Source organism: Ascaphus truei, chromosome 6, assembly GCF_040206685.1.
Source record: "Ascaphus truei isolate aAscTru1 chromosome 6, aAscTru1.hap1, whole genome shotgun sequence".
NCBI lineage: Eukaryota > Metazoa > Chordata > Amphibia > Anura > Ascaphidae > Ascaphus > Ascaphus truei.
The window spans coordinates 81,377,239-81,521,417 of record NC_134488.1 but is presented as its reverse complement, the minus strand read 5'-3'; positions in this window follow the sequence as shown (position 1 = coordinate 81,521,417).

Sequence of the window (144,179 nt, the reverse complement as noted above, 5' to 3'; positions counted from 1 at the left end):
TCCCCTTCCCTTTCATTATCCCCCTCCTCTCTCTCTATCCCATCTCCCTCTCTCTCTCCTCCTCTCTCTCTCCCCCTCCCTCTCTCCACCTCCCTATCCCCTCCTTCTATCCCCTCCTTCTAACCCCACACTCTCTCTATTCCCCTCCTTCTATCTTTCCTCTCGCCCTCCCACTCTCCATCTCTCCCCCTCCCTCTCTCTCTCCCCCTTCCTCTCTCCCCTCCCTCTACCCCTCCATTTCTCTCTACCTTCACTCATTCTCTCCCCTCCCTCTCTCCCCTCTATTCCCCCCTCTCTCCGTCCTCTGTGTACTCTCTGAACCTCTCTGTCCTCTTTCCACCACCTCTCTCTTCTCTCTCTTATTAAATTACATTCTTCCTATATGATATGTATGCAATGCTGCATGATCTTTTCATTGATTTTTATGTGTGAGGTGCCAGTAAAATGGGTCTCATCGCCTTCTAGGATTTACCAAAGCTTTTTTTCCTGTCCACCAGGATCCTCTTCAAATTTATACAATTTCTAAACCAACTCTGCTAATGACATGCCCTTTTAATTGCTTTCAGAGATGCCGTTTGTACTGTAATGTGTCTGACCAATGAAAGTTGGACAAGTTTCTGAATGTCTCTCTGCTATATCATCCTGAATGGCCCTCCGCCGCCTTAAACTCAACATGGCTAAAACAGAGCTCCTCATACTTCCTCCCAAACCTGGCCCTTCTACCTCCTTCCACATTACTGTTGGAACTACGATCATTCACCCAGTAGCCCAAGCACGCTGCTAAGGTGTCACACTCGACTCCTCTCTCACATTTGCCCCTCACATTCAAAACATTTCCAAAACCTGTCGCTTTTTCCTCCGTAATATAACAAAGATACGCCCTTTCCTCTGTTACTCGACTGCTAAAACTCTGACTCAGGCCCTCATTATCTCCCGTTTTGATTACTGTAACCTCCTGTTGTCCAGCCTTCCTGCCTCTCACCTGTCTCCCCTACAATCTATCCTAAACGCTGCTGCCAGAATCACTCTACTCTTTCCTAGATCTGTCTCAGCATCTCCCCTCATGAAATCCCTCTCCTGGCTTCCGATCAAATCCCGCATCTCACACTCCATTCTTCTCCTCACTTTTAAAGCTTTACACTCTTCTGCCCCTCCTTACATCTCAGCCCTAATTTCTCGTTATGCACCATCCAGACTCTTGCCTTCTTCTCAAGTATGTCTTCTTTCTAACCCCTTTGTAACTAAAGCCCTCTCCCGCCTTAAACCTTTTTCACTGACTGCCCCACACCTCTAGAATGCCCTTCCCCTCAGTACCCGACTAGCACCCTCTCTATCCACCTTTAAACCCACCTTAAGACACACTTGCTTAAAGAAGCATACGAATAGCACAGTGGATATTCTGAACACATGATACATAAAGCTTGGCCCCCTGCAGACGCACTTACCAGAACTCCCTCCTACTGTCTCTGTACGTTCTCCCTACCTACCAATTAGACTGTAAGCTCCTCGGAGCAGGGACTCCTCTTCCATAATGTTACTTTTATGTCTAAAGCACTTATTCCCATGATCTGTTATTTATATTATCTGTTATTTATTGAATTACCACATGTATTACTACTGTGAAGCGCTATGTACATTAATGGCGCTATATAAATAAAAACATACATACATATATACAAATTAACAAACTACAACAGGTTAAACTGGAAATACAATAAATTCCATCTATTGTGATAGCAGCCATAATGCCAATCAGGCTGTGCTACATTCGTCTCACTTGCTCCCCCCTCCCTCCCCTCCATATTTTAAATACATATACAGTACAATGCACCAGCCCATGTATGGGTTAATGTATTGCACATAATGATTATTTAAAAGGATAATGATATTGAGTATTCTCTTTGTATCATGTCGGCTATTTTCTGTTGGCTGACTTTTTACAAAGGTGACAGTTTAGCTATGTTCTTGAAGGAAATTACCCATTATTTAACCTTTGTACCTGAGATTTAATGCAAGCATTTCCCACAGATGGATGATGAGGCTTTGCTTTTCTGACAACAAGGTAATGATGTATTGGGTGCAAAATTTAGCTAAGATTACAGTATTTTAATATTAGACAGTGTCAAAATACTTCACCATAAATTGAAAATAGTTCATGTACAGTAGGTGCCTTTTAAATAAACTGTGCTACATATGACAAGTACAGTATATCTGACTTCAAGTGATATATGTGATAACCACCAGCCCAGTCTCACTTTAAACAAAACCCATATACTTAATACTGACTGGAGGCAGTTAACAAAATATGTTTTTTAAACTAAGAAAAAGCCATGGAGTCCAAAGTTAAATAGCATTTGTTGTTTGTGTTCCAACACTTCCAGGATTTACCTTTTTTTTTACCAAAACATTTTGAGTTATTTCTTCTTTAATCCAAGTGGTATTTAGGTTTGATCTGCAGAATAAATAACTTGTTGCAGATCAACCCTAATTCCAAGATTGGATTTAAGAAGAAATAACTCAAAATGGTTCTCTTATACCTACTGCACCTGTATATATTTAGTGACAGTGTGTTCCTATGAAGATGGCCCATCTCTGGACCTTGGTACAGTAAATCAGTATACAATGAAGGAGCTAGAATTAAGTTAATTACTCATGACCACCAGTGCCCATCTTTTCTTGGTGACAACTTTTAACTTTGTCAACATTACTTTGGAGAATACTCCAGTATAAATAACAATCAATTGTTTGAGTCTTTTATTGGGAACTGTGAAAATTAAAAACAAATATGTTTCACCATGTAGCAAACAGCTCTCTTTCATATATGCACTGGGCTGAAGTGAACATGACATAACTGTAATATTATTTATATGTTAAACTGATTTACATATCTGTGTATTAAATTAGTTTCACATGTTACGTCAAGTTCTGTACATTTTGTAGTGATTTGGATTTAAGGTGTACTATATAGATGCATGGTGTTCTATTTATATTATCCTGGAGTGCTCCATTTTATGGTATTGCTATGTTTCCTTTTTTAAGGCAATGCAGTACTTCTATCTACTTTTATTTTCCCTGGTAGCACAATGGCAATGTCACTGGTATTTAATGCCATTGGGATTGAGACATGTATATTTTATATATGGAGTGCTGGAACATTCTTTGATTTACATATATATATAACCCTGATGAAGTTATCTTTATGACGAAACACATAGGGCGTGGTCTAATTGTGTGACACTCACTTAGCAGAGGATTAGCATAGGATTGAGGAGGCTTGTGTATGATCTTCTTACTGCTATACACTCCTGAGGCCTCGAGCGACTCTGTACTGGCTATCACCATTACGGACTATTGGTGGTGTTGTTTCTGGAGGGACTGTTCATCTGGGCACCAGGAAAGGCAGGTTCCGTTTCCGCATTCTTTTTCCGCATAGCATGGAGAAGCGTGGAGAAGCGACGACGGAGGATGCCAGGATCTCGGGGCACATTGGGAGGACCGTATGGTTGGCGATTGAGTTATTTCTCAATGCTATTTTTGTGAGTAGGCATTTGTCTAAGTTTAATGTCCCATAAATACATATTTTTTACGGTAATACACTAGGTGTGCGCCTGTTTGTTTTTTCTTTCTATATTATATATATATATATATATATATATATATATATATATATATATATATTTATATATAACAAAAACAAAGCAGCGCTAACACATACAGGTCATGCACTAATACACTTATCTCTAAGTACCAAGTACAAATCCCAGAGTTCTGTCCATCAAACACAAGTCCAGTGAAATAGGGTATTCATTAGAAAAACAAAGGGGAAAGATTCCCAATAGCCAGATCCAATCCAAATGTAGGAGGGGGGCTGCTCATCCATGGGAGAATCACTCCCAAACCAGTACTGTATAGAAAATAAGAGAAAAAAGCGCACTCCCCTAGTGCATTATCTTATGATGCTGATGCAACAAAATGTATTTAAATAAATGTAAGGTAGATAATACACACTTACAAGACATAAAGAGTAAAATTCACGTAAAGATATCTTTACACACAGACTCCTGGTACAGATCAGCTGAGATGGATGGGGGAGCCCTTTATGTATACCCACTGAAAGCCAGTTGCCTTTAGTACAATTCTACGTGTTTCATCAGCGCTTGCCACTTCGTCAGGGAATCGAACGAAGTCGGCAAGCGCTGACGAAACGCGTAGAATTGTGACGTCATCGCGCAAGCACGTAGTGTGCCTGGTGTTCCGCTGCTAACTAAGGGACTCCTGTATACTGAGATTGCCTCTGGCACCTTGTTTTGATCAGCTGCAAGATGTGAGACCGTTACCATCTCTCGCTGTGCCTGCTCTCACTGTGACTCTGTCTGCAGTCGTTTCTGCTGTGTGTGAGCGTTCCAGCAGCAGGTCTAAAGGCAACTGGCTTTCAGTGGGTATACATAAAGGTCTCCCCCATCCATCTCAGCTGATCTGTACCAGGAGTCTGTGTGTAAAGATACCTTTACGTGAATTTTACTCTTTATGTCTTGTAAGTGTGTATTATCTACCTTACATTTATTTAAATACATGTTATTTCATCTGCATCATAAGATAATGCACCAGGGGAGTGCGCTTTTTTCTCTTTTTTTCTATATATATATATATATATATATATATATACACACACACACACACACACACACACACACACCCAACAGTCCAAAAAGAAAGTCTTATCTGTATCTGGGGATTCTGTAGGGTAAGGCCTCTCTGTTCTCCTGGGTCAGCATCCTTGTCTTCACTCTCTGTGTCCAGGTATAGAGGTCTTGTCCTCTTGTCTTGCTGGCAGCATACAGTCCTTCTGTGTGCATCAAGACATTTTCTTTTCCTTACTGTAGTTCAGCCCAGGTGTTGGCTAAGGAATCTTGCTTCTGCTAGAAACAGGAGGCTTTTCTAAGAAACTTAATTGGCCAGGGGAAGTTTGGCTAATTGGCTGCTGCACTTAACCAGATCTCTGCTGGATTTTAGAGAGCGTTTCTTCAACAGGGATAAGTCCTTGTTTTCTCTCTCTCTCTCTCTCTCTCTCTCTCTCTCTCTCTCTCTCTCTCTCTCTCTCTCTCTCTCTCTCTCTCTCTCTCTCTCTCGTAAAACGACAATTTTAGATCTCGATTGGTCAATCCTGCCAATCAAATTGATGGTTCCAATTTTCAAGTGAATAGATCAGGTAAATCAGCTCTGAGAGCACTAGAACCAACAATATAGATGTAAGACATTCTCCCTTTACAGCTAAATCCACCTACTTTCCTTATCAGTCTAAGGGTGGATTTATAGAAACTTTTTATGTCATGGTCCTGAGAGTCTTGAATCAATGTGTGAGAACACAAACACCATACAAAAAAAGAAGAGAGATTAGCACTTAAAGAACTTGGAGAGATGAGTGAATTGGTCATCAGGCAGGTGGATAAGGGGGGAGGTATTGTCCTCCAAGATAGGTCTGTCTATGTGGCTGAAGCGTATCGCCTTCTGGGAGACACTTGTTCATACAGTACTCTCTCTTGGATAATGAGCCAATGGAGAGTTATCAAAATTTATACAAGAGTTTTTTTTACAAAAAGCACAATCAGATGCAGTTATAAACAAATCTGAGTTTGGTTTTCTCTTCAACAAGTACCCCAGAACGCCTATGTTCTAGCACATTCCTAAGCTACATAAGGACACTGAACGACCACCAGGAAGACCAATAGTCTCAGGGGTGGAGTCAATGACATCTAGCATGTCCCAGTATGTGGATTATTTCCTACAACCATTTGTGGTTAAATTAAAAATCTTATTTGAGGGACACGCTGCATGTCATGGACTCCATCTCCGGGATAGTGTGGAAGCCTACATATATATGGGCCACATGTAACGTGGCCTCATTATATACCTGCATAAACCATCAGAAGGGCTTGAAGGCAGTTAAATATTTTTTGGATTCAGATCACAACTTGTGTAGCATACAAAATGAATTTATCATACAAGCAATAGGTTTCATTCTGGAACATCATTATTTTTTTATTTCATGACCAATATTTTTTACAAATCTGTGGAACTGCCATGGACACCAGATTCTCCCCCAGCTATGCCAACCTCTTCAGGGATTGTGGGAGGATCTGCATGTCTGGGGGATGCGTGACTGGGGCGGGTCTGGTGGTCGATGGTCGTTTCATTGATGACCTTATATTAATTTGGGATGAAGAGTTGGATGAATTAAAAGATATTTTGATGTCATTCAATCAAAATGATATGGATTTACAGATTACTTATGAGATGGACAAGCAATGGGAAGTTTTTTTAGATTTAGAACTCACAATAGATGCAAACGAACAAATTGGGACAAAAACACATTTCAAACAGGTTGCGACAAACAGCTATTTACATAACAATAGCAACCACTACAAGAAATGGCTGTTGAACATCCCTAGGGGACAGTTTCTTAGAATTCGAAGAAATTGTTCTCTAGATTCAGATTATTCGGTTCAGGGTCAAACCTTGGCAGATAAATTTGTAGCCAAGGGGTATGACAAAAAAAATATTCATGGAAACATTTAAACAAGTAGGCCAAACAAATTGGAAGAGTATTTTAGATAAATCAAGAAAAAATAAACCAGAATTGTTAATACATGGAAATGAACTGAAGGGAAAAAAAGTTTTCAACAAAACACCAGTGTTTGTCACACAATTTAATAATGGAAGATTAGGTCTATTTTAAATAAATATTGGCCCATCATGTTAAAAGACCCAATTATTGGTTTAAAATTGCTTTAAAAAATACCAGTAGTGTTTAAAAAAGCACGGAATATAAAAACGCTGGTATCACCAAGTAGAAAAAATGCAGATAAAAATAACTTGGAGGGCAATCATACCAATGAGAATTTTTCATGTGGGAGAACGAGCTGTTTGACTTGCAAGCACCTTAATAAAATCAATCAGGTGAGCTCAAATTGTAATGGGACTATGTCCTCAGTAAAAAGGTAGGATCAATTGTTTATCCACGTTTATTGTTCACATTATCAGTTGCCCATGCGGACTTCAATATGTCAGGTGAATGGCACGTACCTTGAGTACGCGGTTTTTGGAACATCGCCGTAATATTATTCATGATTTACAGTCACACAATTTGTCCAGTCCATGGAGAAACACAACAAATTTCAAATTTTATACAATTTCAAATTATATTGTCTCCTGTGATTGGATTGAGGGTATATTTAAGATCCAGCAGTTCAGTCAGAAACCATCCCCTGATGAAATCAGTGTAGACGAATGAAACGCGTAGGGTCACGTGTCATTATTGTAAGCAGTTGAGTGTCATCTCAAAATAAGCTGGAGAAGTGAAGCTGCAGTCTGTTTGGAGCATTAGGTCATTTCAAACCTAAGGAACTCTCGTTTATGGTTGGGGGGTAGCAGGAGGACACTCCATAGTGCAACACCATGAGCAAGGAAGAGGAGTGACGACATCTCTGAGCATTGCAAGCGGAGCAGCGGCTGATCGGAGCAGTTTTGGAGCATGAGTTGTACTCATACAATGCCTTTAACACTCTGATGTTTGTGAGTTTTGAATTGTCTTGTCCAAATTTTATTAAATCTTCTAAAACGTTATCACACAAGGATCGGGCACTTTTTCTTCTTTTTTTTCTGATATATATATGTGTGTGTGTGTGTGTGTGTGTGTGTGTGTGTGTGTGTGTGTGTGTGTGTGTGTGTGTGTGTGTGTGTGTGTGTGTGTGTGTGTGTGTGTGTGTGTGTAAGCGTGTGGTATTCTAATATTTTGTCCTTCAGTACAGTTGTGAGAAATAAAACCCGTATAAAATTCTTTCCTAATTTTTTTCACTTCACAATTTAATTATTATCCTGTTTCGAAGGCTAATCCTGTCTTGGTGGGTGATGGGGGTCAGTTGCAGGATGGTTTATAATATTGCGCATGTGTGCATGAAAAGTATGCAGTGTTACAAACCTCACATTTTGTTCTCTCAGGTACAGGGGAGGAAGTTTGACTGACTGGCAATGGGGATTGGTGGTTTGTGGATGTCATTTAATTGTGTATACAGTATGCAGAGTAGTCTAAAGTGGTTCAAGTACTATAGGCATCATGGAAGGAGATACTGCATAGGCTATGCAAAGCTTGATCCATGAACCATAACATAAAAAAAAGGTGGAGCAAAGACAATGCAATAAACAAAAATCTAAAGTATATGTGTACACTCCGACTTCAGTACTGAATATATGTCTTTATACGTATGTACTGGATACACACAGATTGCAGTAAGTAAGTTTTCAAATAATACAAAATAAGTTTTGTTATATCAAGTGTTCACTGGTTTCATTGTTTTAAGACATTTTTACTCTTTAGCAGTACATTTAATACACTTACAGTAGTATTGGGCTTAAAGTACTAAGGTTTTCTAGCCCTTGTCAGCATGAAACATGCAGTACACATTCAGCATGCAGTACACATTCAGCATGCAGTACAGTGAGTGTCACTCAACCTTGCCCTTGTAAGCATGTAACATGCAGTACACATTCAGCATGCAGTACAGTGAGTGTCACTCAACTTAGCCCATGTCAGCATGTAGTAGAGAGTTCAATATATATATAAAGTGGGTGCTCCAGAGACGGTGAAATCTTCACGCAATTACATCAATAATAATTCAAATATGGGTTTCATCATAAGACTCTAGTATGGAGTGGGTATATAATAACGTGTGATATGTGAGTGACCAGTCAATAATCAATATAACTTATCCTGAAGGAAACAGTCAATAATGCTTGATATCACCTTGATGCAACCTGATTGGAGGAAATATAACACATAATGGTACTCATCCATGTCCATAAATCACATTAAAATATCTTGAAGAGATCTTACCCCCTCCTTGAGTCTTGGAGAGTCCGCAATGGCATGCCAGCCGCTGATGCAGAAGTCCAGTAATAAAAAAAATAGGAAAGCAGCGCACTGCCAGGGACTCTGTCATCCTGCACCCTATACACCTTGATAAAGGACATTCATGTCTGAAATGCGTAGGAGGGATTTCATCTCTGTGACAGAGTCACTGACTCAGTAGGCTGGAACAGTGAATGGAGAGATGCTGCAGCCAGTACACAGAGCGTTAATCTCCTCAGACAGAGAAAGCACAGCTGAAAACTGATTAAACAGGGGATGAACTCATCAGTGAAACAAGTGCTTTAAAAAGCAGGAAGTTGCTCACAGAAGGTGAGCTTTTTTTTCCACGTGAGGGTGGAGAGAACTCTCCCGGCTAGGAAGCCGTAGCTGCTGCTGCTCTGGTCCCCCAGTTCTGCGAGGAGCTTTGCTGCTGGGACCAGCTGGGACCCCAACCCAGGATAAAGATACAGATTGCGCGAGGCTGGACACAGCCTGCTCCCCGGAACCGTGTTCCTGTTTGCTGTTGGAGCTGCAACACAGATAAGACTTTATTATTATACTTATTGGTTATCCTTTGTTTAGCATAAGTTTTGGGCATGACCAGATTAGCTGGCTGTCTTGATAGTAAGGGCTCAAGAAGTGAGTTAGTTTCCCTAACGGGACTAGGCTTTATTTCTAGAAAGTAGTTTTTTTAACGGGACAGTGCACCCGTACTTTATTTTGGATGTGGCTAATAAACCACTATAGTTGAACATTTTCCATCGTGTCTAGCATCTTACTGACCCCGCCGCGAGGCCGTCCTGCCACAGGTGGTGTCAGAAGTGGGATGCTACGCCTCTGGGGGTCAGTAGATGAAGATGTGTTGAGACACTGAGCGCAAGCAGAAAAAAAAACCGCGTTATTTTGCTGAAGCATTGAATTTACAGCTAGCAAGTGCTGAATGTAAAGTTTGCCCCGTCGGGTATGAAAGGATTGCTGTGTAAAGCTAATGCCTTTTGCTGAAGCAAGTGAATTTGCAGCTAGCAAGTGCTGTGTGTAAAATTTGCCCTGTCTGGTATAAAAGAAAGTGAAAAGGGATTTTGGCAAAGATGTTTCCCTGAGAAGACAAGAAAAAACACAAAAGCGCACCAAGATGAGAGATAGATATTGTATTAGCAACAAATAATAAAATTAGTAACTTACATATAAAATTTCTTTAATAATCCCCGATCTGGTGTCTATCACAGGAGTAGGGCATCACATAGGAAGTATGAAGGGTAATCTCAGTTCTGAGAGATCAGACCCGCGCGCTGGGGCTGTCTCTGTTCACTCTCCTGTCCTCCACGGCGATAAGAAGTTTACTTTGTTAAACGAAACGCGTCGCGACTGTTGTGGCTGGCGGTTTTACTACCCACCACCAGTACACACTCAAGTGTACCGTTCCTGCTTATTTCCGATCGTTTCTATGCTATCAAAAACGGACAGGCATCCTAAGGACACCTATTGAAGGCCCCGGTTCCTGCACATGTGTGCTACACTCTGCACCACGCTACCACACGTGGAGGACAGGAGAGTGAACAGAGACAGCCCCAGCGCGCGGGTCTGATCTCTCAGAACTGAGATTACCCTTCATACTTCCTATGTGATGCCCTACTCCTGTGATAGACACCAGATCGGGGATTATTAAAGAAATTTTATATGTAAGTTACTAATTTTATTATTTGTTGCTAATACAATATCTATCTCTCATCTTGGTGCGCTTTTGTGTTTTTTCTTGTTTTGCTGATATTGGTATCACCATCGGGGTTCTGGTGGAGACCACATTTGGAGGTGGGGGAGACACCTCATAAACACAGAAGCAGCAAGAGAACTGAGAGGGATCAACAATCCAAGCTTAAAGAGCCAGAGCGCGGACTGAACTTTTCATTTCCCTGAGAAGAACCCAGAAGGTTGAAAGATTGTAAAGCACATACAAATTACATATGTATAGTGCAAAGTCTGCCTTGTTGGGTGTGAAAAAAAAAAAAAAACGGGGTTTTAAAATGGCCACCGTTAAGTGTCAGTTTTGTAATGTACATAACCATACAAAACAGTGTCCCTTCAGGCCATATGATGATTATGATGACGACACATCTGTGGCCCAGAGAAGAAACACGTACCCGCAGTTGAAAGTTGCAAAAGTGACCAGTGTGTGTGTGCTCAGTACCACTGATGTCTCTGGAACTAATAAAACAAGGAGAAAAAAGAAAACTATTTTTCAAGTCACAGAGGAAGTGACCGAACCACTTGAGCCTGTGATATCAGGACAACAGGCGTCAGAAAGCCACCGAGATGTGCTGCAGACCGGAGTGATGGGCAGAATTGTCACGGGAATGGTGGCAAAGGAAAAGGAGCAAAGGGAAACTGAATCCTTGATCCAGGACAAGGAGCATAAAACACAGACAGAGCTCAGTTTTTAGTACATCCAGTGAAACTCATACACGGTTCAGTGCCTAAATATATATGTATAAATATCGAGTAAAATGGTCTTTTAGTTTAACTTTTTTGGCCAAGATTGTTGTAAGCCCCTGAGCCAACTGCACAGCAGACCACAATTCAGTGGTCCCTAACGCTAATCTAAATTCTTAATAACCTGTGTTGTAACAGGAAGAATGATTTATAGTAAATCTGTCAATATTAGTTGCAAAGTTCTTAGTCTGATTGAAGCTTTTAATAACCTGTACATTACCAGGAAAAGCACTGTGTATTAGAGTTGTCACAACCATACTGCAAGCCAGCAAGTTCTCCTGAGTGGAAGATGCTATGGAGTGAGCCCTTAACCATTTAAATGTGGGAGGGGTTGAGCTACAATTAGGTAGGAGGTTGCCACCCTCCAAACAGCCAAGACTAGCTGAACAACAATTGTAAAACATACTGGACACCCAACAAGCTCCTATTGAACCCCCAAAATAACCACAACATATATATAAGCATATATTTAGGCACTGTACCGTGTATGAGTTTCACTGGATGTGCTAAAAACTGAGCTCTGTCTGTGTTTTATGTTCTGTCTCTGATTTTAAATATATATTGCCATGCTCAGTAGCACTCCTCTGTGACATTCATATGCTTATATATATGTTGTGAGCTTATACAGAAGGTGAGCTTGTTTTTCCACGTGAGGGTGGAGAGAACTCTCCCGGCTAGGAAGCCGTAGCTGCTGCTGCTCTGGTCCCCCAGTTCTGAGAGGAGCTTTTCTGCTGGGACCAGCTGGGACCCCAACCCAGGATAAAGATACAGATTGCGGCGAGGCTTGACACAGCCTGCACCCTAGAACCGTGTTCCTGTTTTCTGTTAGAGCTGCAACACAGATAAGACTTTATTATTATACTTATTGGTTATCCTTTGTTTAGCATAAATTTTGGGCATGACCAGATTAGCTGGCTGTCTTGATAGTAAGGGCTCAAGAAGTGAGTTAGTTTCCCTAACGGGACTAGGCTTTAATTTCTTGAAAGTAGTTTTTTTAACGGGACAGTGCACCCTTACTTTATTTTGGATGTGGCTAATAAACCACTATAGTTGAACGTTTTCCATCGTGTCTAGCGTCTTACCCCGCCGCGAGGCCGTCCTGCCACACCTCCTTTGGGTGATGTTTTGTACTTGTGCTGAATAAATAGAATTTTATCTTTATACCACCTGACTCCCTGGCAGTGCGCTGCTTTCCTCCTTTATTTATTACTTGTCAGCATGTACCATGCAGTACAGTGAGTGTCACGCAACCTAGCTCTTGTCAGCATGTACCATGCAGTACAGTATGCAGAGTAGTCTAAAGAGGTTAAAGTATAGTACTGTAGTCATCACGGAAGGAGACACTGCAGAGGCTATGCACAGCGTGATCCATTAACAGTAACATAAAAAAAGGTGAAGCATAGACAATGCAATAAACTAACATATATATGTGTACAGTACAGACAGACTGCAGTGTATGTACAGTATTTACACACCCACTCACAGTACAGTTATGTGAGGGGAAATAAGCCGGAAACATTTCAGTGTGCATTTTTACTCAATATGATAATATTTCATGCACAGTACAGTATATATCAGATACAGTGGACTAGTAAGCACAGTTGCAAAACAAGCGTGAATTAGAATATTTATTTTAAAAAAGTGTATAAAAGCGTAGAAAAGTAATAAAAGGGAAAGCAATATATTGTTTTTACGACATCTCACGCCATCATCCTCATCATCTGATCGTGTGTGCTGTGGATGTTGATTTAGCACGTTATCGATTCTGAAAAAAAAGGATGCATAAACTACTGTATACAGGCTATTCGTGTCAGAGGGCACAAAAGTAATAACATATTTTATATTATATTTACCGTGTTAGAATTCTTGCCAACCTTGCCAACAATGCCAACCTTGCTGATGCGGACGATATTCGGCAGCATCATATTCGGATAGGTATCTATACCGAGCATTAGAGGTAAAATCAAGGTTCGACTGCTGTAGATAGCAGTCAGGTAGGACCAGGTTACCAGATAGACCTGTCAAGGTATAATCAGGTTGGGGCTGCTGTTCACAATGATTTTCAGATGACATCCAATTGCGAAATTCACAAACAATCTGTTTGTCCCGTTTCTTCTCATTCTGAAGTTGCCATGATCAAACATATTCGCAAAGGATGGTTCCAATACCCCAAAAACTCCTGTGACTCCCGAATTGGGGGAGGGGGGGTCGGGGGGGAGGGGTGCGAATTAAGCAATGATTAATTGACAAAGTAAAGCACACTGATTTTTTCCATTTACAAAGTCAACTGAATTCCTGAAGTATTCCTAATTGGCAATGAGATAGCCATATATTTCTGATATAGTGGCTTTCTTATCTGCTGCATCATTAATTGCTGAATAAATTAGATAAATTAGACTACAATCTGGTTTCCCTATAGCAATTGACATTCCACTCTTTCTCAGCTAATGAAAAACTCAGGAGTGAGTGACCAGAAAGTCTAACTACTGTATAAATTGAAGACATAAAACTTTTAAGTTTTGCAACAAAATATTAAAACAACCAAATTTTGATAAGGTCTTGAATAGCGAAGGCCATTAAACAATGAGGAATTGTAATGAATTGCAGTATATTGCTGGATCAGTCTTGCACCTGCTTGAGACTTACAGCACTCTATATAGACTAACTAATTTAACACATACACTGTGCCATCTGGTGGATAGGCGATGAATTTCAAACAAACAAATCAGAAATCAGTCTGGCATATCCTGTTTAATTCAGGTGTGAATAGCAACACAAAGAGTTGTCTCCAGATGTCTACAACAAAATGATTGATGTCCAGATTTTAGTTAAGGAAAATTGAACATACAGACAGGCTACATCTGTATCTCGAAAGCTCACACAAATAAAAACATTTTGTTAGCCACAGATATTGTTTATTCGTTTTTGTTTATATATATTGTAATAGTCTTAATAGATAATGTAGATGATATAATAGAATGTTGCAAATACTAATGCTCTTTAATCATTGCAATTTCAATTGTTGACATACTGTAATTGGTATATGTACAGAAGCTGGCCATGACAAACATATACATAAATATCCATGCACTGCCCAATTGTGACACCACTAATGAAGTCGCTTAGTGTGGGGAAACACATTGGGCTGATACAGAGGATTGTTGACGGTACCACAATATACTGAAGGATCAGGATCAAATGATGAGTGGGAGACTGGTGGAGGTCACTGAACGTTAAGGGGCTTATTCTAAAAACTTTGATAACTAACTCAGAGAATTTTGAGCACTTCCCAAATAATTTGGCAAGGTTGCTATTCTGAAAGCTCCGATGACCTGGCAAACTCATTCGGGAATTGTATCTCCCCGAGAAGTCTTGCTCCTGCTCAAACACACTGAGCGGGAGCTGAAAAAAAGCTCCAACTTGCAATTTTTATAAAGACGTTAGAAAGGGAGATAGAGATCTACAACTTCTCCAGAGAGAACAGTATTGGATATATACATTATGCAGTAGGACCCCTATGGGACTTAATGAACAATTGGAGCTTCACCCTTTCCTTAAATAGATAAGACGTTCTGGGATGCATTACTGTTCAATCTCTTTTGGGTCTCTATCGGGAACAAAATGCAGTGTCTATGCCCACAGTGTAATAGGTTCCTGGAGATACGATAAATAGATAGTACTGTTGCTAGTGCTAAAGTGCTTTTTATTTATTATAAATCATTTTAGAAGTTTAATATTTTAATTTGCAGTAATAATACGTTTTTAAATCTATCAATCCTATGTGCTGGCCAATGACAACAAAACATTTCTCTTTTAATTTTTAATTTTTTTGTCGTTAGGTCATTTAGAAATTAGAATATATAAGTAGGATACATATAGATATCAATTTTAATTGAAGTCTAGATTTGTATCTCTATGGCATAGGTTAGTGACCTAGTAATTGGTTGACAATGGATTGGGATTATCTATTGGTCCTAATGAGATTATATTTTAGTGTATATTTATTTGGGTATGAAGTATTTTGCCTTTTATATTTTCACATAATTGTATACTTTTATTGTGCTTTTTAATGTATTTTAAATGTGTGATGTTGTGGATATGTGTAAGTGTTGTACATCATTATTATTTATTGCCACCTATGTATATGAGAGCAATTGCCCAATAATTAACTTGTCAGTTAAAATGTCTGGGCCAATGGAATGAATTCTGTCCGTATTAAGGGAACAATACCCAGCATGTAAGATACACTCCTTTAAAAGCGTGACTAACGCGAAACATGTAGAGGGATCTATCAGTCCAAGCATAGACGGTGTGAGTTCACACGTCAGGACATTGTGCTCCTTCCTCCCTCCCCTGTGAATGAGAGAGTGCTGCTCTAGCTAAGCAGTTGCTCTCACGTGACTCACGGTGCACCCTGGGAAGTGTGATCTGGCTGCTTTTGGTCAGGTGATCGGTTGATGCTCTGATGGGAGCTGACCTATAGAGTACGCCCTGGGATCCATTTGGACATCTACCAGCAGTGTGGGGGAAGCACACTATCTACGCTATTTTATTATATGTAAGTCCTTATGTGCTATACATGATATGTCATAAAGTAACATTTTCCTAACATAGACTTTTCTCTGCGCTCCTCTTTTTTATACTGTACGTCTATTTTGACCGATGGATCACGGGAGACATTTGGAGCAGTGGGAGTTACCGTAACCAAAAAGAACCAGGGAGTTCCTAACCAGCGCAGTCTCCAACATCTTTTTCATAACCTAAATAATACATAAACAAAAGAGAAAAGAAAAAATACTACCATAAAAACAAAAACTTTATCTATTTTCAAGGAAGCAGCAATTCACAAGTTCATCATTCAAAGGATGTCCATATTAAATATCCAACAGGCCTTCTGCTGTAAAAAGTATGAATATCTATCACCACCTTTCCAGAGCATTTTCACATGCTAAATGCCCATCAGCTGAAGAGAAGAAACTGAGTGTCCAAATGTTTTACTATGTTGTACAATATCAGAGTTGTTGTTCTAGTGTCATAAATAATTTTACTTTGATATTCAACAAATCTCGTCCATAATTTGCTTTGTTTTTCCTATATTTACAAAACAACATGTGCATTTAATCTGATGCATTACATAACTGGTCGTACAAGTGATTCAACATTTTTACAGAGAATGCCTGGCCAGTTCTAGGATGATTTCTATTATCTGTCAGAGGGTTTTTTGTAAACAGAACAAAAACAACACCAGTAGCACATCACTATGGGCTTAAATAAAGTTTTCACACTTATATTTAATGCGATTTCTTGCCCTCATCAAGTGATGACAGAAATTCTTTGCTCTTCAACTGAGAATAAGGAAATGCTTTAAAAAGGAATGGTGGATGAAAATAATCAAGTCTGGTCTTAGATCTGTATCTTTTTTTATACAAATCTGTGGGCAAAATACCATGCTCAATCCTCACATTTTCTATACATTAAAAAATACAATAGAACTCCTACTCCAATTGATTGTAAGCTTGAAAAAAGTAGCAAGGTTGTTCAGATAAACAACACATTTGATAAAGATCTTTTCAGAACCCTGACAGATGACAAAGCATCTATATACCTATTCCAATGATATACAGTATGTCTTGTAGGGTATGAAATGGCTATAAATAGGGTCTTCATGTTTTTCCATGTAGCGATTTACAGTGCCCCAATATTGCAGATGGAACTTAAACTCACATTTGAAATAATTTCAGTGCCGGACAAAGAAGAAAATCTAGATAATCAGGTGTACATGTATGCCCAAGACTGGCTTCAACTCCCTATAGAGCCTACCATAGGGTAATACTGGTTTACAGGATAGACAAATCTAATGAAACTAAAATAGTGTCCTTAATTTTGGGCCCACAGGGGTCTATGCTAGTCTTTTTAGCAGTTATTGGTTAAACATAGCTACAGCGATTCAGAAAGCCTTGATAAGTGGGTGGCAAAAGCATTAATCGCCATTTTTGTCTCTTGTCCAAAACACATCGCCAGGTGAGCCGCGATAAGCCCCTTATTGGAAGGTTTTGAGATTCATGCAATTCTAGTTGCCTTTATTAGGTTATCAAAGCTCTAGAATTTTTATTCCCTCCCAAATTCCTCTCGCCAGAAAAAGTTGGCATGAAGCTGGTGAGAAGCTGGTGAAAAGGTGGCGAGAGAGGGACTTAGAAGTAAAATGCATTTTTCCTGCATCGGCTTGATGCCGGCAGTCTCCGGAAATGATACACATGAATCCGATGCAATGAAAATGCATTTACAGGCAACTTCATTAATTTAGCGGATGGAGGCGGATTGCAGTGGATAACGTCGCGGGTCGAGAGCTTCTTGATATGCCAGTATTCGGGGGTTGAAGATTCTAAAGGTAAGATAAATATTGAATTTATGTAACTGTCTTTTTTCAGTTTTTTTATTGTTTTTTTCTTTTTATGTGTTTGATTGCCCATTGACTGTGAATGTATTAATCTGTGCCCCTTTAAGGTACAGATAAATACAGTGACAGCCAATGAATTTTTTGGCAAATACTTGTTTTGAATTGATTGTTATTTTTTCTATTTCTGTTTATTGTTTTTACAAAATTGTTTGGTATTTGGATGGCTTGTTTTTATTAAATTTTTGGATTGCTTAGTGGTTTTGTTTCTTGAATTGTTTTGTTTCTTAGGTGTTTATTTAATTGTATTCTAGTATTTTAGTATAACATAATTTGTATTCTTTTGTGGTTTTGGTGTTTGAATAATTTTATTGATGTGTAGTTGAGGCTTTGTAGTACTTTTATTGTTGTGGTGTATTTCTTTAATTGTTGTGTATTTTTGTGCTTGATTTTGTTTATAGGTTGGCCATTGACTGCTATAATGGCTTATCATTCCCATATTGTATGGGTATGATTTACTACTGTGCCAATCAATGGTTAGAGGGTGGGGGTACTTGTGCCGGGGGGGGGGTGATTAGGCCTCCCGTGTGGGTCGTGTTTGAGGGTGGGTTTACCTTAATTTCTATAGTGGTTATTAACCTCTTATGTGATTAAGGGGTTAGGGGCCATTAGATTGTATTTTTTCTTGTACTCTTTCTGCTAACAAAGGACTTGGACCTGGAGTATGGTGATGAGGATGCCCTTCATCATGGCAGGGGTAAGTAGAAGTTTTATTTACTTTATTTATGGTGGCTGGCAAATGTTTGATTTTAGAATGGACAAATGATCTATTATCCATATCTGGACAATAGTAATTTTTCCCATTACTGTACTGTATGAGTAGGGTTATTTTGGGGGGTAGAGGAGGTGGGTAGTAGGGTTGTTATGTTTATTTTTGTTTCTTGGGGATAGAGCGATTAGGTGAAGGGGGTAGTTGCCCCAAGGGTGGGTCCTTAGGCCTACTGGAGGGGGTAGCAGGATTGGTTAACCCCTTCATTACCATAACGATTGGCACTGCTATGGTAGTGAAGGGGTTAACTCCTCCAAAACCTTCCCGACAGGCCTTACCACCCACCCTGGAGCTACTACCCTCTTCATTCACCCTTTCTGCCCCCAATAAACAGGCTATTGAAGTTGAACCCCTTCATTGCCTTAGCAGCTAGCCACTAAGGTAATAAAGCTGTTTTAATAACAATTTTAATACTAGTGTATGCGAGCAGTGGGTCTCTGGAGCAGAACCACATTGATTTCAGGTCTGAGACCCCCTGCTTCCCGAGATACATGCCCGTTATGCTGTGGCGGTATCTCCTATGCATTTAAATGTCCCTAGTCACGTGACCGGAACATTTAAATGCATAGGAGATACAAGCACCCCATAACAGGGCCTGTATCTCAGGAAGCAGGGGGTCACCGAACCAGAAATCAATGTGGTTCTACTCCGGAGACCCCCTGCTCACATACACTAGTATTAAAATTGTTATTAAAACCCTGCGATCACTGGCAAGATATGCGCAGGGAGAGGCGGCTCTCTCTGTGCCGCTCTCTATGCAGCTGGGCCAGATCGCTGCTGACCGCATGGGTGAGACTTTTGAGAGAGGCGAATATCACATAGCCGATCCTCGCCAGTTTTGGTCATTTTGCTATTGCAGGTCTTCAGAGTCTTTCTGAATACCATGATAACTACACTGACAGCATAACCGACCCAGCAAGACGTTTTATGAAGGCTACTAGGATAGGCCCCACAGTCTGTAATATGTCCAGAAAGTATATAGTGTCCAAATTGAATTAACTGATTCTTTCAAAAAAGCTCAAGATATTGGGCATCTGTTCAGGTTTTGAGTTATTAGTAGAGATGGAAGAATGTGTAAACGTTCAGCCATGCACATTCATACAATCTTTTTTATTTTGCTGCAAACCTGTGAAAGTTCATTCGAACATTTTATTAAATAAACATACAAAAGTATGCAATTTTGCCTGAGAAACCTGTTTTACTGAAGCCTCAAGTTACTTATATACCTCTCGAAAGATACCATTGTACAATAGTTGGAGAGACACCAGTGCACAAAATGGAATACACCTGAGATACCTTGGAAATTTGCATATGCATAGTGTATTCAAATGATTAACATTAGGATATTTCCAAGATACAGTATCTCAGGTGTGTTCTTTTTTGTGTACTGCTGTCTCTCTTGTTGTAGAAAGGTGTTTTTGGGGAGGAAAGTAGCCTGGGACTCACGGTCTTGATTTTTTTTTATTTACACTTCATTTTTAAGTGAATTTTTATATAAACAATAAAAAAGAGAGGCAACTTTTTCAAACTTAGACAAATTTGTGAAAACACAAACTTGCGCTAGTGTGTACCTGAGACACAGATGTAACCAACGTGGCAACCCGTGGTGTGCTGCAGTGGGACATGTACAACTCAACAGCAGGAAAAGCGACCATTGTTTTGAATGTTTCACACGAGAAAGGAGTAGGGCTATCATGCTAATTCACCTGTGGGAGTGGGCCACTGTTAGCAATAAAATTGGCTACATCTGTAATACTTATATATAGATGGTAAGTCTGCGTGGATGATCATTAAAAAGACATTTAGAAATATCCTCTGGTATCCATCCCTCAGATAGGCCCTCGTGTATTAAGTTTTTACCTTTTCTAATAAAGAATCAATGTATGTTCTCTTTTCAAGTGAAGATAACAAGGTATGGCAGGATGAAGTTCCTGAAGTGAATGAAACACGTGTCGGGTGATGATGAACAGCAAAGACATATTATTAAAAAGAAAAGATCATCTTGAGAAAGAACTCTGACGCGTTTCGTGAATCCACTGCACGAAACGCGTCAGAGTTCTTTCTCAAGATGATCTTTTCTTTTTAATAATATGTCTTTGCTGTTCATTGTTGTACATTAAAATTTTTGCACTGAAAATCGCCATCCAGCTTCCGCTTTACTTCCTGCTTCCGGAACGCACGAGGCACCTGTTGGCACGCTGTGCACCGCCATCTTTCCCCCTATCCAGGGTGATTTCCTACCCTACTTCACATATGTCGGGCTGAGAGCACGCCAGAATCAGAAGGACCGTATGTACAAGGGTCGTGAGTACTTGTCTTTGACACTGTATTTTATTCTTATGGTCTAGCTGTAAGGGCTGTTGGAGTTATTATTTAGATAGGGGTCAGGGTCCCTAGTTTATTTAGGTTCCCTTGACATCCCTTTTCTATGTGTTACCCACACCACCAATTTTAAGCATATTTGACCTTAATACAGTTTTACTCTCTATACAATTCCTGGATCCTCCAACAACAAATGCTGCATTTGAAACAAATGATTAGGCTATATAGCTATTTAAGCATTTCCTAAGAGAAGCAATTTATTCCACTTTGAGCACTGGCAGAGAAGACTCTTCTCTATCTATCCCTATGTATAAATATATATACTTTTAAAGACAATAAATGGTAATCCTATCAAAGACTGTGACCAATAGGGAAAACAGGATATCATTGAAGCTATATCAGTATAATATATATATATATGTATATGTTTTGAGACTAAATCATTGGCCATAGTCTATCTATAGGGAAATACAAAGTGCTTACTAAGGAATTATATTAACAAGCTCTATCTGACACTTTGTATGCACATTCAGAATTATATGTGTGCAGCATTCTGTCAAAATATTCCAAGGAAGGCTTGGGAATTATATGGATACTTACCTTAGCAAGCTACATGCGTTAAATTGATGCAAGTATTGTTACTCAACAAGATACTGAAGTACTAACATCGCTTTTTATTCCACATCAAAAGGAATTATATAAGCTATCATTATAAGCTCAGCGTCGACAGGGATATATGGTTGAATATAAAATATATGTTATAACTGACACAGATCACACTTTACATATCCATACTTTGTGGTTACACACTATTATACACACCTTTATTCACCTTTTAATTATATACTTCACTTTAAGTTAAAATCACTTACACCTATCACTTCACCATTCTCCCGTGTAATAGGAGTACACTTATCAATTTACTGATGCTTATGAGGATCAGATACTCTTGATCAATAGTGGCTAACCCTTATCAATTTATCCATGTTTATATACAAGATTACTTTGATACGCTATTTGTTGAATTAGGTTTTGAAATTAACTTTTGTGCTGATTAAATAAAATTACTTATTAGTGGAGATGAAGTTTCATCTCTTTTAGAAAAACAGAGTTCTAATTTATAGGCTGAGTGCACGCACTATAGGGATTACTTCTTTCTGTTAGTCATCAGTTTTTTTTATCCCAGTATGCACCCCTTATACTACTCACAACATACAACCTACTAGCTGAGCAGAAGCTGTTCTTTTTGCTTAACTATCATGCTAATTTACCTGTGAGAGTGGGCCACTGTTAGCAATAAAATAGGCTACATCTGTAATACTTATATATAGATGATAAGTCTGCGTGGATGATCATTAAGAAGACATTTAGAAATATCCTCTGGTATCCATCCCTCACATCTGTCCTAGCCATCCTTATTGGTGGGCTTGATAATAATATTATTGTCATTAGCCAGATATTTTAAATACTACATACCCACCCGATGAAGAACCCTGAAAGTATAGAAAGCTTTCTAAGTTATCAATGATCTGTTTGTCCAATAAAAGGTATCACACTACCGACTCATTTTCCCTTCTTTGTTTAATATACTCGCGAGAGATTAGGTGTGAAACCCTATTCCTGTTAAATCTAGACAGGTGCTTAGAGACATCTTGTATTACTTGTCTCATATAAGCTGTCACTGCAATGCTTATAATGAGAAGCATTAAAAATGACATATGGCTGTGCTGACAAGCTGGAGCTTCGCTGATATCCTCGTTCAGTTTGAAACAATTCTACAGTACTTCAAGTTTGAAAGGGCCAGACAGACTCACAGGTGCAAATGAAAACATATTCAACAGAACACCAATCACAGGTTCTGTTAATAAAATCATGTTAGATAAATTAAAGTTTAAGGATTGTCGAATTGTCGCTGCTGTTTACTGTAACTCTTCTGTCGCCAAGGGGCCCCTCAATGTGACTTTGCATCATGACCTGAATTGCTCCATTTGTCTATGAACATTTTCTTCCAGTTCATGGGGGAGCTTTTAGTTTTGCAGTTGGTGGGGGTACAATAAATAGCACTATAAAGCACTATGTGTATATTGCCCTAAGGTTCTGCGGGACTAAAAACGTTGGTCTATATTATTGAAAAGTGTGATGTAAAAGACTAATATTTGTATTTTTTAGTTTGCTATGAATTTTATAATAATATAATATTGTTTTTCTTATACAGATGTAGCAGGCATTATTGTACCTGTTGGTGCATAACTCCCGCCCCTTTTTGTGATAGCTCCACCACTTTTTCTCATGTGGCTAATGCATTTAGAATGGCAGTTGCTCCTGCTGCCGCTGGCTGCAACTAACCAGTGGGAACAATAATGGCTTCTTCATTACTATAGCGCTGCTGACGGTGTATATAGCATGCACATAGAATTGTGCAGGCACAATGCTTCCCTGCCCTGTAAAGCTTATTATTTATTTTTGTTACCTGAGGCATAGAGAAATAAAGTGACTTGCTCATGTTCACAAGTCGCTGACACCAGAATTAGAACCAGGCTCCCTTTCTTCAATGTCAGTGTCATTGTTTTCTGAGTCTTTACTCACCGAGAAACTCCTTTCTACTACAGTAAATCTCTGCTGGTGCTTGACTAACTGCACCTCCAAGAAACACCTACCGGTAACGTGGTAATTTTTCTTAATTTTCTTTTACATGACATGCTATGGTGTGCATTACTCATATATATTTTGTACTATCTTGTTACCAGAGACCTTGGAATAATTTACTAATCCAGTGTAAAAATGTGTTGACTGCTTATACTGATTTTGGCCTTTTAATGAGAGCGGTGGTTTTATTGAATCTTTTATTCTATATTTATTAATAAGTGATGTAAAAAAAATATATACAGCATTTTTTCACTATTTGGATTTCTGCTTTCACCCAACTTTACTTATTTCACTTGAGACTATTTTTCTTACTATATATTTTTGATTATTGGAGTTCGTGTTGATTTTATACAATTGTTATAGAACTATAATTAGGGTGGTTAACTCCTCAGGATTAGGAGCCACATTTTCTAGTGACTTGTTAGCTTATTTTTTAACCTTAGTTAGAAGTTTGTTTATTATATGCACCATATTTTACCATTATTAAGGAATGAAAGATTTGTTTTTAGAACTTACAACTTATCATCGCGTACGCCGGGTCTTCTTAGTGCTCTATTATACCGGGATCTTTTTCTCTTGTTTAGCATTAGAACCATAATTAACCTTTTCAATCTGAGAAACTGTAAATTCACACTCAATAGAATTTATTCAGAAAAAGATTGCTGCTCATCCTGAAAGAAGAGGGGTTTAAACCATACTTCACTCAGTGTTTTACTTTAGGGTCTTGTCTTTTAAAGTCTTGTGGTATTATATCATGCAAGTGAACTAAATCATATATTCCAATCAAAGAGAATACATAAGGGTTAAAATCATGCACTTTCTCGATACAAAACAGCCATGGGAGTTTTATAAAATGGAGTTAAAGATTGGTTTATCCTTTTGCCTATCAATTATTTGATAACCAACTTGTATTTAATATCTTAAACCTTTTTTACTCCAAAACACTGTATTTATGAACCAGTCAAAAATGCAGGAAGGTATGCTAATAGTTAGGGATTAACCATTTTGTGTAAAACCTATAAATATCCCAAGACTTGCCTCCAACATTAAGACATTTAAGTCTAAAATTACTAAGCGGAGCTGTACCTTAAGACATTCAGCTCTTGGACACACCCTATGGCTTAATCACTTCAATGGGCTGTACACTGCCACCATAAGGTGTTTTATGGAATAGCACTGCTAAGTAAATATGGGCCTTTTTTGTAAACAGTGTGAAACTGAATTATGCATTTCTTAACTAACATATTTATTGATAAACAAAACTGTGTCTATTAACATTTTATTTGGTTTGTAAACTTCTTCTTGCAAGCCAAAGTTTTACTCCTTCTGTAGGGCTAGATTTCCTAGGTCCAATCCTTGCTTACTAGTCTGTTATTGTACAGTTTAATTCATGTTTACTTCCTGTTACAAAGGTACTTTTCTGTCAAACTGGAAGCTATTTGGTGCTTATGATTCTGATGGACTCAAAGTAATCTAAGTACTGAAAATAGTGCCAGATTTGTTATTATGAATCACAGCATTCCACCCCGGTTAATACTGTGCAAGCTTGTTTAGTAGATAAAAATGTTTTGTATAGCTCCTGTTTTCTATAGCTACACAAGTGTGGATGTTCATTTTGTTACATGTGATCCTCCTGGTTATTTAAAAAAAATAGTGCATACTTACTTAATGCTTTGTGGTCCCTATTCAATATATCGTAAAGCATTTTGTCAGTCTGGGATCAATCTCTCAGCTCAATTTTTTTTATCCCCAAAAATTTTGTTAGCATAAAATTATGTTGAGGGTGGAGGATGGACAGAGAAAGAAAGAAACATAGTGGGTGAACGGTAATAGAATAGCCAACTTACATATATCAAAAACATAATAATAATAATTATAATAATAATAATAAAAATAAGGGGATGGAGGGGAGACAATAGATAATAGTAGTTACATTCATTTCTCAATATCGTCAACATAATTTGGTTAATAACTTTAAAATTTTCAAGGACCTGCTTCTATTCCTTTATTATCTTTAGATTTGTATGTATTGCATTATCGATACAGTATGTCTTCTGTAAAAGCCCTTATCTAGGGACTTAAGGTCTTCTCAAATGTAATCATAGAGTTGTTCATGAGTGTGGTAAGTCTTTCCATTTCTAGAACATGACAAACTTTTTCATGGAAGATGCGATGAGATGGTATACTTGTCTGCTTCCATTGGAACGCTATTGTGCATCTTGCTGCTGTCAAAATATGTGAAATTAATTTGTACGTGGAATTTGCACGTTTGGCACAAGTTTCCCTAGAATCTTTATCACGGGGTCTAGTGGTGAAACAATGCCCAATGTTCTGGAGAGCAGTCTCTTAAGTCTTCCCCAAAAGGGGAATGACCTTTGGGCATGTCCAGAACATATTATATAATGTGACACATTGACAACAATTTCTCCAGCAGAGCGCACTTGCACCTTTATATACAGTACAGTATATTTGTGCTAATCTGTCTGGTGTTAAATGCCATCTTAACATGGTCTTGCGCCTGTTTTCTTTGATAATTGTGCAGACACATGAACGTGCCACAGCCTCCCATAAAATTGCCCAATCATCCATAGTAATTTATTTTCCAATATCCTTCTTTCACAGGGTTATATACAGTATGTATGCTTTTCTTTTTAATCCAGGTGACTCAACGGGAAGTATATACTTGAGATCAGCCTTCTGTGATGCATTTGTGCTGTTCACATCTCGTCAAATGCGGTGTGTTGTGCATCCCTTTGTGGAATGAATTTCGAGGCGGTAAAATGCCTCATTTGTGTGTATCTGAAATGTTCAGATTGTGGAATATTGTATCTCGCTTGTGTTTCTTCAAATGTATTGAATTTTCCAAAAAACATGGCATCTTGACCCTAAATATACCTTTTGCAATCTAGATATTGTTTCGTCCTGGTATACAGCCTGGCAGGAATTCCTCGTTCCTCCATAAGGGATCCTGAGGGAGGGTTATCCCCTTAACAACTTTTTTTTGCCAGGTATCCCAAATATTTAAAGTGAATTTAATAACCGGATGGTTATATGCCTCCCATGGTCTATTCTTATTTGGGATCCACAGCAGCAAATCTAGGTTCTGTTAGGAATCTAAGCCGCTTCTATCTCTACCCACTTGATCACCTGTGTAGGTCTATGACAGGCCAGCAAGTGACTGAATTGTGCGCGGCATAGTACTACTTGTGGTAAGGTTGGACCAGCATCTGTCTTTAATGCACTTAGTAGACTTCTTTATTCTTGTTTTTTTCTTTCCCCAAATTAATGTATGCATTTTGCATTGCATATCATTCATGGTTTTGATTGGGATATTGATCGGGAGGCTATGGAACAGATAGAGCAGTTTAACTGATGTTATTCTGCCAATCCATGATACTGTATACAATGTACACAAAGAGGAGGGGAGCGCTGGTAAAACAACAAGTACTAAAGAAAAAACTATACAAATACTTTTAAAATACACATACTTTTAAAAGAATTTTTATAGTTTGGACTTTAGTTCTTGTTGTTTTACCAGCGCTCCCGTCCTCTTTGTATACATTGTCTTTAAGGATCAAGGTAGATCCTACAGGGTGAGTAGCAGGATTCTGATACCCCATGAGTTGCCCTAGTGACAGTAACCGTAGCGGTCAACTGGAAGGTAGTATTGTGCATTTATTTCCTTTATTAATTCTATTGATTATCATTGTATCTCTCATGAGTTAGCGCCCTGGTTCTTTCTTTCACTGTTGTCTTTATACTGTATACAATACCTGTTCCACTCCTCCAGATATCTTTTTATTGACAAGAACATCTCTGGGTAATTAGCTTTGTGATGCTCAGAATTCCTGGTGGTCAAGTATACCCCCAGATATTTGCTGTCCTCCTTCCATTTGAAGTTAAAATTGAGCTTTAACATTTTAGCATCTCTGTCTCCATTCCCAATGCCAGGGCACCTGATTTTGTGTTAGTTATCTTGTAATTTGAGAAGAAATTAAATGACGAGATCTCCTCAAATAGATTAGGGAGTGATGTCAGCGGTTTAGTGAATGTTAGTATAACAGGGTATGTCCCATTGTACCTTTCTTTCCCCACATAGTATATCATATCTGCTATGTAAGTCCTGTTATGTTCCAGGCAGTAGTGGGTTAATCTATGGGCCAGTGACCCCCCTTATGCTTCCCTTGAAAGTGAAGGAAGGAAGGTGGTGATTCATGGCCTGTGTACAGCCCCTTGGAAGTGGGTACAGTCCATGAGCCCGCCCCTTCCAAAGTTTTACAAGGGGAGTAGCTAAAAGTTAGTCAGTGTGATTCTGGTCCCCATGGAGAGAGGGAGGCTGTCAGTCTTCCCCATCGGGGGAAAGCAGGCCCACTCTAGGCCGGATGGCCTAGAGACCATCAAGACCAGAGAAGTGGATAGTCCCAAAGGGAGAACTGGAGCACAACAAACCAAATGAACTGGTAGAAGCAGGATTCAAAAAATAAAAAAAGTCATCACTCTTTGACATAACGCCCTGTGCGTGAAACGCGTCAGAGTACCTGCCAAGACTATCCATGTACTTGCTTTTAAGTTAATAAACTTTATGTTTTTATTTTTTGAATCCTGCTTCTACCAGTTCATTTGGTTTGCTGTGCTCCAGTTCTCCCTTTGGGACTATCCACTTACTTGAACATGTGCATGGATGCACGCTGCGCTGGAGGTCACCTGATCTACCTTCCATCTCCTGCTTCCTGCTGATGGCGAGGAGAGTTTACACAGAGGCAAAGCGACGCACCATACAGCTGATTCTCCGGTGGTTCCAGTCACTACGACGTCAGCCACACAAGGCTACAACTGACGCAGACGGTTCCTTAAACCGGAGGGACTCTCAGACATCTGTCAGCCCTCTGGAGAGAGTTTCAGCATTCACCAGCTCCCTCTGCAACAGCTTTCATCTAGCTTGGAGCTACGTCGCTGTTATGGCTTCCCCCTTCCTCCACCCCCCAGGATTCGCAAGCTGGTAACCGTGAGTACCACGCAGGCAAGATACTGGTGCTATATGAGATTAGCCAGTTGCCTTTCTGATTGTTTTACAACTATAACTATTCATTGGTGGATGTGTGGAGGGGGATTATGACATTATTAATGTACATATCTTATGTTTAGGATCTCCAGTCACCAAATTTATATACTCATATGGACTCATTTAGCTCCGATATTTTTGAGGGCTGACATCAGCCCGAGCAGAAATTACCATCAAGACCAGAGCCCCACACTATCGGGGAAGCACCATCTAGAGGTCCTGGGATCTCAGAGATACTGCTGCCATGAAGAGCTGCTGCAGCAATCACCATAATAAATCCAGTTCAAATAGACCTCTGCCTGATGTCAGTTCCTGGGCAGGAGGGGTAAGGAGTTCAGTGATGGGGACTGACACCCACATGCCGTGGGTTCCATCACAGCTGGAGGCACTGAAACCAACTAGTAAGAAGATCCCAAAGGTCTGTCTAAGCCTGTCCTGTTCATTACCATCTAAGCAGACAACTCAGAACTCCTGCTGCCTTCAGGTATAGCACCACACACCTGGTACGCCTATCTCCCCTGCACTGGTTCATAGGGGAAACCGTGTTACATTAGTAACATATAATTTGTGAACAGCTATTTTGTACTCTTTGGACTGTTTGTATGTATGTATGTCTTTATTTATATTGCACCATTGATGTACATAGCATTTCACAGCAGTAATAAACGTGACAATCATATAGATAATAAACAATATAAATAACATATAAAAGGGAGAAGTGCTTCAGACATAAAAGTAACATTTAGGAAAAGGAGTCCCTGTTCCGAAGAGCTTACAATCTAATTGGTTGGTAGGAAAGACATACAGAGACAGTAGGAGGGCATTCTGGTAAGCGCGTCTGCAAGGGGCCACGGTTTATGCAGTGTAAAACTATCACTCATTGGCTTCCTTAAGCAGGTGTGTTTTGAGATGGGTCTTAAAGGTTGATACAGTTGGTTCTTGTTGGATATTGAGAGGAATGGCATTCTAGAGGTGTGGGGCAGTCAGTGACAAAGGTTGAAGGCGGGAGAGGGCTTTAGATACAAATTGGGTAGAGAGATGACATCCTTGAGCAGAACACAAGAGTCGGGATGGTGTACAGATTGAAATTAGGGCTGAGATGTAAGGAGGAGTAGAAGAGTATAAAGCTTTGAAAGTGTTAAGGAGAATTGAGTGTGTGATACAGGATTTGATAGGAAGTCATGAGAGTGATTTCAGCAGTGGAGATGCTGAGACAGATCTTGGAAAGAGTAGAGTTGTTCTGGCAGCAATATTTAGGATAGATTGTAGCGGAGACAGGTGAAAGGCAGGAAGACCAGACAGCAGGAGGTTATAGTAGTCGAGAAGGGAGAGAATGAGGGTCTGTGTCAGAGTTTTTGCAGTCGAGCAATAAAGGAAAGGGTGTATCTTTGTAACACTGTGGAGGAAAACAACAGGTTTTATCTACCTTTTGTATGTGAGAGGAGAATGTGAGAGAGGAGTCGAGTGTGACCCCTAGGCAGCGTGCCCGGGCTACTGGGTGAATGATAGAACTTCCAACAGTAAGTGGAAGGAGGTAGTAGGGCCAGGTTTTGGAGGAAGTATTAGGAGCTCTGTTTTTGCCATGTTAAGTTTAAGTCAGCAGTGGGTCATCCAGGATGATATAGCAGAGAGACATTCAGAAACTTTAGTCTGTACAGCAGGTGTAAGGTCAGGTGTTGAAAAGTACATTTTTGTGTCATCAGCATAGATGTGATTTGAACCCACGAGATAGGTGATTAGATCACCTAGAGAGAGTGTGCACACAGAAAAGAGAAGAGGTTCCAGGACAGAGCCCTGGGGTACCCCCACAGAGAGATTGACAGAGGAGGAGGTGTTAGCAGAAGAGACACTGAAAGTACTATGGGAGAGGACAGAGGAGATTCAGGACAAAACTTTGTTCTGAATACCAAGGGTATGGAGAATGTGATGGAGAAGAGGGTGGATCACAGTATCAAACACTGCAGAGAGGTCGAGTAATATGAGCAGAGTATAATGACTTCTGTCTTTGGCAGCATGGAGGTCATTAGTTATTTTAGTGAGTGCTGTTTCATTGGAGTGAGCAGTGCAGAAGCCAGATTGAAGAGGGTCTGGGAGAGAGTAGGTGTTGAGAAAATGGAGCAAGCAAGAGAATACAAGACGTTCAAGGAGTTTAGAGGCAAAGAGCAGGAGGTAGACCGGCCGATAGTTCGAAAGACATCAGGGCTTTTATCAAACCTTTGATGTTCTTGTTAATTTGGTACACCAAAGGCTCTAAACTCAATGCAAATAATGGGGGACACTGAGCAATCTTGTCTAGTACAATTATTTATTTTAATTACCTCTGAGCTAATTCCAACCATCCTTTACATGGCTCCTGGTTGATTATAAAGGGCCATAATAATTAATGGTCAGAATGTGTCCCTGGATGCCAACATTTTCTAGGGTTGTGAACACATAGGTCCAGTCTACAGTACGCAGATGAATGCCTTTTCAGCGTCAAGTCCAATTAGCAGTGGGTGTTTTAGATACATTTGCTAAATGGGTAGGATTTATCACTTTTCTAATTACATTGTATTGTATTGTATGTCTCTATATAGCGCCATTAATGTACATAGCGCTTCACAGTAGTAATACACGTGGTAAACAAATAAATAACAGATCATGGGAATAAGTGCTTCAGACATAAAAGTAACATTAAGGAAGAGGAGCTAACAGTCAAATTAGCTGCTGTCTTCCCAAAATAAATCCCACTTGGTGTTGGGATGAGTATCCTGGGGAGTTCATTTAGTCTTGTTGCAGTAATGTTACAATAGATTTTAATATCAGTATTGATAAGAGAAATGGGACGATAGTTACTACAGCAGTTGTGGTCTCTGCCAAGTATTGGGATCTCGGATATTTGTGCGCTTAACATTGAGAGGGGGATTTCTTTTCCTTTCATGAAGGAATTTAAAAGTATTTTTAGGAATGGTGCCAACCGTGTTTTAAATGTTTTATAATAAATTTTTCAAAGACCATCAGAACCAGGGTTTTTTGAGTTTTTAAGTTTTCTAATTACTTCTAATATTTCGTCTTGTGAAATTTCTGCATTTAGTTGGACCCTGTCTTTGTTGTTCAGGTCTGGTAACTGACAAGAGTCCCAATATGTTTCCAGTTGTTGTTTTAATATATCTAAGTTTTGTATATGCTTATTCTGTACGTTATACCGGGAAGAGTAAAAAGCTATGAACTCCCTTTCCACGATCTTTGGATCATATTATATCTCTACATGTCTCATTTTGATTGATTTAATAGTAGTAGAAGTTTGGACTTTTCTTCATTTTTGTGCCAATAGTCTATCCACTCTATTTCTCTTGTGATAAAACAGTTGTTTAGTCCATTCTAAGGCTTTTCTGCTTTATTAATTTGGAGAACTTTCAAGTCTCTCAAGTCTCCTCTAGCTTAAGCATTTTTTGATAGCTTGAGTTTGTGGGTTAGTTTTTTTTATGTATGGTGACTGCTTCTGCAAGTTTAATTGAGCATTTTGTAGTTTTATATTTCCTTTGTTTTTTCTTCAGTGAGGAGATTGCAAAAACTTTTGCCTTGTACACGCCTATTGTGCATTCCATATAATTGAAAGGGACACATCAGGTGTATCATTGATCGAGAAAACTCTGTTAGATGTGTATTTACCTCTTCCCTGACAGTGAAATCCCTCAGAAGTGAATAAATTATCTTCCACATACTGTAAGTCTCACTAGTCGGGATTTATATCTCTAAGTATGCATGTTATTAGTGCATGGTCAGACCTAGTAATTGCATTGATCTTTTTATCTTTTACTTGTGGGATCAGTGAGTGCTCAATGAAACAGTAATCGATTCTGGAAAATGCTAAATGTGGTGCTGATTTAAATGTGTAATCTCTTTTTAGGGTGTTGTAATCTCCGTATGTCCCATAATTCTGTAGCCTATATGCACATGGCAAGATCTGTGTTTTTGGGTGTTGGGATCTGTATCTTTTGGGGGATTTGATTTACTGTATACAGTTTTCTGTCATATTCCACATTAAAGTCCCCTGCCATAATTAATTTTCCTTCAGCAAATTTGGCTAATCTTGGAAAAAAGCTCTCATAAAAATGTGCCTGTTTCTCATTTGGTGTATACCTGTACATGTTAGCAAAAGTGATGGAGGCATGTTCAGTAAGCGCCGATAAGCCACTTATCGAGGCCTTTTCATCAAAAAGGCCTACTGCTATTCAGTAGGCTACGATAAGTCGCCGATAAAGGCCCTTTTTGCCAATTTTATTCAGAGAGAAAAAAAAATCGCCAAACGAGTGTTGAGAAGCCACTTATTGGTAGTTTTTCAAACTTTTTCAATTCTAGTAGCCCCGATTAGCTTGTCGAGGCTAATCATGGCCCTAGAATAGAGATTTCCTCTTAAAATCCTTGCGCCAGGTAAAGTTGGCAGGAAGGTGGTGAGAAGCTGCCGAGAAGCAGTGAGAGGGGATTTAGAAAAAAAAATGCATTATCGGATTGATGCCAGGATCTCCAGAGCTGATACCCATTAATATCAGCACCAGAGGCCGCCGGAATGAATCCTATGCAATAAAAACACATTTACAGGCAACTTCATTACAATTGCAATGGAGGGGTTAAGGAACAACAGCAGCTTTATTGGGAGCAGAGGGGTGAGTGAAGCAGGTACTTGGCCATTCACACCCCCTTTGCCTCGAATAAACATTACAATATGTACTAACCACCAATACACAACTCACCCCCTGTGCCCCCACATAAAAGCATTTTATGATACCAGAGGCCAGCGAGGTTCCCCGGTTGGTCCTCGCAAGTGTCCGTGGGCACCCAGGTTGTCCCCGCAGGTGTCTGGGGGCCCTCGGGTGGTATAGGAGATACCGGCATCCCATAACGGGCCTGTATCTAGGGAAGCAGAGGGTCCCCGGACCTCAAATCAATGAGGTTCTGCTCCAGAGACCCCCTGCTACAATACACTAGTATTACATTTTATATTAAAAAATGTTGATCTCTGGCGAGATTTGCACAGGGAGAGGCATCTCTCTCTATGCAGCAGAAAGAAATCACCGGGTGAGCCCTTTTCAGAGAGGCAACCATCACGTCGCCAGCTACTTGCCAGTTTTGCAATCATGGGTATTCTGGGCTTTCTGCATACCGTGATAGCAACACTGTCAAAACTGGCGATTTAAACAGCACAGCGATTTTTTTTCTCGCCGTTTAGTACATAGGCAAAGAACACAAAAGGGAAAGCTTTATCAAAGAGTCTGGTCGGATCATCTCCTGAAATGAGTCTCCTGTATGAAAACAATATCCAACAATTACCTATTAAAATCATGTTATTCCATTGTCCTTTTTCTGTGATTGTTTAGTCCTCTAACATTCAATGAACCCAATTTTGACATGTCAAAACTGAACAGTGTTTAATAAACATTGTTGTTGCCTTATATGTGAAGTGAGCATTTATTCTGCTATATTTATAACATGTCTCTCGCCTTAACTGTGGGGAGGGGAACAAAAAGAGAACAATAACATATATAAAACAGTTAAAATACCTATGTGGGTCTTCCAGAGTGTATTGGACATCTTAGCCCAAGGGGATGTAGAGGGATGAGGTGTTTCCTCTCAGTTTTTCCTTTTTTTAAAGGGGGATAAACTTCCTGTGTGTTCAGTAGTCCTAGGGTTTACATTGAGGTGGGTGGGGGTTGGGGGGTAAAGGGGAGAACAGGATGGAAGCCCAAACAGAAAATGTAATACAACCAAATGTAACTTCCATGGACTTCTAAAGCACCCAAAGTCCTTTTCTTCTCTGGAACAGGGTGTTGGAAGTTGGCTGAAGTTGGCAGCCAGCACCAATGTCACTCAACGAAGAGGACAACGAGCCTTCCTTGACTCCCGGGCAGGAGTGATGTCCAGGTCCTCTAACTGGACCAATTGTACAGTCTTTACAGGATCTTTGTAAGATTTCCTCTTTCCGGCTGTTTTTCGGATTTTATGCAGTGGTCATTCACCGGAGGCTTTCTGCCTGGTACTTATACATGCTTTCTCACTGCGATTTTGTCTGCATCTAGATGAGTTTACTCTAAGTGAAGATCAATTAGGTGATTATATGCATTTAAATGTCCTGCATCACGTGACCTTGGGAATAAAATGCATAGGAGATACCGGCACCCCATAACGAAGCCTGTATCTCGGGAAGCAGGGAGTCCCCAGACCTCAAATTTATGAGGTTCTGCTCCAGAGACCACCAGCTACAATACACTAGTATTACATTTTATATTAAAAATGTTTGATCTCAGGCGAGATTTGCGCAGGGAGAGGCGTCTCTCTCTCTGCAGCAGAAAGAAATTGTTTGGTGAGCTGTTTTCAGAGAGATGAGCATCACGTCGCCAGCTACTCTTTGTTTTAGTCCCAGCTTAATTAGTGCTTTTTTTCCATCCCCTGGAGTTTTCACCATCAATGTTGATCCGTTATGCCAAATTACTAGTTTGAATGGGAAACCCCATTTATATTCAATTTTTTGGTTCCTCAGGTTCTTTGTGACTGCTTGCAGTTCCTTTCTTTTGAGTAGGGTGGAGGGGGCGAGTTCACTAAATATCTGAATCTAATGACCTTCAAATTCTATCAGGGTTTTGACCTGGAGGCTTGCATAATAGCCTCTTTGACAGTGTAGTAATAAGCCCACAGTATAACATCTCTCATTTTGTTAGTGTCAGATTGTTTTTGTCCTAAAGCCCTGTGCACCCTAGCTGCAGCTTCTCTTCCGTGATATCATAAAGCAGGGTCTGAAACAGCTTTCACACAAATTACTCCAGTGCTTCTGGGAGTACATTGTCTGGGATATTTCTCAATCTCAGGTTGTGTTGTCTGTCATGATTCTCTGTGTCTTCTAGCGCTTCAGTCAGAGTACTTATTTGTGCTTTTAAGGCTACTATTTCATGGTCAGTGACATTTTGGGCTATAAGTTTGTTTGCCACCCCCTCCAAACTGTCAGTTTTCTTTCCCAGTCCAAGTAAGTGTTGTCTTAGTTCAGATACTACTTTGTTCATTTCTATTTGCATTTTCTGTACCATACTTTTCAGTAAGTTATCTAGACCTTTTTTTGTTTTGAGTCTGGCAATGTCATCAGCGCCTGCTTCAGTTTCAGTCTCCACCTCTGACTCTGAGGGGGGCCTCATGGCGCCATCTTGATTCCCCGTCTGTGCAAACAGGTATCTTCTCACTAAGAATTGCACATCTTCCCGCAACATTTGCCCATTTTTCAGTCTAGGAGTCATCTTACTGGGTGTTCCGACGGTGTTACACATGGTTTTTGGTGCCAGTCTGAAGTCTACGTTGTATGTTTTAGAGATGTGCTATGCCCGGGATCAGAGGAGCTACACAGCTAAGAAGCCATCTTACCTGCGTGCTGTGCATGTGCCCCCTCTCATCTCAATTCTAATGAAAGGGGATCAGAGACCTCCCTGACATGGAGAATAATTATATTTTTTTCTTATACACTGCTGTACATAGAATTTTACTGTGCATGTAATTTAATTTCACCACATAAATGCAGTTTACCATTTACCATTACGATTTCCATTCAGCCCCATTTTGATAGTTTGCACATTAAATCAAACAGGGCCTTACGTGAGTTTTTTATTTTATTGTGTCATTTACCATGTACATTTAAATGTTTGCATCACCATCTTATGCACTAGTAGAATTTATATTTTTCTCTCTCTATAGTCACTTTTTGTGACATACAGGTGATGTCAGTGGATTACACACAACGTACTAGCGGGAGCAGATAATAATAATAATAGCATGTTCTTGTATAACGCTGCTAATTGTATGCAGCACTTTACAGAGACATTTTACAGGCACAGGTCCCTGCCCCATAGAGCTTACAATCTATGTTTTTGGTGCCTGAGGCACAGGGAGATAAAGTGCCTTGCCCAAGGTCACAAGGAGCCGACACCGGGAATTGAACAGGCTCCCCTGCTTCAAACTCAGTGTCAGTCTTTACTTACTGAGCCAGTCCTTCTCCCATCATGTCAGAATTAGCCACACAGGAAAAAGGGGCAGGTCTGAAGCATTAATGCACCTGCTGATGGGTGGCAGGGTGTGTAACGCCGGTACAGTATATTTTTTAAAACTTCCAGTGTCCAAATTACAGCTCTTTCAATATAAATTACTTGTAATAAAGTTGTGTGCAAATAGTTGTATGCATTTGATTTGGATGTATTTGAACATAAAGTATACATATAATATATTACTATATCAAGTAAAGTTTCAGGCTATTTTAGAACTAGTGTATTTCATGAATAGCGGCTTAGAAAATCAGTAAATATGTCAAATTTTAACTCTGATGTCCACCATAGTATAAGGAAAATTCATTATATCCAGGTACAAATACGTAATATAATACAGCAGATCTGTGTAGTTGTAGTTATCCACCAGATAAATAACATTTTTTTTAAATGTTCTAGTATTAGTTCCACCCTCCCACCCCCTTTTTTTTTTAACGCGACATAGTTCAGTAATTGATGTGTTTTAGGTGGTAATCATATCAGGAAAATTGTTACAAAGATACCATGTATATCTTGCTTTGCCAGAGGATTCATCATGCTTGCATAAGGACAGAACATGTATTTACTAAAACAGTGTGATAATGTAGATCTTAGAAACATGTTCTTTATTCTTTTTTTTCAAACTACTGTTTTTTGATGATGTTGATAGATATACTTTCAAAGAACCACCTTTTCTGTGCTTGCAAATAATCAGTCCAGTTTCCCATGCTGTGAATATATACATTTGAGAATGCATATCTACCTAGCTTTTCAGATAATCTGTTTTATTTCACCATGAAAGCTTCATCTTGATAACCAGAAGGCCCTAGGTAGGATTAAAACATGGGAAGCAATATCCTGACTAACTCAGTGTGCATTAAAGAAAAATGTTGCAAAGGCACTAAAGGCAATTAGATTCCCATATAGACAGGAATTCACAGTGCATTTTGAAAGCATTACCATGTGGGAGACGGAAAAATGAACAAATGTGCTTTGTCACACAATGTATCAATGAGTACAAGTTTTGAAGTTGCAGTCAGTTACTGTAGAAAATGAACATACCAACTGCTTGGATTGTTTCAGTATATAAATATTTGTTTACCTGCAAACATTATTTCAAATTACAAAATCAAGCATTTACTGTAGCATCTGTGGCAACAGAAACAAAGCGCAAACTTTACTCAGGGTACATGTGAAATAAAAAGAAAAATCATAGTGTATGTAAATATGTCTCAAAAATCATCATTACAGACGAGCCAACGAGTATTTTAACACTTGCCTTAAACATGCTTTAAACTAGCCAGGTACATGCTGGGTAATGCTGGGTACATTTCAGTGACATTTCTGCAGAGGCCCAAGTAACTTCAAGTTTTGTTCTGTAGCAGTTTCAAGATATTTTCATGTAAATTTGAAGATTTTCCACTTAAGATGAGTAAAGCCTTTGTACAAGTTTTAAGACCCACCTTAACATTTCTTAAAGAAGCATATGAATAGCACTGTGGATAATCCTGGACACATTGTATTGTATTGTATTGTATTGTATGTCTTTACTTATATAGCGCCAAAAGTGTACTCAGCGCTTCACAAAGAATACAGTACAGGGAAATATAATTATACAATAAGTGCAGCAAAATCAGACAATAGGAAAGGAAATCCCTGCCCCGAAGAGCTTACAATCTAAGAGGTTTAATGGGAAACTTACAGAGACAGCAGGTGAGGGAGTAAGTGCTGTAGATGGCAGTGCTTAGTCACAATGGGTGGTAGGAGTGACTGAGTGTGGGACATAGCCATGAGGGCAGGCTATTGAATGCTTGATTTGTGGGGTGAAATTTAAGGAAGGTCAGTGTTAAATGAAAAGCTTAAAACCATTTACAGGGGAAGAGGTGGCAGGGAGGCATGAGTGAGATCAGGTGTGTATGTCTGGCTTCAGGCTTAGGGAAGATCCCCAGCAGCAGGAAGGAGTAGATAGAGGGTGTGAATAGAGGATTTGTGTGGGTCTTTTTATTGAGGGGTAAAGAAGTTGTTGGGAGAGAGGTGAATAAATAATGGTGCAGTGGTTAGTGGGGATGTTGTAGAGAACAGAAATGCTCACAAACGAGTGAGGAAACAGTAAACAGAAAATGAAATAGGGAGGGCATAGTGAGATGCAGGAGGAGAGAGTTCCAAGGTACTGTAGGATAAAAGTGTACAAATAAATCACAGATGTTAAAAGTTAATGTCTCACAGTGGCAAAGTTGTAATGCAGAGTCCAGATCTTCCTCCAATTTCAACTCCAAAATTAACTCTTGTAGACACTTTTGATGTACACTTATGATGTGACGCTTTTGATGTTACTGTCACGCCTGTATGCCCGCAGACCTGGCAAGACCCCAATACTGAGGTGGGAACGGTATTACACCACACACCCACAGCAGTGGGAGCGAGCCCGGAGTGTGGTATAGAGTTGCTGGGCCTGTTGGAAAAGTGGTTAGGATACTTGCAACGTCTTGAAGGGTTAAACGTTAGAATGGTCATGTCCGTGTGCCAATGTCCAGGGGTCCAGAGAGTAGAGTAGTCGAAGTTCAAAGCCAGTTCCAAGGATTCCAGAGGTCAGCAAAGTAGAGTTTGTAGCAAGGTTCAAGGGGTACAGAGATCAGGGTAGTCCAAGACAAGCAGGTGTCAAAGCCAGGGAAATCCAAAGTAACACAGGAGCAGGATACAAGCAGGAACACAGAGGGAGCACAGCATAGGTCAGCACACACAGGGAAACAGGAACTATGCAGAGCGATGATAGAGAGGACAGACATTGATTATAAAGGGAGACAAACCAATAGGAGCGAGGGGAAGAGCAGAGAGAGAAGTGGGAGACAACAAGGATAGGTCAGGAAGAGAAGAGGAGGATAAAAAAGAAAATATGAGGCGCTTCTAATAGAGGTGCAATAAATGTGAATAATAAACCTTACAAAAAACCTTTTATAAAAAAGTGCTCATTAATAACAATAATAATAATAAATAAAATATATATATTGAAGTGAACTTTGCTGCTCAACCCTCTGTGGAGAAGATCCAATTCCTCCTGTTGTGGATTGTAGGGAGAAGCTTGTGGGGAGCGCAGACGTCACCATATGTGGGAAAAAAAATATAAATATAGTGTAGTATGTTCTATAGATTCAACAGTCAATTCAAAGGGTCACGACAGGAGGAATTGGATCTTCTCCACAGAGGATTGAGCAGCGAAGTTCACTTCAATATATATATTTTATTTATTATTATTATTATTATTATTATTATTATTATTATTATTAATGAGCACTTTTTTTATAAAGGTGGAGCGTCCAGTGCAGCAACGTCCCACGCAGTGCATACACACCGGAGGTGGTGGGTGAGCCAAAAGTCCACAGCCAACTCTCTTTCATCACATCATTGTGATTCATGCTTGATTTGAATGTTTTTATTGTAAGTGTTCATTTTTAAACTCTTTAAAAGTCACATTTTTATATTAGTGGTCTGCACTATGGATACTCTTTCTCCCACATATTAACCGCTGTCGTGCTGAGATTGGGGGTCCACACCACATCAAGAATCAAGACGTCCTTCCTGCAAAGACCACTGTGTAACACTGCCCGTATTTTATCTACATCTTGTGAGTAGGCTATACATACGAGCCAAGACATATCACTGTTTTGACCCATGAAGTATTATACGGTCTACACTTAGAATATATTTTGTTTTATCTCCCTTCCATGCTCCCCCTGGATTTCACACGAATCTACATGAATTGAGGGACCAGTGGAACCAGTCCCTACCAGCTGGGTTTGAGCAGGGGGGTTTTAATTCATTCATCACGTGTGCACTATATTATGTTTTTTGTATCACTAGATTTGGATTTATTTACTGTTTATTGTTAGTGATCACTAGTAGAGTTAGCGCCTTTTTTTCACTATAACACAGCACAAAAAATTATTTTTAGCAAAGAATTCCGAAAATGCAATTTAAAAAAATAGTACAAATTTGAATCCACCAATTATCGATAAATATTTACATACAGATCTTAAACCAAAGTCTAAATTTTATCCAAGTTTTATTAAAGGTCATCATTTAGAAGTTTTTTTCTCAATTATTAAATAAAGAGTTCGAAATAATCGCCAACAATAACAAATATTTTAAAAATAATTTAAGTAAGAAAGAAAGAGAAGCATTAAGAACACTCATGGAAGATGAAGAATTGGTCGTTAAACAGGCCGATAAAGGCGGAGGGGTTGTTATAAGGAGCAGAGAGTATTATATTAATGAATCCAACCGAATACTAGGGGATACTAAGACATATAAAAGACTGAAGAAAGATCCCACCGCAACCTTCCTTAAAGACCTTTAAATATTTCTTTTAGAAGGAAAAGATAAAGGTATACTTAGAGAGGAGGAATTCAAGTATATATGGGTAGAATCTCCTAAAATCCCCATATTCTATTTTTTACCAAAAATTCACAAGAACTTGCAAAATCCACCAGGAAGGTCAATAATTTCAGGCATCGACTCTATGTGCTCTAATTTATCGGAATATATTGTTACATTTCTTCAAAAATATGTTGTGTTGGGTAAATCCCATCTTAAAGACACGGCGCAGATTTTATCTATTTTAGAGGATGTACAATGGGATGACAATTTTATACTTGTGACATGTGATGTCTCTTCATTGTATACATCTATAGATCATGCACAAGGGATGGATGCAATTAAGAGAATTTTAATGGGGGATATAAATATGGATATAGAGCAAGTAGATTTTATTTAAGAAGGGATACGTTTTATATTGTCTAAGAATTATTTCTGGTTTAATCAAGAATTCTTCCTACAACTCTGCGGTACCGTAATGGGGGCCAGGTTTGCACCAAGTTATGCGAATTTATTTATGACCATCTAGGAACAAGATCACATTTGGTCTTCGCATGAATTTGGTGCAAACCTGGTCCTCTGGAAACGATATATCGATGATGTGTTTTTAATTTGGAATGGCGACGAAGTTTTATTAAAACAATTTTTAGAATATATTAATATGAATAATTTTAATTTGAAATTCTTATCCAATTTTAGTAAGACCAATGTGGAATTTTTAGACCTGGAGATTTATATCGAAGAAAATAGGATTTTAACTATAAAAAATTTTAAATCGGTAGATAGCAACAATTATATATTAAACAGTAGTTGCCATCACCCGAGGTGGATTTCTAATGTTCCTCAAGGCCAATTTATGAGGATAAAAAGAAATTGTAGTAAAACAGAAATATATGAGGAACAATCACAAGTACTGAAAAACAAATTCATTGAAAAGAAATATAGCCAAGCAAATATTAGAGAAGCTAAATTGAAAATAGACATGCTTGACAGGAAACTTTTAATAAAACCACCTATCAGCAACAAAAAGAAAAATAAGATAGACTTTACGACCAGTTTTATGACCCAATATAATAGAGAAGCAAGTAAAATCAAACATGCTTTAAATAAGCATTGGCACATTTTGCAAAATGACCCTATTTTGGGAAGTACAATACCAGCGAGGCCTAATATTGTTTTTACCAAAGCTAGAAATTTAAAACAAAAACTAGCGCCAAGTGTCCTGAAAAGTAAAAGAGAGGACACAAAGGATACTCATTGGTTAAAACTCCCAAAGGGCTTTTACACATGCGGCAATTGTAAAGTCTGATTTTTGCTGTAAAGGAGTAAAAGACACTTTTAAATCTAACATCACAAATGAGGTATTTAAAATAAAACAATTCAAAAACTGTAACTCGAATTTTGTTATCTATTTACTGGAATGCACCTGCGGCTTCCAGTATATAGGACAAACTACCCGTGCTCTGAAAGTTAGAGCACTGGAGCATATACTGCTGCGGCACACTTTATTCTAACAAATCACCGGTTTGTCACCGGCTTGTTCCTCGAATGCGACGCTGTTAACCCGGAGCATGCCGCGTTCATTTTGCTTTCCCAGCCACGGGTCATGCCCGGCTGACGCGTGGTTGATGTGTTAATTGATAATGGTTCAGGATTTAATAGGCTGCAATGCTTCGCGTGTCCGCCAGATGGCATAAATTCATGAATTGTAATGCAGTATATATATATATATATATATATATATATATATATATATATATATATATACTGTATAACAACAACCCCTATAACCCCTAACATACACATACAGTACTGTATATGCACATCAATGATACTATAGGCCATCCCCTGGTGAGATGTGTTTGCAGCAGAGAGAGATCCGCTGCTCTCTCTGTGTAAACATCGGCACATTAAAAATTATTTAAAATACATTTTTATTCATAGTGTAGTTGTGCAGGGGTCTCCGGAGCTGAACCGCGTTGGTTTCAGGTCCGGGGACCCCCTGCTTCCCGAGATACAGTCCCCTTTATGAGGTTCTGGTATCCCTCTGCATTGAAAGGTCCCGATAACGTGACCGCGGAATGTAAACAAAGCAGAGGGATACCGGCACCCCATAAAGGGGCCTGTATCTCGGGAAGCAGGGGGTCCCCAGACCTAAAACCAAAGCGGTTCCGCTCCGGAGACCCTCTGCACATCTACACTATGAATAAAACACCCATATCAATAAACACTCATTCCTTACCTTTGCGGCTATGTGCTATGGTAACGAAGCAGCATGAATGTATTTTTAATAATATTGTACAGTGAGCAGGGGGTTCCCTGAGCCACAAATCAAAACTCAGGGGACCCCTGCTCCTGCACAATATTATTAAAATACAGAAAAGCTGCTTCATTACCATAGCTGATAGCTGCTAAGGCAATGAAGGGGTTAACCCACCGTTCCCGCTTTGTTGTGGGTAGCGGGGGTGGGTGAAGGGTGTATTTGGCCCTTGGTGTGAGTTTAGGACTTGCGGGGGGGTTGCTGGTGCACTTAACCCCTTCACGACCGTAGCAGTTAATACCGCTACGGTCATGAAGGGGTTAACCCATCCCGCTACCCCCCAGCAAGCCCTAAACAACCATCATTGGGGCTAATACCCCTTCACCCACCCCCGCTATTCACAATAAAAAAAATTCACTTACTGTATATGCACATCAATGATACTATAGGCATTAATGTATTTTTAATAATATTGTACAGTGAGCAGGGGGTTCCCTGAGCCACAAATCAAAACTCAGGGGACCCCCTGCTCCTGCACAATATTATTAAAATACAGAAATGCTGCTTCATTACCATAGCTGATAGCCGCTAAGGCAATGAAGGGTTAAGGCAGAATAGCATGTTTATTGGGGACATTTGCCCCCAATAAACATTGCAATAAACAACATACAGTACACCCCCTGTGTATTTAAAATACATAAACAACAATAAATACATTAAATACATATTTTTAATGTGTCTGTTAAGCTTCCCTGCCTTGACTGTAATCTGTGTAAAGCTTCCTTCCCCTATTGTGTCTGTTAAACTTCCCTGCCTTGACTGTAATCTGTGTAAAGCCCCCTCCCCCTATTGTGTCTGTTAAGCTTCCCTGCCTTGACTGTAATCTGTGTAAAGCCCCCTCCCCCTAATGTGTCTGTTAAATCTCCTTGCCTGTGTTCCTGTGAGTGCAGTGTATGTAAATGTGGGGAGGGGGATCCCAATGTCCATACACTATAATGCAGCGCCTCACTGCCAATGACCCACCCCGTGAGGCCTAACCACCCTCACCCACTACCCCCAAGGGAGGCCTACCCACATACCGTTGCCCCCCCCTCCACCGCCCCATCCTGCCCATGGCCCCTCCGCTGTTGCAAAACAGAGACAAAAATTAAAACATCCAAAGTAATGTCCCCTAACCCCTTAATCACCATAGCGGTTATTAACCGCTACAGTCATTAAGCGGTTAACCCACCCTCACCCACCACTCGGGATGCCTACATACCCTCCCACACTAACCCCCCACCCCGTGAGGCCTAACCACCCTCACCTACTACCCACAAAAGAGGCCTAACCACATACACCCCCACCCCCAGTACCCACAATAAAAACAATACAGTGACCCACAATAAACATCATTATAGTTATTAAATACATTACCCACCCCCCTGTGCCCCCTCATAAATTCAAGATTTATCTTTTTACAAACAGGGTTCCTTACGCGGCCCCACGCGAGTCCCCGGTGGGCTGGCGGGGCACCTGACAGACCTACAGGGTACCAGCAGCCCTTTTCAAACAGGTTCTGGAGGCCTGCTGGTGGGTCCCGCCAGCACCATGGCCCCCAGGTGGTCTCCTTGGGTTACCGTGGGCCACAATTGGGTCCCCACGGTAGGCCCAAGGATGTCTGGGAGCCCCGGGTCAGACCCATAGGTGTCTGCGGGGCCTCGGGTGGTTCCCACGGGGGTCTGGGGAACTCACGAGTGCTAACTACGGGTCCGCGGTGCCACCACAGAAGTGGGACCACACATCTTCATCCCCGCACCTACGGGTCGGCACTGCCCCCACAGAAGTGGGACCACACATCTTCATCCCCGCAGACTACGGGTCCGTGGTGCCCCCACAGATGTGAAGCCTCCGCTTCATCCCTGCATGTGTCACCCGTGGAACCACCAGCCTGATACCCGTGAGATGCCCGAGAAAACCGTGGTCTCCAGAGGTCTCACGCAGAACCACGGAACAAACCCTGAATGTAAAAAAAAATAAACCTGGCCTATACATTCAATACATACACCCCCCCCCCCAACACCTACAGTATAATAATGTGCAAAATAACTATTATCCAGATATGGATAATAGATTAATTGCCCATTATTAAAAACATTAACTAGCATATTCAAATAAATAAAGTACTACTGACCTCATCAATAAGAAGTCTCTGTCGCCAGCAACATCCTTGTCTTGCCCACAAAATACATAGCAAATACAAAGCCAATACATTGCAACTACATTCAGATATCAATTAACCCCTTAAACACATTACCGGATAATAACCGCAAAGGTAATTAAGGGGTTAAGCCACACTGGCCCGATACCCACCCTACACCCATGAATTTGTACAGTGGCTTCATCATGCAACTATATATATATACACAGTATATACACACACATGATGAACCAATATACAAATAAATGTAGAAGGGTTATCAAAACCATGCTGTACTACAAATAACACTTCTCCATACAGACACACTACATTACAATGAATTTCCTTTAATAATGTTAACTGATCTTACAATCTAAATCATCAAATGCCAATGCATGCAAAATACAAATACCTCCAAACAAGTAAACTATTTTAACCAATCAAGTAAACAAAAATCAATTAGCAATCATTATTTACATCCCTAAACAATTGACAGTCCATCCCGAACAATGAAACAATTAACTAATTCACGCCTGGAGCAGAACAATTTAGCATGTGAAAAAATATAAGTACCAACCAGAATACAAACTTAAAAACCAAGGCTAACCCTGAACACAAGCACACAATACAATATCAACAATTGCATCTATCTAATTTTAAAATACTTTAAACACACAATAAAGCATAGCAGCATAGACAAATTAATTTAAAATACATCAAATCAAGCTTTTAAAACAACATCATTTCTTACCCTGTATGTATATATCTCTCTAGACCTACATACATACATATATACAGTGACAAGAAATGATATACCACAAAAAAAATACACATGTTAAAAAAGGTTTTAAAAAAATTAACAAGTTAAATAAAATACATTTCTTTAGTTCACTTACCATTACTTGGCCCCACCGACTCCCGTTGCGCACCTTACTCACATACCAATCCACCAGGCACAGGAACCCATAAAATAATAAACCATAAAAAAATAAATATTACACTAAAAATCCAAATCAATCCACGGGTCTTCTAATTGTAATCCATCTTCATCTGTATTCTTCTTTCTTCTATCTTCTTCATGGTGGGGTCTTCTTCCCATCTTCGGCCACGCCCTGGCCTTCTTCTTCTGTAGGAGATCCTTCCTCCTCGGCGTCTGGCTTCAAAATGAGACGACATAGGCTTTTAAAGGCCTATGACATCACATTTTCTTCATATGGTTCCCACGGCCCTGATTGGGCCGTGAAAACCATGTGTTTTGGCCGATAAAAATAAAAATGATGACGTTACTTAAAGGCAATGAAAGAACAGCCAATCAGAATGGCTTTGCTTCAATTGCCTTTAAGATGACGTCATTAAAAGAAACATGGCCGGCCTCACATGGTACGGTAGCCAATCAGAGCGTGGGAACTCCATCCCTACTCTGATTGGCTCTAGTATACCATGTGACAGAGGCTTGGGGGAGAACGGATGTGACGTCATTGAAAGCTTGTCACATGTTACTAGAGCCAATCAGAGTAGGGATGGAGTTCCCACGCTCTGTTTGGCTACCGTACCATGTGACAAGCTTTCAATGACATCACATCCGTTCTCCCCCAAGCCTCTGTCACATGGTATACTAGAGCCAATCAGAGTAGGGATGGAGTTCCCACGCTCTGATTGGCTACCATACCATGTGAGGACAGCCATGTTTCTTTTCATGACGTCATCTTAAAGGCAATTGAAGCAAAGCCATTCTGATTGGCTGTGCTTTCATTGCCTTTAAGTGACGCCATCATTTTTATTTTTATCGGCCAAAACACATGGTTTTCACGGCCCAATCAGGGCCGTGGGAACCATATGACGAAAATGTGACGTCATAGGCCTTTAAAAGCCTATGTCGTCTCATTTTGAAGCCAGACGCCGAGGAGGAAGAACCTCCAGAGAAGAAAGAAGACCAGGGCGTGGCCGAAGACGGGAAGAAGACCCCGCCCGGAAGAAGATAGAAGAAAGAAGAATACAGATGAAGATGAAGATGGATTACAATTAGAAGACCTGTGGATTGATTTGGATTTTTAGTGTAATGTTTATTTTTTTTATGGTTTATTATTTTATGGGTTCCTGTGCCTGGTGGATTGGTTCGTGAGTAAGGTGCGCAACGGAAGTCGGTGGGGCCAAGTAATGGTAAGTGAACTAAAGAAATGTATTTTATTTAACTTGTTAATTTTTTAAAACCTTTTTTAACATGTGTATTTTTTTTGTGGTATATCATTTCTTGCCACTGTATGTATGTATGTATATATGTCTAGAGAGATATATACATACAAAGTAAGAAATGTTGTTATTTTAAAAGCTTGATTTGATGTGTTTTAAATTAATTTGGCTATGCTGCAATGCTTCAATGTGTGTATAATGTTTTTTACAATTAGATAGATGTAATCCTTGGTATTGTATTGTGTTGTGGAGGGTTTTCCTTGGTTTTAAATTTTGTATTCTGGTTGGTACTTATATTTTTTCACATGCTACATTGTTCTGCTCCAGGCTTGAATTAGTTATCTGTTTAATTGTTCGGGATGGACTGTCAATTGTTTAGGGATGTAAATAATGAATGCTAATTGATTGTTGTTTACTTGATTGGTTAAAATAGTTTACTTGTTTGGAGGTATTTGTATTTTGCTTCCAATGATATTGTTAACATTCATTTGCAGAATGTATATGGTGCATAGATATTATGCATCATATATACAACGTAAATGCAATGTATTGATTGGAATGTGAGGTTTTTCATTGGCATTTGATGATTTAGATTGTAAGATCAGTTAGGATTATTAAAGGAAATTCATTTTAATGTTGTGTGTCTGTATGGAGAAGTGTTATTTGTAGTAAAGTATGGTTTTGATAACCCTTCTACATTTATTTGTATATTGGTTCATCATGTGTGTGTATTGTTACGCCGGTGCTGCCCGCAGACCAGACCCGTCCCCTGAGCTGAAGGGGGAAGTGGTAATACACGCACCCACAGCAAAGGGAGTGTGTGCGGAGTGTGGTATGAAGCGTTGCCAGGCCAGGTGTAGTAAGGTAGACAATACTTGCCGGTACCGGTTGTAGAGATAGAGTGAAGGATGCCTCGCCGAAGTCAGGGAGTGGAGAGTGGAGATACACTGGCGACACACTTTATTCGAGCTCGGCTAGTCCCACGAATTCGGGTATACCCGGGTGTATTGAGGTTTGTGACTGTTTTCTGCCCGAGTGCATTGAGGTATTTTCCAGGCAGGGATTGAAGCATTTTATTCCCGCTGGCTGCAATACTGCACAGTATATATATATATACTGCATTACAATTCATGAATTTATGCCATCTGGTAGACACGCGAAGCATTGCAGCCTATTAAATCCTAATCATTATCATTTAACAGATCAGCCACCCGTCAGCCAGGCATGAACCCAGGCTGGGAAGGCAAACGCAACGGGGCTTGTCAGAGGTGAGGAGCGGCGCATTCCAGGTATCTGCCAGGTACATACTGGGTATTTGCTCGAATAAAGTGTGTCGCAGCAGTAGGTCGTTGTCCAAGCCGTGTTCAAGGGGTTACCAGAGTGTGCGTTGTCCAAGGAGTGCCGAGATCGAGAGCCAGAGGGGGTAGTCGTACAAGCCGCGTCAGAACCTGTGAAAACACTGAGACAATCCAGAAGTACTTCCATACAGAGACTATGTCGAGCAAAGACTGAGAGCGGAGAGGAGCTAGATAAAACAGGAAGGTCCAATTAGGAACGGAGGCGGGACAGGAAGAGCTACAGGGAGACACTGCAGATTGGTGCAGGCATAACAGGCCAGGTGAGTCTTGTTAGTAACTTGAGTATGCGGGGGCGGAGCCTGAGGTCCGGGGGACGGGAATAAGAGTGTGCAGACTGAGCGTGCTCCATAACTCGTGTACGCGTGTGAACCGAGCCAGTGGATGGTGCAGGTGTGCGTGCAGGTGTGCATGTAGGAGGGCGTGGGTGCGCCCGGCACTGAGCAGAGGAATCGCCGAGGGAAGTGATCCAGCGACGGCGGCAGGGGCGAGGAGCCGTGGAGGCCGGTAAGGCAGGATTGTTTTGTGTGTCCAGCGGCTCCCTGCGGGGAGGGAGTGCTCTGTGTGGGAAGCGAGGAGAACGCCGATTCCTGACAGTACCCCCCTCTTCAGGAACGGCCTCAGGACGGTCCAAGAACGGTTTCTCTGGAATCTTTTTCCTGAAGGACTTAAGAAGGGCCGGGGCATGAATGTCCTTTGAAGGTACCCAGGATCTCTCTTCAGGGCCAAAGCCCTTCCACTGCACCAAGAACTGGAGCTGACCCCTGGATAGGCGAGAATCCAAAAGAGAGTGAACTTCGTATTCCTCGTTATTTTGTACAGTAATGAGATCCGGTTTACGAGTCTGATCCGGAAAGAAGTGACTGGAGATGAATGGTTTTAAAAGGGACACATGAAAGACATTGGGAATCTTCATACTGGGTGGTAGTTGTAGCCGGAATGCCACAGGATTGATTTGTTCACAAATAGGGAAGGGTCCCAGGAACTTAGGTGCCAGTTTAGGAGATGGTACCTTGAGGTGGATATTCCTAGAGGAGAGCCATACCAAATCCCCTGGTTTGTAACTGGGCGCCGAACGGCGACGATTATCGGCCTGTATTTTCGATCTGCGGGAGGAGTTGAGAAGGGTAGACTGAATCCTGGACCATGCGGTTTGGAGGGAAGAAATGCGTTCATCTACGGCTGGTACTCCAGAAGGAATGTTGGGGATGGGAAGACAGGGAGGGTGGAACCCATAATTTATAAAGAAGGGTGACTCCCGGGTGGACTCGTTTCTTGCAGAATTGACGGCATACTCTGCCCAAGAGAGGAGTTGAGCCCAATCATCCTGGAAATCGGATATAAAACATCTCAGGTACTTCTCCAGGGATTGATTGATACTTTCCGTTTGTCCATTGGACTGAGGATGATAGGCGGAAGAGAAGGAAGAAGAGATGCCCAATCTCTTTGTGAAAGCTCTCCAAAATTTGGATACGAACTGAGAACCTCTGTCAGAAACAATGGACGAAGGGATCCCATGAATCCGGAAAATCTGCTCCGTAAAGATATCAGCAAGGGCGGGGGAGGTGGGTAATCCTTTAAGTGGAATGAAATGGGACATCTTCGAGAACCTGTCCCCGACCACCAAGATAGTGTTCATTCCTCTGGACCTGGGCAACTCCACGATGAAGTCCATAGAAATGTGGGACCAGGGGCGGTCGGGAACTGGAAGGGGTAACAGAAAACCCTGAGGCTTTTGACGGAGAGTCTTGCTTTGAGCGCACGTGGGGCATGCGCGGGTAAAATCCAGAATATCTTGAGACATCCTTGGCCACCAGAAACTCCGACGAATGAGATCAGTAGTCTTCTTAAAACCTGGATGACCTGCAGTTTTAGAGGAGTGACCCCAAGACAGGACCTCTGGAACAAATTTGGATGGTACAAAGAGTTTGTTGTCGGGAACGACCAAGTCCTTGGGATTGCGTCTCTGGGAGTGCAAAATCTTGTCAAGATTCTTGAAAGTAGACGTGGCGAGAATACTCTCATGTGGAATGATAGTCTCCAACGATTCCTCTGGCCTCTCTTCAGAAGAATGTATTTGGGAGAGTGCGTCTGCCATTACGTTCTTGGTCCCGGGGATATAGGACAGGTGAAAATCGAATCGAGAAAAAAAAAGAGCCTAACGAGCCTGTCGTGGACCAAGGCGTCGAGCGTTCTCTATGTAACGAAGGTTCTTGTGGTCCGTGAGAATAGTAAACGGCTCTTTTGACCCCTCCAGCAGGTGTCTCCACTCTTGAAGAGCCATCTTCACGGCCAGAAGTTCCCTGTTACCCACGTCATAGTTCCTCTCGGCAGGCGAGAATTTCTTGGAAAAATATGCACAGGGATGTAACTTATCTTGGGGCGTGGGTCTCTGGGAAAGAACGGCACCAGCGCCGCAATCAGAAGCGTCGACCTCCAGGACGAAGGGAAGTTCGATGTTGGGATGACGGAGAATAGGTGCGGATATAAAGGCTTCCTTGAGTGTCTCGAAGGCGGAGATGGCCTCGGATGACCAAGCAGAAGGATCAGCTCCTTTTTTGGTGAGCGCAGTGAGGGGTGCCACAATGGTGGAAAAACTCCGTATAAACTTACGATAGTAATTAGCGAACCCTTAAAAACGTTGTATGGCCTTGAGAGAGTTGGGTCTTGGCCATTCAGTGACTGCTTGAAGTTTACCGGAGTCTATCATAAACCCCTCATCGGAAATGATATACCCAGGAACGGAGTAGAGGTCTGATGAAAGGTGCACTTCTCCAGTTTGGCGTACAAATGGTGTTCACGGAGACGGGAAAGGACGTAGGAGGTGTGGCGTATATGGTCCTGGAGATCTTTGGAAAAAATCAGGATATCATCCAAGTATACAATAACAAAAATATTGAGTACATTACGAAAGACGTCGTTGATGAAATCCAACAAGACAGCGGGAGCATTACATAAGCCGAAAGGCATTACCAGATATTCGTAGTGTCCACTACGCGTGTTGAAGGCCGTCTTCCATTCATCTCCCTTCCTGATGCGCACCAGGTTTTAGGCACCACGTAGATCCAACTTGGAAAAAATCTTGGCCCCCTTTAATTTATCGAACAGTTCGGTAATAAGGGGAGGGGGGTAACAATTTTTAATAGTGATGTGGTTTAAACCCCTGTAGTCGATGCAAGGCCTCAACGACCCGTCCTTTTTTCTTGACGAAGAAAAACCCAGCCCCTGCTGGGGAATTGGAGTGACGAATAAAGCCTTTCTTGAGATTCTCCTGGATATTTTCATCCATAGCGTGAGATTCTGGTAATGACAAGGGGTAGGTCTTGGACTTGGGTAGGGAGTACAAAAATACTGGGGTTGAAGCCCCAATTAACCAATGCTACAGAGCTTTTAACCCACTGTTTTAAATGTTGTAAAAATCTTTCTGCTTGAGAGACCAGGTCACATGGTGTGGTGAATGCATGCTCGAGGCTATGTATATTAACCCCTAGATGGCAAATGGTCTAGCAGTAGCATAGAGAGTTGTAAGGGGGAGTCTTGAAACCCCTCCAGACCTCTCTGTTAGCCTAAGCTATAAAGACCTTTCTGAATGCCTGGGGCAGCTCTCATACAGCAGCAATAAAGTACTCACGTATTTGCACGATACACCTGGCTCTGTGTGCTCCTTTGCTGTTTAGGAAAGTAGAACAGGTACCTGTACCGACGGGGACAGGCAGACCAGCGGGCACCACGATGCAGGAAGAAAGTTTCTGAGGCCGGACTGTGCTGCATACAAAAACCTTTATTGAAAAATGGTTAAAAAGAGGAGGGGAGGCATACCCCTGCACCTCTAACGCGTTTCACCCTGCAATTGGGCTTTTTCAAAGAGTAACATACTCGTGTCTGGTGAGCTCTGATATACCGGATGTAGACCGGACGTGACGTCACCCAGCCAATGAACTGCCAGTATGCTGCGAACAGCATGATGGGAAACTGAGTCCCTGGCTGGAGGGCGCTCGCGCGGCACACAGGGTCATCAGTGTCATGCGCAGTAGAAATCGAAGGGATTAAAAACAAAGTAAATTCATCTTGCGATCCACATATAGCTATACTAACAATAGATGTTAATTAATTAATTTAATATATGTCTTAAACGGCCGGTGACATATATATGTATGTAGTAGTATATAGAAAAGATTATTCAATTGGCTATATTTGTAACTATGGATAGTAACTAGTGATAATGATTTTAGGTTAAAAACAAGTAATAGCAAGGGGTAATTTGTTATTTCCAAATAACATGAATCATAATATTCAAATGAATTCATAACCATATAGTCAGTACATAGGGAGTAACCTGGAACTAGATCGATCGGACAATCGTAAGTCCTGTGTGGCGGCAAGAGGTCTGACTGTACCTTATTGAAAACGTCCCGGAATTTATGGTAAACGGAAGGTAGAATAACTTCGGGAACAGAAGTATTGGCCAGCAGTTGATGAGTCTCGTCTGACCTCGGCCTCCAAGAAATGGGAGCAGAGGAAGTCCAGTCAATGAGAGGATTGTTAAGCTGTAGCCAAGGAAGACCAAGGGTGATGGGTATCCCAGGAGCGTGAATGACATCGAGAACTAAGATCTCCTTGTGCAGATGTGAGGACAGAAGCAAGGGAGCTGTCTCTAAGGAGATGTTGGCCGGTGTAAGAGGACGTCCATTGATACCGACGAGTGCGATGGGAACCTTCTTTCTCACGAGTGGTATGCGGTTTAACCTTGTGAATTCAAGATCCACGAAGTTTCCTCCAGCTCCTGAGTCAATGAAAGCGGCGGTAGAAGTCTTGAACTTATCGCCTGAAAGGGAGACTGGAAATGTAAGTTTCTTAGGGAGTTCACCTTTAGAAAGGGGACGTGGAAACATTACACCCAGAGAGAGCCCCTCTGTACTCACTGGGTGTTCCCGTTTCCCGGACGCAGTGGACACTCCCGAACCAGATGTTCCATGGATCCGCAGTAGAAACACAATCCCCCGGCGTGGCGGAACTGCCGTATCGGTGTGCGGATGCGTTGTACCCCCAATTGCATTGGCTCTGGCAACTCCAGTGCAGAAGTGTTGCTGGGAGTACTGGAGAACGGAACTTGAAAGTTATGGACGCGAGTGTGCTGACGCTCAGAGCGGCGTACCTGGATACGTTGATCCACTCGGACAGCCAAATCAATGAGGACCTCCAATTGATCCGGCCTGGATTGGCAAGAGAGTTCATCCTTGATGGGATCTGCAGGCCTTGCCAGAACATGGAGATGAGAGCCTCTTGTCCCCAGTTAGTCTCGGCTGCTAGAGTCCGGAATTCCACAGCATACTGCGTCACCAATCGCTGTCCCTGAGTGATCTGGAGGAGAGAAACAGATGCCATCTCCCGTCGAGCGGGAGAATCAAATACTTGTTGAAACTCGGCTTTAAATGCCGGGTAATCTTGGGTAAGGTCAGAACGTCGCTCCCAAACCGGGGAAGCCCAAGCCAGGGCGCTGCCAGTGAGGAGGTTATAAATGTAGGCTACCTTCTTGCGATCATTATTGTAGAGATGGGGGGCCATTTCAAACTGCACATCACACTGGTTTAGGAAACCCCTACAATCTTGCGGTTCACCTGCATAAGGCTTGGGGGGAGGAATCCTTACATCTGAGCTGCTAACTGCGCTTGCGGAGTGGGGGCTTACATCTGGCGGGGTCGCGGTCGGTACCCTGTCTGAGAGTACTGCGACCTGGCATGTAAGTGTCACAATTTGATCCGCCATGGCCTGGTTTTGCTGAAGCAGATTGGAGAGAAACTGTTGAAGTTCGGTCTGGTCTGCGTCTTGTGGGCTCGACATAATGTTACGCCGGTGCTGCCCGCAGACCAGACCTGTCCCCTGAGCTGAAGGGGAAAGTGGTAATACACGCACCCGCAGCAAAGGGAGCGTGTCCGGAGTGTGGTATGAAGCGTTGCCAGGTGTAGTAAGGTAGACAATACTTGCCGGTACTGGTTGTAGAGATAGAGTGAAGGATGCCTCGCCGAAGTCAGGAAGTGGAGAGTGGAGAGAGGTCGTTGTCCAAGCCATGTTCAAGGGGTTACCAGAGTGTGCGTTGTCCAAGGAGTGCCGAGATCGAGAGCCAGAGGGGGTAGTCGTACATGCCGCGTCAGAACCTGTGAAAACACTGAGAGAATCCAGAAGTACTTCCATACAGAGACTATGTCGAGCAAAGATTGAGAGTAGAGAGGAGCTAGATAAAACAGGAATGTCCAATTAGGAACGGAGGTGGGACAGGAAGAGCAACAAGGAGACACTGCAGATTGGTGCAGGCATAACAGGCCAGGTGAGTCTTGTTAGTAACCTGAGTATGCCCGTGCAGTGTGCGGGGGCGGAGCCTGAGGTCTGGGGGACGGGAATAAGAGTGTGCAGACTGAGCGTGCTCCGTATCTCGTGTACGCGTGTGAACCGAGCCAGTGGATGGTGCAGGTGTGCGTGCAGGTGTGCGTGCAGGAGGGCGTGGGCGCGCCCGGCGCTGAGCAGAGGAATCGCCAAGGGGAGTGATCCAGCGACGGCGGCAGGGGCGAGGAGCCGTGGAGGCCGGTAAGGCAGGATTGTTTTGTGTGTCCAGGGGCTCCCTGCGGGGAGGGAGTGCTCTGTGTGGGAAGCGAGGAGAACGCCGATTCCTGACATGTATATACTGTATATATATATATATATCTCTCTCTCTGTGTATATATATATATATATATATATATATATATATATATATATATATATATATATATATATATTATATATATATATATATAGTTGCATGATGAAGCCACTGTACAAATTCATGGTTGAAAGGTGGGTATCGGGCCAGTGTGGCTTAACCCCTTAATTACCTTTGCGGTTATGATCCGATAAGGTGTTTAAGGGGTTAATTGATATCTGAATGTACTTGCAATGTATTAGCTTTGTATTTGCTATGTATTTTGTGGACAAGACAAGGATGTTGCTGGCGACGGAGACTTCTTATTGAGGTCAGTAGTACTTTATTTATTTGAATATGCTAGTTAATGTTTTTAATAATGGGCAATTAATCTATTATCCATATCTGGACAATAGTTATTTTGCACATTATTGTACTGTAGGTGTTGGGAGGGGGGGGGTGTATGTATTGAATGTATAGGCCAGGTTTATTTTTTTTACATTAAGGGTTTGTTCCGTGGTTCCGCGTGAGACCTCTGGAGACCACCTGTGGTTTTCTCGGGTATCTCACGGGTATCAGGCTGGTGGTTCCACGGGTGACACATGCAGGGATGAAGCGGTGGCCTCACATCTGTGGGTGCACCGCGGCCCCGTAGTCTGCGGGGATGAAGCTGTGTGGTCCCACTTCTGTGGGGGCACCGCCGACCCGTAGGTGCGGGGATGAAGATGTGTGGTCCCACTTCTGTGAGGGCACCGCGGACCCGTAGTGAGCACTCGTGAGTTCCCCAGACCCCCGTGGGAACCACCCGAGGCCCCGCAGACACCTGTGGGTCTGACCCGGGGCTCCCAGACATCCTTGGGCCTACCATGGGGACCCAATTGTGGCCCACGGTGACCCAAGGAGACCACCTGGGGGCCATGGTGCTGGCGGGACCCACCAGCAGGCCTCCAGAACCTGTTTGAAAAGGGCTGCTGGTGCCCTGTTGGTCAATCAGGTGCTCCGCCAGCCCACCGGGGAATCGCGTGGGGCTGCGTTATGAACCCTGTTTGTAAAAGGATAAATCTTTTATTTATGGGGGGGGCACAGGGGTGGGTAATGTATTTAATAAATATAATGATGTTTATTGTGGGTCACTGTATTGTTTTTATTGTGGGTACTGGGGGTGGGGGGGTATGTGGGTAGGCCTCCCTTGTGGGTAGTGGGTGAGGGTGGTTAGGCCTCACGGGGTGGGGGGTTAGTTTGGGAGGGTATGTAGGCATCCCGAGTGGTGGGTGAGGGTGGGTTAACCCCTTAATGACTGTAGCGGTTAATAACCGCTATGGTGATTAAGGGGTTAGGGGACATTACTTTGGATGTTTTAATTTTTGTGTCTGTTTTGCAGCTGCGGAGTATGCACATCTGGATCCCCCTCCCCCTCCCCACATTTACATAAACTGCACTCACAGCAACACAGGCAGGGAGATTTAACTGACACATTAGGGGGAGGGGGCTTTACAAAGATTACACTCAAGGCAGGGAGATTTAACAGACATATTAGGGGGAGGGGGCTTTACACAGATTACAGTCAAGGCAGGGAGATACAGGGGGTGTACTGTACTGTATGTTGTTTATTGCAATGCTTCAATGTGTGTATAATGTTTTTTACAATTAGGTAGATGTAATCCTTGGTATTGTATTGTGTTGTATAGGGTTTGCCTTGTTTTTAAATTTTGTATTCTGGTTGGTACTTATATTTTTTCACATGCTACATTGTTCTGCTCCAGGCTTGAATTTGTGAATTGTTTAATTGATTTCTTGATTGGTTAAAATAGTTTACTTGTTTGGAGGTATTTTGGAGGTATTTGTATTTTGCTTGCAATGATATTGTTAGCATTCATTTGCAGAATGTATATGGTGCATAGATTTTATGCATCATATACAGTATACAATGTAAATGCAATGTATTGATTGGAATGTGAGTTTTTTCATTGGCATTCTACATTTATTTGTATATTGGTTCATCATGTGTGTGTATATACTGTATGTATATATATATATATATATATATATATATATATATATATATATATATATATATATATATATATATATATATGTATAGGGATTGTTGGTATATATATATATATATATATATATATATATATATATATATATATATATATATATATATATATATATATACAAATATAGCTGTATGCTCATCTGCATGTCTTAGGCAGGTCTGCAACCCCACCTTTCCTCATTATCACCCAGCATACAGCACTTCCACTGCAGCAAGGGATTCTGGGAAATGACATGCAAATGAGCACACAGTGTCACTTTTTGCCTCAATAACCATTTTTAACATGGTTCCCTATAGGCTTAAGCTTGCTGCATGGTCACAGCTTTGAGCACAGCCAGGGTTAAGGTGCATACCCAGAAAACCACCCACAGACAGCTGTTTCGACCTTGATGGGTCTCATCAGTGTGGGGTTTATTTTACTGGGAATGCAAGAGAGGCTTATGGGATAGGCCAAACCATAATACTGAGTTAAGTTATGGTGAGTAAAAAAAGTGACAAAAACCCTCCACAGGAAAGCAAATATGCAAATATAGCTGTATGCTCATCTGCATGTCTTAGGCAGGTCTGCAACCCCACCTTTCCCCATTATCACCCAGCATACAGCACTTCCACTGCAGCAAGGGATTCTGGGAAATGACATGCAAATGAGCACACAGTGTCACTTTTTGCCTCAATAACCATTTTTAACATGGTTCCCTATAGGCTTAAGCTTGCTGCATGGTCACAGCTTTGAGCACAGCCAGGGTTAAGGTGCATACCCAGAAAACCACCCACAGACAGCTGTTTCGACCTTGATGGGTCTCATCAGTGTGGGGTTGATTTTACTGGGAATGCAAGAGAGGCTTATGGGATAGGCCAAACCATAATACTGAGTTAAGTTATGGTGAGTAAAAAAAGTGACAAAAACCCTCCACAGGAAAGCAAATATGCAAATATAGCTGTATGCTCATCTGCATGTCTTAGGCAGGTCTGCAACCCCACCTTTCCCCATTATCACCCAGCATACAGCACTTCCACTGCAGCAAGGGATTCTGGGAAATGACATGCAAATGAGCACACAGTGTCACTTTTTGCCTCAATAACCATTTTTAACATGGTGCCCTATAGGCTATATATATATTTATTTATATTCATGTATTTATTTATTTAGATTTATTTATTATTGTGGGGCTGCTGTGCGTGAATTTTTTTTATTGTGGGCAGCGGGGGTGGATGAAGGGGGTATTAGCCCCAACGGTGGTTGTTTAGGGCTTGCGGGGGGGGTAGCGGAAGGAGTTAACCCCTTCATGACCGTAGCGGTATTAACTGCTACGGTCGTGAAGGGGTTAAGAGCACCCGCAACCCCCCCGCAAGTCCTAAACTCACACCAAGGGCCAAATACCCCCTTCACCCACCCCCACTACTCACAATAAAGTGGGCATGGTGGGTAAACCCCTTCATTGCCTTAGCGGCTATCAGCTATGGCAATGAAGCAGCATTTCTGTATTTTAATAATATTGTTCAGGAGCAGGGGGTCCCCTGAGCTTAACCGCATTGATTTGTGGCTCAGGGGACCCCCTGCTCACTGTACAATATTATTAAAAATACATACAGATAAGAAATAAGAAGGGGCCAACATCATTCCCTCCCCCATGCTTGAGCGGGTAATCCGTAAGGTAGAAGTAGAAGTACTGGTGACAGTACGCAGAATACATGTAGTTATGCAAAAATACATAAATGAAAAAGCAAAAATGTATGAGGGAGGAGTTGTAGACAAGATAGGGGAAATGTATGAACCCGGCTGTTGAATCATGCTTGCTCGATATAAAGCTGGTCACAATGGTATAGAGGTACACACCTGGCAAGGAAGGTCTACTATATTAAATAAAAAATAAACAAAACGGGATAGAAATGTTAACTGATAAAAAAAAAAAAAAAAGTTGATTTGTTGAGCGGGCCCGCCGCCTGGGGCCGCAGTACGGCCATTACACACCCATGGTTATGGGTGTGAGATTAGCGCTACTGCGCAACCGCAGAGAAAGTTCGTTCACGTCCAGTGAACACACAAATCCAGGCTATGTTAGTCACCTGGATTATCCTATATATGTTGTTTTATTTTTGATGTTTACATGTTTGAATGTTGTCATTACTGTACGAGGTGCAGGGATACCCTCCAGGCCGACCCTCAAGGAAAACCAGAAAATGAATCCACTAGAGAAGAAGACCTCACACCCAGGTAAAAACAAATGACACTAACACTAATATCGCATAACACCAAGGGATTGAACAATGTAGTAAAAAGGAAGCTAGCCATGACAGAATATAAAAGACTATCAGGGGACATAATATTCCTACAAGAAACGCACTTCACTGCTGGCTCCACCCCCACGTATTGGGACAAATTATACCCCCAGATATACACAGCTTCGGCAAAGGACGAAAAGAAAAGAGGGGTGGCCATACTCCTAGCAAGGAACTCTCCATTTAAGGTAGACAGGGTAAGAAGGGACCCAGAAGGACGGTACCTAATAATCACGGGGAGCATAAAAGATACACAAATAACCCTAGTTAATGTGTACGCACCAAATTAAAATAAGAGAATATTTTTCACAAAATTGTTTCGACTGCTGGGCACAACCTCCCGGGGTCGCCTGGTCATGGTGGGAGATTTTAATATAGCCTTAAATGAAAAACAAGACAGATCTAAACCTGCCCTAGCTAAGACAATGGCTGCCCGAAAGGGGGAGAGAAAAACCCTAAGAGAGGGACTTAAAGAGTTTGATCTAAGGGATGCATGGAAGGAGATGAATCCACAGAAAAGGGACTTCTCTTTCTACTCAGCCCCCCACAAAGTATACACACGGATAGACTACATATTTGTAGATTCCTTACTGATCCCAAAGATTACAAAGGCTACAATACACCCTATTACTTGGTCAGATCATGGCCCAGTTGAAGTGCACATTGACGACATACACAAGAAACCAAGTAAAGGGACATGGAGACTAAACGAGTCTCTATTAAAGATGCCAGAAGTCATAGTTGAGATCAGTAACGAGGCCTCCAACTACTTCCGAATAAACGAAGGTAGCGTGAACTCACCCTATATCCTTTGGGAGGCCCATAAGGCAGTGGTGAGAGGAAAATTTATTAGCGTCGCATCGCATAGAAAGAGGGAGAGACAGAAACAAACAACAAGCCTGCAAGAAAAGATAAAGACCCTAGAGGAGGCACATAAAGTAAATCATAGCATAGCCATGGAGACCGAATTGCGGGACCTCAGAGGGAAACTAAATTTACTACTTACTGATAAAGCTGAAAAGGCCATAGCTTGGACAAAACAAAAATCTACTGTACGAGAAGGCCAATAAGGCTGACACAATGATGGCCACAAGATTGAGGAAGGATAGAATGCAATCTAGAATACATAGCATTAGAAGAAAAGATGGGGTGTGCACAACAAACCCACAGACAATAGCTAATGAATTCACCACATATTACAAAGAGCTATACAATGGGGATAAAGTAGATAAAGGGAACACCACCAAGAAAAAACAGAGAGCTTTTCTCAGAAAAATAAATTTGCCTAAACTCACAGAACAGGATATAACAACACTATCCCAGCCAATTACGTCGACAGAGGTTTTAGAAACAATAACGGGGTTGAAGAACTCCAAGGCCCCGGGACCAGATGGTCTATCCAATATTTACTATAAAAAATTGGCCCACATATTAGCTCCCCAATTACTAAAGATATTTAACAAAGCTCTTGAGGGAGAGCAGTTTCCTCAAACGATGCTGGAATCAAAAATAATATTAATACATAAAGAGGGAAAAGACCCCACCCAATGCAAAAGCTACAGACCGATATCCTTGATCAATAACGATCTCAAAATATTTTCCAAAATATTAGCCACAAGATTAAATACGTATCTTCCGCAACTGATAGATGCAGATCAGGCTGGATTCATACGAGGTCGCCAGGCCGGGGATAATACACGAAGAACAATTGACTTAATCCAGATAGCCAAACTCGATAAAACGCCTTCGATGCTACTATCTCTAGACGCCGAAAAGGCTTTTGATCGTATTGATTGGGGATATATGTTTGAGACACTTCGAGCATTCGGGGTAAAAGGCAAATTTATGAATGCTGTTACATCACTATATGGAGAGCCCACAGCTAAAGTATCCTATATTAATATGCAGACTGAGAAAATCAACATAAGGAATGGCACAAGACAAGGCTGCCCCCTGTCACCCCTATTGTTCGCGTTGGCGATAGACCCTTTAGCAGCCCAAATCAGGGCGAACCCAGATATCGGGGGGATTAAGGTCAAACAAAAAGAATATAAACTAGCATTGTTCGCCGATGACATATTGTTAACTATTTCAAAACCCTTCACCTCGCTCCCAAACTTATTTAGTAACTTGTCAGAGTTCCAGAAACTATCAGGGTTTAAAATAAACAACGAAAAATCCGAAGCCCTAAATATAAATCTCCCTCAGGAACAACTAAAGCTAATAAAAATAAACTTTGATTTCGCATGGAAGAAACAGGCTATAAAATACTTGGGAATATGGTTGACTAACACACCCGACACTATATATGAGACCAACTACCCATCACTAATAAAAACGCTGAAAAAAGAATTAGAAGAATGGTCCAGATATCATATATCATGGTTGGGTAGAATAACTGCCATCAAAATGAACTTATTGCCAAGAATATTGTACCTTTTCCACACACTTCCAGTACAGGTCAGAGCCAGGGACATGCATGAGCTGCAGAAAGCTATCACAAAATTCATATGGAATAACAAAAAAGCGAGAATAAAACTGCCCACATTATATAGATCCAAACAGTCAGGAGGGCTAGCTTTGCCACACTTGTGGCAATATTATCAAGCGGCGCATGTAAGCCAACTGGTTCACTGGCATGCACATAAACGGAAGAAAAAGTGGGTGGAAATTGAGTCCGATGTGATATCTGGGTCATCTGGGTGCTGTATTTAATACATTTATTTTCATTCACCTGAGTGCTGTCTCCCTTTTTGCTGCTATGTGGCAATGTATACATGTATATATATATGTGTGTGTGTATTTATATGCTTTTCTTATCAGCTTATTATATATTGGTGGTTCTTTATGTATTTTTTATACATTTTTATATTGTATGTATTTTTTAATATATTACACTATTTTTATACATTTTTAGTATATATGTATGTGTATATTTTGAATGTGTATTTTATATGCACTGTATATAGGTGAATATCTTTTTAATATATTTACTTGTGTATATGCATATTATACTAATTTTATTTTTTGCTCTCTCTTGCTCCCCTTTTTGTCCTGCATCATCCTTTTTTGTTTCATCCCCTTAATATGTGTTTCTTTGAGTGTTACACATTGAATAATAGCTCAAACACCCAATACAGTGGCGACACAGCTGAATCTAAAGCGGTTGGAGCCGCAAGCCGCGTGGAGTGCCGGATTTTTCATTTTTTTCCCTCGGTGTGCCGTGCGTTATCGATGCGTGGTCACGCTTCATCTGGAGCGTGCGCGCATGGCGCGCGTACCCAGGGCTCCCAGAGGGAGCCCTGGGTTCCTCTATTGTGGGGGATGGCGGTGGGGGGCTCTGGGGGACCCGGTGGACCCAGAGAGGGGAGGGGGTGCCTCGATCGGAGGACCGATCCTCCGAGGCTCCGGCGCGCGCACGGGACAACTCAGCGCGCACCCGATATCTGTCGCAGCTGAGAACGGGTAAGTGTTAGACTTAGCTCTTCCGCGACAGTATATAGCTATCAGTCATTTGGAATCAATATTACCAGTTTATTTATAATTATTAGTTAGCTGTATTATGTATTAGGTAGCAACTAATTACTATTTATGTGTTTTTCAAGTGTTTTTTAAGTGTTTTTTGTGAAACTATTTTAATATTATATAATTAAAGGTTTTATGTTATGTATTATACTATTAGATTAGGATGAATCAATAGCTCCGCCCATTAGCCAATCACGAGTGTTGAGTACAACCAATAGGAAGTGGTGAATTATCCCTCTATCCAATAAGAACCCTATAGGGGTATATATATATTCTGAAGTGTAATGCCACAGATTGAACTCCTGACGAAGCTGCCAAGCCAGCGAAACGCGTTGAGTTGAACCTGCAGCAGCCTGAGAAGTGTATAGAGCATCTTCCCCTCTCCCTGGTGATTCCATCATTGCGATCTATTGCAACCGAAAGTGACGCGACGGACCGACCGGAAGTGACGCGACGCTACTTTGGGAGCATGGCTGGAGGCATACACAAGCTGCGCATCACTATTGTTACGTGTCTATGCACAAAGTGCCTAATGTAAGTGCTATACCTATTGCCTCTGATAAATAATATACTGGAACATGCAATGTTGCACTGTGTGTTATCTTTTCACATTGAGGGATTATGCTGCTGATTCCTGATACTCCACACTGATCAAGTCTGCATTACTATCTCCACTGCTGATCTTTAACTGGGAAAGTATGAGTTCCCAATCGTGACTCTTTGAATTGACTGTTGAATCTATAGAACATACTACACTATATTTATATTTCTTTTCCCACATATGGTGACATCTGCGCTCCCCCCAAGCTTCTCCCTACAATAGAGAAGAGGAGGAGACAGAAGGATCAGAGAGCGAAATAGCCTGCATGGAATGGGAGGAGGAGTCAGGAGAGTGACAGGGCTTAGAAGAGGAGCGTGTGCGCGTGCCCTCTGTAAGCTGAGGGTGCGCGCGCACAGGCTGCGTCACCAGGCACGTGGAGCGCCGCAGGCACCCCAGCGGGGGGGAAGCAGAGGACTGGACGGGACCGCTACCGGAGGTGAGGTACAGGCAGCGGGCATAGAGAGTGTCTGGGAGCGGGGAGCATTGCCGCAGGGGCTCGGGGACCGCGCGGGTGCGCGAGACTTGCGGGGCATGCGCTGAGGCAATGGGACAGAGAGAGATGAAGACGGAGCGGGACAGGAGTTATTAAGTGCAGAGGGATTGGAAAGAAAGGGGACAATGGAAGAGAAAGAAGGGGAAGGAATCCCCTGAACTGTCACAGTATCCCCTCCTTGAGGATCGATCTCCGAGCGATCCAACCAAGGCTTAAGTGGAAATTTTTGGTGGAACTGCTGGAGTAATCTTGGGGCATGGATATGACGTGCTGGTACCCACGAACGTTCTTCCGGACCGTAGCCCTTCCAGTGGACCAGAAACTGCAGTTTGTTTTTAGACCAACGGGAATCAATGAAGGATTGGACCTCGTACTCCTGTTGACCTAGGGTGGAGACTGGATTGGGTTTCCGAGAGGGAACAGGAAAATTAGAACTTTGAACAAAGGGTTTGAGAAGGGAAGCGTGAAACATGGAAGGAATCCTCATGTGGGAGGCAGGTCAAGACGGTAAGCTACTGGGTTAATCTTTTCTAATATTTTGAACGGGCCTAGGAATCTTGGAGACAATTTAGGTGATGGCGTTTTAAGCCTGATATTCTTTGAGGATAACCACACCCTGTCACCAGGTTTGAAAGAAGGTCCAGGTTGACGATGACGATCCGCCTTGGTCTTTTGTTTGGCAACCACAGATTGTAGAGTTTTGAGGATTTTTTTCCAAGATTCTTGTAGATTAGCAACATGAGAGTCGGCCGCAGGAACTCCCGAAGAAGAAGGCGAGAGAGGAAGGCTACTGGGGTGGAAATTGAAGTTAATAAAAAGGAGACTCGAGTAGACTCGTTTTTGAGAGAATTGATAGCAAATTCGGCCCATGGCAAAAGGTCCACCCAGTTGTCCTGTGAGTCAGATATGAAGCATCTTAGATATTGTTCTAGAGTTTGATTCATCCTTTCGGTTTGACCATTGGTTTGAGGATGGTATCCCGAGGAAAACAAGAGAGAGATTCTGAATCTTTGGGAAAATGCCCGCCAGAATTTAGAGATGAACTGAGATCCACGGTCAGAGACAATAGAAATGGGAACGCCATGTAACCTGAAAATTTCTTCGGAAAAGACATCAGCCAAAATGGCAGAATTAGGAAGCCCCTTGAGGGGAATAAAGTGTGCTTGTTTAGGGAACCTGTCCACTACGACCAGAATGGTTTTCATTCCTTTGGAATTGGGCAATTCGACAATGAAATCCATCGATATATGTTTCCAGGGTTGTTCCGGAATGGGACGAGGTAAGAGAAGTCCCGAAGGTTTGTGATGGAGTGCACATACAGAGCAGGCAGTGGTAAATTCGAGAATATCTTTGTTCATCTTTGGCCACCAAAATGTCCGTCTAATGAGATCTGCTGTCCTTTTGAAGCCTGGATGACCGACTGCTCTAGAAGAATGACCCCAAAGCAAAATTTTATGGTGAAAGCATGGAGCTGCATATAGGCGTCCTTCTGGTACCCTGAACCTGCTGGGAATGTGAGCTTGAGCTTTGCTGATTTCGTCCAACACATCAAAGTTGTTAGCGGAAATTATACATTTGGAAGGAAGGATAGGCTCCGTGGTTTCATTAGCTTCGGTTTCTGTGGCGAACTGACGAGAGAGATAGATTCCGCTTTGACATTTTTGGTACCAGGAATATATGAAATAGTATAGTTAAAACGGGAAAAGAAGAGCGACCACCGAGCTTGGCGGGACCGCAGGCGACAAGCCCCCTCGATATACAACAATTTTTTGTGGTCAGTGAGAATAGCAACTGGTTCCTTGGAACCCTCCAAAAGGTGCCTCCATTCTTGAAGAGCCAGTTTTATGGCCAAAAGTTCACGATTACCAACATCATAATTCCTATCGGCAGATGAAAATTTCCATGAGAAAAAACCACAGGGGTGGAGTTTCTCTTGGGGAGAAGTCCTCTGGTAAAGGACTGCGCCGGCTCCAACGTCTGAGGCATTGACCTCCAAAGTGAAGGGGAGGGAGGTATCCAGATGACGAAGGATGGGTGCGGAAACAAAAGCCTTCTTGAGTACCTCAAAAGCAAGAATAGCTTCCGGGGACCAGGAAGTGGTATCGGCGCCCTTCTTGGTCAATGCAGTGATGGGAAGAGCAATAGAAGAATTTTTTTTGATGAATTTCCTGTAATAGTTGGCAAAGCTGAGAAAACGCTGCACAGCCTTGAGTGAATTAGGCAGCAGGCAATCGAGAACAGCTTTCAGTTTTTCTGGATCCATGGAGAAGCCTTGACTGGAGATGATATAGCCTAAGAAGGCAGTAGAGGTCTGGTGGAACAAACACTTCTCCATCTTGCCATATAGGCGATTAGAACGGAGCCTAGAAAGCACTAGTTTGGTATGTTGAATGTGTTCCTCCAGACTTTTAGAGAAAATAAGAATGTCATCTAGATAGACTATGACAAATGTTCCCAATACATTGGGGAAGATGTCGTTCATGAACTCTTGAAAAACGGCAGGAGCGTTACATAAAGCAAAGGGCATAACAAGATATTCATAATGTCCTGATCATGTGTTAAATGCTGTTTTCCACTCGTCCCCCTCCCTTATGCGAATGAGATTATAAGTGCCTCTTAAGTCAAGCTTTGAGAAGATAGAGGCCCCCTGGAGACGATCGAACAGTTCAGAGATAAGCGGAAGGGGATACCGGTTCTTCACCATGATCTTATTGAGTCCGCGGAAGTCAATGCACGGCCTAGGTGATCCATGCCAGCCCCGGCAGGGGAGGTAGAGTTGCGGATTAATCCTTTTTCCAAATTTTCTTGAATGTAGGATGTCATGGCCTCGGTCTCTGGGACGGAGAAGGGATATGACTTCGACTTAGGCAGGATGGTCCCAGGAATCAGATCGATAGGACAATCGTACGGGCGATGGGGAGGTAGAACCTCCGCTTGCACCTTGTTGAACACATCCAAGTACTCATGATACACAGGCAGGATCAATAGATTAGAAGGAACGGAATACAGGCCGGCAAGCACTGCAACAGGAGACTCCGCAGGAATGGCTTCTGCAGACGAAGGCCACTGGAGAGGCAGAGTACCGGTCCAGTCAATGCGCAGATTGTGGAGTTGAAGCCAAGGCAATCCTAAAATAATTTGCACTGTAGGAGATTGAAAAATATCAAAGATTATTACCTCCTTATGACCGTCAGCAAAGGTCAGTGTGAGAGGAATAGACTCCCAAATGATAAACGCCGGCTGGGAGTTTTCCTTTTGCCCATGGGGATTTGATTCTCCAACGCGAACTTCTGGTCCAGGAAGATACCACCAGATCCCGAATCAATGAAAGCTTCAACCTGCAGGAAAAGGTTTGGACCCTCCAAAGTAGCAGGAAGCAGAAACTTCTTTGGGAAAGCTTCGGGGAAAGAGTGGCAAGGAGAGACAGTACCCAGTGGAAGCCCCTCTACCTTTACTGGGTGTGCCCGTTTCCCGGCTTCAGGGGACAATTCTGGAGACGATGTTCCGAAGAAGCACAGTAGAAACAAAGTCTATTCAGACGACGTCGCGCTCTCTCTATGGCCCGAAGTTGCTGACTGCCGACCTGCATCGGTTCCGGAGACTCCAGTGCCAGGAGAGGTGTTGTAGGCGACCTGTGAGAAACAACAGAAGAAGGAGAGCGAGAACAGTGCCTCTCGTGCCGTCGCTCCTGAGTACGCTGATCCATGCGTACGCTCAGGGTAATCAACTCCTCCAGTGATGAAGGCCGGGCATGAGTAGCTAGATCGTCTTTCAACATATCTGAGAGTCCGTGCCAGTAAGCGGCGGCGAGTGCCTCATCATTCCATTGGGTTTCAGCGGCTAGCGTACGGAACTCAATGGCGTATTTGGCCGCTGATCTTCGGACCTGTGAAATGTGAAAAAGAGAGAAAGCGGCTGTCTCGCGCCGTGCAGGAGTATCGAAAACAAGTTGAAACTCGCATCTGAAGAGAGAGTAATCTTGCGTTAGTTCGCTTATGCGCTCCCATACAGGGGAGGCCCAGACGAGAGCGTCTCCGGTGAGCAAGGCATAGATATACGCTACCTTAGCACGACCAGTGGGAAACAGGGAGGGGGACATCTCGAATTGCACCTCGCATTGGTTTAAGAAACCGCGGAAGGCGAGGGGGTCCCCATCATAGCGATTCGGTGAAGGAATACGGGGCCCAGCGCTGGCATAGTTAGTGGCAACCAGTGGCATAGGAGCCATGGGGCTCTCCTGAGAGGAGAATTTGGCCAATTGCTGGGAGACAGTAGACAACTGGTTACTGACAAATTGTAAAGCCTCTATGGAAATACTTGTACCCACCTCAGGGGGGTCTGCGTTTGTTGGGCTCTGCATAATGTCATGCCTGTATGCCCGCAGATCTGGAAAGACCCCAATACTGAGGTGGGAACGGTATTACACCACACACCTACAGCAGTGGGAGCAAGCCTGGAGTGTGGTATAGCGTTGCTGGGCCTGTTGTTAAAGTGGTTAGGATACTTGCAGCGTCTTGAAGGGTTAAACGTTAGAATGGTCGTGTCCATGTGCCAATGTCCAGGGGTCCAGAGAGTAGATTAGTCGAAGTTCAAAGCCAGGTCCAAGGATTCCAGAGGTCAGCAATGTAGAGTTCGTAGCAAGGTTCAAAGGGTACAGAGAGCAGGGTAGTCCAAGACAAGCAGGGGTCAAAGCAGGGAAATCCAAAGTAACAAAGGAGCAGGATACAAGCAGGAACACAGAGGGAGCACAGCGTAGGTCAGCACACACAGGGAAACAGGAACTATGCAAAGCAATGATAGAGAGGAAAGACAGGGATTATAAAGGGAGACACACCAATAGGAGAGAGGGGAGGAGCAGAGAGAGAAGTGGGAGACAACAAGGATAGGTCAGGGAGAGAAGAGGAGGAGACAGGAGGATCAGAGAGCGAGATAGCCTGCAGGGAATGGGAGGAGGATTCAGGAGAGTGACAGGGCTTAGAAGAGGAGCGTGTGCGCGCACCCTCTGTAAGCTGAGGGTGCGTGCGCACAGGCTGCGTCACAAGGCGCGTGGAGCGCCGTGCCGCGGGCACCCCAGCGGGGGGAAGCAGAGGACCGGACGGGACCGCTACCGAAGGTGAGGTACAGGCAGCAGGCATAGAGAGTGTCTGGGAGTGGGGAGCGTTGCCGCAGGGGCTCGAGGACGGCGCGGGTGCGCGAGACTTGCGGGGCATGCGCTGAGGCAAAGGGGCAGAGAGAGATGTAGACGGAGCGGGACAGGAGTGGGTAAGTGCAGAGGGATTGGTAAGAGAGGGGACAGAGGAAGAGAAAGAAGGGGAAGGAATCCCCTGAACCGTCACAGTTACACAGCCTTATGGCTAAACAGCCATGCTACAGTGACTTAGTACCCTATCCACATGCATTTGACTAACACTTAAGGGAGGGGTATGTCTAATCAACTCAGACTTACAAAATTGTTAATTAGATTATCATTTCTCTCTCAATTGATAGGAATTAGATCACAAACATACCCCAAAAGCCAATTAAATCTTAATTTCTCTGGTTGGTAGAATGCAGCTCAATGACACATACCTGTTTGAAGAGATAAATCAGAATGTTAATCCAGATATTCAGAATGCATCCATGATTAAAGATAGAAAGATATAAATAAAACATCCAGATATATGTTATTTGATACATAAAGCTTGGCCCCCTGCACACGCACCTACTGGAATTCCCTCCTACTGTCTCTATACGTTCCCCTACCTACCAATTAGATTGTAAGCTACTCGTAGCAGGGACTCCTCTTCCTTAATGTTTGTCAGGGTCGCCTAGACCTCCTGCCTAGCCATAGCTTCCTTGTCCACTGGGTGTGCTGCTGCCTTCTGTTGGCTCTGGGTTCCTCTGTCTGTCTTCTTGTTGCTCCTGTCTCTGTCCTTTATAGCTTGCTTCCTGTCTGTTGCTTTTGCCTTTGCTTCAAGTCAGACTCCTACAGTATGCACATGCCTCTGTCTTTGATTCCTGATCTGTTCCTGTACCTGCACCTGTATTTGAGTCTGTTCACAGTAAAAGCCCTTGCTAGTAATCTGGCTTGTCCCTGTTTGTTCCTACTCCCCGGTCTCAGTCCCAGCTCCCTATTCTCAGTCCCTGTCCTGCCCTGCCTGTCCTGTTCCAGTCTCCTCGTTGCTGACCTCTGCTTGTTACCTGACTTCGCTACCTGCCGCCTGCCTCGGACCCCTGCTTGTTACCTGACTTCGCTACCTGCCGCCTGCCTCGGACCCCTGCTTGTTACCTGACTTCGCTACCTGCCACCTGCCTCGGACCCCTGCTTGTGACCCCTACTACGCTCGTGCTGTTCCGGCCACCGAGATCCTACCCGCCACAGGAGTCTCCCGTGACATAAAGCAAAGGCCACTTCTGGATCTCGCTGGAACAGATTCTTCTTCTGCCTGCACCTTTTCCTGCCTGCTGCAGCAGACCACATCCGCATGGTTGAAGATAAGTACTTTCGTTGTCCTTTTTTGGAAAATCCCAGTTGGGAAGGTTTTTTTTTGCTGCTAAGTGTTCTGCAAAAATAATTGTTTTCATAAAAAAAAAAAAACAAAAAAAAAAACATTTTTGCTGAGACTAGAAGTGTTGCTGCAGAGACTATTGCAGCTTTCTTTGAGATTTTTCTTTTTGTGCAGTGCCTGGGTTAACCCTTGCAGTACCTGTTGCCACCTTTTTAGACTCTGACTTTTCATTTCCTGGACAAGGCTTGTCTCTGCATCCCTGGTTGGACCATTGCTGTTCACAGGGTTCCCATTTCAAAAGACAAGAGTGCTTCCATTATTTTGTTACTGCATGCAGGAAAAATCACAGCAATCTGTAGTTCTTCCTATGATTGGTTCTAAGGTTTCAGGTTTACCTGCAAGTTCCCCTAAAGTTTGTTTCTCTGCAATATATGATATCCCTACGCCTGATATCAAAGGTTTCAGATTTGACTGCAGGGTTCTCTGTCTGATATTTCTATGTCTGATGTCAAAAGTTTCAGATCTAACTACAAGTTTTCTCTGTATTAGTTTCCTGCTGTCTATGATATTTCTATGCCTGATATCTAAAGTTTCAGATTCAACTGCAGGTTTTCTTTGTCTATATGATATCCCTACGCCGGATGCCTAAAGATTTAGATGTAACTACAGGTTTCTCTGTCTATGTTTTTTCCATTGCATTTATAAATCTCTGTGACAGATGCTAAAGTCTCAAAAGGTCAGCTCTCCCATCTAGTGTCTCTCTGTGTCTAATATTCCTGTTGTTCATTCTAATGCTTCTGTTTTAAAAACACATTTCCTCTTTACTGGTTTCTTGGGAAGTGTGGTTTCTCCATGTCTGAAATTATGGCTCCCACTCAAACAGTCTTGAGCAGTAAATGTGAACACAGTACCACTGATTCTTTAGAACTTCTCAAAGCAAGGAAGAAGAAGAAAAAGAAGGGAGGCATTACTGTGGAAGTTGCAGAAGGAATTAAGAATGAAAATTTTACCTCAGAGTCTGCATTTGATGAAAGAGATATGCTGCAGCTTAAGGCAACTCACAGACGTATCCCAAGAATAGTGGAAGAGAAGAAAGATGCCCCTACTCAGACGCTTCAAGCTGCACAGAAAGCGATTGATTGTCTTTATGGACGTTTAGATAAGGAGCAAGAAGCTAATTCTGCACTACAAAACTGTCTATCCTCAGCAATTGTTAAGTGTGTTCTCCAGGAGAAAGAAAAAGAGCAGTTGGAGAGTGACCTGGATGGCATTTCAGCTGAGCTGGAGAAGGCATATACTGATGCTGCTGAGAATCGGCGCCTCGCTTCTAAAAATAACGAATTCCTGGAAATCTCTATGAAGGAAATTGACAGGCTTAATACAGAGCTTAAAGTCTCCCAGGAGGAGGGTTGCTACTTCAAAAAAGAGATGGAAGTCGTTCGGGAGGAGAGATGCTACTTGAAAACAGAGATACGTTCTATGAGAGACGCTTCTGAAGAGTTAAATAGTAGGTTTGAAATTATAAACCAAATGAGTAAGAACTTCTCTGTCCAAGCCAGTGAAGGAGATAAAAGACTCCATGAATCAGAAGAGGAGAAGAGACTATTGATAGAAGAAAAGTCAAGGATGCAATAAGCGCTGGATAAAGCAGAGGGTGACTGGGAAAAAGAAAAATATCAGTTGGAGAATGACAGGTTGATCTTGTCAAGTAAGCTGGAGAAGGCCTACGCTGATTCTGCCCAGTACCAGACTTTCATGGCTCAAGTTTACGCAGCACTGGAAGCATCTCAGAAAGAGGTTCACAGGCTTACTACAGAGCTGGAAGCCTCTAAGGAGAAGAGTTGCCACTTCAACACAGAACTATGTTCATTGAGAGAAATCTTCGAAGGGTTAAATATCAGTTTTGAAACTGTAACCCAAGAGTGCAAGAATCTCTATGTCCAAGTCAGTGAAGGAGATAAGAAACTCCATAAATTAGGAGAGGAGAAGAAACAGTTGGCCCAGGAAAAGTTAGATGTGCAGACAGCACTGCAGAATGCAGAGAGAGTGCTGCAAGAAGAACGTGTCTCCCTGAAGCGGCGCACACAAGCAGAAAATATGCTGCAGAGTCAGCTGCGAGAACTGCGTACACATCTGCAGGACACCAAGGAGAAATGGGTGAATGCTGAAGAAAAGCAGCGAGTTCTGCAGTAAGAAAGTTTCCAGACTGCCTACAAAATAAAGATGCTGCAAGATTATTTGAGTACCCAGTGTGTCCCCAAAGAACAGCATGAGGAGCTGAAGGCCACACTGAGCATAACCAGAGCCTCGCTGGAGGAAGAGCTGAAAACTCGAATAGTTGGTTTTTCATTGGGTGATGCCACGAAACGGCAGTCGCAAGAGGAGACCATGTAGAGCAAACTCTGTGTCCCCAATGACTCATGTCAAAAGGCTGCAGCCGTCCTTGATGCCCACATTCCTGATGTCTCTGCCCCTGCTTTTGGTCTGAACGCACCCATTCGGAGGTTCCTTGCAGCAACCAATGTACCTGTGGAGTACCCTCTGCCCGCTGACAAACCACCAGAGGTGGGTCACCTTGAGTCCACTTTTCATCAAGGCCTCCGGGAAGAGCCTGGAGGATCGTCCGGAGAACGCTCTCGAGAGGGGGGAGTAATGTCAGGGTCACCTAGACCTCCTGCCTAGCCATAGCTTCCTTGTCCACTGGGTGTGCTGCTGCCTTCTGTTGGCTCTGGGTTCCTCTGTCTGTCTGTCTTCTTGTTGCTCCTGTCTCTATCCTTTATAGCTTGCTTCCTGTCTGTTGCTTTTGCCTTTGCTTCAAGTCAGACTCCTACAGTATGCACATGCCTCTGTCTTTGATTCCTGATCTGTTCCTTTACCTGCACCTGTATTTGAGTCTGTTCACAGTAAAAGCCCTTGCTAGTAATCTGGCTTGTCCCTGTTTGTTCCTGCTCCCCGGTCTCAGTCCCTGCTCCCTGTTCTCAGTCCCTGTCCTGCCCCACCTGTCCTGTTCCAGTCTCCTCATTGCCGACCTCTGCTTGTTACCTGACTTCGCTACCTGCTGCCTGCCTCGGACCCCTGCTTGTTACCTGACTTCGCTACCTGCCGCTTGCCTCGGACCCCTGCTTGTTACTTGACTTCGCTACCTGCCGCCTGCCTCGGACCCCTGCTTGTGACCCCTACTACGCTCGTGCTGTTCCGGCCACCGAGATCCTACCCGCCACAGGAGTCTCCCGTGACAATGTTACTCTTATGTCTGAAGCACTTATTCCCATGACCTGTTATTTATATTATTTGTTATTTATATGATTACAACATGTAATACTACTGTGAAGCGCTATGTATATTTATGCGCTATATAAATAAAGATCTACAATACAATACAAGTTTACAAATCTTGCTAATTTTTGAAATTCACAGCTTTTAGTGTCCAAAATTAGCTAAACAGTTAGATAATTAAGACATTACACCGAAAACTACGAATATAGAAGCTGTCGTTTCTGGAGCACCTTCGTCCCCAAAATGTTTGGTTATTCTTTGTGGAAATGGCAACATTGGCTAAAAAGAGCACATTTTGTACACATTGGCATACAAAAATGAGAAGACCCCCTTTGACCCTGTCAACAAATAGCATATAATCAAATATATAAATTAATAGACTAGGAACAAGTTAATGTTTATTTTATTATCTCTATAGACTGAAAAAAATAGAAATCTTAATGAAATCTTCAATTTTGTGTAGCTTTTTTTTTGGAGTAGAACATATTACTTAAGATAATGATGTCCTCAGGGAAAATGTATCCTTGTAAAAAGTACACATTTAGTATAAATTAATCTTATAATTTGCTAATTTACATACAGAATGTATGACTGTGCAGTCAATTCCCTAGTTTTCCTTTTACTCCCCTGTTTCACAAAAGGACTGTGGTAACAATTAGATCAAGAACCCAATAGTGTTTTTTTTATCTTAGTGATTGCTTTTTTGACCTTCTAATAACCAATAGTTACTTTTAGAAAACATAATTACACATATGGTTTTGCCAGAGCTAAAATGCTAAGGAAGATGCCAAGTATAAATTGCAATGCAATATACAGTATACCTGCCATCTTCTTTCCCAATCAAAATATGTTTATTAAACTCTTGGAAGCCATAGTTGCCAACAGGGCCTGAATTACGCATACCTTCATGGCAGCAAAGGTAACCATGGGGTTAATAAAAATACTCCAACTACACTACTACCCATTGTATGTTACAGCACTACAACCTCTAGGGCATAAAAGGGGTTAACCTCCCCAGACAGCCTAAACGCCCTCCCAGGGGACCTACCCTTCCAATAGACTAATGGGCAATAGCCCTATTAGCCAAATGTTGCTAATAGGGCTATTGCCATTGAAAATACAAAATACATTAAAAATTTAAATATTTAAAAAAATCATATAATGTAAAAACTTTAATTTTAATCAATTGATTGCCAAAGTGGCTATCTAGGTCCTTATTATAAAGCAATGTTGATCCTAAATAAATACATTTATTACTTTGCCCAGCCGGGATGAAGGCCTTTCTCATCTTCAGGGATGAAGCCACCCAAATGAAAATCCAATAAAGGTCCGATGACCAACCATTAAAAAATGTTTTAAATAGAATCCAAAACCCAGTGGCAAAGTAAAAAAAAAAACACAAACCCTTAAAAATGAATCCAAGTCCAACAAAATAATGAAAAAGAAGTCTAGACCGGAGACATCCGATGCCTCATGAGGATGGATGCTTTGTGAAGGAGCTCCGAGGACTCATGCATATAACAAAATAATACCCAATTCCCTGCTCTACCCGGGGAATCCGATGACTCTGTTCACAATATGAAGGGGTGGTCCGTACCGGCAGACATGAAAAAGCAGACCACGCAAGATGTTGCCTGTTTTTTCGGGGGGGAGTCAGCAATCGTCGGTTTCAGGTGGTGGTGGCAGAGGGAAAGATGGCGCCGAAACGCACGCGCCCAGAGACACATACCAAGTACAGGATCAAGCAAAAATAGACAAAGAGGAGATAACCAAACAGTATTTGGTAAGCCTCTTATCCAAAATGCACCTATCTTTCCAAAAATACATTAAAGATGCTATAAAAGAACTACAACAGAAATCAATGCCCTAACCCAAAAAACTTCAGATCTTGAATTGAAGATGGAGGAGGCCCTCTTGCTGCAGGCCTCAGAAGATGCTGAGATTATCAGGCTAGGCAATGAGATAATCTCTTTTAAGAATGGTCTGGAAGACCAAGAAAATAGGGATAGGAGGCAAAATCTCAGAATCAGAAATATCCCTGAGGCCATCCCTCCAGAAAACCTCCGCGCTTACCTGAAGGGCCTCTTCTCAGTAATTGATCCAGGCCTAAGGAGATGAATCTTGAAATGGATCAGGCACACTGGGCCTTGGGACCTAAATCTGATTACCACAAACGAAGGAGAGATGCAATTGTATTTTTACATCATTATTCCACCAAAGAAAAGATTGTAGCGGCATGCAAGGACAAGGTCGATTTCGTGTTCGAAAATGAAGCTACCCAGATCTTCAACTACCTATCTAAAGTTACCATAGACAGCATACATGAATTTAGGGTCCTGACATGGCTTTTGAAGGAGAAAAACCTCCGCTACAGATGGGGTTTCCCATTAAAATTGATTGTGCAAAGAAATTGAAAATTCCTGTCCATCAGGTATCCTGAAGAAATTGAGGCTTTCTCCGGGCCTGGGGTATATCACCCAGATGAACTGCAGACTCCTCAAAAACTCAAGGTTCCAGACATCCCACCTGGCCGGCCTGATCATCGGAGAGGCTTGCAGGCCAACACCTACAAAGAGCTATGGGAAAAGATTAAAGGTATAGGCTTCATCTTGCCCTGATATCGATGTCTCCCTCTTCACCCAAAGAACCTGACGACTTCAGCCCGGATTGGTGAGCTCACCCGGTGATCAGCTGTTGCCTCACCTTCTTCCACGGTACTCCTGTCTGGTAAATATTATAGGGCGGCCTCGACCTTACCTGAACTCCTTGTTCACGCCAAACTGCCTTGCCTGATATGGAGTCATCAATGGCTAGGCTGGAGCTAACCGCTGGCAAGAACTCAGGTTGATAGTGCACTCAGCCCCTCCCTTTTTCACTGAGTCTCCAACAGCATCAGATGGGAATCCGTTCGCCCTGTCCGATGCCGGGTCCATCTGGGAGGGTGATGGTGACTCACTATTCTGGCCTATCCATAAGATTACCTGGTGGCACCTGTTGCTGGAGGTGCGGCTGAATAGGGCCTCATTCTTACCAGTCCCTCGAGGTGAAGCTCGGGGTATTCTTGGCTGGCCTGACCCCCACACCCATTATATGCTTGGATGGTGCTGACGGTTTCACATGCGGTTCCATCTGGCCCCACGCTGCCCCTGAAATCCTCCAAATCTCCCCCTGCATTCGCCGGAGGATGGACCATAACTCTGATGGACCAGAGATTGAGGTTTGGGTGGTCTGGGGATGGGGGTTGGGTATGGCAGGCTGTAATGCTTGCACACACATGAACAAGGTGGGTACTGAGGTGGGAGAGTATAGAACACACCACCCACAGCAGCGGAGGCATGTCTGGAGAGTGGATTGTCAAGGTTAGTTTAGTCAGAGTTTGAGAGAGGAATGGTCTTGATACTTGCCGAGGTCAGAAGTTGGAGCCAGGAGAGTAGTCGGTAGCCGGGTGCCATGGTCAAAGGGTTGGAGCCAGTAGGATAGTCGTTGTTCATGTGCCATGGTCAGGGATGGAGAGATACGGAAGGTCAAAGGCAAGCCGGGTCCAAAGTCTAGTCGGGTCGGTACACAGGCGATCAAACACAGAGGCAGGCAAGGCAAAACAACAGGAACAGCAAGGCTACAATGAAATGTGCTCAGCCAAAGAAGGAGTGAGAGAGCTGAGCATATATATGTGAGTGTGACCAATGAGACAGGGGACACGGGGTGGCCGCGTGTCGCAAGCAGAGGGTGGAGCCAAGCTCCGTAAGAACCTTGAAAACCCTCCGTGGGTGCGCGCGCTCTGTAAGGTGCACCGGAGGCTGTGTAGCGGTAGGTAAGGAGAGAGCACGCTGCGGGGGACATGTTCCTGATTCCTTACAGTGAGGTGTGCGGGAGGCTGTAAAACAGCAGATAAGGAGGGAGCACGCCGCGGGGGACGTGATCCCCGATTCCTTCCAGTACCCCTCCTTGAGGAGGCTTCATTTGCCTTTAAGATGACGTGACGAAATCCAAGATGGCCGGTGTCACATGGTATTTCAGCCAATAAGAGTGTGGATATGGTACCCACGATCTGATTGGCTGAAATACCATGTGACGCCGGCTTCGTCACGTCATCTTAAAGGCAAATGAAGCACAGCCATTCTGATTGCCTTTAAGTGACGTCATGTAAAAAAAAAAATTAAAGTTGGAACGTGGTTTGAACAGCCAATCAGGGGGCTGTTAACCATTTTGAGGCTAAATGTGACGTCACAAGCCCAATTTAAGGCCGTGACGCCTCATTTGAGCCCAAGAAGATGACGAGACAACATCGGTTGGGATTTACCATGGGTTTTTTTGGATTGACAGATGAAGATAGAAGATAAAAAAGATCAAGAAATGGTGACAGATGAAGATAGAAGAAGGTGATTAAAGAAAGAAAAAAGAAGATTTGCTTACCTGATCCGGATCTTCATGGTGGATGGCATCGGATGCTGTTGGAGGCCTTCAAGGTACGTGAGCTTCCTGTTACCCCGGGATTCGGGGGGCCACCGCTTCTAATGGTAAGTAATATATTGAATGTTTGTAAATGTCTCTTTTTACAGGTTTCTTCATTGGATGTGTTTTTTGATTTTTTGGGGGAGGCACATTGACTGATAATATATTAATCTGTACCACTTTAGGGTACAGATTAATACATTATTATGACAATATTTGGGGGGCATTTGTGGCTAGGATTGTTGTTGTTTTTTTTAATGTCAGTTTCTTATGTGGATGTGATTGTTTTTTTTTTTTTCATGCTTAATGTAATAAAATGTTTGCGATTTGTGTTCGTTTGTAGTTAATGTTGTATTATGTTAGCTAATGCGTTTTATGGTTATTTCAGATATTGTTTGAATGTATTTCTTTGTCTTTGAATGTTTACATACATTAATGTTGTAGTAATTCATTGGTTTGATTGGTTAGTGTTACTATTCATTTTGAGTTGGTTTAGAAATTAATTGGTTTCATTGGTTAATGGTTTAATTAATTTATTGTTGATGTTGTTACTGCTTGTATTCATTGGATTAGCTGGCTACTGTATTTATTTACTTTATTTAGGTATGCTAATGCAGTGTTTAATAATTGGCAAATAATCTATTATCCATATCATAATAATAATAATAATAATAATAATAATAATAATAATAATAATAATAATAATAATAATAATTATTATTATTATTATTATTATTAATATTATGTTTTACCATGACATACATTGAGAGTTATCTCTCATTTTTAACTATGTCCTGGGCACAGAGTAATGACAATACATCGTTACATGTTATATTTACAGACATTTCTTGGACAGTTAGGGACAATATATGTTATGACCAGATTGTTTGTTGATTTTTGGAGCCCCCTCAATACATATAAAAATACCTCCAAGCCCCCCCCCCCCCCCCATACATATAAAAATACCCCCAAGTCCCCCAATACATATAACAAGACCCCACTCCCCCAATACATATAACAAGACCCACACTCCCCCCCAATACATATAAAAGACCCCCACTCCCCCGAATACATATAACAAGACCCCGGCCTTCCTGCCTCTCATCTGTCTCCCCTGCAGTCTATCCTAAATGCTGCTGCCAGAATCACTCTACTCTTTCCTAGATCTGTCTCAGCATTTCCCCTCATGAAATCCCTCTCCTGGCTTCCGATCAAATCCCGCATCTCACACTCCATTCTTCTCCTCACTTTTAAAGCTTTACACTCTTCTGCCCCTCCTTACTGCACCGACACACTTTATTCGAGCAAATACCCAGTATGTACCTGGCAGATACCTGGAATGCGCCGCTCCTCACCTCTGACAAGCCCCGTTGCATTTGCCTTCCCAGCCTGGGTTCATGCCTGGCTGACGGACGGCTGATCTGTTAAATGATAATGATTAGGATTTAATAGGCTGCAATGCTTCGCGTGTCTACCAGATGGCATAAATTCATGAATTGTAATGCTGTATATATATATATATTGTGCAGTATTGCAGCCAGCGGGAATAAAATGCTTCAATCCCTGCTTGGAAAATACCTCAATGCACTCGGGCAGAAAACAGTCACAAACCTCAATACACCCGGGTATACCCGAATTCGTGGGACTAGCCGAGCTCGAATAAAGTGTGTCGCCAGTGTACATCTCAGCCCTAATTTCTCGCTATGCACCATCCCAACTCTTGCGTTCTGCTCAAGGATGTCTTCTTTCTACCCCCTTTGTATCTAAAGCCCTCTCCCGTCATAAAAAACAAAACAAATAAAGTGCGCAAAATTACTATTTCTATTGTTTATACCCTTCACCACCTTTGTGTTAGATATACAAAATAATACAACCTCTAAATCGATTGGTGATCTGCAGCTATGTGATTAGGGATATACACCCCTAGGCAACTGAAACACAAAAAAAAGACAACAGCGCAAACGCCTTAAGCCTTAAGGTGGATGTTATCTTTAAGGGGGCGTCACTACCTACATCCAACAACCTTCACCATCTCGGCGGGAGAAAACACAGAGAATTAGATCATTTCTCTCTCCCTCACACTCTCACTTTATTTGTTTTGTTTTATATGTATCAATACCTCGTATTAGCAAACATTAATTCCACATAGATATCTCTTCTTGCTGCAAACCGTCTCCAGGAATCTCTGGGCTAAATGACCTCAGGTTGGTTCCTTAGAATTCTTTGATCTGAGGTGCGGGAGGCAGCTGCAGACGGCGGCAGATCTGAGGACCGAGCGAAAGCGAAGGCAGCAACCAGGCAAAGATATCGATTAGAACACAGCACCGCAGTGGAGGCTCCACATCACGATCGTGACGGCTTACCTTGGAGGCTGGGAAGGAGAACTCCTGATGTCTGGCGGTGGCAGTGCGACGATTGGTAACTCATGTATTGCACATGAAATGCTGTAAACCTACCTATCTGATGTACGCAGATATAATACCCTAACAATATATATTCATATATTTTTACAAACTTCACTATGGGCGTTTGCGCTGTTGTCTTTTTTTTGTGTTTCACTCTCCCGTCATAAACCTTTCTCACTGACTGCCCCACACCTCTGGAATGCCCTTCCCCTCAGTACCCGACTAGCACCCTCTCTATCCACCTTTAAGACCCACCTTAAGACACACTTGCTTAAAGAAGCATATGAATAGCACTGTAGATATTTTGAACACATGATACATATAGCTTGGCCCCCTGCAGACGCACTTACCAGAACTCCCTCCTACTGTCTCTGTACGTTCTCCCTACCTACCAATTAGACTGTAAGCTCCTGGGGCAGGGACACCTCTTCCTTAATGTTACTTTTATGTCTAAAGCACTTATTCCCATGATCTGTTATTTATATTATCTGTTATTTATTTGATTACAATGTGTATTACTGCTGTGAAGCGCTATGTACATTAATGGCGCTATATAAATAAAGACATACAATACAATACAATACATATCTGGATAATAGTTATTTTGTACATTATTGTACTGTATGTGTTAGGGGGTGCGTTTAGTTAGAAATATTGTTTAGTATTTTTGTAGGCACAACATTGGTACCGCAGGCCCGCGGGTACCCCGGGATTCCCACGGGGACCCAGGGACGGCTGCGGGGTTAGCCGGGGACACCCGCGCGACCCCCGGCCTCCCTCGGGGACCCCCGCGGGGTCAGTCGGGGACACCCACCGGCCTGTTATATGAGTTTTGCGCCTGCAAAAAGGTAAACAAAGAATTTTTTCCAAGTCCAGCTTTTTTTATCACCTGCCTTTAGCTGGTGAGCTTTATTCAGCGCAACTTTCACGTACGATAAGTTTGCGTTGCTTACTGAATCCCGCAGAAGGGCAGGATTCAGCGCAAACAGCTCATCGTACGAGCAAAGTTGGACTTTGAAAAATTTCAAGGAAAAAGTCAGTTTTTAAGCGCAAAGTGCTTGTTTGCGCGGCTTTGTGAATAGCGCTCGGCGGAACTTCACGTTCTAAGAGCACTTTGCCTCTTAAAACTACTTATCACTGCTTAGTGCATAGCCCCCAGAGTGTGGTATGATAGCTGAGAAACAGGTTCGCTTAGTATACACCTAGCTCATATACAGGTGACACTAGTGTGAGGAAAGAACAACCCTGTATACAGTACAAACAGCTGTATGTCCTCTTTATCTCAAAGCAACAAGATGAAAGTTATCACTTGTGCCTACGAGAAACACTACTACACTTAGGCTACCCCAAACAGATCCCCCTATTTCTTAGGGTAAAAGTGTGCTTGGTGAAATGGCCTATGATACCATAACCCACTACAGAAAAGACATCATGTGATGCTGTGGTACATATACAGAGTGCCCCATTTGAACTTATAAGCAGATGGGTCAGAATGTGCTCCTGTATAGGCGAGTATGGTATGGTGTTCAATGTATGTGACTGTGTGTCCACACTGCCTCTCATCTGCAACCTGATTGATAACTGTAAGCTGCCATGCAGATATTCACGGTGCAGTTGAGTGCGGCATAGTGGGAACACAAACAAACAGCTGTGATGTCGTGAGAGACGTTAGTAATCTCACCCTCACCCGAAATCGCCCTTGTATACCTCCTTTTCTTGCTACGGGGAACTCAAATACTGTGGTCACTAGTTACCATGATACATACATGCATATAAGGAGTGCATAGTGTGGTATACAGGACCAGGTGATCAACGGGATTTCCTAGCAATCCAAACAGGGATATCAGACTCACACACTGACTCAACTAGTGGATACCTAAGTAAGGCTCCACAACTTTGCTAGCTTGTTTGTACACACACACACGCACTGCCTGAGAACCTGGTATAGCTATCGACAGAGCTCCTTCAGGGCTTCATGCTGGTCGCGCTCTATGACGGTATTGTGATGTCATTACCCATTATACGCTGCAGGAACCCCTGAAGAAGAAGTGATGGGCAGCTGTGCCGGGTGGAACCCGTAATTGATGAAGAACGGGGATTCCCATGTAGATTTGTTTCTAAGGGTGTTGTGGGCAAATTCTTCCCATGGAAGAAGATCCACCCATTCGTCTCTGGCGTCAGAGATGAAACATCTTAAGTATTGCTCCAAGGTCTGGTTAGTCCTTTCGGTCTGTCCATTAGTCTGGTGATGATACCCTGAGGAAAAATTAAGAGAAATATCCATCCTTTGGGCGAATGCACACCAGACTTTCAAGACATATTGAGATCCACGATCGGACACTATGGACAAAGGTACCCCATGAATATGAAAGATTTCCTTAATGAAAATGTCTGCCAAGGTAGCAGAGTTGGGTAAGCCTTTCAAAAGAATGAAATGAGATTGCTTTGAAAATCTATCAACAATAACCCGAATGGTATTCATACCTCTAGAAATAGGAAGTTCAACAATAAAGTCCATCGACAGATGAGTCCAAGGACAATCCGGTATGGGCAGTGGTGGTAGAAGGCCAGGTGGTTTGCTGCATGCAGTTTTATTTCGGGCGCAAATGGAGCAGGATTTGATACATTTTTCAATGTTTTTTAACATGTTCGGCCACCAAAATGTTCGTCTGATGAGATCCATAGTTCTTCTGGTACCAGGATGACCAGCATACTTAGACGTATGGCTCCATTCTAGAATTTTCTTACAAAATTGTGATGCAGTGTACAAGCAACCATCCGGCACCTCTAGACATTCAGGAATGCAAGTTTGAGTAGCCAAAATGCCATCCAGGACATCAAGAGAATTAGCGGAAATAACATATTTGGAGGGAAGGATAGTCTCCGATATATCTTCAGATTTGTCTTCTTGGCAGGACAAAGCGTCAGCTTTCAGGTTTTTACACCCAGGAATATACTGTACGAGATAAGATAATTGAATCTAGTGATAAAAAAGTGACCAACGTGCCTGACGGGCACCCAGGCGTCGAGTGCTTTCTATATAGAGCAAATTTTTATGATCTGTAAGATTGTGATGGGGTTTTCGGTACCTTCCAAAAGGTGTCTCCATTATTGTAGTGCACACTTGATAGCTAGAAGCTCCTGGTTGCTAACATCATAGTTCTCCTCTGCCAAAGAAGTTTTTTTAGAGAAAAAAACCACGAGGGTGTAGCTTGGCTTTAGGTGATTGCTTCATAGACAATATAGCCCCAGTCCTAACATCAGAAGCATCTACCTCCAGAGTGAAGGGTAGTTTGGGGTCTCGGTGGCGTAAGATACAATAGGTGCAGACACAAAAGCTTTTTTGAGAGAATCAAAGGCTTGAAGTGCCGCTGGTGCCCAGACAAAGGCATCTGCTCCATTCTTAGTTAAAGTAGTGATCGGAGCTACTGTAGAAGAAAAGTTTCGAATAAATTTATGATAATAATTAGCGAACCCTAAAAAACGTTGAATCGATTCAAAGATGTAGGTTGTTGTCACGGAAAACCAATGCTTTTAACACAAAAAAACCCAAAGGAAGGAAGCTGCGTCTTCCGAAACGCGTAGGGTGGTCCCGCTGTTACACTGCTAAACAACCTGCTGATATTCCCGCTGACTATTGATTTGGGTCATTTGATCAATCGGAGCACAAGCGAATCTGCTGATACAATCCGTACGATACTGTCGGACAGGGTCCTGGCGGATCTGCAGCTGAGAATCTGCAGCTGCGATTACACATTCACAGGCGTGACGAGCGGTGGAGTTTGGAGTCATAGGGCTGCAGAGGTCTGTCCCGGCGAGAATAGGGGTGTGCTCCACCCGGAAGCCGACGCCTAACAACAGTACGCTTTGATACCAGAGAAGAGCTCTCGGAGCAGACCGGCCACAGATGAGAGGGGATACTCTCTGATTATCCACTGCCAGTTATCTTCTCACTGCTGGTAAGCGGGAACTTCAGCGACAGCAGGACTATACAAGTGGGACCCTATTCATATATTTTATATCTATATTTATTGTGTTTATTAATTGTGTTTTATTAAATGTGATTCATTTAATTATCAGTCACCTGTTTGTTCTCAGCATTTGCTGTTTGTTAGTTTATCTGTGTATATTTGTTTAGTAACCATACAATATTACGCAATGCATTTTTATTTATTTTTATTCTATGTCTGATTACCTACACGTGGAGTACAACATTGGATCTGCCAGCACCATCCATTCTGGTTGTATATATCCTAATATAATGATGTGGTAATCATGGTTGCAATTCTCAGAACTAATTTGCACTCATACAATGTAGCTTAGTATAATGTGTGTGGTCCCCTTATTCCTAGCAGGACACACACAGACAATTCTAATGCATTTGCAGGCTTGCAGCCAGCAGTGGGCTGCAGAGCTGACACTTCACATTTACAATATGACTCAAGGGCACCCAGCCGGGCATAATACCTTTATTTACTGGCCTGGGTACCCCTTCACCATCACAGTTGTGGCCATTTCAACACTGCCTTGAGTTTTTCGGGGTCCATGGAAAAGCCAGAGTAAGAAACAATATGGCCCAGGAATGATGTAGAAGTTTGGCGAAACTGACATTTCTCCAGTTTAGCATAGAGATGGTTCTCCCGTAGACGAGACAGGACCAGTTTGGTGTGTTGAATATGATCAGAAAGAGATTTAGAAAAATAAGGATGTTGTCAAGATAAACTATGACAAAAGATTAAGAAGGTCTCGAAAAATCTCATTCACAAATTCTTGGAACATGGCCGGGGCGTTACACAATATTCATAATGACTTTCGCATGTGTTGAAGGCCATCTTTCATTTGTCACCCTGACCTAGACGTATCAGATTATAAGCCTCCCGAAGATCCAATTTAGAGAAAATAGCGGACCCTTGCAAGCGATCAAAAAGCAGAGATGGGTGGTAGAGGATAACGGTTCTTCAAAGTGATCTTATTGAGCCCTCTGTAATCTATGCAGGGGCGGAGCGAGGGGGCAGAGAGAGCCATCCTTTTTTACAAAGAAAAAACCTGCCCCGGCTGGGGATGAAGAGTTCCGAATAAATCCCTTCTTCAGATTTTCTTGAATATATTCTGACATCGCTTTGGTCTCAGGAAGGGAATGAGGGTAAGGTAAGATCTGGTTCTAGAGAGAACAGCACCAGGTAAGGGGTCAATCGGCAATCAAAAGGGCGATGAGGAGAAAGAGCTTCAGAGTGTACCTTGTCAAAGACATCTTGAAATTCAGCATAAACTTTGGGTAAGACAGACCTGTCTGTCTTGGGAATCTCAAGACCACAGATCTGCTGTACAGGCTTTATACAAGATTTAGTACATAGGGGACTCCATTGTATGGGTCTTTTGTCAGTCCAATCCAAGTGTGGATTATGTCGTTGGAGCCAGGGAAGAACCAAGATTATCTCTATGGATGGTGAATGAATAACGTCCAGAGAAATCTCCTCCTTGTGACCGTCCTTCATTGAGAGAGAGAACATGACAATCTCCAGTGAAATGAAGGCCGGCTGAAGAGGACGTCCATCAATTGCCTTCAACCCGACAGGCACAGGCTTTTGAATGAGAGGAATAGTGTTTCTTAAAGCAAAATCTTGGTCTATAATGTTCCCTATACTGGACACCTAACAAGCTCCTATTGAACCCCCAAAATAACCACAACATATATAAGCATATGAGTGTCACAGAAGAGTGCTACTGAGCATGGCAATATATATTTAAAATCAGAGACAGAACATAAAACACTGACAGAGCTCAGTTTTTAGCACATCCAGTGAAACTCATACACGGTACAGTGCCTAAATATATATGTATAAATATCAAGTAAAATGGTCTTTTAGTTTAACATTTTTGGCCAAAATTGTTGTAAGCCCCTGAGCCAACTGCACGGCAGACCACAATTCAGGGGTCCCTAACGCTAATATAAATTTTTAATAACCTGTGCAGTAACAGGAAGAATGATTTATAGTAAATCTGTCAATATTAGTTGCAAAGTTCTAAGTCTGATGAAGCTTTTATTAACCTGTACATTACCAGGAAAAGCACTCTGTATTAGAGTTGTCACAACCATACTGCAAGCCAGCAAGTTCCCCTGAGTGGAAGATGCTATGGAGTGACCCTTTAACCATTTAAATGTGGGAGGGGGTGAGCTACAATTAGGTAGGAGGTTGCCACCCTCCAATAAGCCAAGACTAGCTGAACAACAATTGTAAAACATACTGGACACCTAACAAGCTCCTATTGAACCCGCAAAATAACCACAACATATATATAAGCATATGAGTGTCACAGAAGAGTGCTACTGAGCATGGCAATATATATTTAAAATCAGAGACAGAACATAAAACACAGACAGAGCTCAGTTTTTAGCACATCCAGTGAAACTCATACACGGTACAGTGCCTAAATATATATGTATAAATATCAAGTAAAATGGTCTTTTAGTTTAACATTTTTGGCCAAAATTGTTGTAAGCCCCAGAGCCAACTGCACGGCAGACCACAATTCAGGGGTCCCTAACGCTTAAAACCTCTACACCCATGGGGATTGCCAGCATAGTATTTGGGAGTAGGGAGGCGTGGCTCAGCAGAGAGGGTCTTCTCCGGATTAGATGAAAAAACAGTTGCAGGTTATGAGGATTCTAAACTGTGATTGTTGTAGGGAAAAAGTTGAAAAACTTTGATTCAAGGATGTGACTTGAGTCCCCAACTGGTGAAAACGGTCACTAAAGGCAGAAAGGACCTCAGTGGGGTCCACGTTCGTTCGGCTGAGCATACTGTAACGCTTGCGCTCACCACGAACCAGGCGGGACCCCGGTACTGAGGTGGAAGAGTATAGAACACGACACCCACAGCAGCGGAGGCACATCTGGACAGTGGATAGTCAAGGTTACTGGGTCAGGGTTGGAGTGAGTAGACTGGTCTTGATACTTGCCGAGGTCAGAGGTTGGAGCCAGGAGAGTAGTCGGTAGCCGGATGCCGTGGTCAAAGGTTTGGAGCAGTAGGATAGTCATTGTTCTTGTGCCGTGGTCAGGGATGGAGATACGGAAGGTCAGAGGCAAGCCGGGGTCGATATCCAGAGAAGAGTCCAAAGTCTAGCCGGGTCAGTAAACAGGAGATCAAACACAGAGGCAGACAATTCAAGGCAAGGCAAAACAATAGGAACAGAGATGTGCGAACAGCAAGGCTACAATGAACTATGCTCAGCCAAAGAAGGAGTGAGAGAGCTGAGCATATATGTGTGAGAGTGACCAATGAGACTGGGGTGTGGAGTGGAGGAGCGACCTCTGCGGAGGCAGGGATAAGCTGTGAGGTGCAGGAGACAGATGAGCGAGATGGTTGGTGTTGACACGCAGCTGGGGAGCGGTGCACGCGCGTCACGTGCGCATGCCACGTGTCACAAGCGGGGAGCGGAGCCAAGCTCCGTAGGAACATTGAAAACCCTCTGTGGGTGCGCATGCTCTGTAAGGTGCGCGGGAGGATGTGAAGCGGCAGGTAAGGAGGGAGAATGCTCCGGGGGACGCGCTCCCTGTTTCCTTACAAATGCGTAAGTCGTTCGTGTGGTGTTCCCAGAGGACTCCTGACCACCCCATTGAAGCAGTGTCTGCAGCAAAGACCCTCCTCCTATCGGTGTAAACATCCAGGTCCCGGAAGTGACAAGCCGCGATCGAGAGGTCTGAGACGGAGGCAGCGGGAATAACCAAACTGGTGATACATCATATTTTATATGTCTTATTTCGTATGACAAGGTGTAAGTGTTGAATTTTTATTTGTCTTATAAACTGCGATATTTTTACTGGATTACATTATGGTTGCCTATTTTTTTCTATCCTTATGCTATGACATCGTCTGAGTGCAATTACACCATAACAGATTCTTCCTAGTGGGGATTTATTTTCACTAACCAGAGTCAAGCAACTTGCCAGTGATCTCTGAAATGCCTTTCTATGATTGATACCACGTGAGTCTTCACCTGAAAGAATTTCTCCCAACATATTTTGATCTTTGAAAAACTTTATTTGCACCATGTTGGGTTTTTATTTTTTTCTCATTATATATTGACACCTGCGCTCCCCTATACTCTGAGAATACATCGATTGAAGTGGAGTCTGCAGACCATCCATTTAAAGGGTTTTTGAACAGCATTTTCACATATTTTTGTATTTACACATATTTTTCACAAGATTATTTAATATAAAATGTTATCACAGTTTGTGCACAAATATATACATGTAGCCGGGATCCCTTTTCTCACCCTTGTTGTTGGGGGAGGGTGTGCTGCAGAGAGAGTACTCCGATACGGAGGCTCCGCGTCATGCAAGACACCATGTTCTGGTTGGCAACCGTATAGACCTAACTTAGACAGAGGTTGCGCAGGCACAGACGTGTGGTTGCCAAAGCCCGCGAAGGAGGAGAGTGCTAATTGGAGGGAGGTAGCGAGACACGAGTCCCAGCAGCCCCGCGGAGTCCCCGTGTTAGAGTTGAGCCAATGGGCTGGGAGCTTGGGAGAGGAAAAGGGAGGAGTTGCGCGCACATTGGTTCTCTTCCGAGTCTACTCTAGTAAGTCTGTCCTGGGAGTTGAAGGAGAGGAGTACACTGGCGACACACTTTATTCGAGCTCGGCTAGTCCCACGAATTCGGGTATACCTGGGTGTATTGAGGTTTGTGACTGTTTTCTGCCCGAGTGCATTGAGTTATTTTCCAGGCAGGGATTGAAGCATTTTATTCCCGCTGGCTGCAATACTGCACAGTATATATATATATATACTGCATTACAATTCATGAATTTATGCCATCTGGTAGACACGCGAAGCATTGCAGCCTATTAAATCCTAATCATTATCATTTAACAGATCAGCCGCCCATCAGCCATGCATGAACCCAGCCTGGGAAGGCAAATGCAACGGGGCTTGTCAGAGGTGAGGAGCGGCGCATTCCAGGTATCTGCCAGGTACATACCGGGTATTTGCTCGAATAAAGTGTGTCGGTGCAGTAGGTCGAGCTCTCTCCTGGGAGCAGGAGAGATACTAAGAGAACTCTGGCCTATAATAGTCGGCAAGTGAGCAGAGCTCCGGTGCAACCAATGCCTCTCACCCTGATGAGGGGGTGATGGGGAAGATCTACCCCCGCCCAGAGGGGACACTCTGAGGTGGGCACTGGGGTATTGCGGCCCCTCACAGACCATCCTGTCGGGATACCTCTTGGAGGAAAGGAGAGGAGAGGAGAAAGGCTATACACCTTGGGATCTCTGTGTGTGCTGCTGCTATTGCTGTTGTTGTTGCGGCTGTATGCTGCAAGGCTGCTGTGTGCGATCTAGAGACAATAAAGAGAGACATTGCTGATCTTACTAAAGACTGTTGTGTGATTCTGGAGCATCCACCCTGGGACCAGGGTCAATCTCTTCTATACGGGTCCTACCCCATACCCTGGGAAGGTATAGAGGATGGAGGCGCTGCACCACCACTAAAAGAATGAGGCAACTACCCCAGAAGCCTGGTCCTGTGTCCCCAACAACATCACGGGAAGCTCAGGCCCTCCTGTTACCGGCAGGTATGCACCACTCAAACATGTGTAGCCAGCCCTCATACACCCTAAATATAGCACTTGTGTCTGGGGGGGGGGAACAAGGGTTACATTTGGAGGCGCTGCATTCGATTAAAAAGCAGGGCTACATTTGGAGGGGCTGCTGAGATCTTAGACCTGGGGTGCCCCCTCGAGACTAAAGTATTGCTGCCATGGCCCTTCCTACCCGACAGGAGATACGCGATTGGGCGCGCCAAATGCGCATGCCTGCCCATCGTGCTGTAGCTGTGACCAGAGTACCCCTGGCCTTACCCCTAGAGACTTTGCAAACGGCCTTACGACAACTCCCGGGATTTGCCAAAGCCCGCCTGGTAGATGTACTCATAGACCAAGATTCTAAATGGAATACCTTGCTTGTGGACTGCCGGCGAGACCTGGTAGTACTCAAACCCGCTGTTCCCCAGTATCTGCCGCTGCCCGATGCACCGCCTGGTGGTAGCCCCCTTGTCTACCCCCTTCGAGACCCCCTGGTATGGGAGCTAGATGAGGACGACCCCACCCTTCCCTTTGCTCACTACCCCGAGAACGAGGCAGCTAGTTGCCGGTCGGAAATCAGTTATCCCGAATCGAGCGCATCCGCCAAAGCAGGGGTGCGTAGTGATATGCTACAAAAGCTCAATGACAAGATAGACCAGTTAACTACCCCCACCAGCTTACCGCCGCTAGTAAAAGCACTTACTTTAGCCACCCATGCCCAAAGCTACTGGAAGTTAAAAGCCTTCTCGGGGACGCTCCCTGTGCCCACCGGGGAGGATGGGATAGAGACATGGAAGGAACACACTAGGGGAGTAATGGAAGAATGGTCTTGCACCGACATGGTGAAACGGCAAAGACTCATGGAATGCCTGCGCCCCCCAGTGTACACGTTGATCAGTATTCATCGAGAACAATACCCAGACCTAACCTCTCGTATGATGATCGAGTTCCTAGTGGAAGTCTATAGCGCATAAGAGGATGATGGCGCCCTGTGGGCCAAGTACTATGCCATCAATCAAAAGGAGGGGGAAGATCTATCGGCCTATATACACCGAGTACAAATCTCTCTCGGACCGTTGCTGCATCATAAATATGTGACGCCCTCTCAAATGAATGAATATCTCTGTAAACAATACTTCCGAGGGTCCAGTCCGACTCACCCTATAGCTAGCATGATCCACGATCACATCACGCGGGCCCCCCCCCCCTTGTTTATTCAACTCCTGCAGCAGGTAAAAGAGCACGAGACGCATCTGATGTTACACTCCCCTCAGAAGGCTAAGACCAGCAGCAGCACTAAACCCAGAGGGAGTGCTGAGAAGAAGGAGGAACCCCCGGACAAACCCGGCCCCGAAAAACCAAAATACACAGGACGGACTTCACCTCCGTATGACCGCCGCGCTACCCCCTGGGATATTTCATGCTTCAAATGTGGAAAGAAGGGACACATATCGTACGACTGTCTGACATATCGATATGTGGGTGAATCTCGACACCGGAGCCCATCTCCAAAGAAGTTCACGCCGCAGGCCATGGTTTGCGGGGTGTATGCGGCCGATACCGACACGGTCGGGACCCCTCAAGGGGGAGAAGATCCGGCGAAGGATGGTAACCATGTGGGACCGGTAGCGTTGATCCGGGTGCTAGTGGATGGAATCTACTCCTCCACTCTACTAGACACAGGGTCCCAAGTCACCATCATATACAGGGGGTTCTATGATCGCCATCATCAAAAGCAGCCGCTGAGACCAGCCGAACATATCAAGGTACGTGGCCTAAGTAATGACGACTACCCCATCAACGGCCTGGTAACCGTGGATCTGGAAATACAACAGCTCAACACGGGAAAATCTCACCCCATGAAGGTGGACGCATTAGTGTGTCCTGAACCCAAAGTTACCCCAAGTACCCAATCATCCTCGGTACGAATGCTGATATTGTGCAGGCCGTCATCCGGGCCTACTTACACGAAGCTAACGAGCTGCCCATGTCCAGCCTACAGTTACAGCTGGTCCAAGCCGACCCAGCCCCTCCCAAATCCCCCTCGGAAGAATACGGGCTGTTGTTCTGTGGGCAGGGAGGATTGACTCAACTCTTTCCAGGGGAGACGCAGAGGGTCCCAGCTTGGTGTGCCTACGCTGACCGACTAGACGAAGAGCAACAGTTCTCTCTAGAAAGCACCCCCAAAGAGGATGTCCGGCGGGGATATCGCCTTGTACCAGAGTTTCGCAGCTGGCCCGTCGCCATTCCCTGTCGAATTTTTGTAATGGTACAGAATCTGTCGCCCTTCCCCATGGCCATCAATGTGGGTCAAAGAATAGGGAGGATTTATCCTGTCAGCTCAGTGGATGAAGCTGTGCAAGTAAACGCAACCAGAGTGGAAGACCCCGGGGCATCATTAGACTTTGACTTTGGCTCGTCCGAACTGCCGGAAGCCTGGAAAGAGCGATTACGAGTACAGCTAAAAAAAGAAGAGCCGTGTTCTCTACCATTGAGATGGATGTGGGGTGTAGTTGCAATGCCCAACACACCATTCGTATGACTGATGAAAAGCCCTTTCGGGAGCGTTCCCGTCGACGCACTCCCAGGGACATAGAGGATGTAAGGACAGCTATCAATGAAATGGAAGCAGCCGGGATTGTCATGGAGTCACGAAGCCCTTACGCCTCTCCTATAGTAGTCGTGCGGAAAAAGAATGGGACAGTGAGATTATGTGTGGATTATCGGACGCTGAACAATCGAATGGTACCAGACCAGTATAACCTTCCCCGCATAGAAGAAATCCTAGATACCTTACACGGGAGCCAGTGGTTCAGCGTGCTGGACCTTCGGTCAGGGTACTACCAAGTCCCCATGAGCCCCAATGACCAAGAGAAAACAGCGTTCGTCTGCCCCCTAGGGTTCTATCAATTCACCTGTAAGCCCCAAGGCATATGTGGGGCGCCGGCCACCTTCCAGCGGCTAATGGAGAAAACTCTAGGGGACTTGAAACCCCGAGAATGCCTGGTGTATTTGGATGACATCATAGTCTCCGGGAAAACCCTGGAAGAGCATGAGGCTCGGCTCTTGAAGGTGCTGGATAGATTATCACAGGAAGGGCTCAAACTCTCCTTGGATAAATGCCGGTTCTGCCGGACCTCCGTGACGTACGTAGGACACATAATGTCTGGTGAAGGAATTGCCACGGACCCCGCCAAAATAGACGCTGTTTTTCAACTGGCCCCACCCTGATAATGTGGGAGAGTTGCGCATGTTCTTGTGGTTCTGAGGCTACTATCGCAGATTTGTGGAGGGGTACTCCCGTCGGGCCAAAGCCCTCAACAGCCTACTCAAAATATATCTGATGGACGCGGGCCAGAAGGCTAACCCTGCCCGACAGCCCTTCGGGGACAAATGGACACCCGAGTGTGAACAAGATTTTACAGACTTAAAACAGAGCCTGACGGCGGCTCCCGTACTGGCCTATGCCAATCCCGAACAGCCATACATACTACATGTGGACGCTAGCTTGAGTGGCCTAGGGGCCGTGTTACATTAAAAATATCCCGAGGGATTGCGACCCGTATATCAGCCGCAGTCTCACTGCCAGCGAGCAGAATTATCCACTGCACAAACTCGAGTTCTTGGCCCTTAAGTGGGCCATAGTAGAAAAACTTCGGGACTATCTGTACGGGGTGTCGTTCAAAGTACGGACAGATAATAACCCTCTCAACTACATCATGACTTCCGCCAAACTCGATGCGGCCGGCCATCGCTGGCTGGCTGCGCTTTTCAATTACAATTTCACCCTGAAATACAAACCTGGCCCCTTGAACATTGGAACGGATGCCCTGTCTAGGCGGCCGGGGTTGGCCACTACCCCCGACGAGGATCAGTGGGAAGAAATCCCAGGGCCAGGAATAAGAGCTTTATGTTGCACCGCAGCCATCGTAAATGATCAAGTAGCATTTTCGGAATTGCGAGTGGCCGATTCCCTTGGGTGTGCCTCCAACGCTATACCTGAAGCCTATCGCGACCCTAGTGGAATGCATGTTACCCCCGACAAGATTATCGCCTGGAAAGATATGGTACGATACCAAGAGAAGGACCCAGTCGCAGGGACCATTCGTCATGCTATTCGACACAATCGCCGGGCCCTCCTTCGACAGACTCCGGGGGATGTAGGAGGTATACTGATGCGGGAAGCGGACAAATTTGAGATACAAGGAAATCTGTTATACCGAATTGTAGAATATCATAATCACCCGAACCGACGACAATTAGTGTTACCAAAACGACTGCAGTACCTAGTATTGAAAGCTCTCCATGACGAACATGGTCATTTGGGGGTAGATAAGACTTTTGGACTTGTGAGAGAAGCCGTGGAGCATCACTGTCGGGGGTGTGTGCGGTGCATTCAGCGCAAGACATTGCCCACTAGAGCTGCCCCAATGGCCACCTAAAAAGTAAGGGACCTATGGACTTTGTCTGTATGGACTTCCTGTGCATCGAACCCGATAACCATGGTATAGGGAATGTGCTGGTCATTACCGATCATTAAACCCGTTATGCTCAGGCCTTTCCGACCAAAGATCAAAAAGCCATTAGGGTGGCTAAGGTACTCTGGGAGAAGTATTTCATGCATTATGGGCTTCCTCAATGCCTACACTCCGATCAAGGGCGGGACTTCGAAAGCAAATTATTAAAAGAACTGCTGTACCTCTTACATATCTAAAAGTCCCGTACTATGCCTTACGACCCTGAAGGGGATGCCCTGCCGGAACGGTTCAACGTACTCTACTAGACATGTTGGGCACATTAACAGGAGTGGGAAAGACTAAATGGAGTCGCCATGTGGAAACCCTAGTCCATGCTTACAATTGTACACGACACGATTCTACTGGGTTCTCGCCCTGTTTTCTCATGTTTGGTCGTGAAGCTAGACTGCCTGTGGACATACAGTTGAGAGTCTCCACAGATGGAGTACACAATACTACCCACTTCTGCTATGTACATAGATTACAAGAGAACCTACAGTGGGCCTATGTACAAGCCGAGAAATCCGCTGAAAAATTGAATGCTGGGAATAAAAGGCGGTTTGATCATAAGGTGAAACACAGAGACATTAAACCTGGCGATGCCGTACTTCTCCGCAACCTGTTAGTACCAGGGAAACATAAATTGGCCGACCGCTGGCGGGAGGGGGTGTATGAAGTGGCCTCTCAATTGCCCGGTCTTCCGGTCTACCGCATCAAAGACTCGGAGGGCCGGGTGAAAACTTGGCATCGTAATCATCTGCTCCCTATTTACCAAGAAGAGGAAGGAGATTTGGAGTGGCCTGCATCCCCATTGGATGGAGAAATGTCATCAGAGAAAGAATTAGGGAACTCCGATGTTCTGGAAGATCCACAAGAGGGAACCTCTCAAAGGGGCCCTCAACATGAAGCATCTCCCGATGGAGCTTCGGGTAAAGAGCACCAGGAGCAATCACCCCAGGAGGTGGCTCCGGAAAATTCAGTATTAAACCCGCGAAGCCCAACGTACCCAATACCGATAGTCACTCTCCCACAGGAGTGACCGACCAGCTGTTAAGGAGGAGTCAAAGAAATGGGCAACCTCCAATGAGGATGGCCTACGATAAGTTTGGGGCACCCCACTATGAGGCTAAGCAGTGGGCTCGCAACCGAGTGCAATCAGTTATTGTGATGTTTAGCGAGATGTACTGTACAAGCTGATTTAGAGAACCACGTGTATTAGACATTTTTCATTATATAACGATGTGTCTGTTTAGCGTTGTCCAAGCGGGGACGTTGGAGTCCACAGGGGGGAGGATGTAGCCGGGATCCCTTTTCTCACCCTTGTTGTTGGGGAGGGTGTGCTGCAGAGAGAGTACTCCGATACGGAGGCTCCGCGTCATGCAAGACGCCATGGTTGGCAACCGTATAGACCTAACCTAGACAGAAGTTGCGCAGGTACAGACGTGTGGTTGCCAAAGCCCGTGAAGGAGGAGAGTGCTAATTGGAGGGAGGTAGCCAGACACGAGCGGAGACCCCGTGTTAGAGTTGAGCAGATGGGTTGGGAGCTTGGGAGAGGAAAAGGGAGGAGTTGCGCGCACGTTGGTTCTCTTCCGAGTCTACTCTAGGAAGTCTGTCCTGGGAGTTGAAGGAGAGGAGTAGGTCGAGCTCTCTCCTGGGAGCAGGAGAGATACTAAGAGAACTCTGGCCTATGATAGTCGGCAAGTGAGCAGAGCTCCGGTGGAACCAATGCCTCTCACCCTGATGAGGGGGTGATGGGGAAGATCTACCCCCGCCCAGAGGGGACACTCTGAGGTGGGCACTGGGGTATTGCGGCCCCTCACAGACCATCCTGTCGGGATACCTCTTTGAGGAAAGGAGAGGAGTGGAGAAAGGCTGTACACCTTGGGATCTCTGTGTGTGCTGCTGCTATTGCTGTTGTTGTTGCGGCTGTATGCTGCAAGGCTGCTGTGTGCGATCTAGAGACAATAAAGAGAGACATTGCTGATCTTACTAAAGACTGTTGTGTGATTCTGGAGCATCCACCCTGGGACCAGGGTCAATCTCTTCTATACGGGTCCTACCCCATACCCTGGGAAGGTATAGAGGATTGAGGCGCTGCACCACCACTAAAAGAATGAGGCAACTACCCCAGAAGCCTGGTCCTGTGTCCCCAACAACATCGCGGGAAGCTCAGGCCCTCCTGTTACCGGCAGGTATGCACCACTCAAACACGTGTAGCCAGCCCTCATACACCCTAGATATAGCACTTGTCTGGGGGGGGGGGGGGGGAACAAGGGTTACATACACTTAAGGCACTTTTATGAGTAGTATTTTTTATGGCACTTTGGTTGCACTAATTAGTGCTCTTTATTATTGAAGCGCCCACCCTTGTACTTTGTTAGGACCATTATGTGACTGCCTCAAAGGGTATAATTTGTTGACAACCATTAGAGGAGGTCAAGGGAAAATAACTCTACTCTCCAGGTTGCTAAATGGTAGGAGATTATTCTGTTTGTTACAGTATGTATGATGCAACAAAATAATAATGATAAAAAGTTAAAAATGAATACACAGTAGAAATCCCTTAAGTCTGTAGTCATGTGCTGCCACATTTCCAGCACTATTGAGGTTAATAAGGAACACCTGTTATGCCTTCATACTGTACAATATCTTCGTTATAAACCACAAAGCAGGATTATAGAACACGAATATTACAATATTTCCCCCACTCTTTGCAGATGTATCATATTTTGTTTATGATCTTTGAGATAAACTCTTTACTAATCTTTACAGTAATCCCTGCAGGTTGATTCTGCTGATCATCTACTAGTATGTCAGCTGCAGATGTCTGTTGAGGATATTTAATTCATTTATATCTACATACAACATGGGAAAAAGAAAAAGGCATAGAGTTGGGTAATTTCTATTATTACTAGCTCTGAGAGACATGTAGGTAAATGTTTTCTTTTGGTACATAATGCTCCCTGCACCTAAAATACAAAGTGTGAAATAACGATATGTTCCAGGGATGTCCACCTTTTTTAACAAGCATATGTCCTAAGGAATACAACATATGCTAAACAAAAACCCTGCAGCAACCATCTACACACTACTGAACTCTGAATTTTTGTAAGACTATTCTGCTGAGTATCTATAGTTAAACCATATGACAGATTTAGGGCACTACAGTTTTAGTATGCAAAAAATCTAAAGCTGAGACAAACTGTTTCTAAAAACATGGAGTACAGAGTATTTATCCATCAGTAAATACAACTGATGTGATTTATCAAATCCATTTAAAATCACTTTCATGGTATGTACCTTCATTATTTTGATTTTGTGCTTTATTGAGAACTGTCAGCAGGACATAAAAGGGCCTATTCTAGCGGCTGCAAGTTTGTCAATAAGTAGCGGAAATTTATTTTGCCAACTCACCATACTGTATTCAAAAATAATGTTTGCCTTTATAACATCGTTGTCACGGTAGACCACGACAATTTACTTCGGATCACAATTGCCAGACAGAATGAAGGGGTTGAATAAACAAGTTGATTTCAGTCGCAGTAAACGATGCACAGCCTTAGGGTTACACTCACAAAAACAGTGGTAGTCCTAGCTCTCTAGGTGCTAGTACAACTTCGGAAGGCTTACCCAGGATGTCATCCACATGCTGGGAGTCCCTGTGAATCACTGTAACATAGGTATGCTAGTATCGTTCAAGCAAGTTTAAAAATCCCGCTCATCTATACAGCTCTAGGACCTGTTCCCTCCCCTCACTGAAGATCTGACCACTACATGGGTGTGTTCCCTAGTGCTGTGAGCTCACCTGTGTGTACAGAAGGCTTGGGGCTCCTCTGGTGTCATTTGGAAGCAACAACAGGGCAGGCTTTCTCTTAGTTCTACTGTGCAGCGCCTCCATCCCATAAGGATCCTGCAGGATGCAGGATGGTCCTCATGGGCAATCCTTTTCTCCAATAACTACACATCATAGATGGTCCCACTGTAGCTTTATTGGATGACAGCATGGTTATCCTCCAGCCCTGGAGCAGATCCCAGGAGATTGAGGCCCCCAGAGCCCCTCTTAATCTCCTTAACCCTCTTGCTGGGAGAATGGTTTCACACTGTCTCAACACCCATACAATTTGGTAGAGTGCAGCTTTTATACATGGGGGAAGGGTTTGTAACGCCGCCCCATAATAGGGAAGGTCTAGGTACTGACAGGCCTCACACCATATACATATGACCCAGTCAGTACCCTCTCCAGGTATGACAAGTGCTGGTTTAGGCTTGTCCCTGGAAAAGCAACATAGTACCCATCCAGGCGGCAACTGCCAGCTAGGCCCTGCACTAGGGGGGGGGGGGGAGTATAGGGGGTGGTACGGGGTGGACAGGGAGGGGGAGGAGGGGGAGTAGGGGGAGGGGAAAAAAGTGGGGAGGGGGAGTATGGGAGGGGAGATGGGAGGAAGGCAGGGAAGGAAGAGATAGGGGGTGCAAGAGTGGCATTAAGGGGTGAGTAAAGCTGTCTAACGGATCAGTAAGCCATTGGCCGGGCACCCGCCATTTTGACAATCTTGTACGGGTTACATAATAAATGGAGTAAAACTTGAATCAATGCTACCATTAAACATTTGAACCTACAATAAATAAACCTTTAACAACTGGTTAACACGCGTGACTGTCTGTATGTTCAGCGATTAGATTAACAAACAGGGCCGTGTCAGTTGGGGAGGGGAAGGCCAACAGCGACTGGGATCAGAAATAAACTGGACCGGGCCTTCTGGTTTTAACAAGGTATTGACACGGCATCAGACAAGGGCGTAAAATGTTTAACTTATATATGCGAAATGGTCCCGGAGGACCAGAGCGGACCATCGTGGAATGTGGCGGCTTATAGGCCCTTTTGTTCCCGCAAATATGCTATGCAGCCAGAGTCCCCAACCTCCCCCCCACCCGCTATAGACCGTTCGTAGGAGCGAACTCGCCGCTCGAGATCGATCCATCTTCCTCTTTTCTTCTGAGGGATCAGCGGCACCGGAGGGAGGGGAAGGGGGGCGGCCAAGACGGATCCAGCCAGACCAAGCCACTGCCCCTCCTGTCTACAAATAGCCGCTCGGGGAACATCGGGTAACAGATTCCAGGCTCAGCGCAACGTTGGCTGGAGAGGGCCACCCTCAGGATTAGCGTTGGAACAGCGGCCCGGCGGGATCTGGGACTCGGAGTCTTGTCGGCCGTCTTCATGGTAGGACTGGGGTCGAGTGGATCAGTTGGCGTTTCCTCTCCATCAATGGTGACGATAGGTTGGAGTCTTCAGCAAGGCTTAGGTGAGTGGCAACGGCCAACTTGGAGTATTGAACTCCGTTGAGTTCTTTAAGGTCTGGCTCCCTCACTTATCTCTTGTTTGAGCCTGCGCTGCGATTCTGCATGAGGATCTGTCTGTCTTGTCTCTTTCTTTGGCATCCCATGCAGGTCGATCTCCGTCTGCCCATGCGAGTGGGGGGAGAGACACAAAGCTTTAGCAAATGAGGACATTTTCTCGGGGCGCCTTAGTGCTAGGTATTTCCCGTTTCTATTAGCAATGAGCTTGAATGGGAAACCCCAACAATACCTCACCCCATTCTCGCGGAGGAAAAGGGTTAGTGGTTTGAGCTTTCTTCTTTTATTGAACGTGATTTTGGATAGATCTTTAAAAACCTGAAGAACCTCATCTTGAAATTTTACCATGTCTCTTTCACGGCAGGCAGCCAGGATCTTCTCTTTAGTAGAGTAACTATGAAAACAGATAATCAAATTTCTCCGCCGGTTAGGGTCATCTGACCACGGCCCGAGGGCTCGATGTGCCCGATCGATTTCCAGATCGCGATCTTCTAGGTCTGGGCAGATGGAGGAGAACAGTTTCGCTAGGTAGGGTCGGAGGAGGTCAGGAACAACCGATTCTGGGACATTACTTATCTGTAGGTTTTGCCTTCTGTCCCAGTTTTCCTGATCCCCCATCCCTTCTTTGAGGCCCGCTACCTCTTCTCCCGTTCGGAAGATCTCGTCCTCCGCTTCTGTCTGCCTTTGGTGAGACTCCCCTAATTTGATTTCAAATTCGGTTGTTTGATCCGTAAGGCCTGAGATTTCTTGCCTTAGCTCAGACACTGCCGCTTTGAGGTCATTCTGCAGTGAGGTGTGTAGTTTTGTGTGTAGGGAGACCATAAGATCTTCTAGGTAGGCTTTCGTGATCGGGTCCTCAGGGTCTGAATTGTCCTTAGCTCGCGCTTGGCTACTCGAGGTACCTGGTGAGCCTCGTGTGCTGCCGCCATCTTGAATTTCAGGTGCTGCTTCAAGGGGAAATGCTTTGTTATTCCCTGATTTTTGGTAATTTTAGGCTTCGCTTGCATTGCTGCACCACTCACACACCTTAGGGTGGTTGCGAGGGGAGCAAAGGTCCGGAGGGAAAGTGCCTGGTATTGCATTTATAAGTATGGGTCCATGGAGCTCTCAACACGCGACCATACCAGATGACGTCACCGAAAGCCCCCCCCATGCACCTACTTCTTAATACATTTTTGTCATCCTTCCCCATCAAAGACACAACTGAAAAACCTCTTTTATACCATATTTTAAAAAAATCTCCTTATAACATAGTAATGCCCTACTCAAAAATGTTGGAACGCTTTACCATTACTAATCCCTATTCTCCTGATGGTATGTATACATACAGAACCCCTATAAGCTCATATTGAACCTCCAAAATAACCACAACATATACAACATTTTTTTGTTGTTCATATATATATATATGCGTATAAGTGTCAAAGAGGAGTGCTACTGAGCATGGTAATATATATTTAAAACCAGAGACAGAACATGAAACACAGATTAGTGTTAGGACCCTTGAGACGTGGTCTGCCTTGCAGGGGCTCAAGGGCTTACGACACTTTGGCCAAAGAGTTAAACTAAAAGACGATTTTATTCAAAAGTTATCTATATATATATATATATATATAATATATATATATATATATATATATATATATATCTATATAATTATATATGCACTGTACCGTGTATTTGTGTCAATGGATGTAGCACTGGGCTCTGTCTGTGTTTCATGTTCTGTCTCTGGTTTTAAAGATGGTATGTATACATCTGAATCAATTTTAGGTTCAATTCTCTATCTGAAGTCAGTTTTTTATCACTAGTGACTCTCAAATCCTTCTATTCACATTTGATTGGATATAATGTATTTCAGTCAAGAGTCTCTGATTGCATCTCAGCAAACAAAGCCTTAAGTTTAAGATCCACAAGATGGAGCTTAACATTAACGTGTTTCTCACTAATACTAATTACACCCAGTGGCTGACTTCCTTAACGAAATTGTGGATGGCGGATAGGGGGTGGCAGAGGAGACGGGTATCCCAGAACAGCGAGGAAAACGGAAAGGGTGGTTGTGATAAGGAGGGTAGGCATGAGGGAGGCCAAGAGCAGGATCCAGACAGGTTTAAGGAGTATGTAGGGGGTCACACAGTGGTTGTGTTGCCAGAACATCAAGAATGACCTTGAACACTCCTTACCTTGGACACCTCCCCTCCCCTGGTCAACGCAAGGTAATTCCGCTAGTAAATAATAAATAAACAGGAAATTGCAGTAATCTACCATAAGTACAACACTCTCACAAAATATATAACCATAAACAGAGAGAAATTCCCATATTTAATTGACACTGCATTTTATGCTTCAGTTATTACAAAACTGTTTGCAAGACATCTAATATAAGTTAGTAGTTCTATGACCTGTCTTGTTCTATTATAGAGATGGTATTTCACAACATATTCAAGTTATACAGCCACAAAAAAATGTACTAAGGAATCCTTTCACTGAATACTTTTAAGATGACATAATGTTTAATGTTAAGAGACAGCACTCTCTGCACCTATTACCTTATTATTAATCACATAGATTAAAATAAAAAAGTCAGAATCAACTTATGACAATGTCCATTTCTGTGCCAAATTTATTTCGAATAATTATAGTGTTTGCATCCAAAGGCATTTATATCAAATTCAAGATATGTTTAGAAAAAAAAAGTACTGCAATGTTCATGCTAGCTTCTTCCTGCTTCTACAGGAGAATAATCAATGTCCTCTTGGTTCTTTTGTGGAGAGTGAACAATGAAAGGTGAAATGTGCTATCCCCCACACTGGCCTTTTTTTCTATACAGATTAAATTAAGGAGATCACTATGTCCCAAGGTATTCTCCTCTATCAAAATACAGAGCTTACAAATGGTCACTGATAACTTAAAGGCCTTATGACTTGCACCTTGAATATATCTGGTTATTCTCTGTAGCCTGTTTGACAGAGAGGCCCTTTAGGTCAGTTAGGAGTCCACACAGTGCATTTTAGGCTGTAACAGACATGTTGGTCATTTATTTCTCCACATTCACAAAAAACTATCGGACACACTGTCCCTTAAAGGCACCACACAAACCATAAAAGAAAAACCTACTCAACATTAGGGAAGCAAGCTTCACAGAATTGGCCCTAGCTAACCAACTGGGTAGCTTGGCTATTTCTAGTTTTAAACATAGCACCTATGCCTGGAAAAATATAAAAGTCCTTATCTTAGTATCTGGCAAGGGTCCCAGCTGTCTCTGAAAACCAGTACAACGAGGGTCTAGCACATTTTCCAGTACAGGCACACATCAAAAAAGTGCAAACATGAGAAGTTGGGGGGAACATTGTGCTACCCATTACACAAAGGAAGCCAATATCACTATTAGTAAAAGAACTTCTGATGTGGGGAGCTTAATTTCTTTAAGCATGGAATCAAATAGGTGGGAACACTGAAAATAGTTGTCCATTGTATTCCTACAAAAAACGAAAAGAAAAGAAAAAAAGAACATGGTGGAATACGTAACAATGTAATGTAATTGTTAGTGGGGGGGAGGTTGAGTGGTCTATGATTATGTTGTAGTTAAGTTATAAATGTTTGGTTTTGAATGTACAGTATGTTGCTATATTATTGTACTTTTGTTAACTGTATAATAAATTGGCAACCAATCGAATTGGGGGTGTACATCTCACAATCTGATTGGTTCTAGTACCATGTGATGGCAGACATTTTTTTTAAAAGGATGTGACATCTTCCTTTTAGAATGATGTCAAATCCTTTAAAAAAATGGAAGCTGTCACATGGTACTTCAACCACTCGTATTGGCGGTGTACCATGTGATGCCTCACACGGTATATCTCACAATCCAAATGGTTGTAGAACCATGTGATGGTAGCCAGTTTTTTAAGGATGGGACGTACCTCCCTTTAAGATGACGTCACATCCTTAAAGAAAGAGAAAAAAAAAGAACCCTGTCACATGGTACATCAGCCAATTGTATTGGGGGTGTACTATTTGACAGTCAAATGTCACGTCACCGGCCTTGTCAAATCTTTGTTTTTATTTAATTGTTGTGTAATTTTGGTCTTTGTTTTTCTTTTGTTTTCATGTGTGTGGTTGTAGACAGCGCATGCACTAATTTCAGTGGATTTAAAGGGACTAATACTGTATATAGAATTGAATGAAAATATGCTGTAGTTAATACTAGTTAGTTGGGCGGGGGAGGTGTGAGTAGGCTACAGTTATCATATTATATTGTTATATATTGTAGTTAAGTTATAGATGTTATATTGGCGTATGTTGTTTTTTACTACAAGTTATTCATAAGAACTTCAACATTATGTTTTTTAAAGAAACAATAAGCATTTATTAAATTTAAAAAAAATATATATAAAAACCTTTAACTCCTTACCACCTTTAACTCCCTCACACTATCTACAGGGCCCTCTTCTTGGCTGATGGACTTGTTGGACTCGGTGAGATTCTCTTCCTTGTGTCAGAGCTGGAGGAGTTTTTAAGGAGGTGGTTGGGGCCACCTCCACCTCACTCTGGTTGAGTAAATACTGAGTTCTGGCTGCAGTTTTAAAAGAAACCAAAAGTTATTTAATATACATCATCATTTTTTGGATATACTATTGTATGAAGCAGCAACACAATCAACACTCTACACTTGATACACTGAATATACTGCAAATAGCATGTAGTACAAAACACAGAAAACAATACTCGCGGCCCTCATGCTTACCGTGTGGGAGATCATGTTCCCCGTCCAACAGGTGCCAAGGAGGTCATCCATGCTCCTGCTCTTCCTCGTCACTCAGTGTTTTATCCAGCCAGTGTCCCTACAAAAAACACACACTAATAGAGAGTGTAAACACTAGAGAATATTATATATCATTTGTAAATAAACACAAAATGCAATTGTCAGATTATGTACCATATTCACACTTAGAGGCCTATTCTAGTAGCTTAGATAAGTTATTTATCGAGACTTTTGGCCACATCTCGAGTGAGTTTGCATGTGTAACTATTCAGAAAGCTGCGATAACATGGCAAACTCGCTCAAGAATTGTTTCTTCTCGATTCCTCTCACTCAAACTCACATTTTTTGTTAAATCAAGCTATTTTAGTAGCTTTGTGATTCACTTTGCAGCTCTAACTCGCATATTCTCATCTCACTTCCGGAAGCTTAGCGAGATGGGATCCGCGATGTGACTCTGACAATTTTTGTTTTTTTACCGCGATATGACTCTGACAATTTTTTTTTTACTGCATCGGATTAAAGCTTGGAGTCTACGGAGCTGACACACATTAATATAAGCTCCAGAGACCCCCAGCTTCCATCCTATGTAATGAAAATACATTTACAAGCAGCTTCATTACCTTAGCGGCTAACCACTAAGGTAATGAAGTGGTTAAATACCAGTGCCTTGTTTATTGGGTGTAGAGGGGGTGAGTCAAGGTGATATTTGACCCATGGTGGGTATTTAAGCCTACTGGGAGGGGTTGCAGAATGCGTTAACCCCTTTATTGCCATAGTGGTTACAACCACTAAGGTGATAAAGGGGTTAACCCCTCCCGTTACCCACCCGGCAGGCATAAACACCCACCATGGGGAACTCCAAGCTTCACCCACCCTCTCTAACCCCAATAAACAATAAAATACAATACAAACAACAATACAAGCCAATATAACCATTGATTGCCAGTGTGGTTACCTATGCCCTCAATGGGAGCAAAGTTAACCCCAATGGCAATGCATGGGCACCTTACTACCCACCACCTCTACTCCCAACAAACTCCACCAACCACCTAACACATACAGTAATGGGAAAAATCCCTATTATCTAGATCTGGATAATAGCGCATTTGCCCATTAAAAATAAATTAGTACCCAGCCAGCATATATATAGTAAATTAAAGTTGAATTTACTCCATCCTGGATGAAGGCCATCTTCATCCTCATTTACATCCTCCATGTCTTCCATGGGCAGCGACATTAAAATCAAAATTTTAACTACTTATCCCCTTAATTACCTTTGCAGTTAGTAACCTCCTTCCCCCACTACCCACCCGGGACACTAACCACCATCCCTGGGTAAATTACCCCACCATCTACCAATTGATTGGCACAGTGGTACACCTTGCCCATATTCTGAAATATGGGCATGATTTGCTACTATGGAAGTAAATGGGCAGCGTAAAAAAAATAGAGCCAAAAATACACAATAATGAAATAAAACAAGCACCAAAAATACACAACAATGAAATAAAACTAAGCACCAAAAATACATAACAATTAAATAAAAATAAGCCCTGAAAATACAAAACAATTCAATTGAAACAAGATCCAAAAATACAAACCATAACAATTAAATAAAAAAAAGCATTAATAGATAATAATGGATAGACATACAGGGATAATAATTGATTGTCTTGCTAATCTTTATGTTATTTTCATGTATGGCTAATGTATTTATCAGCTTTATTTTGTCATTGGTATGAATAATGTAAATTGTATTTAGTTACAGGTTATTTTTAATGGCTTCTTTCTGGTAGTTAGATTAGATTAGAATGATGGTGGTTACTTTCAATTACAATTCTTTTGGCAATGGTTTGGCTTTAGGAATTGAATAGGGAATTGTATAATTGATTTGTATTGTATTGTAATTGGTTTAGGAAAAGGATTAATTGATTGATGCTAATTGTATTGATGTTGCTTAGTTTCTATTTGATTTTCATGATGGCATTGGTGGTTAGGGGACATTGTTCATAGTGTATTTTATTGTTACATATATTTTGCATAGTGTTACATGATGCACAGATTAATTGCATCATGTACACACTCAATGCAATTGTGTGATATTTCATATACATTTGTGTAGCTGCTGGTTTGTTGGTTTATATTTACAATTGGTGTTGGATTTATTTTAACATGCAATGTGGTGGTTTTAAGATTAAAAATTCATGTTTTGATTTACAGTATGCATGTTTTATGTGTTTCATAATGGGCAAATAATCTATTATCCGTATCTGGATAATAGTTATTTTGCACATTATTGTACTGTATGTGTTGGGGGGGGGGGGGGGGGTGGATGTATGTATTTAATGTATAGGGACGGTGTATTTTTTTTACATACAGGGTTGGTACCATTTTCTTTATTTAAAAAATATTTTACCAGGAAGTAATACATTGAGAGTTACCTCTCGTTTTCAAGTATGTCCTGGGCACAGAGAAAAACAAATAATACATGGTTACAAGTACAGTTACATAAATGAACAAGGTATACATTATATACAAGACATTGCATGCACAGTTAAAGAAAATATATATTATGAGCGTATGAAACAGTTACAGACCAGGTTAAAATGTGAGACAGCCTTAGATTTGAAAGAACTTAAACTGGTGGTGGATGTGAGGGTCTCTGGTAGGTTGTTCCAGTTTTGGGGTGCACGGAAGGAGAAGGAGGAACGTCCGGATACTTTGTTGAGCCTTGGGACCATGAATAGTCTTTTGGACTCTGTTCTGCGAGAGACCTCTGGAGACCACCTCGGGCTTCTCACGGGTAACAGGCTGGCGGGTCCACGGGGGACACCTGTGGGGAAGAACCGGTGGCAACACATCTGTGGGGGCACTGTGGACCCGTAGGGACCACCCGTGGGTCCCCAGACTCCCATGGGAACCACCCGAGGCCCCTTAGACACCTGTGGGTCTGACCTGGGGCCCCCAGACATCCGCGCGCCTAACGTGGGGACCCAATTGTGGCCCATGGTGACCTGCGGAGACTACCTGGTGGGCCATGGCGCCTGGCGGGACCCACCAACAGGCTTCCAGACCCTGTGTGAAACATGATGCTAGAACCTGTAGGTCTGTGAGGTGACCCGTCAGGCCCACCGGGGACTCCCGTGGGCCTGGGGTATGAACCCTGTATGTAAAAGAATAAATCATGTATTTATGGGGGGGCACATGGGGTGGGTTATGTATTTAATAAATATAATGATGTTTATTGTGGGGTAGTGAGTTGTTTTATTGTGTGTACTGGGGGTGGGGGGAGGGGGTATTGGCCCCAAGGGTATGTGGGTAGGCCTCCCGACGGGAAGTGGGTGAGGGTGGTTAGGCCTCACAGGGGGGGGTGTAGTGGGGGAGGGTATGTAGGCCTCCCGAGTGGTGGGTGAGGGTGGGTTAACCCCTTAATGACTGTAACGGTTAATAACCGCTATGGTGATTAAGGGGTTAGGGGACATTACATTGGATCTTTTTATTCTTGTGTATTTTTTGCAGCATCGGAGGGGGCATGGGCAGGATGAAGATGAGGATGAAGACGACCTTCGTCGTGGGTGCCTGTAAAAGGTAAGTGTAATATGTTTTTACTGTATTTATTGAATGTTTTATGTATTTAAAATGGGCAAATGCATTACTGTATTATCCATATGTGGATAATAGTAATTTTGCCCATTACTGTATAGTATGTCTTAGGGGGGTGTATTTAGTTATAAATATTGTTTATTATTTTTGGAGGCGCAACATTGGTACCGCAGGCCCGCGGGTACCCCGGGACTCCCGCGGGGACCCCTGCACTCCCGCGGGGACACCCGCTTGGTGAGCCGGGGACCCCCGGACCCCTGCGGGGTCAGCCAGGGACACCCGCCGGGCTGTTGCATGGGTTTTGCGCATGCAAAAATGAAAAGCAATAATTTTTTCTAAGTCCAGCTTTTTTTGTGTCTACCTCGGCTGACGTGTTCTGATCAACGCAACTTTCGCATACGCTAACGTTGCGTTTCTTAGTGCATCCCGCTTAAGGGCAGAATTTAAGGCAAACAGGGTTACGAACGAGCAAAGTTGGACTTAGAAAAAATTCCTGAAAAAAGTCAGTTTTAGAGCACAGAGTGCCTGTTTGCGTTGCTTAGTGAATCGGGTTCAGCGCAACATCACGTTCTAAGAGCACTTTGCACTCTAAAAGTGACTTAACGGAGCTTAGTGCATGAATCCCTCTGTTTTCTGCCTCCAGCACCCCAGATCTGTGTGTAGAGATGGGAAGAAGAGATGGGTGGAAACCATAGTTGATGAAGAAGGGTAACTCTATAGTAGATTCACTGCGAAGATTATTGAGCGCAAACTCGGCCCAGGGCAAAAGGTCAGTCCAGTCATCCTGGGTGTCTGAGACAAAGCATTGAATGTACTGCTCTAGTGACTTGTTGGTTCAGTCCGTCTGACCATTGATTCCACTATGAAGTCCATAGAGAAAAATAGCGACCATCTGGCTTGACGATATTGTGATCCGTCAGGATAGTTATTGGATCTTCGGTACCATCCAAAAGATGTCTCCATTCTTCGAGAGCTAATTTCATGGCCAGGAGTTCCCGATTCCCGATATCGTAGTTGCATTCAGCCGGAGAATATTTTTTTTAAATAAAGCACAAGGATGCAACCTGGAGAGGGGATTCTTTCTCTGGGACAGAACAGCACCTACGCCAACGTCAGAGGCATCAACTTCAAGAGTAAAATTAAGTTTAGTATCAGGATGAGTAAAAACAGGGGCAGATACGAAGGCCTTCTTGAGAAGTGCAAAAGACTGAAGCACAGCAGTGGGCCATGAAGCAGGGTCCGCTCCTTTCTTTGTTAATTCAGTAAGCGGAGTAACTAAGGAAGAAAAATGTTGGATGAACTTGCGATAATAATTTGAGAATCCAAGGAATCGCTGTACTGCTTTAAGAGTGGTAGGTTGTGGCCAATCCAGAACTGCTTTGACCTTGGCGGGATCCATGGTGAAGCTGATGTCAGAAATTATGTATCTTAGAAAAATAGTAGAAGTTTGATGAAAATGACATTTCTCAAGTTTGGCAAAAAGTCTGTTTTCGCGTAAGCGAAGGAGCACTTGTTTCACATGGTTGACGTGTTCTTGAATGGATTTAGAAAAGATTAAGATGTCATCGAGATAAATGATTACAAAGGAGTTGAGAAGGTCCCTAAAAACTTAATTGACGAAATCTTGAAACACGGCTGGGGCATTACACAGACCAAAAGGCATGACCAGGTACTCATAATGTCCAACTCTCGTGTTGAAAGCAGTTTTCCATTCATCACCCTGACGGATCCTGACAAGTTTGTAGGACCCTCAAAAATCAAAATTAGAGAAAATATTAGCTCCTTGTAATTGATCAAAAAGTTCAGAAATGAGGGGTGATTTTTTACGGTGATTTTGTTGAGGCCCCGGTATTCTATGCAAGGGCGTAAGTCTCTGTCCTTCTTCTTCACGAAGAAAAACCCAGCGCCCGCAGGAGAGGTGAACTTACATATACATCCCTTCTGTAAATTCTCTGCAATATATTCCTTCATTGCCTTGGTTTCGGGCATAGACAACGGGTAAGAGGTTCCTGGATGCAGATCCATGGGACAATGTGGAGGGAGGACCACAGATTTGACCTTATCAAACACATCCCGGAACTCGACATACTCCTCTGGGAATTGTACCCTTTCCTTTTCCACGGACACGGTGGTACCCCAATACTACAGAGGCGGCACATTTTATTTGAGTGCGGCTAGCTCCGCAAGCCTGGGGATGCCCCGGCATGCTAGCCGCACTCCCTCGGCATGCCGCGCGTCATCGACGCGCGGTCACGCGTCATCGGGTGCCTGCGCCCCCTGCACGCGCGTCCAGGGCTCCCCGAGGGAGCCCTGGTGTCCCGCGATGTGGGGGACGGCGGCAGGGGGTTCCGGGGGACCCGGCAGACCCGGCGAGCGGAGGGAGAAAGCCCCGATCGGAGGGCGCTCCTCCGCGGCTTCGGCGCGCGCCAGGCACATCCCGGCGCACGCCTGGTTACTGCTGCGGCCGAGACCGGGCAAATGCTCAAATAAACTCAGCCGCACAGTACTTGCTTCTCAGATGCAGATCTTATTGCAGAAGGAGCTCCATTGAATGGGTTCTTTGTTGAGCCAATCCACCCGAGGGTTATGAATCTGCAACCAGGGAAGGCAGGCTAATGGTTGGAGTGTGAATAACGTTCAGTTGAATCTTTTCCAGGTGTTTATTCTCAATTTTGAGATTAAGTACCTCCGTCTCTAGGGAGATAAAAGCCGGCTGAAGATGTCTTCCATTTATGGCTTCCAGAGCAATGGACTCACAACTCCCACCATCACCTCATCCTCCTTCACCTAGCCAGGGATCAGAGAGGGGCTCATCCACCTCCTCACACCCTGAGGTGCAGAGGCAGACTCCTACATTCTCTCTCTCCAACGTGGAGAGGAACTCTCACTCCTCACTCCTTGAGGAGCTCAGAGCAACTCCTTTAACTTTAGGCTACTCCCCCTAGAAACTTCTGGAAGGGGCGGGCTCATGGACTGTACCCACCTATAAGGGGCTGTACACAGGCCATGAGTAACAACAGACCTTCCTTCACTTTCTGGGGAAGCAGGAAGGGGGGTCAAGGGCCCACAGATTAAACTGCTAATCCCTGGATTTTAACAGGGCTTACATAGCAGATACACTATGTGGGGAAAAACAGGTACGGCTGGACATACACTATTACATCCTCCCCTGGGTGAAAAACCCCAACGACACCACTTGGGTCCGAATTTAGAGCACCGTCTGTCATCCTGGAGACCTGCAGAATGTCAGAAAATTACATCACATAATTAATAGATGTACCATCCACTGACATCAGTGACGGTATGAACACATAACAGTATTACTAAACTCTTACTCAAAGATAATAACTTGGGTCTGGCTTCTTAACAGGCCACCCATCAAAATCTTCAACCCAAACAGAATAAACTTTGGGTACCCCTGCTTCTTGGCGTATCTCTGCTCGATCTTTAAATATGCAAATACCTATCATCCACTCCTCCATGATGGAACATATCAGGGTTTCAGTGATGAACTCTCTGTGGCTGGTCTTACACTGCAACAAATCAAAAATGGCCAACCTTAACCATGCCCACCAGTTGCCGTCTATATCCTGCATGAGAGGCTCAGGAGCATACGGGAAGTAATACCCATGGGACTGCCTGAATTTGGCTTGTATAACCCGATCAGCTCTGCTTAGTTTAGCAATTTTCCTGCCCCTTCCCTTGCCTGGTAACACCCAAAACCCTGGGTCTTTTTGATTGGCTTTTCTATCCAAGCTGGGGGAACACTTAGGCAGGTGCACACCCATCTTAATTTCATTCTCTCTTTTAAACAGAATCGCCACTTTCTCATCAATATTAAACACTCCCTCTTCCCACCAATGATCACGATGGAACCACTGCGAAGTATGAACTCAGCCCAGGGACATAACCCTGGAATAATGGGTACCACCAGGGACATGGTTCCGGAGAGGTGGACTCAGATCAAGTATTTACAGATCTGTCTGGGACAGGAGACAAGGCACCTGCTGACCCTGATGGTGATTAGAGAGGCCTCTGAAAGGGAGCCTAGGACCTCCTGAATGACTGGAAGGAGCCTCTACTTCCCAGCCTTTTAATACACCTGGAGACAGATTTATTTCCATCCGAATCTGGACTATCACTTCACCACCTGTTAACATCTACTTCATCAGGGAATTTGGTTAGTACAAACCCTTGAACAGCAGGATCCATGGATTTCACACCCTGAGAACTGAACGTGTATGACGGAGCAGTGGAAGGGGCTGAGTGACTCTGGGCAAACTCCTGTATGTCCAGTACTGGGGCAATAGCAGAAGGGGTACTTAAAGCTAGGGCCATGGACTGGGACTCAAATACCTCTTTATTAGGTGATACAGTACTGGGCTTCACCTCTCTTTCAACTGGGAGGGATGCCTTGGCTGCTGTCAAGCGATGTCCTCTACCTAGTCCAGCAGGAGGTGGTACCAAGGCAGGAACAATCTTCTTTAGTTTCACACAGGGACTCTTCTCACTGTTGGCGACATCTGGTAGGGCCAGGTCCACACACACCGCTTCAGGGCCCAGTGGTAGTGTGACCAGATCCACGGGTGCCATCTTGGTGACGTCACTCCCGGCCGCCATTCTCGTAAGACTTCCATGCAACCACGCCCAGCGCTATTGTGAGACCAGAAGTTCTTCACCAGGCTGCGCATGGACGAGGTCGCAACCGGTGCTACCAGCGAGTAGGCCGCGACCAGCTCCGCTGCAACAGGAGAACGGGACAGCTAACCCATGGCAAGGTAAGGGACGTCCAGCGTTGTCTCCACAGGCGGTCGACGGACTCCTCAGACGTCGTCTAGAGCTGTGGCTCAATCTCGAAGCTCCGGAACCTCCGCAGCCGCTGGAACGGGTACTTCTGGACCGGAACCTGTCTGGGCTGCACAGGTAAGTGGCTGTCTTCCTTCCACATGTCCCGAGCATACAATTCTTCTTCTAGGGAGGACACTTCTGCCAGGACGCAATGACAGGGCGAGCCAATTGCCCGGACGACCAGACTTAAGGAGCTACCATGCTCCATGGTCACCTAAGGGCCCACACCCGACACCCCTGGGGCAGTCCACTTACCCCTCTCATTGGTCAGTACTGGTCCCAGGCCTGGGACCGATGGTACCATCACTGTAGGCCGCGACAGTCGCGGTAGGGCGCACGGGCCCACAGCATACTCCGCAGCTGAGGTAGAATAACTATCTATAAGGTGGCACCAGACCACCGACACCTCCCACAGCGCTCACAAGTGCACACGGACCCACAGCATCCGCGGCAGGGGGAAACTGGAAGGCGGCCGCACCGGTTGGGGTAATGGCTCGCGCTGGGGACAGACACATTTCTGCGGACGGTGGGCTAGCCGGCCGCAGAAAATAAGTGCCACAGTGCTGGCACCGTGCTTCTAGGCCGAAGGGCCCTCCAGGCAGGTGATAATGTGCACAGATGTACCGTATGTGGTAGCATCTTCTTACTCTCACCCCGAGGCAGCCACCAGGGAGAGAGTAATTAGTCACTTACAATTCAGCACATTCATTAGAGAGAGCCATATTAACAGAGTGAGGCCTCACGTGTATGCAGAAGCTCTTCTACCTTGCACTTCTCTTGGGGAAATGGCTCTTGGGTCCGTGCTGCAAACCCCTCCCATCTCCTACAATAGCCTTGATTGGCTGCTCCACACTAGCTGCTCCCCTGGGTGAATATCAGAGGCAGGCCTTCTATCACTTAGCTGGGCTTGGCTTTGTCCTTGGCCAATCAGCTCACTGGGCGGTGCCTTCGTGTGGCGCCAAAAGCTTGCAACTTTCTTTTGCAAATTTCTGCAACTTTTCACTGCAGCCCACGCGGTCCTGTTTTGCTTGGCGGGAGTGCCATTTTGGACTGTAGTCCATGCACGTGGACCCACCCTCGCGGTGGACGCATCTTGTGAATCTGGAGCAAGCACTAACCCCTGGCTAGCGCTCTGCCCTTGGAACACTTACTAACCCCTGGCTAATAAACTGCCCCACAGTGTGTGTACACGAACTGGTTATAGAAGGGTAACCATGTTCCCAGGTGTAGCCTCAGGGAAAGCCCCCACTATCGGAGTATGAGTGCAGTGAAGGGTATCCACGCACCCTGGAAACTTGCCCTCAGGGTACACACAAACACAGACTCTTTTTGGAAAGAGTCTAGGCTGATCCTCTCCCTGGTGTTGCTTCAGAGAGGGACTCCCCCCTTCCTTAACACGACTGGGTGCTCAAGTCCCTGGTGTAGCCTCAGGGGCCTGGCCACTTGCTGCTAGCTTGCTGCCTGTTGCACTAAAACCCTGTCCTGCCATCTGTGCAGCGCCTCAAAATGTAACCCTGTTTCCCCCCTCCTCTGGGAACTACAATGGTTACTGCTTCTGTGTGGTGCTGAAGCCATCCTGTGGTTTCAGGAGAAGCTGAGCTGCGCGATAGTATGGGCAATGGGACAGGCTTTAGGGACATTTTCGTTACTCACTCATGGTACAGCACCTCCAGCCATGATAGGATCCCAGGATGTGAGATATCAGTTCCCATCACTGCAGATGTCTCCCTCCTGCCCAGTAACTGACAACTAGGCAGAGGTCTTAATCTTCTGCATACATCCAAGGACTTCTGGACGGTGCTTTCTCTCTCCACTGCTCTGCTCCAGGTGGTCTTAGGCTAGCCAGCCCAAGTGAGCAAGCTTACCCTGCCATGGGGAAGACTCACAACTCCCACCATCACCTCATCCTCCTTCACCTAGCCAGGGATCAGAGAGGGGCTCATCCACCTCCTCACACCCTGAGGTGCAGAGGCAGACTCCTACATTCTCTCTCTCCAACGTGGAGAGGAACTCTCACTCCTCCCTCCTTGAGGAGCTCAGAGCAACTTCTTTAACTTTAGGCAACTCCCCCTAGAAACTTCTGGAAGGGGCGGGCTAATGGACTGTGCCCACCTACAAGGGGCTGTACACAGGCCATGAGTCACCACAGACCTTCCTTCACTTTCTGGGGAAGCAGGAAGGGGGGTCAAGAGCCCACAGATAAACCTGCTAATGCCTGGATCTTAACAGGGCTTACATAGCAGATACACTATGTGGGGAGAAACAGGTACGTCTGGACATACCCTGTTACATCTATATCAATATTTAATCCTAGTGGCATCAATGTTTTTAATGTAAATATCCAAAAAGTCTCATTTTAGTGATTTCCAAGTTCCTATCGCCTCCCCTCCAATGAGGCAACAAATGCTCAAGTCCAGTAAATTTTAAACCAGATGAATCCCCCTGGTGATAGGTAATAAAATTTTTGGATAGTAACTTTTCTCCTTATGTTACCAACAAGTTCTAAAATCCTGGTTTTGATTGGTCTCGTAGTTTTGCCTACGTATTGTAGCCCGTACACAGTTTCTTAATATTTTATAATTATAATGGTTTATGACTATGCGGTTTGGGGACAGCATAATTATATATTGATATTTTTGCTATTTAACCTTTCGGTCTTTTTTATTGTATTGTATTTAATATTGTATTATCCATACTGTATGAATTTAGTTTAAAATTATTTTTATATATGTTTGCATAAAATTTTGTTCACAAGATATCTAAGCAGATTTGTCAAATCAGACTGTATTGAATTTAGACGTTTTTTTCTTTAAGAGCCAATAGGGAGGGCTCTGAGATTTAGTAGTGGGTATATACAGTATACCACAGTTGTACATTAGTTAGCTACTCCTGAGGAAGCCATTTTTCTTATAGGGTGAAACGCGTACAGCGTAGCTTATGGCGTGATCTGAAGAGAGAAGTGTCCCCTGACGTTCCCGACGGGTGAGTTCACGGGACCGGAAGTGATGTTGGAGGACCGTGTCACATGCGGCTGTGACAGGAGGCGTGGATTGTGGAGCGGTGAGATCGCGACTCAACACACAGCAACACCATTTTGTATATAGTAGCTTGCCTTTCGTTCACTTACACAATGTAAGCATTCATTTGTGAGTTTTTTCTGTGATAAATGTCCTTCTGATTGATCTGCACTATTGGCTTTCTCTCTGCTTTTGAGATCTACCGGAACCACTGCACCATACTATACTGGGTCTTCACTGCCACTGTTTGGATCTCTGCGTAATAATTTCTGCTCAAATGTGAGAAGGAATTTGCAGCCCCTTTATACACTTTGATCACTGTTTTTGCATATAACTCTATGTAAAAAAAAAATATTTACATAGCTTCTATCACCACTCCCCTATTGCTTGGCGGAAAATCATCTTAAGGGGATCATGTCACATCCTTTTAAAAATAATTGCTGCCATCACATGGTACTTCAACCAATCGGATTGGGGTGTACATCTCACAATCTGTTTGTTTGTAGTTGCATGTGATTGCAAACATTATTTTTAAAGGATGTGACATCATCCCTTTAAGATGATAACACATCCTTTAAAAAAATGGAAGCTGTCACATAGTACAGCTGCAGTGGTCGTTATCCGATCAGTTACATGGGTGAATCATGCACTATACCGCATGTTGGTCCGAGATGGTCCTCTGCAGACTAAATGGCCCATCAGATTAACACAGCAGGGGTCCCTGCTTTTTTAATCCTACCAGGGTCTACCTGTCATTAAGATACGCACAGTAAGAGATAGGCTGAATCAGACACTCTAATTGTGCACCTCTGACAGGTGATCGAGGGGGGTTTATTTAAATTCTAACAATACAGAATTTTAGCAGGGTGTCTCCGGAGTTGAACCGCATTGATTTCAGGTCCGGGGACCCCCTACTTCCTGAGATACAGGCCCCGTTATGGGGTGCCGGTATCCCCACCATATAAAAATTCTGTGGGTCACATGGCCGTGGGATTTTCACATTGAAGGAGATTCCGGCACCCTATTATATTCAATCACATTCTTCTATCGTCTTCTGTAATTATTTCTTAATTTTCTATATCTTCTGTCTTCATCTGTCAATCCAAAAACCCAATGGTAGATCCACAACACGATGTTGTCTCGTCGTCTTCTTGGGCTCAAATCAGGCGTCACGGCCTTAAATATGGCTGGTGACATCCAATGGCGTCCGCTGAAATTTTTTCGGGGGGGGGCATAATTTTAACGGCCCGTGACCGGCGTAAAAGTGGTGGTGAGCGCACTGTGGCGAGCAACCCCGACTAGCATAAGGGGGTTCTCCCTCCCGAGAAAATTTTGAAAAAAAGAGTGTGCAAATGGTGCATTTTCAAGCAAATTTGAGAAAGCTTGAAGGTTAATAAAGCAATTGTGAAAGTGTAGTTATGACATCAAAAAGAGCAGCTACTCAGGGTTGCAGGATCTGGTGACTGCCTGGAGAACTTGCCATGTTACTCTGGCACTTAAGTGCAGAAATTCCAGCCGTACTACTACTTTTTAAGGATGCTTCTTTGCGCAGGATCCTCCAACGTGATGTGTGCCAGGTGGGGCACAAGAAAAAGAAATGGGGATCATTAAATACTCTATTCAATACCGCCAGCCCGGTGATGAGCAAACTGTGGGTTGTAGATGAGCTGCAGGGAGTTGAAAAATCCCTTTAAAGTTCTCCTGCTAGGAGATCCAAGCTTTCCTTGCATAATGCATAGATATTTTGTTAAGATGAGATTTGTGAACTTCAAATAACTCACCTACAATGCACTATTTATTGAATACAGCCCTGTAAACAGTAATAGAAACTTGAAAAAGGAAAAGTGTATGTGTGTGGCACACAGTGTGGGTGGGTGGCTAATAAAAAAAAGACCCTTCAGTACTGCAAAACCAACTCTTTTTAAAAAAAGCAAGGAAACAGAATGTTTTCTTTATATAACCCTCACCCAATAGGGGTTCCCCTTGGTGGCATGCTTCATCATTGGGTCCATCCCGTTCCGCTGCGGAATGGGGCGTGCTGCGACCTACGAGCTATGTGGGGGCACTTATTAGTATGACTGTACAGACACACACAATATATATATACTGTAGTGCCAGATTTCACTTGCCACAGCACTAGATTGAACCCACTGCACTTGCCTTAGCATTGGATGGTATCCACATCATTCACCAGATATAATCCCACATTTTCCGCTCCCCCGTTTTTCTGAGTGCTTGCTTGCTTTCCCTCGTTTTTTACTCTCTGCTTCTCCTTGTTTTTTCAACAACACACAAGACACAGCGCAGGGTTTTTTCTATCACGTGCTCCCTCTCTCTCCCCATCTATATTTTTCCATCCATAGTAGCCTCATGCTCCTTTGTCTCTCTTTTGCTGTATCTATTTTACTTTTACTCTCTCGCTGCTCTCTCACTCTCAATCTGCCCCTGTCTTGCTTTTTCCATAATATTTCTCCATTCTCTCAGAATCTTTCTCACACTCTATTCAGCTCAGCTTAATAAATAGCCACCATGATGCATGTGGTGGCACTGGCACCCAGCGAAACGTTGTGTTGTCTTTGTACCCTATTTTCAAATTGTTGTCAATTCCAAATGCTACCTCCTGCCCCTGAGGCAGCAAAACTATTGTGGTCTGTGGATTATTGGATTCAGATTTCAGAACTTATTGCAGTCTACTCTGCAGAGTGCCGGGGCCGCCGGAGCCTATTGCGCAGAGAGAGTGCTGCTGCTGCATCTTCACTCTTCATCAGACTCTCTGAACTGTGAGCCTGCACAAATTGACGATGAGTTAGAGGAGGCGGGAGCATGATGGGCGGGAGGCCGCGTGACGAGTGTGGAGGTCAGAGTCGGACCATGATTGGTCCAACTCAGAGACTGGTCATCAAGGGACAGCGGCGGCTCTCTCATTGGTAGTGCTCAGCTACCAATGATGAGTGGACTTGTTGGCACCGGCGCTGCCGCAGCTCAATGGCGGGCCCGGCCGCGGCACAGATTGGTCCCGACTTTGGAGTGAGGCGGCTCTCCCGGAGTCTGTTTTTGGCGTTTATAACACCGTTAACGTACTGTACGGCTCCCAGGGCCACTAATAGAAATCATTGGGCCCAGGACAAATGAAAGGAGCATGTTGCCCCCCTCCCCTCAACCCATAGCGCACCTACCATGAAAACATTTTTTCGCGTGCATCTTTTACTTAACTGTTTTCTTCTTATTATAATACGGAAAAAAAAACATTACAATGCAATCTGTTTATTTACCCCCACAATATATATAAAAATACACCCCCACCCCTCCAATACATATATAGGTCCAACCCCACATATCAATAAGAGAATGAATAACATTTGGCAAACACATCACTACAAGAAGATAACAGCTTACCTTAATGACTGGGGTCAGGGCAGGAGGCTGGCACAGGGGGAGCTAGGATGGCGGGCGCGTGCTTGCCATGGCGCTTCCCCTCCATCACACGTTGGACGCCACTCATCTCACCCTTGCAGGTCGGACACCCTGCGCAAGCGCGCCGAGACCTCTTCGCATGCGCATGGGCAGTGCTTTACTGTGTGTGTGTTTTGGATAACGCACTAATCTAGAAAAAAAAACCCAGATGTGAATGACTAATTTCCTGAACCCCTTAACCAGTGTTTCTGGATGCCCCTGATGCACATTTTTCAAAGGCAGCAATCCCGCCTGGGACCTTACCTGATCCGCAGTCCCTCAATGTCCAGTCAGGGGCACTGTGTGTGTGTGTGTGTGTGTGTGTGTGTGTGTGTGTGTGTGTGTGTGTGTGTGTGTGTGTGTGTGTGTGTGTGTGTGTGTGTGTGTGTGTGTGTGTGTGTGTGTGTGTGTGTGTGTGTGTGTGTGATATATAGATATAGAGATACAAAGAGAGTATATGTGTGTACACATACATACATACAGAGAGAGACAAAATATATATTGATATACACTTACATATTGTTTTTGGTTAAAGTATTTCATACATGATCACATGTCAACATGATGAAGTATGAATGAAGATTAGGGTAAGTAGATTTATTAGAGAGTCAAGACACAATAACACATTACATGAAACACTAGGTAATGTGATCTTGGTTATTTAATTATGTTGTATTGAAATAATAGTGTCATAACATGACACTAAACATTAGAATACACAAGGTGAAAAATCTCATACTTAACAAGAGCTAAGTGAATGTCATATTCCATTTACATGCAATGTGTGGCATAATGTATTTTCACTAAGCAACTGATTAATATTAGTTAATAATATGTTCTCAAACATGCCTTACCTAATTCAGTAAATGAACATTTGTAAACATTCATATGTCTACAAGTATATACTTGAATGCTTGCAACCATCTCTACATGATCATACATACACTATGCATGAAAGAGTATGCATTAAACAACACAACAACACAAAAGAATGTAGTGAAGGTTGTTATTTATTTATGTTTTTCCTTTTGAGAGCGAGTCACAGGCCTGCTTGTTGGCTGTTGTGATCGCCTTGTCCCTGTGCCAAGTACTCTCGGCTTAACTGGAGCACTTGGTGTGGCCTGTGGCAGTTCAGGGGCACTTGCTGAGGGCTGTGGCAGTTCAGGGGCACTTGGTGTGGGCTGTGGCAGTTATGGGGCACTTGGTGTGGGCTGTGGCAGTTCAGGGGCACTTTGTGTGGGCTGTGGCACTGGTTCAGCACTTGAGATACATTGCAACACTGATGGAGCAGTTTCTTGTGTGTGTGTTTTTTTCTTCTTCCAAAAGCTGGTGATTTGTAATTGTTGACCAATCTTTCTTTTGCGTGTCTCATTTGTAGGTGTCGGTTCAATATTTGGAACAGATGATGCAATTGGTTGGATGTTGACAGGGACCTGCACAGAAGTTACACCTAGTGTATCTGAAACATCCTGAAGTGGTGAATGAAGAAGTGATGGCTCTGGAGAAAAATTAGCACCACGTAAAGATCCATCCTCTGATGGGTTAAACTGGAATTCGTGCTCTCTTGCTGTACTCCTAAACTGATTGGCTTGGCTTACATTCAGAACTAGTGCTTGTAATGTGTGTTGAGATTTTGGAGTTCTTTAGGAACTGGTATGATGACATTTTTTATTTGTGTCATTTCTGATATCATCCTTTCATGCATCCTTTCATGCATCCTTTCATGCAGTAACATCATCCTTTCATGCATTGATATCATTTCTGAATGGCGCCGATTTTCTTCACCCAAGATTCGTTCTTCCGAAGCTGCAATTGCTGAGAAAGTGTCACGAGCACGAGGACTTGAATGCTGTGTTAATCCAGGAGTGTCAACAACTTCATGGTCACTTGAGTCTATTTGTCCATGAGCGGAAAGATCTGGTTCTAAAAAATAAAACATAAATGATCAACTCACATGGAACATTAACATTGTTTCATGCAATAATGATAGTTGTTCTCATAGTGGAACACATTACATGTTGACATATTATGTATAATTTTTTGACAATAACATTTTTAATCTTTTGCCCACAATTACGTCTTGACTCAGTGTGAATGATGAATGAATTAAAGATTGTTATTACATCCCAACTCCTAGTTGATACTTGAAATCGCACACAATACATGATGGGTAATGAAAGCGTACATCTCCTCTGTGTCATTAACTATTCATAAGTTCATCTCATGTGAAACTCACATCTTTGCCATGGCAAATTACATTGTTTCTATGTACACATTATATGGTGTGTACGTCAAACACTCACCTTCCATTCTTGCTGATGACATTGACGAGGCAGGTGAGGACATGTGTTCTGTCTGAGCTGGCACAGGTGACACAGGAGCAACTATATAGAAGAAAAACATCAGAAACGTACTTTATGTGAATTATGTACACATGACAGTATCTGTAGTGGGAGTACTGATGTAAAAATATTAGCATTAGTTAACGATATAACAATGATATGATTAGCTAGATCTGTAGATTATCCATCTTAACACAAATGTACATGTTAAAATGATGAAAATACATATTTTTTACAGCATACAACATACATACAATGTTAATGCAGATATGTATGAAGGTATGCGTACTACAATTCACTGTTCTGTTCTACATACACTGCATATGTTAGGTATTCTTTGAGGCACAATAAGTGACATCACTGCCATGAATGAAAACAATATTCTCTGCTTACAATTCTGCACATAATTGTTTCACATTGTACGATATTTCTTCTAAATGAGTATGAACATTTAGGAGAAGCAGGGGTAGCGCTGAATGTGGGTGACACTCAGCACCACATGCAGTATGTCGCTCACAGATGCTACTGGTGTGAGAAGGTGGCGTATCAGTTATGTTACAACAGTTTTTACAAACACTAATAACTAAGCTACATTGTAATATATCGTCTAATGGTTTTTTAAAGTAGTTATATAATTAATATTTACAATGAATGTCATGAACTTCGCTTCACATTGTCAGCTTCTACCACCTCTACCCCCTCCCCCAACACTTCACCCCACCATGACCCCCTGAGCTGACTTTTTTCCCCCCACCACCCCATCTGTTCACCTCTATGCTATGATTACATACTAGTTGAAGGTACATGAGCGTATATAAAATATTAAGTTAGCTATATATGAACCCAATTTACTTATATATGGTACATGTTGTTATTTATGCTCACATGAGGCAACATGAACCAAAAACAGACCATTAATAAACAATTATGGAATGTCTGTGTGAAAGTTAATAATGTTCACCTTTCACTTGACAATATTACAGGTAAGACTTTATTATGCAGTAAGGGCCTGTTTAGAGGTGTTACATAGATACACAAATATATACATATATTCTATCTATATATAGATCGACAGATACATCAAATAGTGAATTATGGATTTTTGTTCACATACACACTATTACCAAGATCACAGTGATGTTACCCATTAATGTGACAAAGGATGACTGCGGGTGTGTTTAGTGGGTATGCATGTTAACCCTGTGTTTGCTCCAAGCTGTGACCATACTTGAAGCTGAAAGCTATAGGGGAAAGATGTGGAATGGTTTGGAAAGTAAAAGGTGGCAGTGTGTGCTATTTTGAATATCATTACACATAATCCCTTCCTGCAGTTCAAGTGGTGTGTGCTGGCTCATAATGGTGTAAGGCAGGATTGCAGAGCCAATAAATGCAAATGAGCATACACATATTATATATATCTATATAATATCTATCTATATATATATAAAGAGAACAAGATACAACAGCGCAAACACCAAACACTTAGTTAGATGTAGAGTATATAAACTATACACCTTGCCAATCAATCAACTGAGAGGTGATACACCCTTCAAAACACTAACCCTACAGATTGCTGCCAATCAGGTCCACGGCTCCACACCTGCCGCAATAGAGTACACAAAGAAGAAGTGACCTAGGCGCAAAATGCAGGGAGAGGAAGAGAAGAGGGGGGGAGAAAAATATCATAGGGCAGTATATCAAATCAATCAGGACTTAGGTGGTAAGATATGCAATTACCGTTTGTCAGCAATTTAAAGCCTTTAATCCACAGTGGGACTCAGGAACTCTGCTACTGATGAACTTCATCATCGTTCTGCTGCTGGAAGGTGTCTTGTCACGGAATGGATCTCGCAGGGGAGGAGGGGGGGGGGGGCGGGGGGAGAGGGAAGGAGAGTAATATAGGAGAAAAGGAATATAGTGTAAAACCTTTATTAAAATTCCTATCTAAAAACAACAGTTGGTATCCCACTCACATGTGCTGAATCGGATCAGAGCAGTTGAGAGTTTAAACTGAGTCTCTCACACTCATAGCACAGAAACGCCGGTCCACTGCACGGCTGGTATACCAGAGTCCTTCCGCATCACGTGTGACGGCTCCAACTCTCGCGAGAGTTCGTCTTCCACAATCCCTCTGTCACGGCTTCTGCTCTGGTGCCGGGGGTTTCTCTGCAGTGGGTCTCTGTCTGCTCCACCAATGCACATGCCCTACGCGTTTCTCCACTTGGGCTTCGTCAGGGGCTTCGTCAGGGGCTTACCAAGCTTATATATATATATATATATATAGAGAGAGAGAGAGAGAGAGAGAGAGAGAGAGAGAGAGAGAGAGAACGAGAGAGAGAGAGAGAGAGAGAGAGAGAGAGAGAGAGAGAGAGATGTTTATATGTTTTTTATGTATTAAATTTTGGCGGGAATATTGATCTAAACATTTTGATATGACACGTGTAGTACAGTAAGGGTTTTCACCTGGTGGGAATTGATGTTCGTAGATTTCGATATCCCTGACCCCTGGCAAACCCTCCACGACGACCGGAACAAATTTTTCAGACATCTGCTCCTCCAATGGAGTTAACGTTAGAGCTGGTGCTGGCGAGCCGCCTCCAGTGCCAGAAGCATGCATCCGTTGTGCTTTGATTTTTTTTTCAGATTCACCTTGATATCATCAAATCTCTTCCTACAATTCATATGGTTCCTGACACGATTCCCACACGCAGACACAGACAATCTAATTTGCTCCTACATTTCTTTCTTCGCGGCTGAACTTGTCCATCCTTGAAATACATAACAATTATGTTAAGTTAATATTTAATTTAATGACGAATACGTAAAAAATCTGCTAACTGTTGAAAGAGATAGATAACATGCTGGTTTCGGTTCAATATGTGTGGCACATGAGCATTTATGTGGAGACATACAAAGCTAAGGAAGCTTGCGTGAATGTTCAATTAACATAGAAAATCACATTTTAAGGATTCTTATGTTCGTTGTAAACCATTATGTGTGTAACAATCTACTATAATTGATAGATATTACAGATTATTCGTTTTCGATTAACACATGTGACATCAGATACGAGAAAAAGTATTTGAACAATCAATGCAAAGATTGACTTACCTACTAAATGCCCATGCAGATGGTCATTGTGCTCCAAAATCCCTGTCACAAGAACTCTGTTTTCCTCATCATTGAAACGAGGATTACGTGGCCGCTCCACACGTTTCTTCCGACCACGTCCAGCCACATAGCTTGGCTGCTGCTGACTGGACTCTCCTTCTTCCAATGGTAGAGGCTGCAAAAGTGGTCCACCACCAAGCACCCCACCACCACCACCACCAGACACCCCACCACCATCACCAGACACCCCAACACCACCAGCACTTGCACTCACAGCAACACCACTCATACTCACAGCAATACCAATTGCACTCACAGAAACACCACTCGCACTCACAGCAACACCACTAGCACTCACAGCAACACCACTAGCACTCACAGCAACACCACTCCCCTGACTCCCACGTTCACTCAGACGCGTACTCACACGACTACCAGTACCAGTCACACCAGCATCACTCCTCCCACGCCTCTCGGCCATACCTATAGCACTCACAAAGAACAGAAAAGAAATTTAAACACAATTGCACTCAACACTTACAAACTGAAAAGAACAAAAAGATGTTAACAAAACAACACAGGACAAACCAATCACAATACACAGCAACTCTCTCTCTCTCAATATCAAATATGCAAATCGCCCAGCTCTGTGTGTCTCTCTCTCTCCCAACAACACAGAGAATGAATAAAAATACACGCTGCCTTTAAATGGGCCGCTCAATCAAGAACATGCTTGCTTCGGCAGATTCAGAAACAAGTTGAATTGGTGAACATAACACCTGTGTCTGATCGGCAAATCATCACCATAGTGGGAACAGGTGTTTTCGGCTTCATTCGGAAGGAATTCGGCACTTATTGCATACGGCGAGGGCAAATCGGCAAAATCATGCCGATAGGGAACACTTGGCGATTGCACTTTCGGCGCTTACTGAATAGAGCCCTAATTCCCCAATCTGATTAGTTGTTGTACACCATGTGAGTCATTTTAGGTCAAGTATGTGATGTCATCCAAAGGTAGTCACATGGTGTACAAAAACCAATCAGATTGGGGAATTAGTTTCCATTATCTAATTGGCTTATTAAGGGGCTAGGGGCCATTAGAATGTATTCTGCTATGTATTTTTCTGGCAACGGAGGACAGGGACTTGCAGTAAGCTGATGATGACACCCTTCATATTGCCAAGGTAAGTAGAACGGTTTTATTTACTTTATTTATTCTGGCTAATGTTGTGTTTAATAATGGGCAAATAAACTATCTATTATCCATATCTGGATAATAGTTATTTTGCCCATTACTGTACTGTATGTGTTTGGTGGGGGGGGGGGGAAGCTGTATTGATTTAAATGTAGGCCATGTTTTTATTTTTAAATACAGGATTGGTACCTCAGGCCTGCAGGAACCAACAGGACCACCTGAGAACCACACACGCCCATGGGTACCAACCGAGGACCCCCAGAAACACACAGGTACCACCTGAAGACTCACGGGGGGCAAATGCAGGGAAGAATTGGGGGCCCCACAGTGTCTGTGGAAACCAACCGAGGGCCCCCAGACACTGATGGGGATGACCCAGGACACCCAGACACACGCGGGGACCACTCGTAGACCCCATTAGGGCCTAAGGGTACCCGCAGAGACCACCTGGAGGCCCACAGAGCCTAGAAGGAACCACCCAGAGGCCCCAGAAAACCATGGGTACACCCCCCCCAGGGTGCACTGTGGGACCTTAGGACACCCGCCAGGTCCACCGGGGACCCCCGCTGACCTGGGGTATTAATTGTGTGTGTAAAAAAATATATTATGGTTTTACAGTGTGTGGGACACAGGGGGTGGGTTGTGTATTGGTGTTTATTAGATATTGTAATTGTTTATTGGGGACCTAGGAGGTGGGTAGTGGGACTGTTGTATGTGTGTGTATTTTGTTTATTGTGGGTAGCGATGGTGGGTGAAGGGAGTATTTGCTCCAAGGGTGGGTGTTTAGGCCTACCGGGTGGGTAGTGGGAGGGGCTAACCCTTTCATTACCTTAGCAGTATTAACCACTAAGGTAATGAAGTGGTTAAGTCCACCCGCTACCCCCAGCAAGGCCTAAAAACCCACCAAGGGTCAAACACAACCTTCACCCACCCCCGCTACCCACAATAAGCCTGTCACTGGTGGTTGACTCCTTCATTGCCGTAGCGGTTAGCCGCTAAGGTAATAAAGTTGCCTGTAAATCTATTTTTCATGCATCAGATTCATTACGGGGGTCTCCGGTGCTGATATGACTGGGGATCAGCTCCGGAGACCCCCGGCATCAATCCGATGCAGGAAACATGCATTTTATTTTCTGTCCCATCTCACCGCTGATCGCAGCTTCTCCCCACCTTCTTGCCAATATTTTGTGGCGAGGTGATTTGGAGAGGAAATCGCAATTCCAAAGTAGTGATCAGCCGTGATAAGCCGATCGGGGCTTATAGAATTGAGCGTGTTTGAAAAACTGGCGTTCAGAGCCAAAAAATGGCTTATCGCTGCGCGCCTGCCAATTTTTTTTTTTCGGGAAAAGAAACAGCGATTTTTGCTCTTATCGCCTGCTTATCGGGGCTTACTGAATCGCATTAGGCTGTTTTGGCGAGTAGCTGGCGATAAGGGGCTTATCGCTGCTAACAACATGAGACCCTTAGTATGTGCCTAGCATTCTTGAGTATATAACTGTTACATAGATGTTGAAGTTAAAAAAAAAATGTAGCTTCCGTGTTTAATCAAGTCAATATACTGTTTGATCATAATACAACAGTTTTACATTGAATTAGAACAGGGGGGCGCAAACTTTTTTCCCTGAGCCCCCCTGCCAGCGGTTTCCTCACTCCCGCGCCCCCTTAACCCCAACTTACCTGCGCTCCGGCATCATGATGTCACGTTGCCATAGCAACGTGACGTCACATGACCTCACGGCGTAATTTTGACGCCGCGTTGCCATGGCGACGCAGGAAGGAAGCCGCCGGAGCCTAGGTAAGTAAAGGTTTATAGAGGCCCTGCAGCTCCCCCGACACTTAATTTAAGTGCCTTCAGGAAGCGCGCGGGGCCTCTGTAAACCCCGCGCCCCCCAGTTTGCACACCGCTGAATTAGAGGATAAGAAACACATAAGTGCAATATTCTGCATACAGCTCAACCCAGTTATAACGAGATCCGTTACAACACAAATCCGCTTATAACGCGATGCAAGCATGGCCCCCAATTTTCGTATTTATGAATACTTTAAATACGATTATTGGTATTGTAAATACTTTATTGTACAATGCATACAAAGGTACATTATTTCTAATGCAATCCACTTATAGTGCGATGTGATTCTTTGGACCCCAAGCACAGCGTTATAAGGTGGTTGAGCTGTATAAGTATACTGCTGCGGCCGCCTTTATCCTCCTACACATATGTACAGTATGTCCTTTTTGACATGTAGTTATTAACAAGGCTCTGTATTCATAAAAAGGATGCCTCTTTTGATGTTTAGGGAACTTTATATAATGATTTGATAATTTTCAAGGGGGAGATGACATTCAACCTTCCTCCTGACTGGTGAACATGATTGGAACAGAAGTGTAACGGCCTCCACATCCATACTCATCACTGCAGGGTAGTCACAACCACAAGATTACTACCACAAGTACTGTAGTCATGGTCTTCTGGCACCAAATGTGTTAAGATGTTTTCCCTATATTTACTCAACTATTCCATAAGATTCTTTCTGATACTGTAAGATACTTTAGAGTCCATCCAGTGTCTTCTGGTGCCGGAAGGTGTCTTATACTTAATATTACTGCTTTGAAATTGTGGGCCATTATGTATATTTAAAACCATTGCCTTCTTAAACCTATTCAGTTGATGTTATTATCAAAGAGGTCATGTGCATTTCATTACAATTAACTGTTTTCCAACAGTACTCTATTAGCTTGCATTCATCTTAACATGTTAGGGTAATGCTACCATGCTATTTTGACATGTTGTTTTGTTTAGGCTAGGAAAGACGACGTCGAGAAGGAAATTCCAGGGGGGGCATTAGGCGTAAGGCTTGCGCTTAGGGCATATTTGGTCTTGCGGCCCGCCAGCGAAGGGCCATTACTCGTTCACAGCGACGGTGTCCCGTTATCCAGGTACCAGTTCTCACGGGTGTTCCGGGTATGTCTCGAACGTTTGGGGATGGAGGCGGCCCATTTCGGGACTCACTCATTCAGGATCGGGGCCGCAACAGAGGTGGCACGGGCTTGGCTGTCAGGGGAAGTGATACAGAGAATTGGGCGTTGGGAGTCCAACAGGTACCAGTCCTATGTCAGGCCCGCAGCAGGCGCAGAACGGGTCTCGCCAGTATGATTCTCTCTCTCCCCCCCCCCCCCAACCGCAGAGGCTGAGGCAATGGACATCTGGATCATTGGTGACTCCTTGATACACTGGGCAGAGAAACAAGCGGTGTGGCGGCCGTACGGAGCGGACCTCGGTTTGCGCGAGCAGGCTAGAGTATTCTGGTGGGGGGGGCTATGGTGGGGCCAGCTGCTACTGCGGCTATTGGTACTGGCAAGGGATAGGAAGCCACCACAGATCCTGCTCATCCACGCGGGAGGGAATGACGTGGCGGCGGTGCGGACGGTTGAGCAAATAGAGACCATTAACAGGGACGTGGCGCAGATGTTCGTGTGCTGGCCGGCGGTGCAGTTTATTTGGTCAGACATTGTCTATAGGAAGGCCTGGCACGGGGCCAGGTCGATGTGCGCGGTAGATAAGGCATGGAAAAAGGTGAACAGGGCGGTGGGCAGGTTTGTTGCGCAGTGCGGGGGCTGGGGGAAAAGACACCCGGATTTTAACGCTAGCGCAGGGGGGTTGTTGATGGCAGATGGGGTACATATGTCAGAGGTGGGGATAGACCTGTTTAATCTCAGTCTACAGGAGGGATTGGAGAGGGTCCTGGAGTGGTTGGCGGCATGACCCTAGTTTAAGGGGGGTTAAAAAGGGCCGTCGGTGGCGGCTCGTGGGGGGTAGGTGCTTGTTCTTGCCAGACTGGGAGCTGGGCCATTTGAGCCCGGGGGGAGCACGAGTGGGCGAGGTCAAATATTCATGACGTCGATAACCCGCTCGCGCAGACGGCAGCGGCGCGGGGGCTGGCTGACCCTCCCCTCCCCCTCCTGGCTCTGGCGAGGAGTGGCATTTACCCCTCGTAGTTTATGTATTAATAAATAGCCGCAGCCATTTTACCTCCAGTTTACCATCTCTTGTCGTTATTTTGGTTATGTAAGGGGACAAAGTGGGAGGAGGGGGGGAACCGCCTGACCGCCTCCCTGGTCAAGCGACCCCCTCCAGCCATAGGCGGGGGGATTTCATGACCGGGGGGGGGCAGCCTTCCCCCCTCTGGCTCGCCCTCGCATCGCCCTCCCCTGGTCGGGGAGGAGCCAACCGTGGCCTCTTAAGGCCAAGCTGGCGGGGGCAAGTCCTCTTTGCCTCCCTGCAGCCATGCTTCAAAGCAGATATGCTTTTAAGTATATATGTTTCAAGTATTTATGAAGTTTAAAAAGGAAGACTACTGAATCAATCTCATCTCATCTCATATCATCTCTTCTCTTTCCTCAGATAAACCCATATTCCAAATTGTCTCTGTCCTGATATCCTCCCTTGCTGTTTATTTAGTTCTATTTAGGTAAAACCATATTCCAAATTGTCTCTGTCCTTATATCCTCCCCTGCTGTGTATTTAGTTCTATTTAGTTCTATTTAGGTATTCAAGTATATATGTTTCAAGTATTTCTGAAGTTTAAAAAGGAAGTTCAAAAAGAAGTGGAAAAGTGGACAACACCTACTACTTCTGATTCCTGCTTTTGATCTATGTTGGAAAGGAGGATATCATCTATCCCAGACTGCACATCTCAACACTTAACTATTGCTGTGATGCCACATTTATTTTTTGTATTTGCTGTAACCTCACTCATTTTCAAATTATGCACTTCCTTCCACCAGTCTCCTTATGTCTCTAACTCTATTCATATATCTCCATCTCTGCTTTCTTCCCCACTTCTCAGTTCACATGAACTCCTTTCTTACCTGCACCCTCTGTCACCACACAGCTATGCACCCTGCACTAAAACACACCCCTACAAATCATCCGTGCACATTCTCTTTCTTTCCATGCTTCTCCTCCTTGCTTCTGGGGATATCTCTCCCAATCCTGGTCCCTGTTTTATTTCTACTTGCTCTCGTCCTCGCCTCTCACATGCAACTTCTACTTCTTCTGGTGTTAACCCCTCCAACCTCATACCCATCCCCTGACACCCTCCCTCCTCTCTCCATTTCTCCTGTGCCTTTGGAATGCTCGCTCCCTTTCTAACAAGTTCCTCTCTGTGCATGACTTCTTTCTCTCTCACTCCCTGTTTCTCTTTGCTATAACTGAGACCTGGCTCACTCAGACTGACTCTGCTCTGGAAGCTGTCCTCTCTTATGGTGGCATTTCCTTCTCCCACACTCCGCGCCCTGATGGCAGGGGTGGAGGCGTGGGGATCCTGCTCTCCTCCCTCTGCCATTACCGAACCCTTCCCATTCCCCCCTCTCTTGCTTTTCCCTCCTTTGAGGCTCACACTGTCCAGATCTTCTCTCCTCTCCCTGTCCATGTGGCGATTATCTATCGCCCACCTACCTCTACTCATCCCCCTTCTGCCTTTCTCTCTCACTTTGAATCATGGCTCTCTTTCTTTCTCTCCTCAGACTCCCCTGTTCTTCTCATTGGGGACTTCAACTGCCACATTGATGACCCCTCTCTCCCTTGGACTTCCCGCTTTCTTTCTCTAACCTCTTCTTTTGGCCTTCAACAGTGGACTGCAGCCAGCACCCACAAGGATGGCTACTATTTAGACCTGATTTTCACTAAAAACTTCTCTCTCTCTGATTTCTCCATTTCCCCTTTTCCTCTCTCTGACCATTACCTCATCTCATTCTCTCTATCTCGCTTCTCCCCTTCTCCACCTCCATCTACCCCCCGGTTCTGCAGAAACCTGCGCTCTATTCACTTACCTGACTTTGAGTCCACTTTACGCTCCTCCCTCTCCTCTCTCAGCTCTGCTACAGACCCTGACAACCTGGTCAGGAACTACAACTCTGCCTTGTCCTCCTCTCTTGATCTACATGCCCCGCTTTCTCTCTGCCACACTCGCCCTTCTAACCCTAGACCCTGGCTAAATTCCCACACGCGCATGCTGCATTCCTCCACTCGTTCCTCCGAACGCCTGTGGAGGAAATCTCATACTCTCGCAGACTTCCTTCACTACAAATTTATGCTATCCTGTTTCAACTCTGCCCTCTCGCAAGCTAAACAAGCCTACTTTTCTTCACTAATCAACATGCACAAGTCAAACCCACGCTGACTGTTCTCTGTCTTTGATACTCTACTCAAACCACCCTCAGCTGCCTCTCCTTCCTCCATCTCCACTCAGGACTTTGCTGACTATATTAAGGAAAAGGTGGAATCCATACATCAGAACATTCCCTCTGTTTCTTCCTCCCATTCTACACTTCTTCCTAACTCTCCTCCTGCCTTCCTTGACTCTTTTTCCACTTTCTCAGAGGAGGATGTGTCGCTGTTGATCACCTCTTCTCCCTCTACCACTTGCTCTCTTGACCCCATTCCCTCCCATCTCCTAAAACCTCTTGCTCCTACTATAATCCCTACGCTCACACACATTTTTAACTCCTCCCTCTGCTCTGGAACCTTTCCATCCTCCTTCAAACATGCAACAGTCATACCATTACTCAAAAACACCAAGCTTGACCATACCTGTCTTTCTAACTATCGACCTGTCTCCCTCTTGCCTTTTGCCTCTAAACTCCTTGAACGACTTGTATTCTCTCGCTTGCTCCATTTTCTCAACACCTATTCTCTCCTAGACCCTCTACAATCTGGCTTACGCACTGCTCACTCCACAGAAACAGCCCTCACTAAAATAACTGATGACCTCCATGCTGCCAAAGACAGAGGTCATTACACTCTGCTCATATTACTCGACCTCTCTGCAGCATTTGACACCGTGGACCACCCTCTTCTCCTTCACATTCTCCATACTCTTGGTATTCGGAACAAAGCTCTATCCTGGATCTCATCCTACCTCTCCCATCGTACTTTCAGTGTCTCTTCTGCTAACACCTCCTCCTCCTCCTCTATCGATCTCTCTGTGGGGGTACCCCAGGGCTCTGTCCTGGGACCTCTTCTCTTTTCTCTGTACACACTCTCTCTAGGTGACCTAATAACATCTTTTGGGTTTAATTATCACTTCTATGCTGACGACACACAAATAAACTTTTCAACACCTGACTTTACACCTGCTGTACAAACCAAAGTTTCTGAATGTCTCTCTGCTATATCATCCTGGATGGCCCTCTGTTGCCTTAAACTCAACATGGCTAAAACAGAGCTCCTCATACTTCCTCCCAAACCTGGCCCTACTACCTCCTTCCACATCACTGTTGGAACTACCATCATTCACCCAGTATCCCAAGCACGCTGCCTAGGTGTCACACTCGACTCCTCTCTCACATTCGCCCCTCACATTCAAAACATTTCTAAAACCTGTCGCTTTTTCCTCCGCAATATAACTAAGATAAGCTCTTTCCTCTGTTGCTCAACTGCTAAAACTCTGACTCAGGCCCTCATTCTCTTCCATCTTGATTACTGTAACCTCCTGCTGTCCGGCCTTCCTGCCTCTCACCTGTCTTCCCTACAATCTATCCTAAACGCTGCTTCCAGAATCACTCTACTCTTTCCTAGATCTGTCTCAGCATCTCCCCTCATGAAATCCCTCCCCTGGCTTCCGATCAAATCCCGCATCTCACACTCCATTCTTCTCCTCACTTTTAAAGCTTTACACTCCCCTCCTTACATCTCTGCCCTAATTTCTCGTTATGCACCATCCAGACTCTTGCGTTGTTCTCAAGGATGTCTCTTTTTACCCCCTTTGTATCTAAAGTCCTCTCCCGCCTTAAACCCTTTTCACTGACTGCCCCACACCTCTGGAATGCCCTTCCCCTCAGTACCTGACTTGCACCCTCTCTATCCACCTTTAAGACCCACCTTAAGACACACTTGCTTAAAGAAGCATATGAATAGCACTGTGGAAATTCTGAACACATGATACATAAGCTTGGCCCCCTGCAGATGCACTTACCAGAACTCCCTCCTACAGTCTCTGTACATTCTCCCTACCTACCAATTAGACTGTAAGCTCCTCGGGGCAGGGACTCCTCTTCCTTAATGTTACTTTTATGTCTAATGCACTTATTCCCATGATCTGTTATTTATATTATCTGTTATTTATTTGATTACCCCATGTATTACTACTGTGAAGCGCTATGTACATTAATGGCACTATATAAATAAAGGCATACAATACAATACAATGTTGTTTTGTTTAGCTATTCTGTAGCTAAATTCTAAATAGCATATGTTTAATAAATGAATCTTTCAACTTAACAGCTTTTCCTAGTTTATGCCAAATGTCTGTCATCCAAAAGGAAACCGTACATGATAAATGTTTTCCTACAAGTCAGCAAAGAAGATTGGTAGTAATTTTTGGTGATGTTTCCTCATTGTATATTTATTTTCTAATTTTAATTAAAACTATGTAAAATATATATTGTTAGTAACTGTTCAGGGCATGTTGACAATATTTTCATATCATGTTTCATACATTTACATAACTGTCTGAATTTAGAAGTCATAAATAAAACAGTGTCTTTATCTCAAAATTGCAAAAGTAAGAATGTTTGCTGCACACCACAGAAAAATAGCAATGATTTGTGATACTTTTACCAGTGCTCCCAGGGAAGACCTGCATTTCATCCAATATATCCAATGTAATTAATGGACAAGGGCACACAGATTTCAATCATAAAGAATGTATTGTTCCATAGAACACACAACGTTTCAACCTGTGAGCCTTTCTCATGTATAAATACATTGTATGGTTTCAGATACTTTTACACTGATTAATATCAATAATTTATGCGATTGCCACGTGTTGCATTGCCGGGTGCCAGTAGACTATAAATGAATTGCAGCATTGAATCATACCAAAGGTCTTCTTCCTGATCGGTATGGAGAGAGCTAATAGGCATTTGTGAGGGGAAGAAAGTCTATTAGAGGGCCTGGTAGGGGTTTTATGTGTACTGTATGTGTGGTGTGCCATTGCCCTATCTCTTTCTTTATCAGCAGACAAAACACATACCATCCGTCATCCCCTTTTTCAGTATTTGTGGGTGTTGGGGACTATGTCCACGGAATTATTTATAATATATGATACAAATATATGAAATCAAGACTGTGAATTTATTTGTTATATGCTAAAAAAAAGTAAGAGAAGGTGCTGAGTTGAGTTGAGTGATGGATGGAGAGCATTGTTGAGCTGCCAGGTCTTTCAGAATTGGTTTAAGTTTAGTGCATCTTGACAGGGGTTGGAACCTTTGCAATATGGAGGTTGGTAAATCTTGTAGGTTGTGGTATTAGGCATAAGCAGCAGGTGGTCATTTGGGCTTGGTGCTATAATTATCCCATGAGCTCTGTTTTTAGTGTCACTGAGCAATCTGACAGTATCCTTCAGGAATATGCAGCCAGCAGTACCACAAGGATGGCCACTACCTAGACCTAGTTTTCACTAAAAACGTTTCTCTCTCTGACTTCTCTATTTCCCCTTTTCCTCTCTCTGACCATCATCTCATCTCATTTTCTCTATCTCACATCTCCCCTTCTCCACCTCCATCTACCCCTCATTTCTGCAGAGACTTGTGCTCTATTAACCTACCAACTTTTAATTGTAGAAACCCCAGAGTAGGCTCCAGCACACTTAAGATAGATAGACAAATGTAGAAAGTCTCAGAATAAGCCACAAATTTAATCACGTAAACAGCAAATTAATATACAAAATTGGAAATGCTAACTGACTACTAATGTAAAGTATACAGCTCTAATTATCACACAAATGAGGGGAAACAAGATATAAAGGGGAAGGGAAGTGTGGGGTACAAATGAGGGTATGGAGAGAGGACAACAGCAAAACATATAAAAACAATGGGGTAGGATAAGAGGGGCAACGTTTCAGGGTAGAAACCCTTTCTTCTGGCTTTTGTGGCTTATTCTGAGACTCTCTACATTTGTCTATCTATCTTAAGTGTGCTGGAGCCTACTCTAGGGTTTCTATGATTTGCAGTGGGGTTGTTTGGGCCCACTTCGCTCCGCGCACACTGCACATTATCAATAATATTTTGGTCTAGAGTGCTGTCCGTCAGTGTGATTATATTAACTTTTAATTGTAATTTAAGCTCCTCCCTCTCCACTCCTCTCTCAGATCTGCTCCAGACCCTGACAACCTGGTCAGGAACAACAGCTTTGCCCTATCCTCCTTTCTTGATCTACATGCCCCACTTTCTCTCTGTCGTTCTTGTCCATCTAACTCTGGACCCTGGCTAAATGTCCACACGAGCATGCTGTGTTTCTGTACTCATTGGTGCATCCTCTGGAGAAAATCTCACACTTTTGCAGACTTCCTTCACTACAAATTTATGCTATCCTGTTTCTACTCTGCCCTCTCTCAGGCAAAACAAACTTACTTTTCTTCACTAATCAACACGCACAAGTTTAAACTATGCAGACTCTTCTCTGTCTTAGACTCCCTAATCAGACCACCCTCTGCTGCCTGTTCTTCTTCCTCCATCTCACCTCAGAACTTTGCTGACTATTTCACGGAAAAGTTGGAATTCCTATTTCAGGACATCCCCTCTGTATCCTCCTCACATCCTGCACCTCTTCCTAGCTTTCTTCCTGCCTTCCTCAACTCTTTTTCTGCTGTCACATAGGAGGGTGTATCACTGTTGATCTCCTCTTCTCCCTCTTCCACCTTCCCTCTTGACCCCATTTCCTCCCATCTCCTAAAACGTCTTGTTCCTACTATAATCCCTATTCTCACATACATTTATAACTCCTTCCTCTACTATGTTAGCTTCTCCATCAAACATGCAACAGTTATACCATTACTCAAAAACAGCACCTGTCTTTCTATCTATCATCCTGTCTCCCTCCTGCCTTTTGCCTCTAAACCCCTTTAACGTCTTGTATTTTCTTGCTTGCTCCATTTTCTCCACCTGTTCTCCCCTAGACCCTCTAACATCTGGCTTCCACACTGCTCACTCCACTGAAAGCCCTCATGAAAATAACTACAGTAATGACCTCCATGCTGCAAAAGACAAAGGTCAGTACACTCTGCTCATATTACTCAATCTCTCTGCTGCATTTGATACTGTGGACCATCCTCTTCTCCTTCACATTCTCCATACTCTTGGTATTCATAAGAAAGCTCTATCGTAGATCTCCTCTTACCTCTCCCATTGTACTTTCAGTGTCTCTTTTGCCAACACCTCCTCCTCCTCCAATCTCACTGTGTGGGTACCCCAGGGGCTCTGTCCTTGGACCTCTTCTCTTTTCTCTTTATACACTCTCTTTAGGTGACCTACTAATTTCTCTTGGGGTCAAATATCACCTCTATGCTGATGACACACAAATTTACTTTTGAAACCTGACCTTACACCTGCTCTACAGACCAAAGTTTCTAAATGTATCTCCACTATATCATCCTGGATGGCCCTCCGACGGCTTAAACTTAACATGTCAAAAATGGAGCTCCACATATTTTCTCCCAAACCTGGTCCTATAACCTTCTTCCACATTACTGTTGGAAGCACTTTCATACAGCCAGTAGCACAAGCATGCTGCCTAGGGGTCACACTCGACTCCTCTCTCACATTCTCCTCCCATATTCAAAAGGTAGCTAAGACCTGTCCATTTTTCCCTCCGCAATATTACAAAGATACAACCTTTTTTCTGTTGCTCTACTGCTAGAGCTCTGACACAGGCCTTAATTCTCTCCCATCTTAACTACTGTAACCTCCTGCTGTCCAGCCTGTTTCCCCTACAATCTATCGTAAATGCTCAGCGGTGGATTTTCAAATTTGCCGCCCCAAAGCACTTGCCTGTGTCTGTCGCCTCCTTTGTGCCGCACTCCTGCTCCTTTGGAATCCCGGCATCAAATAAAGCCACGAGATCACCAACGTGACGTCGTAAAGCGTTGCCATGGAAACACAAAATCATGCCGTCCCTTGAAGTCGCAAAGTCACATTGCCATGGCAATGAAATACCGTGTGACGTCACGGTAGGGGCATCCACAGTGTCATTTGATGCCGGGATTCCAAAGGAGCAGGAGGGTGGCAAAAAGGAGGCAGCCGACACAGGTAAGTAACTTCCCATTAGGTTCGATAGGCCTGAGAGCGGGGCAAAAGCATATGGGGGAGGAGATTTTTGCCCCCAAAAAAATGTTGCCGCCTTAGGCTCGGGCCTCACAGGCCTAATGGGAAATCTCACACTGTCAACTCTGCTGCCAGAATCACTCTACTCTTACCTAAATCTGTACATTTCTTCTACATACCAATTAGATTGTAAGCTCTTTGGTTAAGGGACTCAATTTCCTAAAGGTCACTTTTATGTCTGAAAGCACTTATTTCCATTATGTGTTACTTGTATTATTTGTTCTTTTTAAGATTATCATGTGTATTACTGCTGTGAAGCGTTATATACATGAATGGTGCTATATAAATGAAGATATACATACTGTACATACAGTACATACTGTACATACATTTTTCCAATGGGACGTTTGGGACATCACGCAGAATAGTACAATTAGCCATTTGCCAGTAAGTGGAACTGACTGAGCTGCAAATCCAAATGATCTTTTTTTATGTTTTTTAAACCTTTATATCATTTCTGTATAGTTTAAGCACTTCTAATTGGGACCACAACATTTTTCTGTTGCTGTAAATCTTTTGATGAATGCTTTTTATTTTAAACTGAAAGGATGCCAAACTGCTCAGAATTATTCAACTTTCTAAATATCGCCATGTTAATGTAACTTGTGTTGCATATTCCGATCACAAAACCCAGAATTTGAATTTAATAGGATTAATGATGAGAAAATAACATATCTCCTATTTAATTTGTAGAGCATTAGGAAAGCAAAGAGCAGCAAAGGCTTATTTACTTTAAATCTTGATTGGAAGAAAATGTTAAAACAATGCTAATGGAGACTTGAATACAAACAGGCGTGTTTACATTACCTGTTGAATGTCACTTGTTTTTCTAGTTGTTCTTTGAACAATCTAACACCTGAATCTGAAGTAATTTATAGAACAAGGATGTTGCAATCTTCTGTAGATTGATTTTAATCTTTAAATGAACTATGTAAGCACTATGTTTTCCGTTATTGAATTGAAGCCATGTTCAGATGTCAAAAATATTATACAGAAGCCCATTTTTCTCACATACTGTACAGATGTACTGTACTATAGCTACACTTAACTTCTCTGAAACTGCAGGGGATTCATTTTCTTCTCTTTGATTCCATGCAGTGTTAATCCCTGCTGCCAATGGATGCAGTAGTTGTGTTACCATGGCGTTCCATGGAAACTGGGAAAATAAGTCTGACTACATCTGTACAGTATGTTATTTAGCGTATAGCCATTATTTTAAAGCTACAGACACAGCCAGCCTGTCTTGGGCAACAAGGTCAAACTGTGGGAAGGCGACTGTGGCTGCCACAATGCTGAAGGATTAAGACTGTCAGGATTCTGATCCAGAAGCAGGGACCTTCCACAACCACTGTGCTGTTGACGCTGTGGCTGTGAAGACATTGAGACAGGCTATAACTGTAAGTTCAGATGAATCAATGGCTATGTAAAAAGTGTTGCTATACTGTAATGGATTTTGTTGTAAAATAGATGGACAGAAGAGTAGCAAGATAATATCTCTGTGTACAAATGTCTAAAGCCAATATTTTCTGTTGTCGTGTGTGCGTTCATTTATTTTCTACAATGAAAAAACTTACACTAGGGCCTGCCGTTAGAGACAGATTTGGGGGGCTATGCACTAAGCTCAATGCTATTGCGTCCGGATGAAAACAAAAAGCACGTCCGTTAAAAAGTGAGGCCGGAGACGCGATTCACTAGGGCCTTGAGCCCATTTTCTAACGTACGGGCTCAAAACAGCCACAGCGTACGTGTTGCTTTTTTTCCCCTGCTAGCGTTCTTAAACTTTACGTACGCTACCTGATAGAAAAAAAGCCGCTTTTAACATTTGCATGGAGATTTGGCATCTCCATGCAAGGCTGTTACAGGCAATCAGACACTAAATAAATACATTTTAATAATAGTGTACATGAGCAGGGGGTCTCCGGACCTGAACCGCATTGATTTCAGGTCCGGGGGCCCCCTACTTCAGGAGATACAGGCCCCGTTAAGGGGTGCCGGTATCCACTGTCATTTTAAAGCTTCCGCGTCACGTGACCGGGACATTTACATTCTGCAGGGGATACTGGCATCCCATTACGGGGCCTGTATCTTCTGACGTAGGGGGTCTCCGAGGCTGAAACCAATGCGGTTAAGCTCTGAAGACCCCATGCTCATTGACAGTATTATAAAAGCAAATGTTACCATTTTTTTGTAGAATTTGGTCATCTCCACGCTAAGGCAATTATGTTCCCCTGAGGTTCCTGTATGTCCCCTTAGTTTCCTGGGGTATCTGTGGGAGAGTCCATGGAAGGAGTGAATCCTTTCAATATAATATCGATGTCAATTACTGTGTGTGTGTGTGTCATATATATATTTGTTAGACATGGTAGTGTAGTGGTTAAATGCTGAAGTGATGAATTTAGCCAATCACATGAAAACAATAGTAATCACACTTTCGCGCCACTATTTGGGAGGGATACCCTATATAAAGTGGCCATTTTGTTCAGCCACTGTTGGTGTTGTTGTGAGGAGAGATAAAGTGGAGTTTGTGGTAGTAGTAGTAGGAGAGAGTTGTGATTTGTTGGCGATTATTGAGTGAGTTGTCTTGTGTTATTATATTTTGTTTCTCTACATTTTTGTATTGTTAGTGTGATTGAACTTTGTTAGTGTGTCATTTTGGTTTATCTTTGTTTTTTGTGAGTGACTGAAATAGAGAGGATGAGTGGACATGGAAGTGGACGTGGGAGTGTATGTGGGAGTGGATGTGGACGTGTGAGTGGTGCGGTGGCTGGTGGAGTGGTGGAGCGTGGGAGTGGAGGAGGTGCGGTGGCTGGTGGAGTGGTGGAGCATGGGAGTGGAGGAGGTGCGGTGGCTGGTGGAGTGGTGGAGCGTGGGAGTGGAGGAGGTGCGGTGGCTGGTGGAGTGGTGGAGCGTGGGAGTGGAGGAGGTGCGGTGGCTGGTGGAGTGGTGGAGCAGGGGAGTGGAGGAGGTGCAGTGGCTGGTGGGAGTGGGGGTGTGGGGGAGCGTGGGAGAGGAGTGGGACATACAGATATGGTCCGTCCTGCCAGAGCAGGTACGTCCCGTGATGATACTCCATGTGGGGGAGTGCAGGTGGGTGAGGGTAGCGTGAGTACTGGACAGGGAGAGAGGGACATTGTCCACCATACGAACAGTGATGCGGAGGAGGATGGAAGTGATAAGGGGCCATCAACAAGCCAGGCGCGGACGGAGGGCCTAAGAATCCCCCGCTTTACCCCTCACGAAAATGACATTTTTGTTGAAGGTGTCATGGATTCCTATGAACAACTCTATGGATCATTATCATGCAAGAATGTTTTAACAATTATTCTATTAGAATATAGAAAGTATGTTGTATAGTCCGCACTATCTAATGTATTAACTATATTTGACATAGGTAAGTTGTGGGTGCTGGGGAACAATGAAGAGACCTCTAATCTCTCCTAAGTACATATAGAACATAAAAAGTGTTCCCCGCACTCATAATCAATACTAAACAATCAATGATACTTGAAATGCTGATATACTGTATATGAATGAGTAAAAGTGAAGAACATTAATTGTCAATGTGCCCCCAAACTCTCATCACATACAATTAACAGGGGGGTGAGGGATGATGAGGGAAGGGGGAAAAGTGACATTACTAAAAAGTGAGGGATATGATAAAGAAATCCCTAACAGGGAAGGAAGTGGGTGCGGTGAGACGCAGGGGAAACGTCACGTTTCCTGGTCACTTACTGTACCCCTTTTATAGGCCCATTATCATAGTCACCACAAACTGGGAATATGGTACTTACCGACTCCCTAGCAGTAATTTCCTCCCAGTGTTAAAAGAAATGCTAAAAAGATGCCATAAATGTTTATGCAAGATATGCGTAACGTAACATTGAGCTGGTAAACATGTATGCTATAACGGAGGTGTGCAGCTGATTGGGCACATTTAATTTGTCACGAATGCGCACATGACATAGCCTAATAGGTGTCTGTAATTATATGTACATGTTGTTAAAATGTTTATTATATTATCATACATTATTAAATCACTACTGAAATATATATTAACACATTGTCACATATACACAGTTAAAACCAAGACCAGTCAGAAGACAAAATTGTGGGCAGAGATATGCTGAGCTGTCTCATCAGCAGGCGTCTTTTGAAGGACCCCAGAGACGTGTAAAAAAAGATTTGGGGACATCAAACATAGACTCAAGAATATGCTGGCACAAGCCGGACACATCACATGTGGGACAGGAGGCAGACTTCCAGCATCACTGCATTTACACTCCTACGAGGAAAAGATGTCTTCAATTATGACTACCCGCCTTATATTTGGAATTGGAGGGAAAAGAGATATTGGGCCATCTCTCTCACATTCGACACCAGGTCGTATGCTATGACATCAATATTTAATTCATAAATAGTGAGAAATGCAAGCATTTATACATACATAAAACTACAATCATCTGTTTAGATGATGTGATCAGGAAATGGCAACATTACACGTCTCTGTTCAGTTTATGAAATGCATGCTTGTTATGTAAAGCTGCAGTTCAAGCAATATCCTGCATGTGTGTATTTTTTTTAAAAATCAGTTGTGTAGCAAGAAAAAATACTTGTAGCATGTTCTGTTTTAAACAAAACAACGTTGAAAGACCAATTTTCTTGTATTGTATTTTAACAAGCATGCTTGTTCCTCTTGTTCCTCTAGCAACCATTTATATTTCCCATATTTAAAGATGTCGCCAAACTTCGCCCATCAATAGAAGGAGAACGAATTGACCGGCAGCTATGCAGTTGTTTAGGCAATTAGAGATTGCACACATCAAACTATTGAAGTTAAAAAAAAAAAAACAGGAGCTTGAACTGCAGCTTTAACTGATGCACGTATAAAAGAAATAGCATAACAATATGTGCATTAACATTGGATGTACATGCAAG